The following is a 139,468-nucleotide window of genomic DNA, read 5'->3' as shown; positions in this document are numbered from 1 at the left end:
CCATCCCAGGACTCAAGTTGTCTTTGTTCTGTCTGCAGGACGTGGCCAGATGCTGACGCTGGCCGTGTCTGTGGTCCCGTGACGCCGGACGGCACAGCCGGGCCCCACAGGCTGCCGCTCGCTCGTCCTGCGGTTTCCAACGACGCTCTGTGTCCTATTATCGCTATTTCCTTTTGTTTCACATGCTCCATAGTATAACCTGGTCGACCGAGTTCTTCCCCCAGGGACCTCCCTCGCGGAGTGGCTCCAAGCACCCTCTGGCTTCCTCTTCACCGATTTCCGGTGGGATCCCGTCTGGTGCTCCCCAGCCCCCCCGCCTTTCCTGGTCTGCTCCTTTCTTCTTTGCTCAGGCATGTTCTCAAATAGCTTCTAAGCTTTGTGAGGTTTCAGAGTCCCTGCACGTCTGACATGAACTCTTCCCACCTTCTCATGTCCAGGTTAAAATCTTTGTTCCTCAACCAAAACAAGAAATCACAACAGACTAAATGCAGAAACAGATAGGACCCTCTGGCCTCGTCTACTAAGCCAGACGTTAAAGAGATTTCCAGAATGCTGTCTTTCGTGAAATTCTCATTTATATTAACACGTAATGGGTTTACTATTTTTTAATGGATTCGTACATTAAAAAAAATTGTAATTATAATTCCCCCTCAAAACATAGAAGGCAGGGCTCTAATGTCTTCCAGAACCCAGCACAGTGGGTGACACAGCCGTGGCTAATCCAAGTCCTGTTATTCTCCAGCTGACCCGCATCATGTCTGGAGCTCTCCCAGCTCTTCCCGGGGTGGGCTATGGCGCAGCCATGTGGCTGGGTGGCAGCCTCCTTCCTCCCTCGTTCTTGCCCCCCCAACCCCCCCCCAACAAGCCCTTGCAATCAAGAGTTCTGTGGCCTCAGCTCAGGGAAAGAACCTTGGATTTTTAACCGCGTTCTTCCCTCTGCTCTCCCCGTTTCCACTTCCCAGGGCTCCCATTGTTCGGATGTTGGCCTCCTCACCTGGATCCCTCCTCTCTTCCTTCCGCTCGTCTTCAGCTTCCTACAGCGTTTCCTCGGACATGTCCTCTCGCTGTTCCTCGGAGCCGTCTCCGGGCAACGTCAGTCTTAATGTCTACACGCCTTCTTTCATGAGCATGACTTTTTCATGACGTCCTGTTCTTGGTTAATGAATACATCTTCTAGAGGATAATTGGGATATGCTGCTTTTTTAAGCTCCCTTCTGCTCCCCCCCAGTTCATCTGTTTTTCCAGGGTCATGCTGTCTGCTTATTCAGTCTCTCTCTTTCATGCTGGAGGATTTCTTCAAATGTTTGAGGGTCCTTGATTTCCCTTCATATGTAACAGAACAGAAAGAAAGCCAGAGAGTGAGTTCTGCATATGCAGGAGGCAATAAGCAGGAGCAGTTGGTGATTCGCAGGGGTGACTCCGCCCTACCAGGTGGGACGTTTCTGGCTCCAGCCACTCAGTGTCTTTAGAGACAGCCCTCCAGGGTATTTCTTTTTCCCCTGAAGGACAGACTCCTGGACGTGTGTCTGCAGTCTAGGGAGGCTGGCAGTGGAGGTTCAGCTCCAGTAAATAAAGACGTTCACCCACCAGCGCCCAGCCCACCCCCATGGCCTCCCTCTCCCCACCTCTGCTTCCCATCAGCTCGGTGTCTGCGACTCCAGCTCCAAAGGGGGACTGTACCCGGAGGCAGCGCCCTGTTAGACGACCAGGTCCACACAGACCCCTGCTTCCTTGAAAACCAGAGTCTGTCCTTAAAGTGACTTCCTTTGACAGTCCGATGACTTCATCAAAAAAAAAAAAAAAAAAAAATAGACTCTCTTTCTCTCCTTCTCTATATCATTTCCTTCTCTTTACCCTGTTCCTCCTGCCACCCTCCCGCTCATTCCTCATCCGTTCCTCTCCAAACCCCGAGCCGAGCGGGCCAAGAGCAGCCATCTCGGGCCCTCAGAGACCGCCGAAAACCATAACTCCTGGGTCTCGGTGACTGTGGCACCTGTGTGCTCATGGTTCCCATCTCAACAGCTTCTTCATTGTCACCAGAACCGAGCGTGTTATTGTACACGGAGTGTGCTCCAGCCATATGGTCTTGAAAAGAAGTCATTTCCCAGAAGAAAGTCTAGTTTAGGGAAATGTGCTAGTTTAAAATTCCCCCACAGTAGTACAGCATTTTGAAGTTCTTTTGCTTCCTAATATGAGTTTCTGGCAACTTCTGCTTGGCGATGAATTCGGATCCTTTACGTTCAAAACGTCTCAAGCCCCCTCTGGTCCTTGAGCAGACGTGTAACTCGGGGCCCAGACTGCCGCTGCGGATCAAGCCCTGCCCTGCAGAGGCCTCAAGGGCCTGGGGCCTGGCGGGAGCTGGTTTGTTACACTCAGTTTGACCCTAACTCTCACCAGGTTAGTGGGATTTAAATCCCAGCAGTGTGGGCTAAGGTCCCTACTTCTGGAACCTTCTCTGTCTTCCATCAGAATACCAATAGTAGGGCAGCTTGGGTCTCAATGGCCCCTTGGGTAAGGACCTCGTTGGCTTGAGTCTCTGGTTCCACCTGGAGGTCTTGGCCCTCTTGGGACATCCCTCTAACATCAGGTTATCGTGTTTCCCAAAGACTGGAGGAAGGCGGGGCGGCCAGGAGACGTTGGAAAAGTGGGAACCTGGAAACCTGAAACAGGAGACTGCATGAGGTTAGGTTTTGTTTCAAAGACTCAAAACAGTTTTATCAAAGTCGGAACGGCCCAACAGCTCCGTACAAAAGTGCTCCTTCTGAAATGTGCGAGGGGCTTGGAGGCCAGGCTGGCAGGAAGCTGGGCCTGGAAGTACGAGTCTCTTTCCAAGTCTCATCAACGGACACGAGGAAGCAGGAACAGTTCTCAGGAAACTTGGAAGCTTTCTGTCTGGACTTGCCCCGGCCTTTCTCAGGCAGGAGCCACAGACAGTTATAGGTCAACCGTACGCAGGTTTTCTGTAAGGGACACGGATGAATGGCTGCGACGCACAGAGACGCAGGCCACATTGCACACACCTGGGTGTCATCCGCACAGGCGCCCCCCCCCCCCCAGATTTGCGACAGGCTCCCGTGTCCCCATCTGGCGCGATGCGTCCTTGAGTTAGGTCTAGGCGGAGTCTGAAACTCGGGTGATTTTTTGTTTTTCTGAAAAGCAAAGAAAAAGACCCTACAACGTTAGCTGGCCAAGAACACCAGCGTCTCCCAGGGCTGATGTCAGGGGACCACTTCCAGGGCTGATTCCCAAGGCCTCACCTTCCTCGGCACACAGTAAGTAAAAGAAGTGAGAACGGCCTCCCCTCTGTGATCCCGTGGTGTGCCCTTCCTCTGGGGGCGACCGGGGACCCAGTCGCTTGAGGGTCCCACTGTTGGTTTCGGCTCGGGCCATGATCTCCTGGTTCGTGAGTTGGGGCCCCACATCAGGCTCTGTGCTAACAGCCTTGAGCCTGGAGCTGCTTCAGATCCTGTGTCTCCCTCTCTCTCTCTGCCCCTCCCCTGCTCATGCTCTGTCTCTCTCGGTCTCTGGAGAATAAATCAACATTTAAAAAAAAATTTTTTTTAAAAAGAAACACCTCAGAATCGACTTGTTCAAAGAGCCATTTTAAAACAGAGTTTTGCCCGGGATGTCTCCATGTATTAAGGGTAAAGACAAATTAAAATCCAGAGACTTAGTGCCCCTGTTGAAGACGAGAAGAGCTTCCCCCACCCCTTGCCCCTTCTCGGAGCCTTTACTTCAGAAAACTTGTGAGTTGAAATGGGTGTCAATCTTCTCCAGAAGCTGGACAAGCCCCTGGCCGGCTCTAAGACCCGGGGCTGCCCTTCTGAAGGACGGGCCGTCTCTCCCAGATGGCATCACCTGGGCAGCTGGCGCTCGCCTGCCCCCGATTCTGAGGGCAGGCCCCCCAGGCTGTCAAACCACCTCCGGCCGTCAGATGCGGGAAGTTCGTTTTCCCTTTGGGTCAAGCCGATTAGCGAATACAGGTGGTCACCCAAGTAGCAAGTGCTGCTGTCTTGTGTGCCATCGGGTGACGGGCTCGGCCGGGTAAAGGGGACCCCTGTGCCTGCGGTCTCCTGGCGGATCGCCCGACGTGCACATCACATGTCGCTTTAAGTTATTCAGTAAGAAAATCGTTTTCTTTCTCTTCTCCCTTTGTGTGAAGGTGTTCTGGGCTGGGATTTGTTTTTAATTATACTCCCCCAACGCCCACCAGAAACAAACATTTCACTTCTTTTTTTTTTAAGTTTGTTTATTTATTTCGAGAGAGAGAGAGTCGGGGGGAGGGGGGAGAGAGAGAGAAAGAGAGAGAGAGAATCCCAAGCAGACTGGGCACCATCAGTGCAGAGCCCAACACGGGGCTTGGTCCAACTAACCGTGAGATCACGACCTGAGCCGGAACCAAGAATCGAATGCTTAACTGAGCCACCCAGGTACCCCTTGTCTTCCTTTCTTTTTTTTTTTTCCTTTAATGCTTACTTATTTTTGAGAGAGACAGCATGAACGGGGGAGAGGCAGACAGAGAGAGGGCACAGAATCCAAAGCAGCTCCAGGCTCCGAGCTGTCAGCACATAGCCCGACACGGGGCTCGAACCCATGAACCGCGAGATCACAACCTGAGCGGGTCAGACGCCTAACCGACTGAGCCCCCCAGGCGCCCGAGGTGCTTCTAAGCGGGGAGTGGAGGTAAGATGTCTCAAGGATGTGGCTTAAGAGCAGGAGGAACCCACTCTCACTGATGTGAAGCCACCTCGTGCAACACAGTTTGCACATTTGTAAGGGGCCTCAAAGGTCAGCGACTGCAACCAACCGCAGTTGCCACGGAAGCAAAGTTCATGTGGCCCCAACGTCGTTGGGGTATACGTCTGCCGTGGTTCGCGGGGAGCCGTGGCCTCAGGGTGGGGCCGTTTGGGACCAAACGATGGGGCAGGAGTAGGCTGAGTGGACCGTGTGGAAATCAGGGTGTGAGAGTGGAGGTGACGTCGGACCATCCCTGAGTCCGAAATCGGAGAAACGTAGACAATTAGGTCCACTTGGGTTCCCCCTTTCCAACCTGTCCTTACTGGGGGCTGGACTGGGGCTGGACTGGGGGGCTGGGCAAGGGTGGGACCGGGGGCTGGGCTAGGGCTGGACTGGGTTGGAACGGGATGAGTGGTCACTGCCCAGAAAGTCAGGGACTTTACACACAGGACCTCCTCCAACGCCTCCAACAGCTCGGCAGGACGCGCCCGGTGGCGCCATCCCGCACGAGCGCGTGGACGCTGTGCGAGTGGACACGGCCCATCCAAGGTCGCCGAGGGCCGGGATCTGGGCTCCCAGCCTCAAAGTGGGAGGCGGCGACGGCGGTGCTGACGCGAGAGAGACTCACAGACCTGTTTCCCTGCAGGAAGGACAGGCTGGTCTCCGCGTAGAGGGAACAGAGTACGCGTCGCTGGTGTGTTTCGGTTCGCCTGATGCAGCGAGCGTCACAGCAGAGGGGACGCCGGAGGCACAGAGGAAAGCGGGGTGAGGACCGTGTCTGTGTATGCGCGGTGTCTCCAGGACTCGGGACAGCGCTGGACGCACGGGAGGTCCTCACTGAAAACTGGTGCCGTGGTTGTTGAGTGACCCTGGTGACCCGAGGCTGAGGGCAAAGCACGGTGGGGGGTTAGCCACGTGGAGGGAGGGTCTCAGCAAGGGCGGGAACAGCACAAGCAAATCCAGAAGAACTAAGATGTTATCCCGCCCACAAGCCGCCGAGTCAGCCTATCACAGCCCCGCAGGTGCTGGCGAAGACCAGCGTCCTGGGTCAGAGGCGGAGCGCTCTGTGACTCACAGTGGCCGCCTTTTTTTGTCTCACAGGGTGACGCAAAGAGGTCTAGGTGGCAGGAACAGTGGCAGGTGACACCGTATTTCAGGAGCGGAACCCTGAACTTAGGAAGCTGGATCTGTTCTAAGTGGAGGGGACAGGCCTGCCCGTTGACCCGAGGGAGATGCTCTCTACCCGTCAGGTAGACACATCACTATGTGGACACGTCAGGAAGAAGTCTGGAACAAAGCGTCTGCTTGTAGCACGTGCAGAGATGGCAAAGTCCCGCAGACAGTGGTCTCCCGAGCAGGGCCCGGCCGGGGGTCACCCTCTACGATGCCACCGAGGACACCCACGTGCAGGTGAGGTCAGGGGTCACCCACGCTGGAGCCTTCAAGCAGACAGCAGCGCCTTGCCTGGGGTCTGGGCGAGCTCGCGAGGGTGCTGAGCTTTCGTGTTGGGACAGTTCATCAGTCAGGTTCCCGTGGGACAAAGAAAGTGACGCCGAAGTGACCCTTAATAAAACGTATCCCAAACATCCTGGGCCCTCCAGCAGGCCCGCCTGTGCTTGCCCGAGGCTCGCAGGAGGTTCGTCTACTGGGAGCTGACCCTGGGGAAGCAGAGGTGAGGGACAGGGAAGCGAAACGGGGAAGGATAACCCAGGGACGGGCCACCAATCTGGCCACCTTTGTGGGGAGCGGCGCTCAACACCAGGGGACTTCGGAGGAGTCAAGTGGGACGCACGCAGAACCGTCCCCCTCCTCGTCCCCTGCCACCCAGAGACCTCCCTCAGCCTCGACCAGCACGCTGATCTATGCCGCCTGCCCAGTGGGGGGACCCAGCTTGTCACCCGAGCCTCCTTTACCGCCTCGCCCTTTCGCGATTCCAGCGGCTAAAACTCCCCACGCACCTTGTCACCGGGAAGGGGAGCAGCACAGAAGTCCAGTGAACCCTCAGGGCTCCAGACACGCTCCTCCCTGTCCCCGCTGTGGAGGACAATCCAGCACCTGGTGGTCATGAGGGTAAATCACACACATCCCACACGCGTGCAGCTGTCAATGCACACAGGTGGCTTGTACCTCCAGGCCTGGAGACCCCCCACCCAAGACCCTCTGGCTGCGGAGAGGTGCCTGGCTCACTCTGAGCCCAGGTCAAGGGTGCTGAGGAGCGGGCACCAGGAGACAGTCTCCGGCTACGCGGCCCCTCCAGTGAGGCCGGGATGGGAGGCTTGCTCCGCGGTCTCCCACTGCCCGCGGTGGGGGGCCTGTGATCACTAACACACACACTGGACGGGCCCCCTCGCCTGTCTAACTTTCTCACCCCGGCTGCTGGTTCCTGGAATCACCCCCCCAACTTAACTATTCACCCTCAAGGTCCAGTCTCCCTGCTTTGCAGGGAACCCAAACTAGAACATCTGGCAACAGAACTGGCCCTAGGAAGCAGCCCCTTAGGCTGGCATTCTGGAATTGGGTCCCTCACTGAAGGTGGCAACAGGGACCCAACTTCCATGGTCGCTGCGTGGTGGCTGCCCCAGCTGTGCCCCAGCATCCCAGGTACCGCATGGGGGAGGGGATGCATAGGGGGAGGGGGAACACGGGAGGAGGGGGTGCCTGGGGGGAGGGGGTGCACCGGGCGAGGGGGTGTGCGTTCCGGCACCAGGTACCACATGGGGGGAGGGGGTGCACGGTCCAGCACTAGCTCTGGCGCTTGAAAAGCAAGGAGATGGTGGTCATTACAAGCGTAATACTGCGTCACCAGCCACAGAAGCCGCGAAGAAGGAAACTAACAACCTGGGACCGGCCTGGTGCCAGCTCAGGACGCGGTGTAAAAGCCAGGAGGCTTCCCCGGAACCCCTGCAAGGCCGGTATCCCCCAAAGCTAGCGGGCCAGGCGTGCTGATGATCACACTCAAGCACGGAGCCCAGAGAGCTGCTGTTGTGTCCCCAGGGGCACCTGCTTCCGACACCAGTGCCCCCTGCTGCGACAGGGGGGACGGGGGGTGGGGACAGGAGGGGGACAGGGAGGTCCTCCAGCCTGAGGAGCTTGCTCAGCTCCCATTCAGTGCAGAGTGTGGAGCTAAAGCCCCGGGCCCCGGCCCCTCTTGCAGAGACAGCTCTGAGGTTGGCACCCGAGCCCCCAGGGGTCCCCACAGCAGCAACCTGCCCGATAACACCCCGTGTTGGCTTCCTTCCTGCTTCCGTCTTATGTCCCCGTCCCCTTTGGTATTTTCTGGAATCCCCTCCCAAATAAAGCATCTGCACTCAAACCCTGGGCCAGGGCCAGCTGCTCGGAGACCCCACTGAGGGACACCAGAAGGACAGACACCTCTCTCTGCCTCCTGGTCCGTGGGTGCGAGAAGATCGTGGCTTCAAGGTCAGAGTTACTGTGTCCCCTGACGGGAACGTTCTGCACCTGGGAAACGAGCTCTGATCCCACAGTGACTCAGTTCACAGGGAAGGAACACACCTTTCTCAGGTGGGTCCCCAGACCCGAGGGCTCCAGCCACTGGCAGCACAGCACCAACCATCACTCATCGGGGCGGGGGCGGGGGGGGGCGGGGAGGGGGGTGTGCACATGGCAGCCGGGGCCCCGCACACCCCAGGCAGGCGCTGTCCCAGAGCTGCCTCCGCTAAGGTGACAACAGGTAACTCTGCTGTTTTATTGGGCTGGCCCCTTCCAGCCGATCGGGACTCGGAAAGCCCCACTGCTGCGTGCCACCCCCTGCTCCTCCGTGAAATGGGTCCCTCGCGTTGAGGCCACACGCTGGCTCTGTTGTCCGCAGACGGGATCGCTGGCAGACGCGAGGCACACCAGGACGTGCAGGAGACAGAACTCCAGATGGAGACAAAGGGGTCATTCCGTCAACATGTCCCCACGTGGCCAGCAGCTCCCCTGCACAGCGGGGCCTTATCCAGGGCTCAGCCCAGCCTCCCCTCCGTCCCTGCCGATCTCTGACAGCTCCTGATATACTGATGATACGAGTGATTACCATGCACGCTATGAGCATCCCCCCCCCCTTTTATTTTATTTTGCTTTTAAGTTTTACTTTTAACGGGTCTGTAGATACAGAAGTTACCTAAGTTTCCGTTTGGGTGAAATCTATCAGTACTTTTCTTTATGGTTTTCGTCTTTGCTGCTACGATTATGAAGCTTTCCTCATGCTCAGTTTAGATATAATGTTCACCAATATTCTCTAGTCCACCGAGGACTCTCTCTATGAACATTTAGGTATTTCATGGATCTGGTGTGAGGTAGGGATCTAACCATCCCCGGCATGCACACACAAGGATTGGGTGGTACTCCCAGCCTTGGATATAGTATTCCCAGATTCCCCTTCCATTCCAGTCGTCTGTCAGCCCCTGTGCTGGTCCCAAACGAGTCCAGTTGTCCTCACTTAAAGCACGGTAGTACCTGATCGAGACCCCTCCCTTCTTTATAACCATCCCTAAAATGTTCTGCTATTCTTGTACATCTTTCTGAAGGAGGCTTCAATAGGAATTGGAGGGGGATGTGGTGAAGCATCACGGACAGAGGGACGAGGGACAGGCTTCCAGGTTCCAGGATTAGCGGGAAGCTGATGAGGGCTGAGACCTGAGGGGATTGTGACCCCAGCACACCAGGCTTGCCTCATCTAAAACAGGAGACGGCTCGGTGGGGGTGGGGGTCCCCCAGCCCTCAGGCGCGCTGCCTCTGACCGCGCACAAGGGTCTCTGCACCCACGTAGAGAGGCGATGACGAAAACCACACCCCCGATTACTCACCTGCCAGCGACGTGGAGGGCTCAAGGGCCTCTGGACGGTGAGCTTTGCCTGGCGCGTAACGGCCCTCTCGCTGAGTGACCAGGGTATGGCCAGCCGCTCCCAGGCAAGCCAGTCTCCGAGTGGGGAGATGCCAGATCCCAACGGGATGTGGACTGAGAGCGTCAGGGTCCCGTAAAAGAATCCACGGTACGAGCCACGTGCCCCTGCGGATGCATCTGGCTTCTTGCGGGAGTTAGAAGTGGAAGGGGAGGAAAGGACCCTGCGCGGCGCCTGAGGCCCCCGTGACCCGTTTGCCCTGTGATCCGGGAGCCCTTCCCAAACCCCCAACGCTCTGCTTGGCCCGAGAAACACCTCGTGCAGACCTCAGGAGGTCGTCCCGGAGTGTGTGCTTGTCTTAACACAACAGATTTGACGGTTTCTAGTGGGGTTTTTTTCCCCCTCATGGCTATGTTCTAAATTAGAAACAAATTAGAAAATAATTTGTTTCTAAAATGATTCTGTGTTTTCAAAGTGGCCACGTCAATTGTTTGGGCTCTTTGAACATTTTCATTATTAAAACGAAGTGAGAATCGAAAAAATCTAAATTTGGATAAATCTTCATGGATATGTATTTTTTTTTTTTGCACCAAATTTAAAGGCATGGGACATACGCTGTGGTTTGTGAATCACATGCACAGACACTCGCTTTACCAGGTCTGCGAGGAGACGGGAACAAGGGGGTCGAGGACGGTGTGGCCCGGGGAGTGGAGGCCTTGGGAGGTCCATCCCGGGCGGAAGTGACCGACGAGACGCGGAGGCCGCACATCACAGAACAAGGCACCTCAGCTGCCATGCACAGATTAGACGTTCACGTGGCCGCAAAGACAGATCTGAGACACGCGGTGGGATTTATGGCAACACCAAGAACACCAATGAAAAAACGCATCCACACTCCAGCAGTGCACAGCGACAAGAAGACACTAAAAGCAGCACCCAGCAGAGACATCAGAGCACTCTCCTGGCGGGAGGAGGGTAGGGAGAGCGCGGAATGCAGATCGAAAGGAAATAAAAGGAAAAAAAAAGACTGTTTTAAAATACATTTCCCATTGCTTTTTCTCTCGTGTGTACTTCATATTTAAATCGTGGGGTTTTTTTTCCCCTGCTAAATCAGGAAGAAAGCCTCCCACCCACAATATTCTAGAGAAAGAGATGAATATTCACCATCTAACTTTTGAAATTGACATTTATTTTGTGATTCAAGAAGAAAAGGTGGTGAGAATAAATAATGTAACCAGAGAACTTAATCCATAACCTGGGGGAAACAGATTAGGTTTTATCAGTAAAACCTGGACCGGGGACGCTCAACAGCTTGGGGGACTTATCTACTTGGGGATCTTAACCTGGGTGGGGAGAAGTTTTAATTAGTGACTATGGTTGTTTCTATTTATGCTTATCTCTTTCGCCCTGTCGTTGGGGCACACATTTGCCGCCGGATGTAAACCCCGGTGGCTCAGACATGGCATTTTCATTAGGTGATGATTTCTGCACACAGACGGCAGCGGAACTCACCAAGAGGCCCTACGGGATGATTGGTCTTTAATACCACGCTTGTTTCTGTGGTGACGCGGCTCTGGGATTTCGGGGGCACCGGTGGTTTTCTGAGCCGATTCTTAGCAGCCCGGACAAGATTGTTAGCAGCACGGGGGTCTTGCGGCTCCGATGGGCTGGGGAGGGAGCTCGAGCCGGCCTGTGCCTCAGCGCTCCCTGCGGCCTCCCCAGGCCCTGCCCGCAGAGTTGGGCACCCCGTTCTTACCCTTGGGGGAGAAGTCAGAGGTCGCAGCAGGGCGGGGAGCTCCCGCCACCGCTTGGCGTCGGCGGGCAGCTGTGCTGGGCAACAGCATCACACGGGCTTCCAGAAGGCCAGGGAGGCCCTTCGGCAGGGGACCGCTTTCCAGAGGGGAGGCACGTCCCGCTCTGCCATTCCCATCAGGCCCGGAAACAGAGGTGGCACTCACTGCCCGAATTCCCCGTTTCTTGAACTGGGTGTTGAGTGTCTGTGACCTACAGGGGACGCGGCAGGGTGTCGGGGAAATCGGGGAGCCCCATGTGCTTAGGGCCTGTGAGCGCGTGAGGCCTGGGGTGCTGGTTCCGCCCTGTGTTGCTGCAGAACTACCCCAAACAGGGGCTTAACACAAGAACCGTTTTTCTCTGCTGGAGGTCCCGAGGGTCAGGAACTCCGCGGATGGCAGGCGGGCCGTTTGGTGCCCCTGTGCTGCCCGGGGGTTCAGCCGGGACTCGGCTCCGCTGGGAGGCCCCGGAAGGCTTCAGTGACCCCTGCGCTGGCTGGGCGCGCCTCCAGGCGGCCGGTCTCTCTCTGCCTGTGCGGTTTCCTTCAGGCGACGGCTCTCGGGCAGGAGGCCGTGGGCACGGTGGCGGGCCGCGAGAGGAAAGGCCCGGTGTGCAAGTCCAGCCCCAGAATCCACGCAGAGGGAACCATGTGTCACCCTGGGAAAGTCCGAGGTTGTGTCCACCGCTAAGGAGCCCAGCCTGAGGGCTGCATGTGACCCTGGACAATCTACGGTGTGGCCTCCCCCCACCCAGCAACGCACGGTAAGAAGCCTCCAGAGCTGAAGTGAATAAAGGACCCTGAACAAGCCCTGGAAACCGTCCAGCAGGAATTCCAAGCGTCCGCAATGGGGTCTAGGTGCCCCAGTGGGAAGTGGGGGGATGGCCACCATCTTCCCCCACCCCCCTCCCCGGCCCCTCCTAGCAGGGGCCATTTCGGACACTAAGGGGTGGGGCACCGGAAGACCGCAAGCACCGCCCCCAGGGTCTGACCATGCCCCGCCCCCCCAAGTGTGGACTTGGCCTGAGGGCAAGGCCAGTCCTCCCAGCTGGCGTCAATGATCCTGTTACCTGCAGCACAAGCCGCTCCTCCCCTGGGAGACCCTGCCGGCCCCTCCTGTCCTTGACGTGGGCTGGCCCCAGGCCTCGCCCAGACCAGGAGAAAGGAGTCCTGTTCTAGGCCTCAAGGAGCCTGCAGCCAGTACTCCTCCCCCCTGTCAGAAGCCAGCCCTGCCGCGGACACCCAGGGGCCCAGCCAGTCCCCCCGATTTCTGCCGACCCGCCAGGGGGCTCTGGAGGGCCACTGAGACGCCCAGGTGGAGATGCGCACGGGGCGGGGACATAGCTCCCCAAGTCTCTCTGAACAAGGACCGGGTCCCCCTTTGTCACCTGGGCCGAGGACCACACTGCGCCATCTCAGGAGGTTACCCTGTGGGCCGCAGGGCCGTGTGGGGGTACAGGTGTGTGGGGTGGGGCACAGGCGTGCGGGGCGGGCAGTGTGTGCGTGGGGTCAGGGGTGTGCGGGGCAGGCATAGGCCTGCGCGGCGGGCAGTGTGTGCCTGGTCACGGGTGTGTGGGGGCGGGCACGGGTGTGCAGGGGCGGGCACAGGCGTGCGGGGCGGGCAGTGTGTGCGTGGGGTCACGGGTGTGTGCGGGAGCAGGCACGGGTGTGCAGGGGCGGGCATAGGCCTGCGGGGCGGGCAGCGGGGGGGGGGGCTCACGGGTGTGTGCGCACGAGTATGGGTGTGTGCAGGCGGGCACGGGTGTGCGCATAGGGTCACGAGCGTGCGGTGCGGGCACGGATGTGTGCATGCGTGGCGTGTGGGCCAAGCGCCTGAAGCAGCCTGTGCCTGCGCCCCCACGGCCTCCCTGCCGGGAGCCGACCTCGGCCGCCCCTGCCCCTCGAGGCCCAGACGCTGAGTCACCGCCACGGCCTCCTCTGCCGGCTCCCAGGGCAACACGGCCGTCCTGGCCCAGCCGACCTCCGCTTCTGATGCCTCGGGGCGCCCCTGCCTCCTGGCGCACAGACCCCTCCTCGAGGGCCGGAAGGGGACCGCTGCCCTCTGCTGCCCGCCGGCTGTGGGCAGGGGCCTCCCGGCCTCTCGCCAGTGGTCGGTGGTCGGCAGGAGACAGCACGGGGAGGGAGGGCTTCCTCACTCCCAGGGTGCCCCTGGGGGACGCTGGGGCCCCGGGCGAGCCCTGCGGCCGCGGTGACCACCTTGCCGTCAACAGAGCCCACGGCTCACACGGAGCTCAGGCAGTCACCCGGAAGGAGCCCCCCCGGTGATGTCACTTGGAGCTCTGTTGACCTGAAAGTTCTCCCACCGCTGGACACCTGTCACGTGGCATCACTTCTGCTCTCTGTCCTCTCCAGTCAAGGGTAGCCGGGTGGCTGAGGCCCGGGCTCCTGCCCCCTCCTGGGGCCTCTTCCCTGGGACCCTCCCCTGCGCATTCGGGCCCCGTGTGGGTCCAGAGGGTCACAGGTCTTTGCAGGTGTGACCTGCGGACCAGATGCGACCTTGACCCTGACATCACCCTCCACCCAAACCTGGTGAGGCCTGTGCTTGCCCCTTTGAAGGGCCTCACAGCCCCGCCTCCAGGTCCCCCTCCAGGGCCCTCCCCAGGCCCTCCTTCAGCGCCCCCCCACCCAGCCCCTTCTTCACCGCACCTGCTCTGCAGTCCTCCCCCGACCCTGCTGGACCTCTGACACTCACCCAGCATTCTGGGCCGCCGAGAGAACACGGCGGCGACGCAGGCGGCCCGAACCCTCCCCTACCACCCCACCCCCCCAGATGAGAAGTCAACACACAGAGATGCCCAACCTGGGGACCCTGACAGTTATGAAAGCTGCTTTACGATTTTAGTTCTGAATTTCCAGGCGGCCAAAGTTCAGGAGTCTTGATCAGTTATGTAACTCTCCGTCCAATCAACCCAACGTCCAAATGTTGGTGCCTATCTACTCCCTTCCAGGCACTGTGTCAGGCATGGGGGTCCCCAGCAGCCCAGACCCACCGGCTGAGGTTAGAGATGTACCCACCAGGCTGTCAGTCTACGTCAGGGCTATATCTTTGAACTCTGGGGACCCAGGTGACTGACATACAGTCCCAGAGCCCTGGAGTCCCCTCGCCAGGATAATGGAACATCTATCTGTCAGTATCACAGGACGCCTGGGGGCCCCTGCAGGTTCTCTGCATTCTGGCCCCTTCGACCCACAAGTGCTTGAGCCACTCACACTCAAACCAGCCGCGCAAACAAACCCAAAGGAACAAAGAACCCCGGACAGGATTTGCTGGTGACCTTGCTCCCTCCCTTCCAGTATTCGATCAATCTGTCTTTATTTAGCACCTACTATGCGTCGGGCCCTGTGCTTCCCATGCAGAGAGGATGTGGACACTCAGTCCGGCTTTTCTCCCACCCGAGCTCATCTCTCCACCTGGAGTGGCCACCACCCATCTCCTCTGGACCAAATCCCACCCTCCCCTCCTCCAAGAGGCAATGGTCTTCATTTGCTTAGCAACTACTGTGCGCCGGGCGTCCCAGCGAGACTGACACCAAGCAGAGATGCAGGACCTGCCTTCAGGGAGCCTGAAGTCCGTGGAGGAAGGCGTTAAACTCGCCCCTCCAGGAAGGAGTAAGAAACCCCACCTGTGGTGTGGGCAAGAGCACAATGACCCCTGTCAATCGGAGGGAAGCCGGAGGGCAGACGGGGCAGGCAGCACAGCCTGTCTCTGGGGCCAGCACGCTCCGCGTGAAGTTCCCAGACTGGGGGCGCCTGGGAGGCTCAGTCGGTTGAGCGTCTGACTCCTGGTTTCTGCTCAGGTCAGGATCCCAGCATCATGGGATCGAGCCCCGCATCGGGCTCTGTGCTGAGCAGGGAGCCTGCTTGCTTAGGACTTTTTTTCTCTCTCTCTGTCTGCCTTTCCCCTGCTGGCACTTGCTTGATCACTCTCTAGATAGATAGGTAGGTAGATTATAGATAAATAAATGAAAAATAAATAAAAAGTTCCCACGCTGGATCAACAAATGGAAAAAAAAAAAAAAGAGACAAAAAAGGAGGAAAAACCCAGATCTGCCTCATTAGCTTAGCTCCTGCCCGGCTTGAATTCTGGAGGGCACGGACCCCGCACTGCAGTGACCCTGCCGTCAGCAGCGGGCTCCTGGGTTCTGGTCCTGCTGTCACCCCATTCCACGCCGTATTGCCCCAGCTGGTCCATTATCCTCTCTGGGCCTCGGTTTCTCTGTCTGTAGAATGGGGGCACCACGTCCCCTGGCGGGGGGGGGGGGTAGCTGGGAGGATCAACAAGAGATGCTTGTTCCACACGGCGGGGCGGAGCGAAGCGCGGGGACCGCGGCCGGTTCCTCCCGTCAGCCCCCATCCCCGTGACAGCTTCACGCGGGTCCCCCGTCATCCGTGGCGGGCGCTCTCCTTCCGACGCTCCCACGGCTGGTGGGTCTGATCGCCCCGCGGACGCGCTGGCACGTGCCGGCTGTCTGACACGGCCTCACCGAGGTGTGAGGTTCCTGCCCGGGCTCCGTCTCCAGTGCTCTCTCCGCAGTTCTGATGTGACAGCGCGCCACGAGAATCTGTTTGACACGGTCACCAAAATAGAAGTCTGGCCGCCTGCTACCTGGGTACAGCTTGTCACCGTCTCTAGAACACAGCCTGGTGATGGCCGGCTTAGAATTCCTTCTAGTAAAGGAAGCCGTCACACAAGCCAGACACCCAGGCCCTTCCTTCATCCAGACGCGTGGCAGAAGGAAGCGTTTTCGCCGCTGCAGCTCGAGCGGAACGTGCCCTCTCGCCACGCAGAACGCTGCTCACGCCCGTGCCGCGGTCTGGCTGGGACTCCCAGACGCTGCCCCTCGGGAGCAGTTACTGAGCCCTGTGCCGGGACCTCAGCCCCCCACCGCTAACGCGCACGGCCACCCTGCGGGGCAAGCGTTACCACCTCCGTTCTACGGGCGGGAAGCCGAGCCACACCGGCTCCAGTCCTGGGGCTGGTTGAGCCCCGATGTCCCACCGCCCCTGCCCGAGCTCTGCCCGCGGCCGCACGTGGTCTCCAGCTCAGTCAAGGGCAACTCCCATCCCTGCCCCGGTTCTCGGCCTCTGCGGGTCCTCGCAGGCCCGGCTGATGCATGACCCCCTGCTTTGAGACCCAAGAAAGGCTGTGCCAGGTGTCCCCAGGGCCCCTGTGACCTGCACCCCCCCCCCCCCACTGTGTCCATGCTGACCCAGTCCCGGCTTTGGTGTCTGCCTCTTAGTCTGGCCTTTGTGCTGAAGGAAACTCTGAAGGAGTCTGGAACCCACAAGCTGGAGTCAGCCCCAGGCCCCCTGCGGACCTCTGCACACCCACCACCACCCCTCGGACCTCCAATCACCTGCACCTCCATCACCCCGCCACCAGAAAGGCCACCAGCGTTGGCCGTGACCTCCTCCACCCTTTGGGCACTGGGGCTCAGGCAGCCCTTCTGGGCTGAGTAAAGTCCGGGACTTTACCCAACATCCAGCCAGCAGGTGTAACGGTCGGAGCCATCGCCCCTAGGGTGCTCTGCAAGAAACCGTGCTCACCTAGGCTGGCACCCGAAGGCCTTTGCTCATCTTGCCCGCCTGGACACTGCAGAGGGGAGACTGAGGCCCAGGGAGGGGGAGCAAGCAGAGCGTCTCACTGACAGAGAGAAGTCCAGAGCCCAGAGCAGGTGGCTGCTGTTGATTATTAGGACATCCATTTGTGATTGGTATCTGGTACGGTTTATTGACTGATGTGGTAAAAACGTGGGGCCACAGCAGAGCTCACCCACGTTTTTCACCACCAGAAAAAGGGACCCCTTCCTCAGACAGGGCAAAGGCCCGGCAAGCAGCTTAATGGCTAGATTTCAGGTCCCTCGCGCCTTCAGCTAAGTGGTTTGTGCAGTGAAGCACCCAGACAACTGTACATGGCGGGCCTGCACACAGAACATTGAAATTATTTGCTTAAGTGTCTGCTTCTCCAACCAGACTGAAGGCTCTTTGAGAGAGGGAGTCCTGTTTTATTAATCTCTGTACCTCTCCCCATCCTGGCAAAAAGCCTGGCACACAGGGGCTCATTGAAGCCTGTTGAATAAATAAATGGATGAATGCACGATTCACTTCTCCCACTTCACTACTTCCTTTGCATATATTTGCTTCAGCAATCCTTCCTGTCTGCTACTTAATTTTCTTGCAGTTGTGATAACTGTCCTGCACCTCAGTGTGCCCGTCTGCGGCCTGACTCGGTGGGCCCGTCTACAGCCTGACAGCACTAACTTCTGCCCGGTACCCTCCTCACAGGAGTGCCGAGCAGGAGGCTGGAGGGAACAACAGTCTGCCTACCCCCTTAGAGAGAGATACAAGCGATCACCGGGCTTATAGACGCGATCTGCACGGTTCTCCATAAACCCGTGGGTCTGAGCTCCTGTCCCCCTGGTTCTGCGTTGCTGGCTGGCAGCAGTTATTCTGGGCATTTCTTCGAGTGTCACTGGTAACTTAGAACTCACGAGTGACAAGCTGGCAGGTTCACTTACAGAATCAGCTCCTGAAAACTACTAATGATGTCATGAAGAAACAGGAGTATCTGGTCTTCGGTTTAAGGCATAACTATCTGAAAATGAGCAATTCCTCAGAGCCAGCCTCCCAGACGGAAAATTTAGTGCTTGGTTCCACAAAGAGACCCAGAAGCCAAGAGGCCGGGCAGCACGGCAGCAGGGGAGCGAGGCCTGGGAGGGGGAAGGTGCAGAAAACCCGAGAGAAACCTCCCTTTCTCTGCCCCAGGGCAACCACGACAGGCTCTGGAATGCCAGGAGGAGGCTCAGCAGCCCCTCCCCCAGGGACCCGATTCCCAAGACAGAGCGACAGAGCGACAGAGCGGCCGTGGGGTGAGGTGTGCTGGCAGAAAGCAGCCGCCTGCCCGCGGGGCAACGGACACGGTCCTGATTGGCGGTGGGGACTGACCTCTGTGGTGTAGAGATTCCCGCCAGGGCCATCGGCTTTGCGTGAATGGGAAGGTGAGAAGAGGTACCCACAGCGGGCCTCACAAGCGGGGTGAGCCGGCCTCTGCACCCCCATGACCCGGGAGCGTCCCCTACCTCCACACAACACCTGGGGGCAGAGGGAGCGGGACCTTCCTTGGGTGGCCATCTCTGAGCCTGGCTCGGCTGGAGGGAGGGGCCGCCTTCCCGGGGCCGTAGTGGGGAGGGAGGGAGGGGGGGCTCAAGCCAGCATGAGGCGTGGGACTGAGCTTGCACACAGCAGGACACAAGCTTCGCGGAGGTTCCTGGCCCACGCAAACCCTGCTCGCCCTGAGAAGGGCGCCCCAGGGAACGACGAGCACGAGACGGGCAGCTCTTACCCATTTTCAATGTGACTTACAAAACTAAATACTGGGTCAGTCCTTAAACCGCTACAAAGAGACGGCCGAGCCTTCTGATTTATGGGGCTTCACTCAAGGTTCCCGGCCCAGGAGGGAAAACGGAAGGTGGTGTGGACCGGTACTGCACACACTTGCACAGAACGTTTGCAAAGCGCTTTCGTTGTCCTCGGGACCTTGCCAAGCTGGCTGGAGTCCCATTTCACAGATTTGGATGCCGAGGGTCAGAGAGGCCCAAGACCATCTGGTCCGTTGGTGCAGGACAGACAGGTGTTCCCCTTCTCATCTTCGTCGGCCACACTCAGAGTTCTGTCCCCTTTAGGGGGACACACCCACCCGGGTTTGCCAGGAACTGTCTCACGTGTAGCTCTGAAAGTCCCGTGAGCCCTCGGTCTGGGGCAAACAAGAGCAGATGGCCACCCCAGTCCCTCGTCCTACTGTGGCTGCACAAAGTGCTGTGGGACTCAGGAGGCGAGGGAGTACTTTTGGCCTGGACAGGGGAAATCAGGGAAGGAATCCTGGAGGAAGCCCCCATGGGCTAGACCTCTGAGGCCGAACTTGAACACACAGGGAGGTGGGGGGTGCACAAGGGGGATGGGGGTGTAAGCACCTCTCGGGCAAAAATAAGGATGATGTAAACACTGAGGGGTCTCTGAGTCCGTGGGGGGCTGGGCGGCTGCAGCTCTGCCTGGGACTCCGGGAAGGGAGGGGCCACCACACCTGTGCTCTCAGGAGGACATCGGGAGCTGGAGAGTGCTAGAACACGGCCAGTGTTCGTCCTCACCTTCTTCCTTGGCGATAGAAACCTGCTTTTAACAGCAATATCTGCCCTGCCTGATGGCCAGTGACACACACGTGTAGGTCGCTTAGTTCTAGGATCAGACACCTTTAAAAAGATCAGGCAGGGGCGCCTGGGTGGCTCAGTCTGTTACGTGTCTGACTTCAGCTCAGGTCACGATCTCACAGTTTGTGGGTTTGAGCCGCGTCAGGCTCTGGGCTGACAGCTCGGAGCCTGGAGCCTGCTCGGATTCTGTGTCTCCCTCTCTCTCTGCCCCTCCCCCACTCATGCTCTGTCTCTCTCTCCCTCTCAAAAATAAAGAAACGTAATAAAAAAATTTTTTCTTAAAAAAAAAGATCAGGCAGAGAATGCCCCTTTGCTTCTTCCTATTTTTCTTCCTGCTTGGAACTTGAATGTGATGGCTAGAGTGCCAGCAGCCACCTTGTGACCTCAAAGATGCGTGCAACATGCAAACAAGGTGGGAGCAGACAGACGGAACGAGGCCGGGTCCCGCATGACTGTGAGCCACCAGACCCACCCCAGGCCACCTACTTCCAGCCTTCCTTTACCTGGGAACGAAAGCCCTTACGGATCTAGACCACGGGAGGGAATTCTCTCTTTATTGGCAGCCAAAGATAATTCCACCCAGAGAATAGCTCAAGCAAAGTCACTGCGGCCACAATGCACACAGCCTTTGAAATCTCCAGGTTACTACTCCCCCAGGGTTTAGCCAGATTTCTGTGGATTTTAATTCTCTTTCAGCTCTCCTTCTCTGCCTTCACTCCTGAGCCTTTCACTGACAATCCACAGTGGTATGTAATTCAGTCCTGAGACCCAGGATCACGTCTTGTTTTGCCCCTTGTGATGTGAGGGTATCTCCTTAGCTTTCCCCAGTTCAGCCCCGGGCACTAAGGACCTCAGGGAATGGGCGTACAGAAAACAGGAGTCCAGTCTTAGCTTTTACAAAGTAGACTTTGGGACTCGTTTCAAAGACATCAGAGAAAGCTGTTTTGAATTTCAAAAGCCTGGGTAGTGTGCATTACCGTGGAATTTCAGACCCAAAGAGCTTTCCAAGAGGAAAAAAAAAGAAAGAAACAACAACTCCCAACAGCCAGATGACAGAGGAAGAGCCCAGGGCCCTCAGAGTTCCCAGCAGTAAGCTGCTGGAACACAGCAGAGCGATGCCTTCCAGATGTGGTCAGAAAGTCATCTGCAACCTAAAAGTCTATTCCCAGCCAAATTGCCAACCAAGGAATGTCAGATCAAAGACACTTTAGACATCCCAAACCTCTAATATCCTGTTTCCCACACAAGCCTTTCTTCGGATCTCAAATGTAAAACAGGAAAGAAAAAGACGCAGGATCCAGAGAGCAGGTGGAACCCACAAGCGCAGTAAAGGAAGGGCCAGGAAACTGGCCTGAAGACTGAAGAGGGACTGAAGAGGGACCACGAGATGGAGAGAACGGGACGGGCCACAGCCACAGACCCCACAGACGGGGAGAAAACCCCAGCCGGTTCTCAAATGCAGGACTCGAGAGGCTGAAGGGCTGGAGCCCTGGGACACTGGCCTGGTCGCCCGGCTGGCTAATGCTATTTGCATATTCATGAGGCGAGAGGCCACTAGAATTGGCCACCCTTGTGGTAGACAGAGCTCCTGGGGGAGGGGTGAAAACGGAGGGGTTAAGTGCACACCTCCCAAAACCAAGCTCCTGTTTTCTGTACACTCGTCCCCCGGGGTCCTTAGTGGCCGGGGCTGAACGGGGGGCGGGGGGGGGGGGTTGGTTCGGAGATACCCTCACATCACAAGATCTTGGGTCTCAGGACTGAAGCACGTACCACTGGGGATCGGCAGCGAGGGATACCACATCCGTTTAAACCTAATTTTTAGAAACCTGGTAAATGGAGGGGTTGAAGGTAACTGAGGACGTGGGGAGAAGTGGGCCACTACTAACTTTTTCATCTGTGTGCATTCCGCGTATCACTAAAAATAAGCCGCGGCTTCAAGAAACCTGTAATACCCAACAAATTTTAACTCCCCGGAGAGCAGCAGGTACCATCTCGCTGCATCCGTAATCTGTAATGAGAAAGGGTAATAAATTTGGATTTACAAAATAAAATTCTAATCAGTGTTTTGAAAGCCAAGGCCCTAAAGGCATAAACAATAGATGTGGAAACAATTCTGATGACGCACCCGGGCCAGGGTTTTGTTTTTGTTTTGTTTTGTTTTTTCGTGCATTTGCATACATTTTAAACTCTTTATTCCGAAATCATCATAGACAGGACGCTGCAAAAATGTTATCTAAAGTCCTAGAGTGTCCTTCACCCAGTTTCCCTCAAGGGTTACATCTCACGCGACTCAAAACCCGGAGCTGACACACTACGGTGTATGCATCACCACTACCGTATCCCATCTGCACATCTGTGTAACCACCACTGTGACCAAGATACGGGACTATGTCCCCACGGCAGAGACCTTTCTCCTGTTTCCCTCCCGCTCCTAAACGCAGGCTGACCCTAAACCGTCTTCTACCTCTGTAGTTTGTCACTCTGAGAACGGTCTAGAATGGAATCGTACAGTACGCGACTTTGAGATCATCTGTGTTCATTCGGCTTGAAGTTCTGGGGTGCTGGGCGTTGGATAGTTTGTTACTTCTTACTGCTGAGCAGTATTCCGGTAGGAACATGTCACAGCTAATTTGATCGTTGTCACTGAAGGACATTCTGGTCATTTCCTGTTCGGCGTTACCGCAATAAAGCTGCTGTGAGCGTCTCTGTGCAGAGTTTAATGTGGACTTAAGTTATCATTTCTATGGGACAAATGCCCCGAAGTGTGGTTTCTGGGTCATGTGCTGGGCACAGAAGTGATTTTGTAAGAAACCGCCAAACTCTTTTCCAGACCAGCCGGACCGTTCTTGGCCCCCACCGGCCGTGCAGGAGACCTCCGGTTTTTCTGCATTCTTGCCAGCATTTGGTATTGTCACTGTTATTTGTTTTTACTGTTGTAACGGGTGTGTGGCAATACCCCATCGTGGTGTTCCCTCGCACTGCCCCCGCGCCCAGCCATGCCAAGCCACGTCGCCCATCTTTTCAGGTGCTTGTCTGCTGCCCCCAAGTCCTCTTGAGCACCCTGTCCCTTCCTGGCGCCTAAGCATTTCCACTTGTGTTGTCTGTAGCTTGACCACTGAGTGCTGAGAGGTTTTCTTGTAATATTCAAGATAGGAATCGTTTGTCAGCTGTGTGGTTTGCAAATATTTTCTCCCTGCTTGGAACCTGTCCCTTTATCCTCTCGACAGAGTAATGTTTAACTGTCATGTCGTCCAATGTATTGATTTTTCTTTAAGAGATTGCCCTTTTGTTGTAGAATCTGAGAACTCTTCCCCGAGCTCTGTGCCCTGTTTTCTCCTGAAAGTTGTATGGTTTTACATCTGTATCTGTGATCCATGTTTTGAGTTAATTTCTCTGTTTTTTTTTTAATGTTTATGTATTTTTCAGAGGCAGAGAGGAACAGAGTACAAGCAGGGGAGGGGCAGAGAGAGAGGGAGACACAGAATCCGAAGCAGGCTCCAGGCTCCGAGCGGTCAGCACAGAGCCCGACGCGGGGCTGGAACCCACCAACCGTGAGATCATGACCTGAGCCGAAGTAGGATGCTTAACCGACTGAGCCCGCCAGGCGCCCCAGGTTAATTTCTGACGCACACGCGAGGTTAAATCGAGGTTTGCATTCTTGCCCACAGCCATCGACTGCTCCAGCACTCTGTAGAAGGGTCACCTTCTGCTGAATTGCTTTTGCGCTTTCCTCAAAAATCCATTCACTGAACCTGTTTGGGTGCGTTTCTGGATCCTTCTGTCCTGCTGGTCTGTAACTGTCCGTCCACCAACATCACACGGCTGTCCAGTGTCTCGAAATCGGGCAGAACTGATTTCTTCCACTTTCTTCTTCCTCCTGTAAAGGTGTCTTAGCTGGTCTGGGTCCTTTCACGAGTTAGTTTTAGCATCGTCTCGTCTGCACTGCAGGAACCCCAGCTGGAACTCTGGTAGGGACTGCGTCACACCTGCGTGCCAGCCTGGGGGAGAACCGACAGCCGACAAGGTGGAAAGTTCCAGCCCACGCGCAAAGCGCGCCGCGGCCTAAATGCACTTGATGTCTCCCATCATCCTCTGCAGTTTCAGGTATCCACATTCTGAACGTATCTTGTTAGACTTGCAACTAACTGACCGTGACTTACAGCTAATTTTATGGGCTTTTGGCTCATTTTCTGTGTCAACGTGACAGGGGCTGAGGGACGCCCGCAGGCCAGGTAAAGCGCTGCTTCTGGGTGTGTCTGTGAGGGCGTCTCTGGGAAAGATTAGCATCTGAATCAGCAGAAGGAGTAAAGATGGTCCCCCTCATCGGTGGGGCTGGGCACCACCCAACCCACCAGGGACTAAATAGGACAAAAAGGTAGAGGGAGGGTGAGTTCGTTCTCTGCCAAAGCCAGGGAATCATCTCCTCCTGGCCTCGGACACTGATGCTCCCGGGTCTTGGGCCCTCGGTCGGACTCAGACCGGGATTTACACCACAGACGAATACAATGTTTTCTCTCTCTCCCTCTCCCTCCCTGGTTCTTTCTCTCTCTCTCTCTCTCTTCCTCTCTCTCTCTGTCTCTCCCTCTCTAGCTATTGTGAATGGTATTGTACTTTTGATTCGGGTTTTCATGTATTTAATGCTATTTTATAGAAATACGATTGATTTTTACATGTTGTTTTGGATCCTACAACCTTTACGAACTCACTTCTCCCTTCCAGGGCTATTTCTTCTTTGTAGATTCCCTGGGATTTTCTACGTGGGCCTCGTGCCATCTGCAAACAGGTACAGTTTTATGCCTTCCTTTCTGATCTGTATGACTTTTATTTCCTTTTCTGGCTTTACTGAGCTATGTAGAACTTGCAGTACTGTGTTGAATTGCTAAGAATTAACATCAGTGCTACACAATCTGTTCCAAAGAAGAGAGGACACTTTATAAGACCAGTATTACCCTGATGACAAAATCAGACAAATACAGTTCAAAAAGGGAAAACTACAGGCCAATCCCTTTCAAGAACGTAGACACAAAAATCCTTAATAAAATACTAACAACTAGAAATCAGCAATACGTAAAAAGAATTGCACGCCAGGACCAAATGGGGCTTCCTCCAGGGATGCAAAGTTGGTTCAATATTTGAAAGCCCATCAACCATGTTAACAATGCACCATTAATAATGCACCATATTAACAGACTAAGGAGAAAAATCACATTTTATAATCAACCGATACAGAAAAATATTTGAAGAAATTCTCAACACTTTCGGACCGCGTGACCGAATCTCTCAGAAAACCAGGAATAAAGAGGAACTTCCTCAAGCTGATAAAGAACATCCATATTTTAAACACACACACACACACACACACACACACACACACACGGCTAATATTAGACTCACTGGTGAAGGCCTGAATGCTTTCCGCCTGGGACCAGGAACATGGCAACAACAGGCACTCTCACCACTATTATTCAAGCTGGTGTATATTTCTGAATACTTTTTCCTATTATATAATCCCGGGGCTAGAAGACACGGAGAACTCAGTGGCGATCACGAGAGTCAGATGGGGTGGGTCCGCAGACGGTGGGCGTGTGGCCACCACACTCCTGGACAGAGCGCCCTGACAAGAGGAAGCGGCAGAAACACTGTATCTGTTTGAGGGAAATCATAGGGCCCAGGGAGGCCTGTGCCTCTTTTCCAGGTGCAGTCTGGGGAGTCGGCGTCTCCCCAGAGTGTCTGCCCCACCCGGCACGGGGCCAGGGCGGCAGAGCAGAGCTGACCCCGTAGGGTGTCTAGGCAGCCATCTAAGGAAGCTGGGGGGCTCTCCACTCCCCGGAAGCAAAGCAGGGGAGGGGTAAGCGAGACCAAAGTCTCTTCCCCGAGGTGCACAGAGCTGCTGAGAGAAAGCAGCATCTGAAAAGCCCTGGGGTCAGGGAAGAAGGAGGCACAGTGGTGACCGTGTATATTGGCGACCACGGTCCCAACAGGACACAGGGCCCCCCAGTGGATGCTCGGCGGCCTGTCAATGCCGATGACGCACAGGGAAGGCCTCCCGCCCTCGGGTGCTTGGTCTCCCAAGGCCACCGCCACCCAGAACGCACACGTGATACTGAAGCAAAGGGAAGTGAAGCTGCATGCATTCAACACCGGAACCAACTGGATTTACCGTCCTATCAGAATCAGGCTCAAAATGGAAATGAAGTGCCATTCTAGGGGAATACGTGCTTGCGCGTGTACCCCCGTGGCCTGCGAGCTGGGCGGCTCAACTCATCTGGACGCAGATTTGCCACCATCACTTGGCCACCGAGAGAGAAACCTGGAAAGCCCAACGCTGAGATGGCACAACCCTCGGATCCGGATCCACGGGGGGAGGTGCCCCTGGGCCGGTGGGGGAGGCGAGAGCCCTCGGGCTGAGGGAAAGACGGGGGGCGAGAAGACCCTTACGTTCCAGACGTGATGAGAGCCCAGCGCCTTTCAGGAGAGGACCCCAGGGGCCCACGAAGCCGGGAGGACAGTGTTAGCCCCTCGAGGGAGCACAAGGCCCCCCCTGCCCACCCGTCCACGCTCTGCACCCAGAAATGCCAGGATCCAGTCCCCTCGAGGGCAAAGTCCACGCTTTCCCTCAAGAGGCCCCGCGGCAGAATCCTCACCAGGAAACATCGAGAGGATCCAAAGGGGTTTAACAGCCCGAAGCAAAAACCTCTCGCCTCCTGCCTGGATCTGTGACTGACTCTCCCGGTAAGACCCGGAGGGCCCAGGACTCGCGCAGACATCCACTCACCTCAGCAAGCAAGAGTCTCCTGGGAGATTCAACCTTCTTCCGTGACAGACAGCAGACGGCAGCCAGTGACCCAGAACAAAACACAGATGTACCCACAGCGCAGATTTTGTTTTGGCACAACTCTGAGCCCTGTCCTCAGCTTCCTGCACCGGGGCCCTTCGTGTACCGCTGTCATATCCGTCATCAAAGGCCAGACAAAGCGGCCCACCGCCAGGCTCTGAAATCCTTCCCCAGGGGTCAAGGGCGCTTTTCCCCACAGCACCTGGCGCAAAGCTCCGTGGACACCCTGAAGTCGCTGAGCCTGGGCGTTCGAGCCATTCCGGGAGTCCCCCCCTGTTCCTGGGCCTCCGTTTCTCCACCTGTGAATAGGGTGGGCACGACAGGGGTCTCCCAGGGCCCACAGCGCCAGCACGTGATGTCCCCAGACTTAGCCACAGCCGGCACGCCCCGAAGGCAGAGCCACTCTGCACACTCGCTTTCAGCTCTACTAACCAGGGTTCTTCCGGATGCAAGTGCCAGAAAATCCGACTGGTTGAGACAAAAAAGAGAATTCGCTGTGGCGACTTTAACTGAGAGGCAGACTGAGGTCCAGCCGGACCCATGCGGTTAGTCAACACCGTCAAGACCCAGTCTCTTTGCTTCCATCCACCATCTCTGCTTTTCTCACGTCGGCTTCCACCTCACTGAGGGCGGCGGCAAGACCGCGGCCAGCGCCGGCAGGGGCACACCGCGTGGTTCCAGCGTCCCCAGCAGCAAAGACCACGCGGCTCCCCTAGAACGGCCCGAGAATTGAGTTTCTTTGGCTCTGATTGGTCGGGCTTGGATCACATGACCACCGCTGGCCCATTCACGAAGGCCGGAGGGATACAGTGTTCTGATTGGTCGGGCCTGGACCTGGGGGTGGGGTCACTCTTCATCCTACCAAGTGGACGGAGGACTCGGGAAATTCCTGCAAGAGATAGTGTCACCGGAGGAGGGAATTCGTGTCAGGTGGCGGGGTGGGAGGGAAGACGTGCGTTCGTCCATGCCATTGGCCTTTGACCTTCCCTAGGATGAAACCCCAGCCTGGACTCCTGCCATCTTAGTCTTCCGAAGCCCCGCAGTGTATGCCGCCTGCTCTGGAGGCGAGGGAGCAGGGGTGCAGAGCCCTGCGTCTCCACCCGCGGAGAGGACAAGAGTTTCCAGTGACCCCTCCCCATCCAGCAGCTGGTGAATGGCCAGCTGCCTGCCCGGCCACCGCAGGCATCCTGCAGAGTTATTTCCTAAGTAACCGTCCACTTAGGGCACCTCAATTATAAGAAAAAATTCCTTCGTTGGTCTTTCTTTCTTTCTTTCTTTCTTTCTTTCTTTTTTTTTTTTTACTTAAAACACCAAATCAGCCTAATGGTAATAGATTTATTTTAAAACCCCTCTGAATTCCCTTTCTTAGAGGCCTCTCTTATTTTAGACTGCACAACAAGCCTACCCCAAAGAATCAATACAAGGCCTGGGAACAACTACTCTCACCTCCTGATTCAGTAAAGCCTCTCCTCCAGAACATTCTAGAACTCTATAACTGTGCCATTCTGGGGAGGTGAACCCTGCAAATAGCTGAAGATTTGCCTTCTCTCTTAAGCACCAGACATTTCTGATTGCAAGTTTTTCTCAACAGTCTGCACACGCACGCCCCTGTCCTATTTGTTCACTCCAGTAACTTCTCATCACAAAAAGTAGAACATAAAGATAAGAAAAATATTGAATTAAAATGAGATGCAGAGCACATATGCCTACTTCCCTTCCCACTCCCCCTAAAATGACTCAAAAGATCAGATTAGCTGGGCCTGATTCCAGTGAAGGGGGTGGTAAATCTTTGACTTATTTTTTTATATTCTCCCATGTTTATAAGTCAATTCTAGGCTATATATGTAACACAATTTGATCCAAAGAAAGAATGGTGGGGAGGCAACAATGCAGGGCAAGCCCCCCAGAGACCTGAATTCTGCTTCTAGCCAGCCATGAACTTCCTGTGTGGCCCTGAGTGTATCACTTCCCAAGCAAAAGATGAGGAGGTCGGCCTGACTTATTCCCCAGTTTCCCACCAGCTCTGCATCAGTTAGGATCCAGCAGGAAACAGAGAGAACATTCAAATTGGATCATTCGAGAGAAGCACGTAACAAAGGGACGATTTCCAAAGGTCAGGGCTGGGAGTAGGGAAGCCACCAGAGATAACGCTCTTCCCGGGAATGAATACCGCCCTAGGTCCCGAGGAGCAAGGGAGAGGGCAGCCACTGGTACCTAGAGACAGAGCTGGCAGGAGGGAGGTGCCCCCAACCTACTCTCGCTCCCTCCAGACAAACCTGTCTCTTGGGCCAGACCCAACCAGATGCCCTTGAGCTGATACCAGGGACTGCTTCCCACCCCCTCCCCCAGGGCGGGGAGCTGCCAGACAAGAGCTGAGTGGTCCCCGGAGGTGCCCCGCACAGACTCGTGCACCTCTGTCTGTAGTGCTGTGCTCTGTGCTCTGCTCGGTGGGGACAGACAGATGCTTCTCCCAACTCGCTGTCAACCACATACTTGGCTCCCTCGGCGGCGAACCGTCCGCCCCTCATCCTCGATGGGCCAGGAAGCCAAGTTCACGGGAAGGTAGAATGCAGTGTCCATGTTCAGGGGATGGAAAGGGCGGGGGCGGGTGTGTGTGTGTGTGTGTGTGTGACTCTGGGAAGTCGGAGCGTTGTAGCACGTGGGCACTGGTTTTATATTTACTTCCAGTGCCGCTGGTGCCAATCGTGAGCGAGTCCCGGGGGGTCTGGACTGCCACAGGGACACTGGACTGTGAACACGGCATTCCTGGGCCTGCTGCTCGCCACCAAACACGTCTGCCACTTCTGTGCCCAACTGCCCTGAACAGAAACTGGAATTAGAGATTTGTTCCTGGAGAATACAATTTCTGAAGTTGACCTGCTGGACATTCATCAAACTGTGATACCTTGTGAACAGAGCACGCGCCCTCTTTCCCAGGGCCCGGGGGGCAGTCACAGAACTGACCACGTACAGGGCACGAGAGAGACAGAAATACATTTCAAATGTAGACAGAGTACAGACCACATGTCATTACATTAGATTTAATGTTTAAACATATGTTATCTGTTTTAGACAGCATATATGTTTTACGTATAATATATAGAAAACATATTTTATATATGATTGTATAGCAATCTCATTGGGTCTGGAAAAAATCTGTACTTAAAAGAAAGTGCATGGTCTTAAATACTAACCAGAAATGATAAAATTAAATAAGTTATACACTCAAGAGGTTGAGGGAAACAACAAACAAATCTAAAGAAAGCAGGAGAAAGAGTTTAATAAAGACACGGGTGTATACTAACAAACTAGAAAAACAGAGCTAACAAATCAATTTAAAGACTTCACAACAATAATAATAAAATTAAAGCCTTTTCGGGGAAAGACAGGTAATATAAGACATAAAATCAGTACCTAAGAAAGGGGAAACGCGGACGGAGAAAACCAGAATAGCAAGTAAATGTTCAGTTCAGTCTATGATTTTGGAAATGATAAATCACCAGAATTGACTCAAAAAGAGACAAAATAAAGCCATGATAATGTAAAAATTCACCAGGGTTAAACGGGGGGTTTCTAGGAAATACCTAGATATTACCTAAGATAATACCTAATATTACAATATTAAAACCTAAATATTGTAAATGTTTTCCAACTGCCAGATTGGCAAACCCAAAGAGATAAATTAAAATTTTAAAAACAAGAAGAATTCGGGATAGTGGTGGCTTACAAAATAAATGTATAAATGACAGTAGCTTTCTTAAATACTAATAATGTCCAGGTTTTTAAAATATAGAAAAAATCATGTTTATTAGAAGCCACAAAATGTAACTCCCAGAAATAAATCAGACAGGAAGTATACAAGACAAATATAACAAAACGTGTACAATTCTATCAGAAAACTTTAAAGGACAAAGATTGGAGTAATAAACTTTTTTCTTGAATAAGAAGGCAAAGCATCGTGGGGCGCCTGGGTGGCTCAGTCGGTTGAGCGTCCGACTTCGGCTCAGGTCATGATCTCACAGCTCGTGGGTTCGAGCCCCACGTCGGGCTCTGCGCTGACAGCTCGGAGTCTGGAGCCTGCTTCGGATTCTGTGTCTCCCTCTCTCTCTGCCCCTCCCCTGCTTACGCTCTGTCTCTCTCTGTCTCTCAAAAATGAATAAATGTTAAAAAAAAAACAACTTTTTTTTTTTATTTTTTTTTCAACGTTTATTTATTTTTTGGGGGACAGAGAGAGACAGAGCATGAATGGGGAAGGGGCAGAGAGAGAGGGAGACATAGAATTGGAAACAGGCTCCAAGCCATCAGCCCAGAGCCTGACGCGGGGCTCGAACTCACGGACCGCGAGATCGTGACCTGGCTGAAGTCGGACGCTCAACCGACTGTGCCACCCAGGCGCCCCAAAAAAACTTTTTTAATTAAAAAAAAAAGAAGACAAAGCATAGTAGAAGTATTAATTCTTCCTAAATTAATAAATATTTTCAATGTAATTCCAGTAAGAATCTCAATGAGACTCTTCTAGAACGTGACAAAGGAGAAATGAATTAATCTTTTTTTTTTACTCAGATGTAATTGATATGTAATGAATTAATCTTGATGAATAAACGCAAATGATATTTAGAAACACTTTAAAAATGAAAAGTGAGGGGCACCTGAGTGGCTCAGCCAGTTGAGCGTCTGGCTCTTAATTTAGGCTCAAGTCATGAACCCAGGGTCATGGGATCCAGTCCCCTGTCAAGCTCCACACTGCGTTGAACCTGGAGCCTGTTTGGGATTCTCTCTATTCTCTCCCTCTCCCCTCCCTCTTCTCTTCAAAAAAAAAAAAAAAAAAAACAAGAAAACAAAAGAACAAAAAAAAAAACAGTGATGGGGGTCGAGCACCGCGTCAGGCTCTATGCTGACAGCTCAGAGCCTGGAGCCTGCTTCGGATTCGGTGTCTCCATCTCTCTCTCTCTCTGCCCCTCCCTGGCTCGTGCTCTGTCTCTCTGTCTCTCAAAAATAAATAAACATTAGGGGCGCCTGGGTGGCTCAGTCGGTTGAGCGTCCGACTTCAGCCAGGTCACGATCTCGCAGTCCGTGAGTTCGAGCCCCGCGTCGGGCTCTGGGCTGATGGCTCAGAGCCTGGAGCCTGTTTCCGATTCTGTGTCTCCCTCTCTGTCTGCCCCTCCCCCGTTCATGCTCTGTCTCTCTCTGTCCCAAAAATAAATAAACGTTGAAAAAAAAAATTTAAAGGACTGTGGCAAATCAACAAGAAAAATATTAACACATCTGGAAAAAGGTGTTAACGAGGAATTCACAAAAGAAGGAGTGCAAAGGATCATAAACACTTAAAAATGTCTTGGGGCGCCTGGGTGTCTCAGTCAGTTAAGCTGACTCAGTTGGACTTCAACTCAGGTCATAATCTCACGGTTCATTGGTTCGAGCCCCACCTCGGGCTCTGTGCTGACAGCTCAGAGCCTGGAGCCTGCTTCAGATTCTGTGTCTCTCTCTCTGTGCCCCTTCCCCACTTGTACTCTGTTTCTCTCTCTCTCAAAAATAAACATTAAAAAATTACAAAAAAAGTCTAACCTCACACGCAATAAAAGAAGTAAAAATTAATACAAGAAGGGGGTGTCATTTTGCCCTTTCAAAATGGGCCAATTTCAAGAGGTGCATAGCACGGCCATCCAGGAGTGACAGGCGGGTGCTGACGTGGGCCTCCCATCCACCCGGAGTAGCCACGCAGAGGAAGTGACCTCCCTGGAAATCTAGTATAATATGTACCCGTGTTTCAAACGCACGTTCCTTAACCGAGAAATACCACTTCCAGGAATTTGGCCACAGGGAGGGAAATGTATACACAAAGATATTAACTGCAGTGTTATTTCCAAAAACTGCGAACGGAAAAACAGCAGAAATGCCTAAGCACGAAGAATCTGTTCATTAAATTCACGGTAATATGAAAACTTGTCCCCACACACTGTGAAGTGAAGGGAGCGAGCGAGATGGAGATTTTAAATAGCCTGTGTTTGCGGGAGCCCGTTTCGGTAAATATATTAGCGTAGAAAAAAGTCAAGAAAATTAGATAGCGAAAAAAAAAAACAAAAAAACAAAGAACAGTGGAAGAGTTGTCCTTTTATTTTCCATGTTCATGTTTGACAAAGAGCCTTATCACATCTACCATCAGACAGAATAACGCAGCTATCGTCCCCGGCTGGGGAGTGAAGGCGAGAAGCCCTTGTGTCCACACGCAGGTGCCTGGCAGAACCGACCCGCGGGCCCCAGCGCTAGAGCGGCAAACCCTCCTGGCCAGACCTCCATTTCCCAAAACGCTTCCGAGTCCACGTACTTACTTCTGCATTTCCTTTAGGTGACGTGGAAGCTGTGTTTTTTTTTTTGCCAGGAGAGCAAAGCTTCTCCAAATGCTACACCTACCCGCTCGCCACTCACAGGGCATACGTGTGTGCACACAGACACACACATACAGCAGCACCCAGAAGCTCCCACGCACACAGCAGAGGGCGCACGCAGGCCCCAGGAGTCCTCGGGCACCCAGGCCCGAAGCCGGGCGGACCCGCAGACCACCCATCGCAAGCAACGCGCAAGCTGACTTCGTGCAAAGTGCAGTAGAAAACCTGCCGGGAGGACTTCGCAGGGGTCTGGCCAGGCCGAAGTCCCTGTCGTCTGCTAGCCATTTCTATGTGGGGCCATCAAGCCCGCCAAAATGCTCCTTAAATGCTCCTTCATGCGTCCTCGTCTACAGAGACATGTCCCCAGACTCAGGGGAAGGTGTTCCCCCCCCCCCCCCCCGGGGCACACTGAGCGCGCTGTGGGAGAGGAGCACTGGAGGCCTGAATGCCAGGGCGCAGGGGCTGTGGTCTGTGATCCCTGCGTCCCCAGCGGCCCAGCGGCCCAGGCTGGGGGCTCAGTGAGCGCTGCCGGGACAGGCGTGCATGAGGGAATGAACGAATGAATGGGTGGATGACTGAATGAACACCTCCAAAGGCAGTCTGCGGTCCAGCCGGGTCACATCACCAGCGAGCTCACCCACACGCAAGCTCTCAGACCCTGCCCGCAAGGAGGGCCCGTATTTTAACAAGACCCCTGGCAATTCCGGTACCCACGACAGAATCCCTGGGTCCGCCACATGCTGGCGGGTCTCTAACTTTGCTGCACGTTAAAACCACCCAGGAGAGCACGTAAACCGCTCACAGCCTTTTGTGGCTGCTTGTCACACACCCCAGGTGATTCCTGTGTGCAGTCTCAGGTGCCTTAGGGTCTCTGTCACAGTGGCTGCCCTGCAGGCCCAGCCTGGGCTCTGGCCCACCTGAGAGGTCCTGCCCCATCTTAGGATAAAAGCCCCACCCCCCACCCCAGGGACTACCCCCTCGGCTGTACACAGACCCTGGGGACAGACGACGCATTTCAAACCCCAGCTCTGCCCTCCGAGCCTCCTCGTTTTCCCCAACCGGACGACAGAGCTGGTGGGGGTGGGGCCACCTACCCCACAGGGTGGCCGAAGGGTTAAACGACTTGACCTATCTGTGGAGTGCCCTGACCAGATTGCCCCTTCCCTGGAGTTTTGTGGGCCTCGGTATCAACAGGCCCAACGAAGGAGTTTAGATGAGAGCTGGGGTTAAGAACCTCACTCCTGGAAACTGCTTCCCCAAAGAGGGCAAGAAAGAAGCAAAGGCGGTCACAGCGGAGGGTCCCTCTGGGGAAAATGAAGACTGAACCGGGAGGCTTAGCCATCTCGCCTCTTTTGTTTTTATTATTCGTGAAGAGAACGGGCTCCTCGCAGAGTCCGCGCGCGCGGAGCGTGGACGCTAAGAGGGCGCATTAAGGTTAACACGGTCTCGCTCCCCAGCGCTTTGCCCGGAGGAGGGCAGGCCGGAGCCTGGTGCCCAGGACCGCGCGCGGCGTCTCCTCTGCGCCGAGTCGGCGGGCCTCCTCCCCGCGGCTACCTGATTCCTGGGCCCCTTCCCTGCGCCAGCCCAGGGCGGTGTGAGCGTGTGTGTGAGCGTGTGAGCGTGTGTGTGTGTCTGTGTGTGTGCGCGCGCGCGCGCGCCGGCGGGGAGGGGTGCTCGCAGGTTCGGTGCTGTAAGATGGTGTTCCTCCCTCCTTCCTTCCTTCCTTCCCTCCCTCTTCGGGGCCGCGCGGCCGCCCTCCGCCGCCGCCGCCGCCAGCGCGCTGGGCCGGGCCGGGCGCCCCCCTGGGTCCCTCTGCGGCAGCCGGCGGTGCGCGCTCCCCGCCCCGGCGCCCCTCTCGCCCGGCGGCCCGCGCGCCCTGCCGGTGCAGCATGCGGGCGCGGTGACGTTCCCGGATAAATGCCGTGTAACTGTGTAGGCGAATGGGAGCTAAAAATAAGAACGGAAAATCTATCATTAAGGTATCATTGCGCCAGCGCAGCTATTTGAAGGCTCCCATGGTCCCCGGCGCCTGCGTTTGAAGCCCGCCTTTAGGCTTTGGGGGGGTATTTGCAGAAAACTCCCGGCGGCGGCTCGCCAGCTAGACCTCGGGGGCGCAGGGGGGGGGGGGGGTGGCGCCGGTAATTATGGCAACGCGCAAAATGAAACAAAATAAAATGAGCGCTCACCTAACCCCCTCCCCCACCGCACCCCCTGTGCGGTCCTCAGGTCGCTGGGGAAGCCGCCGGGAGCGCGGCTGGACCCTGAAATGAATGTGACCCGGCCGTTTACGCAAAGAATAGGACCGAAAGCTCCTTCAGAGCTATTTCGCCAACCACCACCCTCTTCCATCCACATCGGATTAGAAAAATAAAGTACCGGGAGGGAGCCTTTGGAAGAGAAAATGAAAACTGGGACTTAACCCCGGGTCGCCAGTGCGCCGCGGTGGGGCGCAGAGAGGCAGACTCCCAGGATGGCAAGCCTCCGGGGTTCCATGGGGTTAAACGAAAATTGATCTGATTTGGTTTCTAGCACCCGAAGGGGAGCAGGGGAGACCGCGGGGACAGGGGCAGGGTTTGCGCGTGTGCTTGTGTGTGCGTCCGCGTCCGGGGAGGGGGAGGGGGCGCCAAGGTGCAGCCTGCGCGCCGCTCTGCGCCTCGGCGGGCTGCGTGCGTGTCTCTGTCCGCGCTGCTCACACGGGCTCTTCGAGGGATCGGCGTCACATGACTCCGCCTGCCCCTCGCCCGCGCGCAGCTCGCCAGTCCCTCAGTTTGCCCGGCGCCGGGGGAGGGTCGGGCGGCCTCTCCGGGGCCCGGGGGCGCCGCGGGGCGGAGAAGAAGTTCCGGCGGGGAATGGTACATCTCTCTTCCAGAAGCCGCGGCCCGGCGCCAGCTCCCGGAGTGTAGATATTTGGGGGGAGGGGAGAGCGACCAGGAGCGAGCGAGCGAGCGAGCGAGCGCCGGAGAGAGGCAGCGCGCCGCGCGCACGGACGGGGGGCCGCGGGGTGTCGCGCGGAGAAGATGTAAGCGCGTGGGGTCTCGCTGGCCTCCGAGCACCATGCAGAAGGGGATCCGGCTGAACGATGGCCACGTCGCGTCCCTGGGACTGCTGGCGCGCAAGGACGGCACGCGCAAAGGCTACCTGAGCAAGCGGAGTTCGGACAACACAAAATGGCAAACCAAGTGGTTCGCGCTGCTGCAGAACCTTCTCTTCTACTTCGAGAGCGACTCGAGCTCGCGGCCCTCGGGGCTCTACCTGCTGGAGGGCTGCGTCTGCGACCGCGCGCCCTCCCCCAAGCCTGCGCTCTCGGCCAAGGAGCCGCTGGAGAAACAGGTGAGGCCGCCGCCGCGTCTGACCTCCCAGCGCCCCCGCCGCGGCCACCCTCGGCACCCCGGGGCCTTCCGCCGGCCCGCGGCGCCCGAACTTTGGTCCCTCCCCTCTGGGCGCCTTCGGTGCGAGCGGAGGCTGGGCCCTGGCGGGAGGGTGACCCCGCGGCGGGCAGAGGGGGCAGGGACTGCGGGCAGGGAGTAGGCGCGGGCTGCGGCTGCCCTTCACCCGGAGAGCTCCGTGGGAGGCGGGGACACAGGGACCGAGACGCGGAGGCGCTGGGGGGCGACGGGGTGCGGGAGGAGACGGGGTTCCGGAGGACCGGGGATAGACGATGAATGAGGACCGACATCCAGCCAGAAATGGTGCTCCCCACCCCCACTGCCACCCCGCGGCCCCCGACAGCTCCGACAGTCTGCTCCAGGCCTGGAGAGGGCGAGACGGAGGCGTCCGAGCGCCTGGGTCCCCTGCTCCACAGCCGCTCGGAGTGGAGAGCCCGCCCTAGCTCTGCCGAGTTGGGGGGTGCGGGCCGCTGGGGTCGGTTCGGTGCCATCGGGCGCGATGAGCTCCCGGCCGGCCCCAGGCCCGGGCACCAGACCCGGGTGTGCCAGGAACCCCTCTGGCGCGCGGGGACCAGGGCCAGGGCTGCTGCGGAGGCCGCGGGACAGGCCGGCGCTGCTCTCCTCCCCCTCCCGCTGCGACTCCGCCACCGCCGCAGTCCCGCTGCCCTCGCGTTTCCAGAGCTGCAGGACTACGGGGCCGGGCCTGGATTTGCCCGAGGGCCAGGGCGGGGTGGGGGTGCGCCTCTGGCGTGGAGGGAGGGAGGAGCGACCGAGAGCGAGGGCAATTTTTAAGCTCGATGCGCTCTCCAGAGGCGACTGCTCCGTTTCCATGCCTCTGGGAAGGGAAAGTCAAAGATAGTGGTTCCTAAAATGTCATCGCTGGAAGGGACCCGAGATCCGTGGGGGCTCCAACCAGCTAGCTGTTGCCTGGAGGAGGACGCTGAGGCCCACAGGGAGAAATTTACTTGTCCAGTGTCATACCACCAGTCGGCCGCTCAGGCTCAGGAAAGAGCACTGGGGTCTCAAAGCCACTGCTGCATGGAGACCAGTGGTGATGGAAGTGGCCCAAGTGTTGGGAATAAAAACCCTGCTCGAACCGGCCCACCGTGTTGTGGGGACGGGTCTGAGCCCGGCGTCTGCAGTACGCCCCTTCCTTCCTTGCCCTTGTCTGCTGGCGTTGGATGATTTCTGGGGACTGGGAAATGTGGACAAGAATATTCGAGGGCCCATCTCTGGGGACGGCAGGCCACACGGCAGGGAGAGGCTCGCCAATGGCAAAGCTGAGCAGAAAGCAGGCAGCTCCTGGGCTCCAAGCACACACGGGGCCTAGAGGACTCACCCGGGAGAGCCAGACCCAGGCTGGGCCAAAGACGCCGCTCTCAGCCCTTGATAGGCTGTCTTCACGGGCCTTCCGGAACATTGCCAACCTTTGCCAGCCCAAGTCCACCTGCGGCTGCCGGCAGCCTGCAGCCCCAGGCCCAGTGGAGCCCACCAGCACCCCCCACACCAGAGCAGAGCGCTGGACGGGGGTGGAGGAAGCTGAGTGGCTGTGGGGCTCCCAGCCTCTGTTCTCAGCCCTCGGAAGCCAGAGGCAGGCCTGAGACTGAATCTCCGCGCCACGACCTCAGCACACATGCTCAACTTCTCTGAGCCTCTGTTTTGTAATCTAGATAATGGAGATAATAGCACCTACTTTTCTGAGATTTCTAGAACGCGGGCAAATAACGTATAGGAAAGCATGCTCACAACACGTTTTAGCTGGATCTAAATAAATTGTAGTCGGATCTCCATTACCCACTTGGGCAGGGAATAAAGGCCAGACACAGAATGTTAAGGCTGAAAGGCAGCTCAGAGAGAGTTCACACATAGCCAGACGGGACCAGAGAGTGGGGGTCACCTATCCCCACAGAGTAAGTCAGGGCAGAATCAGACCTAGAATTCATCCAGTGTCTGAGAATTCCTGAAAAGGAGATCTTGTGTTGATCCCAAATCAGTCTTGGCTCAGGTAACAAATCATGGTAGCAGCAGATTTTGGACGGGACAGGAAGGCAAAACCCAGAGATGATATGCTCACATGTTAAGGGCTGTGTCCCCAGAATGCCACCGATCAGGCGTCCCCAGATGTGTTCAGAGAGCGGGCTCGTGGCGTGAGAAGATTAGGAGGTGACGATCTGATGCGGCCCAGCTCGGGTGCAGATTCCGTTAGGGACACGTGCTTTGGTCTCAGGCACTTGCGTTAGATGTCCCTTCTGTCCCGCTCCGGAGCTTTGGGAAAAGTCCACTCACCTTCTCTGGCCTGTGCGTGTTTGTAAGAATTTGTAACGTTTCGGTTCTAAATTTCAGAGCAAAACCGATAGTCTCAGCAGCTGACCCATCTCTCTCATCGGGTTGGGTGCCCCATGGCACCCCCCGGGGCCCCAGCGTGCGAGCCTGGCTCCCAGCCATCCCGTCACCGGGCCTGCCTGGCATATGGGCCCACAGGAAGCCCGGACTCGGAACCGGCTGGGCGTGTGGTGGGGTGCCCTGGTCAGGGCCTGGGAGGTGCCCAGGCTGACCGGACCGGCCGGTATCTGTGAAGCCGCCGTGTTACCAGGATGTCTTTGTGTTGGGTCGACGCAGGTGGCTTCCCCCCGGACAGGCAGGAATGCGTCAGGAACAGAACACACAGTAGGTGCACAGGGAGCGCCTGTAGAGCCGAACTCGGGGTCTCTCGTGTTGATTCAACGCTTCGTGCCCTGGGGCCTGCCGCGTGCTAGGTCCAGGTCCTGTCGCCGTGTCGCGGGCCTAGGAAGCTGGATGGTCACGGCCCCCAGACCCTAAATACGGGCACTCGCCTGGTGCAGATTCTCCAGCAGGACAGAATGCAGGTGCTCTGGGAGCCCAGACCCCAGCACCAGGCTCAGCCTCGGGGGATGCCCTGGCCTCTGGCTGCTTCCGTGCGGGTCTGACCGCGCCTCATGCAGCCCCGGTGTGCTGGAGCCCTGACCTGGGACCCCACACCTCATGAAGGCAGACTGGCACGGCTGCGGTCACCTCCTGCCCCGGCTCGCTCAGTGCTGACTTCCTCTCCTCCCAGCCCCGGTGCCCTGGACTTCGGGTTTGGATTCAGCCTCCCTACAGGCTGACCCTTGGTGTGGGAGCCGTGCTCTGGCCTTGAGCGCCCCACCCTCGTGCTGAGCCCCCTGAAATACAGCTTCCAGCCTCAGCTTCTCACCAGGCGACCCTGACCATCCAACCCCAGCCCCTTCCTCGCCCCACCAACCACAGGGGGTCCAGCCGCGGACCCCAGGCTCTTCCCGATTCACTTAGGACAGATGGGACATGGAAGGGACACAGACCCCCTTCCACGGGAACCTCAGCACTGATGTGGTTGGAGGCTCCAGAGGCCGGGGGGTGGGGGAGCCCAGAGCACCGATTGTCCCCCCTCCCCCCAACCGGGTGCCTTTCCCCGGAGATAAGGTGGAGCCCCATTCCCGCTCCTCACGGGACGTGTTCCTGGTCGGCCTGGAGCGTTCACATCAACAACAGTCCTAAAGCTGCGAGCGTGCCCGATTTACAGATGAGGAAACTGGCTGGCGGTGCCACCAGCAAGGCGGGGGCCGAGCCGAGACTCCTCGGGCTCTCCCGGTCCGCAGCGACGCCACCGTCTTCGCCACGAAGCTTGCCCTCCCGTTGCTCTAGCACATTCAGCTTCTCGGCCAATCAGAAAACTGCAAACCTGGAGGGAGGGGGTGAGGTTGTGCCGGAAGCAGCCCCCTGAGACGCAGAACCGGGGCTCGGACTGCGGACGCTGGCACCTGCAGAAGGGCCCACGGGGCGCCCCCCCCCCGACCCGGCAGGTGTGGGGCCCCAGGGTTAACTGTGTGGGGTGCCCGTTCCATCCCCCCTACGTCTCTAGAGCTGAAACGAGGTTGAAGAGGCTCGGTAATTATACCTTAACTGGGACAAGGAAATGCCAGGTCACTGCTCGTCTGCTTGGTGACAGTGGGGTGATGGGACTGGACCAGAGGACACACAGCTGCACTAAAATACACTACCATTTGTGTAGCAAACATTCGGGCTCGAGGCGCCAGACCCGGGCTCAGTCCTGCGGCTACAGAGAAAAATAAAGCTTAATGTTGGTCTTCAAAGAGCTCGCGGTGGGGTGGGGAGCCCTCCCTGGGCTCACTCCCATAGTTATGCCAGGTGTTGGGAGCTCTCCCTCCCCTGCTTCGTGCCCAGCTGGGGTCACTGAACACCCTCGCTCACGCTGTCCCCCTCACCCCCCGTCCACACAGCCCCCACCAGGGTGGTCTAACCGCACGTCAGGTCACGGCACCAAGCCTGTGAGGCCATCAGTGGCTCCCGTTGCCTTTAGGAAAAAATGCGAACTCCCAGCCATGACCTGGGGCGCCCTCGGGACCCAACCTCTGCCCCCACCCCAGCCCTGCCCCACCGTCCACATTTTGCCCCTCCACCCCTTGCACCAGCCTCTGCTTTCCTACCTCAGGGCCTTAGCAGATACTTCCTCCGCCTGGAATGACCTCCCAGCCCAGGCCCTTCAGTGACCAAGTCCTGCCTCCGAGGTCTCAGCGTAGAAGCCACCTCCTTAAGCTTCTCTCACCACACACCGGGGCTTTTTTCCTTCCACGCCATTGTCACGGTCTGCAAAGACCGTGTGTTTGGCTGGTGGTTTGTGAGTGGACACCACCCCCAGAACGCAGGTGCACGAAATCGGGGGAAACCCCCCCCCAGAACACAGGTGCAGGAGATCGGGGCCAGCCAGGGCAGAGGCCGATGGGGCTGTCGTAGCTAGTAGTTGGGGGGCTTGCTGAACCCCGGGCAGCAGCCGGGTCTTTACAACAGAGACTGTTTACAGACACTGAGGTGCCCCTGGCAGGACCTGCGGTCCAGCTGGACAGGGTGGAACCTGACGTCCGACTGCCGACCTCAGCCTGGGGCAGACGCGGTGCCACCAGCAGAGAGAGACATGGGAGGGGAGCAGACCCGGGGTGGGGGGTGGTGGATGATGGCGAGTCCATCCCAGGAGGTCAAGGGTCAAATGTGAGGTGACCCCAGGTGTGGTGACTGCAGGTGCAGTGACCCCGAGTGTAGGGAGGCTACTCACGGAGACAGAGGCCTCCAGGCAAGCAGGGTAGGTGCCGACGGGCTGGACTGCTAGAAGGGGCCGCTCGGAGGGTCTGGCTGGACCGACACGTGCCCGGCCTGGCCCGTCCACTGTCCCTGCCCCCTCCGCAAAGGCAGCCAGCACCGTGGACGCCGACTTGCCGGGGTGCCCGTACCCACAGCTCGGTTCCTGACGCTTCCAAGAGAGTTCTGTCACTGCACCCTCGTGGCAGGAGGACCGGGGCCCAGAGCGTTTGCCGAGGCCCGAGAGCGGAGGTCGGGTTTGAGCCTCCTGTCCACCCGGTGACCGTGACGCGACACACAGGCCCCTCTCCTCGGCCCCTAACCTACGGCTTCCCTGCCATCTGAGGATCCCTGGGGCTTCTGCAGGGACCCTCGGTGACCACCATCAGGGCAGTGGAGTGGGGGCCACAGCCCTCATCAGAGGGAGCAGCCCCACTTTTAACCACCGTCCGTAGTAGGGGCCCACGTGAAACGTCATCTTTACTAGTGGCTTCAGGAAGTTTCATCTTCACCCAAAGGCAGCGCTCTGCGGCCTGAGCTCTCGCGTGGAGTGAACGTGGACTCGGCCGCGGGTGACCTTGTCGCCGAGCGCTTCACGACGCTAGACCAGTGAGCACAGGAGAGTGGGGAACACGGTTCGCGGAGCACCTCCGATCCGTGCCGGGCACCAGGGTGCGGTTTCACGTCCGGCCCCTGCTGAGTCCTCTCAGCAGCCACTGCTAACCCATTCTCGAGACGACAAAACTGAGGCTCAGAGACGTCAGGGACTCCCTCGGGATTACAGAGAGCGTGCGGCAGAGCCGGCAGGCGGACCCGGGCCCCTCGCCCGCCTGCCTCCGGGACCTGAGCCCTCCGCCACTCTCAGCACACAGGCCTGGGCCGGGGGCGGTGGTGGAGATTACCATTCTCTGCCAAGAAAAAGAATCAGCAGCAAGTGAAAATATGTCACTGTCGCTCCGGTGACTTCTACGAAGCAGCTTCTGCTTCTGCTTGGGTGGGAGCCTCGCAATTCGAATCCCATGAGCGTCAAGGCCAAGACAGGCATCCACATCCCACGGTCCGGTCTCCCCGGAACCCGTGGGAGCCCGGAGCCGGCGCCCATGTGCACACAGCCAAGAACAGGACTCAGCCCCCTGAAGTGTATGCGGGAGCGCCGGGGACACGTGGACCCGGGAGGGGCCCAGACGCCTCCGCGCGGGCACCTGTGGTGCAGTGGGCATGCCCACCCCCCCCCCCACCAGAGAGGGGCACACGGCCCCTCAGATGCAGAGCCCGGTCGTGAGCTCGCTCACTGAGGACGAGCCACCCCGCCCAGGCAGGGAGGCAGCATTAGGCGGTAGCCACGGGCCTCGAGCCACGCGGACCGGCGTTCCTGCGGGTTCTGTCCCCTCGTAGCTGGGGGGTGGTCACGCTCCCTGAGCCCCGGCCTGCCTGCTTGTGAGGTGGAGGCCGTGATGGAGCCTCCCTCGGCCCCCTGCTCCGAGGCTTAAACCAGTGGCTCTTTGAAAAGCGCTGGCACAGCCCAGTGGGTCTCGTCAGTAAGCGGTGGCTGCTGCGGCTTCGGGTCCCGCCTGCGTGACCAGCCTCTCGCTCAGCGGAGCAGCGACCCCGGGGCCTGGCGGCCCTGACGGGCATGCAGCCAGTGACAGCAGGCCCTGAGCCCGGATATCAAGATGGGTGGGAATTCTTCACCCGGAGAACCTGGGCGCTTCTGGAAAGGTCTCGGCAAGTCTGTCCCCGGTGCAGGGACGGGGAGCGATGCCCGCAGGAGCTCGTTCCGTCCCTGCTGGCCACCCCAGCCCCGTCCGTCTTGCCCCCTGCACATCTCACGCCCACCCACTTGGCGTCTGCCTCCCCCAGCTCTGGTCCAGGCTGCCGTCCCCCCTCACCGGGACGTGGGGGTGGCCTCCGGGCCGTGCACTAGTCAGGATGGGCCGCGCTCAGCTGCCGTAACAACCGCCATCTGCGTGAATGCGGGAACATGTGTCTCTTGTCGGTGCCTCTCCCGCCCCGTGTGCCTGGCGCCGTGATCACTGGGGGCCCAGGCTGATGGAGATTCGTGCTGACACCTGCCTCCGCGGCCACACCCCCCCCCAGGAGTGACCCTCTCTGGCCTGAGCTCAGTGGACGAGGCCAGTCACGTGGCTTCAGCCCAGTGGCAGCAGGCAAGTGCCGGCCTCCTGTGCCTGCGGGCGGAGCTCCGGTGTCCCCGCCGTCTGCCTCCAGCCGCTGTGTCCCACAGGCCATCTGCCTGGGTGCAGCCAGAGCATCCGTGACACACAGTTCCCCCTCACACACATTCCCAGCAGCGGGGGGAAGGCCAGGCGCCTCACGGCGGGCGTAACGGCGGGAGGCGGAAGCCCGGGCTCAGCCCGATGGGTTCACACTTGCAGGGGCAGGTCTGGGCCAGGCCTCCCCTTTTCCTGACGCTCAGTGACCGTCATCCCTAGGCAGGCGCCAGGAGAAGCACTTTGGCCACCGGGTTTCCCCTGAAGTAATGAGGAAGAGAATTCTAGAAGCAGAAGTGGCGTTCTGTTCCGCAGAGTTGCTGGTGCCTCCTGGGAGCCAGGCCCGTGCTGCCCGGGGCCAGGAGGACGGGACAGAAGGAAGGGCCTGCCCTGGAGGGGCTCGCCGTCCAGCGAGGAGCCCCCCCCACCCCCCCGCCTCCGGTAGACAGCGGCAGCACAGGGGGGGCCAGTGCCGGTGCAGAGCAGAGCCCGGGTCTGTGGGAGCCCAGCCGGGGGGCAGCAGGGCAGCTCGGGCAGGAAGGGACCCGTGGGACATCGCGTGGGGGCCATGGGGGCCCGCTGAGGCCCGTGTGCCCGGCTACTGAGCCGGCCCTTCCCCCCAAGAAGTTTCCCACCGGGTTCCTGACGGAGGCCGACGCCACACTGGAGCCTGTTCCTGAATTCGGCAAACGTCCTGTGATCTGGTCGGTGGCAGGGCCAGGCCGGGACGGGTCTGCGGGGGGGGTGGCGATGGACTGAAAGATGTTCGTGCCGGACCAGCTACGCAGGACCTCCGTGGCCCTGGCTTCTTGGGCAGAAGTAGCTTCAGACAGAGACCACCCGGCAGTAGAGGCTCGTCGAGGCTGACACGGGTCCCAGGCCTCGGGCTGAGCACCGCCTAGTTCAAGGCTGACTCTGAGGGGGCCGGCCCTGTAGCCACTCATCCCCGTTCTGGCCGGGCCGGCAGTGAGCCGTGAGGTGTCGGCAGCAGCGGGGCTCAGTCCCGGCCGGGGAGGGCCGCAGGGACACACAGCCCAAGCCCCATGGGAGGCGGGAGCTGGATGGGGCCTGAGACAGACACGTGGCCCGGGGACCGGGCCGAGCCCGGTGCGGTAACCAGGCCCTGGAAGGATTCCAGCTGGAGAGCTCCGAGGCCCCTCGGGGCAGGGGCAGGATCCAGGCCCCTCGTGATCCGTATGGGGCGGGGCATCAGGAGCGGGACAGCTGGTCGGTCCAAGGAGTGACGCGGGAGCAGCGCCGGCCCGGGGAGGCCAGTCCTTCCAGCGAGCGGGCCCACTCGGGAGTGCCGTGTGGCGGGCACGAGACTGGTGTGGCTGGGGCAGCAGCCAGCATTTGAGGAGCGAGTTCTGTGCTGCAGAAGCAGTGGGGGTGGGGGGGAGCCGAGGACACTCCGGGGTGACCTGGCCCGGGTGGGAGGGACCCCTCCCTGCAGGGGCCGGGGAACAGGGCGGCCTCCCTGGGAAGTCTGACCGTGAGAGGTATGAAAGGGACCTGAGGGGGAGCCTGGATGGACGGCCCTTATGCGGCGGGGGGGGGGATCCAGGCCAGGGCGTGTCCACACACGCACACACACATGTGCACGAGAACACTCGGGGTTCTCCGGCACAGCCCCCTCTGGACCGGGAAAAGCAGCATCCAGCAGAGAGGTCCGGCCGAGGCCCGGGGCCAGCTGGACCACAATCCCGAAGGAGGAGCGGGAGGGAAGAGCCAGGACCTGTTGGGGGACAGGGCAGCAGAGTTGAGCAGGAACGGTGCCTCCGTCACTCAGCTAGAAGCAGGGGGCAAGCAGTGGGTCTGGGCTCTGGCCAAGCAGGATGGAGACCGGGGCCAGGGGGAGCACAGGGGGCCTTTCAGTGGTCCATGTGGGCGGAGCTGAAGCCTCGAAGCAGGGCGTGGCATGGGATGGGGGAAGGCACAGCGTCTGGAGATTCCAGAGGGAGACCCTTGCTGGCCAGCTGAGTATCAGGAATGAGAAGAGATGGGAGGTGGAGTGTTGCACCGGCTGCCAGCCATTGCCTGCTCGACCTTGGCACAGCTGCAACCCCTGGGTTCGTGACCCCCAAGCCTCTCGAGTACGCACTCGCGCAGGGGGGGTTTGGGATCAGGGTGGGCATTTTTTATTTTGAAACAACAGTTGTGGGCTCTCAGGGCTCTGGAGGCCAGCGGTCTGAAGTTGGGGCCGTGCTCCCTCAGACGTCCCAGGGAAGAACTTCCCTGACCTCCTCCAGCTTCTGATGGCTTCTGGCAACCCCCGCTGCTCCTTGACCCACAGACGCAGCTCTCTGACCTCTGCCCGTCTCTTCACTTGGCTTTCTCCCTGTGTGTCTTTGCCCAGCTGTCAGCACAGAGCCTGACATGGGGCTTGAACTCAAACCGTGAGACCATGACCTGAGCCAAAGTCAGACACTTAACCAACGGAGCCACCCAGGCACCCCAAGACCTTATTTTCAAATAAGGTCACGGTCACAGATTCCAGGGGGGTTTGGAGGCTGCAGTCGCACAGCTCGTGAACGCACACGCGTGTGTGTTTCCTGGGAACTTGCCACCAGTAGTTTGATTAGACCCCCCGCTTAGACTTGCAAAGGATTTGATTGGTTCGAAACCCGTTATTAAGCACTTTTATGGACCATGAACTCTCACGTTATCTCTGTGAGGTGGGCGATAACCTTCCCCGTTTTGTGAAAGAGAAAACGATCTGATAGATCTTCGGAATCTGAAAACCAAAGGGTTCCGTGGTGGCGTAAGTTCCAGGAAATATCCTTCGTCGCAGGACTGTGCGGGGCCTTACGATGTGAGTAGGCCTCCGGTGGCCCCCGAGAACCAAGGACTCCCGTCGTGAAAGGCCAGTGCCCCCCGCCTTACGGCCAGCCCCGCCGCCCAAGCCTGGGGAGCACAGTGTCACCTGCCTTGTGGCTTTGCTGTTAATTAATAAGCCTGGCTTCTGTGCCACGGTGACAGATGTGTGACAGATGTGTTCAGTCACCCATTCAGCAAATGGAGGCTGCTCCGTGCCAAGGCCAAGGCACAATGCCGCGCTCCAGGGGCATGTCTTGGTCAGGAATCGTTTAGCGGAAACGGGAGCTTGTTCAGATCAGCTTAAGCAAAGGGAAGGACTTTGTTGGAAGAGCCGCGGTGGTGACCATGGAGCCTCGGAGAACACCTGTGTGCGGCCTCCGTGGCCTGGACCGGGAACACGCCTCTGCCCAGCCCCCTCGCTACCCAGTCCCCGTCCCCGCTTCTCTCTGAGACACTTGTTTCCTTCTGTGCCTTCTCTCTGGCTCTTGGCGGTCACCAGGCACAGCTCCTCGGCTGCCTCTCCACGTCACCGTTGCAAACACCTGACACCCTGGGTGTGACCGCTGGGGCACCTGCCCACGGCCGCCCCAGGGCTGCGCTCCCGGTGGGCGAGGGGCGGGCAGCGGGGGAAGTGCTTCTGCTCGGGCATTGCCCCCTCGGGGTTCCCAGCACTGGGTGGACATCGAGACTAGCCGCCCCAAGCCCATCCCCCTGCCCGGACCCTCTGCCCCTGGTCCTGCTTTAACAGGTCTCAGGAGGGGCCTGAGTGTGCGTGGCCCAGAATGAGCCTCTCCGCTCTCCCGGAAAGACCACTACAAAGCCATCACAGGGGCGCCCGGGGGGCTCAGTTGGTTAAGCGGCCAACTTGATTTCAGCTCAAGTCATGATCTCATGGTTCGTGAGTTTGAGTCCCGGGTCGGGCTCCACGCTGATGGTGCAGAGTCTGCTTGGGATTCCCTCTCTCTCTCTGTCTTTCTCTGCTCCTTCCCCTCTCTCTCTCTCAAAAATAAACAAGCTTAAAAAAAAAAAAAAAAAAAGAAGCCCTCACAGCGCAAGCTGATGATGGCTTTGCGGGGGGAGAATGAGCAGGAAAGAGACGAGCTAAGCTCTGGGTCCAAAGAGCAGCAGGCCTTCTGAAGGCCTTTCACGTTTGTCATTGATAGCCGTGAGGTGACCAGTGTGCGGGCCGCCGTGGGGACCGAACACACGTGGGTTGGATTCGTGCATGAAGAATCCCCCAGGCAGAGAGCGAGCGCGGGAGAACTTTGTTTCCCACGATGGATTCCACCTGTGTGCCCTTGTGGCGCCTGTGTCCCCGTGAGAGAGAAGAGGCTGTCCGGTGTCCCCCTGGCTCTGAGCACCGCCAGACGCGCCCGGCCCTGCCACCCGGGGGGGGTGACCCTCCGTCCTGCTTTGCCCAGGACTCCCGTGGTCGGCACTGGAGGTCTGTCCTTCGGGAGCCCCTTGGTCGGGGGCAGCGTGGGGCAGTGGTCACCCTGCCCGCCAGCTGGGCGTCCTGCTGGGTGTCCTGGACGGTGGAGAAAGCAGGAGGCGGGGGCCCTGCCAGCCACCCCACCCCCAGCTGCCGGGGGCTCCTGTCTGCTCAGCCGCCCTGGATGGTAGAAGGTTGTGACCCAGGCCTGAGGACCCCAGGAACACCGTGCCTGGGCAGGACGTGCCTGCCACCAGCAGGCAGTGGGAGCCGTTGGGTGGGCAAAGCCCCTGGACGTGGTAAGGCCCCTGAAAGAATCCTGGAGCTGTTGTAACGGTCTGGCTTTGAGGCTCAGAGTGTTTCTGGATCCATCGCAACCTTCAAGTCGAGGTGCCCACCTCTTCAGGTCTAGGGACGCTCTGGTCTGTCCCGGATGTGGAGGCCCCCGCGTGGACTTCTGGGCCCTTCCCTGCAGCCCTGGACGCTCCCGGGGTCGCTCATCGAGCCTGCTTCCGTAACAAGGTCAAGCGTGGTCCAGTGGCAGGTTTGCCTCCGTGGCACCTGTGGGTCTGTTCCGGCAACTCCCGCGAGACCTGTTAAGATTCTGTATAGAATCCTCCTCCCAGAGGAGGCCCCAGCTTTGTGTCTGAGTTTATCCCATATCCTCGATGACGTGTAATGTGTGAGTACTGACCCCTCCCCACACGGCGTCCCGGGGAAGCCACACGTGTGGCCCTGCGTCGCACCGGAAAGCTTTGGGGTGTCCCCACCGCTGATTCCAGAATGATGCTGCTGTTCTGTAAAGGGATCCGTCCCACGTGGTCACGTTGTCGTGGTAGGTGTGACGCGGGTCCTGCCCTGTGGTCATGTTGAGGCCCACGTATTATTCTGGTTGAGTGCAGACTTTGGGAAGCCCCAAAGTGGTCCTGCTTGGTCGGGCACCATTCTGGGTGTGCCTGACGTGTGGTCCTGGTCACGTCCCAGTGGGCCCCTGGCCCCAGTACGTGTGCCGTCCACCCTGCAACTCCGTGGGGCCCACCTCTGGCCTCCGCTCGGCCTTGTCTCTCTGGGGAGGCCCAGGGGTGGTTCAAGCTGTCAGGGCCGACCTGAGGTCTGTCTGAGCTTGGATCCGACACCGTCTGAGGCTGTGGGACCATCTTAAGAGCTCCGGTGGTCCCCGGGGTCACTGTTCCTCCCTAGAAAAGGCTGATGTTGGCAGTGTCTATCCAGAACCCCAGAAACACCCAGCTCCCTTCTAGACTGCCAGCCGCGTGAGGTCCTCGGGTAGTTGGGGATAGGACATCCTGGTCCTGGAAGTCTCCGGTGAGCTGGGCTGGTCCCGCTGACGCCGTGGATCCTGGGACCTGAGCCAGAGCAGGTCGGCGAGCCCTCCTCCCTCCCTCAGCCCGCGTCCTAACCGCAGACCATACTGCTCCGGGATCCGGAAAGCCTGTCCCAAACCCACCCGAACGAGCCAGAAAGGAGCTGAGGGAGCGGAGAGTGAGGCAGGGGCAGAGCACATGTGTCCAGACTTCTGCACCAGGAGGAGAGAAACGGGGAGCCCCTGATCTGACTGCAGCCTGTCACCAGCCTGAGAGGGAGGAACTGACCAAGAGGGGAGCTGTGCGGGGTGCTCCTTCCTGCAGCCCCGGCCAGCCGACCTCACCTTCCCTGCGGAAGGAGGCCGAGAGGTGTGGGAGAGGGACCCGGGGAGGGTGGAGACCCAAGGGGCAGGGACCGACCCAGCGAGAAAGGGGCAGAGAGGAGCACGGATAGGACAATAGATAGAGGCGGAGAAACGGAGAGATCACAGAACAGCAGGGAGGTGATGGCTTCCCAGCCCCGCGAGTGACGAGGCGGGCTCCTCCTGGAACATGCCGGCGGGACGCAGCCCGGCTCCCTGTCCAGGCTGCTGCGGTGGAACCGGGATGGGCCCCCAGACCACCCACTCCCACCCCCGGCCCCTCTGGTGACCACCAGTCCGTTCTCTACTTTTCTGGGAGTTTGGTTTGGCTTGGTTGGTTTTTTAGGTTCCACTTTTCTTTATCCGTTCATCCTTTGATGGACACCGACGTGGCTTCCGTGTCTTGCCCACCGTACATGACGTTGCTGTGAATGTGGGGGTGCGGGTGGGTTTTGGAATCAGTGACTTTGTCTCCTTCCGATAAGTACTCCGAAGTGCAGTTGCCGGATGGTAGGGTCGTTGTTTTTCCAACCCGAGGACCCTCCACACCGTTCTCCGCGGCGGCTGCACCGGTCTGCGTTCCCACCCACAGTGTGCGAGCGCTCCCTTTCTGCGCGTCCTCGCCAACACCTGTTGTTCCCTGTGTTGTGGATGTTCGCCATTCTGACAGGTGTGAGGTGGTACCTCTTTGTGGTTTTGGAAAGAGAACGAGCAGGGGAGGGGCCGAGAGAGGGAGAGAGGGAATCTTAAGTAGGGTCTGTGCTGTCGGCACAGAGCCTGACACAGGGGACTCGATCCCACAAATGACAAGATCGTGACCTGAGCCGAAATCAAGAGTCTGACGCCTAACGGACGGAGCCCCAGGCGCCCCTGTGCAGACGCTTTTTATTGTGATGAAGTTCCGTTCGTTTATTTATTTTTGCCTTTATTCCCGTTGCCTTTGGAGTCAGATCCAAAAACACACCGCCGAGAGTGAAGTCAAGAGCTTCATGACTACATTTTCGTCTAGGATTTTTATGGTTTCTGGTCTCACATGTAGATCTTTAATCCATTTTGAGTTTATTTTTGTGTGTGGTGTGAGAAAGTGGTCCAGTGTCATTCTTTTGCACGTGGCCATCCGGTTCTCCCAGCACCGTTTGGTGAAGAGGCTTTTTCTCATTGCACATTCTTGCCTCCTTTGTGGTAGATCAATTGACCGCATCAGCATGGGTTTCCTTCTGCTCCCTTCTGTTCCATTGATCCGCGTGTCCGCCTTCATGCCGATAGCGTAGTGTTGGGATCACCACAGCTTTCTAATACAGTTTGGAATCACCCAGCGTGATGCTCCCAGCTTCCTTTTTCTCAAGACCGCTTCGGCTTCTTGTGATCTTTCGTGGTTCCACACGAATTTAAGGATTGGTTGTTCCGTTTCTGCGAAAAATGGCATCGCAGTTTTGAGAGGAATTGCATTGAATCTATAGATTGCTTTGGGTATGTGGACATTTTAACAGTATTAAGTCTCCCATCCGAGAGCGCGGAACGTCTTTCCATTTCCTTGTGTCGTCCTCAGTTTTTTTCTTCAGCGTTTTATACTTTCCAGAATATGGGTCTTCGCCTCTTTGGTCAGGTTTATTCCTGGGTATTTTATTATTTTTGGTGCAATTGTAAATGGGGTTGTTTTCTTAATTTCTCTTTCTGCTGTTTTAATATCGCTGTGCAGAAATGCAACAGATTTCTGTATGTTGATTTTGTATCCTACGACTCTGCTGAGTTCATTTATCAGTTCTAGTAATTTTTTGGTGGAGTCTTTAGTGTTTTCTGTATATAGTGTTATGTTATCTGCAAATAGTGAACGTTTTATATTTTTCCGTATCAACTCGGATGCCTTTTACTTCTTTTCCTTGTGTGGTTGCTGAGGCTGAGACTTCCAACATTGTGTAGACTAGAAGTGGTGAGTGGACATCTGTCTCATTCCTGACCCTCGGGGGAAGCTGTTTCTCACCACTGAGGATGATGTTAGCTGTGGGTTTTCCACATGTGGCTTGTGTCATGTGGAGATATATTCCCTCTGACCCCGCTTTGTTAAGAGTTTTTATCATAGATGGATATTGAATTTCTTCAAGTGTTTTTTCTACATCTATTGAGATGATCATGTAATTTCTATTCCTCGTTTTGCCAACATGGTCTATCACACTGATTGACTTGTGGATGTCAAACCATCCTTGCATCCCTAGAATGAATCGCACTCAGTCGCAGTACACGATCCTTTCAATGTGTTGTTCATTCAGCTCGCTAATGTTTCGTTGCGGATTTTTGTATGTATGCTCATCAAGGATATTGCCTGTGACTTTCTTTTTTCGATGGCGTCCTTGTCTGCTTTTGGCATCAGGGTAATAATGCTGGCTTGGGAAAATGAGTTTGGAAGCATTCACGCCTCTTCAATTCTTTGGTAAGAGTTTGAGAAGGATAGGTGTTAAATCCTCTTTGAATGTTTGGTGGAATGCACCAGTGAAGCCTTCTGGTCCCAACTTTTGCCTGTTGGGGAGTTTTGATTCCTGATTCAGTCTCCTTCCTGTAACTGACCCATTCAGATTTTCTGTTTCTTCATGATTCAGTCTTAGAAGACTATGTTTCTCGTAATTTACACAATTTTCTAAGTTGTTGATTTGTTGGTGTATAATTGTTCATAGTAGTCTCTTATGATCCCTCGTATTTCTTTGGTATCAGTTGTAACTTCCCTCTTTCGAAAGTTCCTGATTTTATTTGAGTCCTCTCTCCTTTGTTCTTACCGAGGCTAGTTAAACGTTGATCAGTCTTATTTGTCTTTTCAAAGAACCAACTCTTCTTTTCATAGATCTTTGCTATTGTTTTTTTAGTCTCAATTTCGTTTATTTCTGCTCTGATCTTTATTTCCTTCCTCCTACAACTGCTGGGTTTTGTTACTCTTTTTCTAGTTCCTTTACGTGTAAAGTTAGATTGTTTACTTGAGCTTTTTCTCATTTCTTGCATCGCTACGAACTTCCCTCCCCAAACTGCTTTTGCTGGATCCTGTAGATTCTGATATGTTGCATTTTCACTTCTATTCACCTCAAGGGTTTGTTTGTTTTTTTAATTTCTTCATTGAAACATTTGTCGTTCAGCATTGTGTTTAATCTTCACACGTTTGTGGTTTTTTCCCGTTTTCTTTTTGCAAGCGATTTCCAGTTTCGTACCATTGTGGTCTGAGAAGATGCTTGACATGATTTCAGTCTTAAATTCATTGACACTTGTTTTGTGGCCTAACATATGGTCTCTCCTGGAGAATGTTCTATGTGCACTTGACCAGAATGTGTGTTCTGCTGTTTGGGGACGGACTGTTCTGTGTAGAGCTATCAGATCCATTTGGTCTAATGTGTCCTTTAAGGCCACTGTTTCCTTGTTGATTTTCTGTCTGGATGATGTATCCATTGACGCAAGTGGGGTGTTAATGTCCCCTACTGTTAACTGCATTGCCGTGCATTTCTCTTTTTAAGTCTCTAGTATTTGCTTCATGTGTTTATGAAGCGTATGTTGCATACATAAATATTTAAAATGTTGTCTCTTCTTTCTGGATTGACCCCTTTATCATCAGTAATGCCCATCCGTGTCCGTGATTATGGGCTTTGTTTCCAAGTTTCTTCTGTCGTAGGTAAGTGTAGCTACCCCAGCTTCCTTTTGGTTTCCATTTGCGTGAAGCATCTCTTTCCATCCCTTCGTTTCCAGTCTGTGTGTCCTTACATCTGTCTGTCCTTACATGTTACAGAGAGCACATAGGTGGGTCTTTTTTTTTTTTTTTTTTTTTAATCGATTCAGCCACTCTGCGTCTTCTGATTGGAGAATTTCGTCCATTTTTGTTTGTGGTACTTACAGATAGGTATGTACTTGTTGCCATTTCTTCATTATTTTCTGCACATCCCGTATCTCCTGTCTGTTCCTTCTTCTCTCCTTGCTCCCTTCCCTTGTGGTCTGATGCCTTTCTATAGTGTTACGTTATGTGGTTACCACGTGACCTGCATACATCAGCCTACAGACACACCTTGGAGATACTGCGTGTGCGGTTCCGGACCGTGGCGATAAAGTGAACGTTGCGATCAAGCGAGTCAAATGAATTTTTTGGTTTTCCAGGGCATGTTAAGGTTACGTCCACGCCGTCCTGTAGTTTTATTATTTCTTGGACATGTGCGATAGCACGACGTCTGAGAAAACACTGTACTTACATAAATTTTAAAGTATTTCTAACCGATGTTCACTCTCTCCTGAGCTTTCAGTGAGTCATAATCGCAGATCCCCGTGATAAAATTAATAGTAGCGAAAGAGCTTGAAATACCGCAAGAATTACTAACAGGTGACACGGAGACCCAAGGTGAGCAAATGCCGTTGGGAGAGCGGCACCGATGGACTTGTCTGATGTGGGCTTGTCACAGACCTGTCGTATGCAAAAGTGCAAAATGCAGTCAGCAGAGCGCAGTGAAATGAAGTGTGCCCGTGTGTGTGTGTGTGTGTGTGTGTGTGTGTGCACCCCAGTCCAGTTTAGTAGCTAGCAATTTAAGTTTGAGCACATCCTAAAACTTAACACTTTTACACCCTCTCCCCCACGTGTTAGGCTTTTCATGTCACGTTTCACATCTTTTTTATTTTTACCCCTTCCCTCGTTGTTGTGGTTGTAGTTATTTTTACTGCTTTTGCCTTTAACCTCCATTCCGGCTTTGTAAGGGATTGAGCCGCTGTCTTTACTACACGTCCACCTTTACCGTGAGATTTGCTCTCGTGTGCTCTCATTCCCCGCTAGCGCCCTTGCTTTTCAGCCCAAAGAAGTCCCCCGAGTGCCTCTGGCTCGGCCAGTTCCGTGGCGGTGAGCCCCTGTGGCTTCTGCCAGCGTGGAGAACGTTCTCTCCCCTCAGTTCTGAATGACGACCTTGCCGGCTGGCGTGTCCTTGGCGGAACGTTTTTCCCTCGGCACGTCGACTCTACCCCGCCACTCCCGCTCCCGCTGGCCCGCGAAGTTTCTGCTGAAAAATCTGTTCATAGTCTTGTGAGGTTTCCCTTGTACGTAAGAAGCTGATTTTTCTTGCTGCTTTGAGGACCCTCTTTCTCTTTACCTTCTGATGTTTCTGTCGTAGTGTGTCCCGGTATGGGGCTCCTTTGGTCCTCTTCCTTCGGACTCTCTGGGCTTCCCGGACCCAGATGTGTGTTTCCTCCTCCAGGTCAGGGTCGTTCACAGCCGTTATTTCTTCAAACGACTTTTCCGTCCCTTTCTCTCTTCTTCCGGGCCCCTTACTACCCAAACACCGTCCGCGTGTTATCCGCCGCGTCCCTGAGCAGTCTTCCTGCTGCCCTTTTCCAGCGTGTGCCTGGCTTCCAGATGACCGGTCCCGTCTTCTGCTTCGTCCGCCGTTGTCGGTCCCCTCGTGTGTTGTCCGGAGTGACTGTATCCTTCCCTCCGTGATTCCTGTTCGGTGCCTTCTTGTGTATTCTCTCTGTTGAGGCTCTCGCTGTGTCCCTCCGCTCTTCCCCAAGATCAGTGAGCCTCTCCGGGACTGTTACTCTGAGCCCTCTATCAGGTAAATTAGCTGTCTTAGTCTCACGAAGGTTTTTTTACTGGAGTTTCATCTTGTTCTGTCTTTGGGAACATATTCCTCTGTGTCCTCATTTTGCCTGGCTCTCCGGGTTGGTTTCCATGTATTAGGCAAAAGTGCTCTCTCCTCATCCTGAAGGGGTGGTCACGGGAAGCCCGGGGTGGGTGTCAGTCTGCTGTCTGCACGGTGCCCCGGGGAGGTGGCCTGCCAGGAACGTCTCTCCGATTGTTTCAGTCCTGTGGGGCCCAGAGCTGCAAGCCCCCCCGGCCACCAGAGCCACCAGAGTCCCCTGGACACCCCCGTGGAGACTGGGCAGAGATCTGTGGTGGGGGCGTGGGGGCAGAAGACGTCGGGGCAGAACACATCAAGCCTACCTGCTGGGTTCAGTGGAGATGGGGCCACGGTCTCCCCTCACTTCAAAAACCCCCGGGCGTTCCTAACTTCGGCTGTTCTCACCCCATCACCGAGATCTCTTCTCCCAACCTTGCTGCTACCGTGAGGCCTGCTTCTCCTGGAGAAGTGGCCCCATCCCTCCATGCTGGCAGGGGAGGTGGAGAAGAGTGGGAAGTAGGCGGGCACAGGGACAGTTGTACCATCCACAGTGCCCATCCCGGGGTCTTGCCTTCCCCTCCAGGGCCCGGGCCCCTGAGAAATGCAGCCACGCCAGGCAGACCGGCTGGCACAGAGCAGGTGCTCAGGGGGCATATTGGCAGTATTATCGGGAATCGTTTTTAAAATTTTTTTGTTTATTTTTGAGAGGAGAGACAGAGAGGGAGAGAGACAGAGCATGAGCAGGGGAGGGGCAGAGAGAGGGAGACACAGAATCTGAAGCCAGCTCCAGGCTCTGACGCTGGGCTCAAACTCACGGACTGTGAGATCATGACCTGAGCCGAAGTTGGAAGGATGGTCACCCAACTGAGCCACCCGGGCGCCCCTATCGTGAATATCAATAAGAGTAAGGGGACGAGGACCACAGACCGCAGGATGCCTTGTGGAGACATCATCAGAGCCCTGGAGCGGGATGTCGCTTTCAGGTGTCTGTTCATCCTTTCCTTCCTCAGCCATTCGTCAGAACTTACTCGGTACCAGACTCTGTGTGGGGCTCCGGAGTACGTCCCCGAGGAAGGTAGCCAACCCCGGCCCCGGCCTTGAGCAGTGCACGGCCCGTGAGTCAGTCAGGCATGAGACCCTCTGGAAGGAGGGGCCTCAGGGGGACGTGATCCTCAGTGACAGAAGGACGGGGGCCTAGCAGACACCCCCACCCCGGCCAGACTGAGATCCAGACAAGCACCCGGAGCTCTGTGTGTGTCCTGGCAGACACGGGGCCACACCTAGGCCCCCAGGCCACACCCGGGCCACACACCTGAGCGGGACAGAAGGGCGCCAGGCCAGAGCCTCCCCAGGGCCTCCCACGGGCTGTACGGGGAGACCGGGAGCCGGCCCAGGCCTGTCCTGAGCTCCAGGAAAGATGCAGAGCACTCACCTCCAGCCGGGCTGTGCCCTCCTCCCCCCCACCCAGCAGATGGGCAGGCACACGTCCATGAGGACAGAGACATAGATGGTGCAGGTGTGCAGGGAGATCACGGAACTCAGAGACACAGACGGCCCAGCTCGTCCACCCAGCACCCCGCCCCCCATCGCGGATGAGAGCCCGAGCAGGACAGAGGAAGGGGCCCAGCGGCCCCGAGCCGCACGGTGGGTCAGACTCCACGTCCGGTGCCCGTTCTCTCCCAGGAGGCCACTTGTCCCTTAACTTGGGGCGTGCCCCTCCCAATCCTGGCGAGAACGCCGGATGACGGGGGAGCCCGGGGCTGCGGCCCGGCGCCCCCCTGCGGGAGCCACATCACACCTCCCACCGCAGCCCCTCCGAGGGAGGGCGGTCACCGTGTCGCAGGCGCCTGCACACCCACGGGCCACCTTGGCCGCACCGGCCTGGGACCGGCCGCCTTCCCGGCACCACACGGCCGGCGGTTTACTGGGTCTGTCTGCGCGCGGCCTAGGCCCTCGTTCAGCCTTGCTCAGTTCTCCAGATTCCTTTCTTACTAGCATCTTCCCGGAACCTGGAGCTCACCCGCGTGGGGGCTTCGTTCTTTCCCAGCGGATTTTACTGCCTCTGTCCGCTTTGTGTCTCTGTCCCTGCCTCCCTTCTCCGTCTCCCCCCATCGCCGTCTCCACTCTGTCCCCATCCTTGTCTGTGTCCCCCGCCCCCCAGGCCCCACGTGGAGCACAGTCTGGTTCCTGAGCCGCCCAGAGTCAGGACTGGTGATGACTCAGGTGGCTGGGAGCAAGTTTACCGTCCCCTGGTGAGCACTGGCTGCTGGTCACCGGGGCCACGTGGCCGCGTAAGCCAATGTCAGGGGGAAGGCTGGCGGGCACAGGGGACCGCACTGCTCTCCCGTCCCCTGGGCCACTTACTCTGCAGCCAGGGCCGCAGAAGCATCGCCGGCCGAGAACAGCCGTGTCCCGGAGGGGGCCTCGGGCAAGCCCCGCTCCCTGTGACACGGGGCGGTGTGCTTTACCTTGGGGGCTGTGGTCCAGGGAGGCCCTGCTCTCCGCTGGCTCTCCCTCCTCCAGCTGAGTCTCCCCAGGCTGCCCGTGCAGCAGGCCCTTCGGCCTCTGCCCCGTAGGCGCCCCGGGCCTGCTTGTTAGGAGACACAGTGAAGATTCTGGGCTGTGCCCGCCCCCGGGGCCCCCACGCCCAGCCCTCCACCAGCCGCTGCTCGGTCACTCAGGGTCTAGACAGGGTCTCCAAAGACAAGACGCACGGGACCCGTGTTAGGAGACTGGCCGTGGCCACGTGGCTTCACCCAGAGCAGGGGTGACAGAGGCGAGGCCTCACAGAGGCGGAGTACATGAGGGGTGCGGTAGACCCTCGCTGTGGAGGTGACGGGACGGCGTGGGGAGGAAGTCTCTGGGGACAGACCCTTCTCCGAGGGGCAGAGAGTTGAGCATCCGCATGGCTCCAGAGGCGTCTGTGGTGGCCTGGGTTCAGGCCCGGGAGCTTCCTCGCGGCTAATTCCCTGCTGAGGGGGGTGGCGGGGGTCACGGTACCCAGGCTGGCAAGCGGCCGAGTGTTCTCTAAGCTGGGCCGATCGGGAAGAGGCCTCTGTTAAGGGACAGGGGCCTCAGCCAAACCCCTCACTGCCCGCAGCTCTGGGGGCCTGGCTCCCGGGGCTTTGCCAACCCGGCCCCTCCCCGGGCAGGTCCACAACCCCCCCCCCCCCCCCCCCCCACCCAGCGGCTTGGCGGGGAAGGAGATCACTCTTGCCCTGGGAACAGGGCCTGGTCCCATCAGTGGGCCCATCCAGCTCCAGGACATCCCCCCTGGGGACCCAAGGAGACCCACCCTGTCTGTCCCCTGTTTCTGAGTTAGGACCCGAGTCTCACCCGCCTATAAGCTCCGTAGCTTTTCCGTCTCTACACCAGCGCCAGGCCCCAGCTTATGTGTCCTCCTGGCTTCTCTGCTTTCCAGCTGTGTGGCCTTGAGCAAGTGGCTTGAGTTCTCTGTGCCTCAGGTTCACCCCCTTGGTGAGTGTGGGACTCCGTGAGATCGTGGGGGGACAACCTGGGGGTGCTCACCGTCTCTCGAGAACCACCCGCGGCTTCCTTCTTCACCTGCTTCTCCCTGGGGGCAGGTGGGGGGCGTGCCCACCCTTCCGAATTCAGTTATTCGAGGCTGCAGCTGACAGTTCCTTCCACAGCCCCAGTTGTCTGTTTCCTAGGAAACAAGTGAGAGACATGGAGTGTGCAACAACACACACACACACACACACGCACGCGCACAAGCACGCACACACAGGCACACCCTGGCTGCCACCCAGACTGACCCTTAACAGAAATACAGGAAATGTCAGCAGAGGCTAAAAATAGTTTACGCACCGCACCTCGGTTGCGTGTCCCTCCCCCCCCACCCCGACCCCCCAAACCTGCCCCTTATCCTGCCCCTCCCCCTCTGTGGCCCCCCCACCTCTAGTCGCTCCAGCCAAAGACCTGAGTGTCATCCTGGCAACGTCCTCCCAGCCCGTCCCCCTGCTGGGCACCGCCACCCGGACCCTGCCGCCTGCCCCCCTTGCCTCCGGCATCCCCGTTCCTGCCGCCCCTCCCGCCCCAGCACACCAGGCGCAGACGTCTGTGCCGCCCCCGCACTCCCCGTCTAGCGACTGTCACTCCTGGACCAGGGCCCCAGCGCTGGGCAGCCCTCCTGCTGTCTCTGGACTGATCAGGGGGTGGCTTTCTCTGCCCCGACAGCCCCTTGTCACCTCCATACAGCAGTGAGTGTGGCTGTGGCAGTTGTGCTCGCGAGGGTCCCGGGCATTATTCTGGGGGTTCACGCACTTTAGCTTGTCCAACAACATAACAGACATGCGTCCGCTGTTGGTTCCTCCGCTTCCCAGGAGCCCAGGGACGGGCCGCGAGCTTGACCCGCCTCCAAGGCCCCTACACCCTACAGAGGTGCTTCCTGGGGCCGCTCCTGTCTGTCCACCGCTGTAACCCCAGCACCAGAAGAGTGCTCGGTACACTTCCGTGCAGTGAATCGAGGCGCGCTGCACCCAGTGGGCACCCACTTCCCAGGGGATGCTCTCGTGGGTTTCCTCTGCCGTCCCCCCAGCATACCTGGCGGTTGAAAGGTGGCTTTTCTGCAGTTTGTTGGCAAACAGGACTTTGGGGGCCCCACTTGCTTCTCACAATATCCAAAGCATGGGCTCTGTTAACATCATGAGTCTGGGCCCGGCTGAGGTGGCAGCAGGCACTTTGCGAAACAGCTAGACCGATAGCAGCAGACGTGGCTGCTTCTGTGGACACCTGGTAATCAGAGATATCTTCTTCTCGGTGCAGCATTATTTCACGGTCAACTTCAGCCACGAGAACCAGAAAGCCCTGGAGCTGAGGACAGAGGACGCCAAGGATTGTGACGAGTGGGTGGCAGCCATCGCTCATGCCAGGTATGTCTCACCCGCCCCACGGTCCTGGCAGAAGAGGCTGAGCCCAGCGACCCCGTCTAGAGCAAACCCAGGCCCTGGAGTGGGAGGGCGCGGAAAGGAGGGGAGCGGAGAAGGAGCCGTAAGGGAAGGCCTCTTGTGGGGGCGCCCCTCAGAGCCCCGAAGCTCCGGGTCTGTAGCTCCCTCGGGCGCCCCGGGAGCCAGATGGGGACAAAAGCCAAGGGCTCTAGTGTATGCTGCAGAGAAAGTGGGGCTCCACGCTGGATTGAATCTTTTGGGTCCTGGAGAGGTGACAGGCTTGTGGTCTGGGGTGTGGCTCCACAGCTGACAGTCCCCTGGCAGAGCTGAGTACTGTCCGAGGGCAGGGACGCCTGGATTCACCCCTCCCAACAGGTGATTTTTATGGCTCAGTAGAGAGAGGTGTGTTTCTGTGTCTGTCTGCCTATTACATGCAAGGTCCTGAAGGCAGAGACCAAAAGCGATCCAACATCCCCAAGACTTATAGAGGCCTGAGCAAGTGCTCAGCAAGGTGGATTGGGAGAAGGCAGGGATGAACGAATGGATAGAGGGTGGACGGGAGATTGGATGTTGAGTTTGTGAAAGATGAATGGAGGGTGGATGGGTGATTAGCAGATGTGTTTACGGTATGAGTGATGGTGGATCCATAGACAGCTGTGGGTGGATGGGTGGGTGGTGGGTGGATGTAAGGATGATCGGATGGATGGATGGATGCATGGATGGATGGATGGTGGGTGGATGGAGGGATGATTGGGTAGGTGGGTGGGTATATGGGTGGATGGATGGATGGTGGGTGGATGGATGGATGATGGATGGATGGATGGTGGATGGATGGATGGTGGGTGGGTGGATGGTGGGTGGGTGGATGGATGAATGGGTAGGTGGGTGGCTATATGGGTGGATGGATGGATGGTGGGTGGATGGATGGATGATGGATGGATGGATGGTGGATGGATGGATGGTGGGTGGGTGGATGGATAGATGAGTGGATGGAAGGATGGATAGGTGGGTAGATGTAAGGATGATTGGATGGATGGATGGATGGATGGACGGATGGTGGGTGGGTGGATGGATGAATGGGTAGCTGGGTGGGTATATGGGTGGATGGATGGATGGTGGGTGGATGGATGGTGGGTGGGTGGATGGATAGATGAGTGGATGGAAGGATGGATAGGTGGGTAGATGTAAGGATGATTGGATGGATGGATGGATGGATGGATGGACGGATGGTGGGTGGGTGGATGGATGAATGGGTAGCTGGGTGGGTATATGGGTGGGTGGATGGATGGTGGGTGGATGGGTGGATGATGGATGGGTGGATGGATGGATGGTGGGTGGGTGGATGGATAGACGAGTGGATGGAAGGATGGATAGGTGGGTAGATGTAAGGATGATTGGATGGATGGATGGACGGTGGGTGGGTGGAGGGGTGATTGGTAGGTGGGTGGGTATATGGGTGGATGGATGGATACCAGGGCCCTTCCTTGAGCTCTGGAACAAGTGAGCTGACCAGAAACCCTTTATTATGGCCACAGCATTGATGTTGACTTTGGGGTCAGGCCATCTCCAGCCCTATCCTCAAGGAGTGTCCAGCAGTGGAGACCAGGTTCTCACACATGAACTTGTAGAGTCAGGCTCCGAGTGTGGTGTTGGGCAGACAGGTGTCCCCCAGGGATGTCACGGTCCAGTCAGGAAGCCATTAGACACATTCACAACTAGCTCTGGTACCTGACAGCTGTGGTAGGGACGAGGCACCACGCAAAACAGATGTTACTTCTATTTGCAGGGGTTGGAGGAAGCTGGAAATAGGGTGACACGTGACCTGAGCTGGAGGACTAGGGTCGTATCTAATGGGTTTAACTGTGAGGACTTTGGCCCCCAGCCCCATGGCCAAGACACTGATGTAGGAGACTTCCAGAAACAGTAAAGAGACCGAGTGCGGGTGTTGGAAGGTGGACAGTCATACCCAGTCTTGAACACCCAGCCGAAGTTTTTGGCTTTTACTCTGTGAACAGTGGGAGCTATGGAAGGTGTTACACCAGGGGAGTGACACGATTACAGCTACGGATTTGAGTGGAAATTGCCAGTGTTGGGGAGGACGGATTCATGTGGGAAGAGCCAGACTCAGGGGGGACGTCAGCCTCCCCGACACTGACCTAGAACCAAGAGCGGGGTTTCTAAGTGTTGAAGGGTTAGAGAATTCTGATTCGTTGTACATTCTGATGACCAGGATTACGCTGACTTAGAAAATCAATTAATACAGAAGTGTTTTAGAGACAGGGAGACGCTGCTGTGTGTGGAGTCCAGCCTGGAAAAAACGACAGCCTGAGGTGGCAGATGCCGGACCAGGGTGGGGCCCCATCATTCACACACACGGGCAGGCACGGGAAATGGCTCAACCACTTGAGAGAATTGGAAGGCCATTGCCTAAAAATCAGCAACTTAGAAATTGTCAGGCCTGTTGTATGGCCATCAATGCCACCTTCTGGTACTTGTCCGGGAGGAACAGAAGTGCCCACGAGAAGTCTCGCGTGCTAACGTCCTTAGCGGCTTTGTGCATCATGGTCCCCAGACTAGAAATAGCCGGGGTGTCCATCAGCAGACAGACATACAGACACGCCCCGGAGCATCCACGAGATGGAATACCGCTCCGCGATGGAAAGGAAGCCACCACAAATCCGCGTAACAAAACGGATCAACGTCAAAGTCAAAGGAAACAGAGCCAGACACAAAATAATACACACCGTGTGATTCCAGTTATGTGAGCTTCTAAATTTTTTTAATGTTTTTATTTATTTTTGAGAGACAGAGAGAGAGCTTGAGCAGGGGAGAGGCAGAAAGAGAGGGAGACACAGAATCGGAAGCAGGCTCCAGGCCCCGAGCTGTCAGCACAGAGCCCGACGCGGGGCTCAAACTCACGAGCCGTGAGATCGTGACCTGAGCCGAAGTCGATGCTCAACCGACTGAGCCCCCCAGGCACCCCAAGTTACGTGAACTCCTAAAACGGGCAGAGCTAACGTGTGGTGAAGGAATCTGGACAGTAGTTGGGGGTGGGGGGGTGGCTGGGAAGGGACGTGAGGGAACTTCCCGGGTGATGGGAATGTTCTTTTATCCCAGGTCAGGCATGCACTGATCAAAACCACTCAGACCTCACACTTAGGTCTGCGGTCTCCGTTCTATGCGTGATAAACCTCAAATTTTAATTATGCAGTCCCTTGGGGCGCCTGGGTGGCTCAGTCGGTTAAGCGTCCGACTTCGGCTCAGGTCACGATCTCACGGTCCATGAGTTCGAGCCCCGCGTCGGGCTCTGGGCTGATGGCTCAGAGCCTGGAGCCTGTTTCCGATTCTGTGTCTCCCTCTCTCTCTGCCCCTCCCCCGTTCATGCTCTGTCTCTCTCTGTCTCAAAAATAAATAAACGTTTAAAAAATAATAATAATAATTATGCAGTCCCAAATCTCTGACCTGCCTTTTCTGTGACCAGCAGAGAAAATTCCCTTTTAAATGGTTCAGGTGATTAGGTCAGGCCCACCTGGACACCCTCCCCATCTTCCCGCCAGCTGTGTCGTGTGTCGGTTAACGTGACCGAGGGAGAGGGGTAGCAGCCCATCCGATTTATGGGCCTGGGGCTCAGGAGGGCTTGCGCACCAGGCCCGACTTGCTTCTCTGCTGTGTAACTAGGGGGAGACTACAGACCCTGAGCCGTTGTTAGCTCCAAGTCTAATAGATCGTGTGTGTGTGTGTGTGTGCATGTGTGTGTGTGTGTAAGAGGGAGCCTGACGGCCTCCCGCAGCTGTATCTGGTAGTAAGTGTTTCTGCCGGTATCTTATTTATATTTTATTTGTTTACATAACAGATACATTCTACACACAAAAATAAGCACTGGGGTGTATGAACGGCATGCAGGGACACTGTGTACTCTCCTGCATATGTGACGTGCCAGCGTCGGGGGGGGCCACCTCTGAGCTGTGCGCGAACAGCCGCGTGTGGAATGTTACACCCGCGTGTGCATCACCCACACGTCGGGAGGGGAGCTGTGTGCCGCCGACGGCCGCGCGGGCACGTGCAGACCCGCGTGGTCGGGGGCTGCAGACCTCGTCTAGCTCCAGCCTCCACGCTAAGTGACTGTCGTTTGGCGCGAGTCCCGTCCCTTCTCCGGCCTCAGTTTCTTCATTTATAAAATGAGACGGTTGGTCTTTCGTGCTTCCCGAGCCCCCTTGCAGCCCCGAGTCTGGGTCCGTAAGGACGGTGCTGCACAAAGAGATACTCAGCACCTCGTCTCTGGAGGAGGTGGGGGGAGGCAGGAATAAGGGAGGAAGGGAGGCAGAAGCCGCCCAGACAGTCCTGCAGATGAGACCTCGCTCGGCTCTGAAGCGGAATAACTCTTTGGATCGTGTCTCCCTGGAATGAGGAGGCCCCTCCGTGCTCCCGGCCCAATTCCCCTTGCGAGTAAAGTCGACTGAGCCTCTCGGGAAGTGGGAGAAACTTTAAAACCGAATGTTCTGGCTAACGTTCATGCTTGGAATGGAGGCACAGAATCATTGGAATCAAATAGTTCCGCAAACCAGAGACGCCCCTACAGAGCGTTTACCTTTAGATGGGGCGGGCTGGCGAGGGCGCAGCTGTGCTTTCTGGCTCAGGGTGTCCCCCAGGTCCTCTGCCCCCTGCCCCCTCACACCCTCCCGCCTTCGAGCTCAGCTGAGGGAGCCTCCTCGGACACCGTCAGGGGACCAGGTGCGCCCCACCACCCCCGACACAGCCCATTTTGCAGAGCTGTTCCCCACCCACGGCCTCTTGGGGTCCTCCTGTCTCTCGGGGCTTGTGGGGAAGCTGTCATTGTCCCATTTCGGTCTCAGAGCGCCTGTGTGTGGCTCCTGAGTCGGTGACAGCAGCCAGCACCCACCCCGCCGACCAGCCACACCCAGGGCAGCCGGAAAGTCACATCAGAAGATGCCAGATGGAAAGGCGTCCCCTCGATTGGGCAAGTGGGAGCCAGCTGGTGACCCCCGAGAGGGACCCAGGTCCTGTGGGCGCTGGTGGCCGACCCAGGCTGGCCTGGGCTCGGAGCGAGGGCAGGAGAGACCGCGGGGACGATGGGGGAGGGCAGGCCACTCTTTTCACAAGCCTGCAGAGGTGGGAGGGGGCTTGGTCTGTGCTCCGTGTGGAGGACAAAGCCCATGGAACAGGGGCCGCTGCTACTACAGAGGGAAAGGCAGGGTCTGGGGCACGGACACTCGGGGTCCAGATGGGACTTGGGCTTGGGCAGGGATGCCAGGGGAGGGAGGAGCTGGGGACCCAGCACAGGAAGCAAGGAGGGGAAGATGGGGACCCAGCACAGGAAGGGGGAGGGGAAGATGGGGATGGGGCTTCGGGGGGGACCCAAGACCCCAGACCTTCCCTCGGAGTCAACGTCTGGCTTTCCAGTTCCCTGCCCTTCTGCCCTGTGAGGCTGCACCCCTTTCCTGGAATGGGGTCTCTCCCCAGCTCTGACACCTACAGATGGCCGTGATTGTGCTGTGGGGAGTCAGGGAGAGCTGGCCCAGACGCAGGTGACCTGGCCCATGACCTTGGGTGTTCCAGGCTCCCCACCGCCCCTCCTGCCCCCAGTTGTGATGCTCCGCAAATGTGAGGTGACGCCTGTTAATCTGCACAAATGCTGGGCTGTCTCTTCCGCCCCCTGCTTATCCTTTGGGGGGCCCTCTGACCTGTCCCCACTGACTTTCCGGCTTTGTTGCCAATCACCCCCACACAAGCCTCCCAGCCAAGGCTGCCCTCGGATGGGCGCGTGCCCAGAGCACCAGGTTCATCGTCAGAAGCCCGGGCTGCGGGGACATAGTCTGGGTTGGAGACGGCATTTCAGCTGGACCCGGGGCTGGCCTAGGAAAGAGGACAGGGCTAGCACAGGGAGGGCAGGGGAGGTGGATTCCAGACAGGAGATCTGCCCCGTGCAAAGGCCTAGAGCTCCTGGCGGGAGAGCGGGACCCGTCGGACCCAGAGGTTGGAGCGTGAGACGGGGGCTGGGGAAGAGGCGGCCAGGCCGGGGCCCCGGGCGCTGTGTCCTGAGTGTGGGGGGGAGGCCGCCCCTTGGGCTGGATCTCTAGGGGTGCTGGGGGCTAACCTGCGGTGTCCATCCGTCCATAGCTACCGGACCCTGGCCACGGAGCACGAAACACTGATGCAGAAGTACCTGCACCTGCTACAGATTGTGGAGACGGAGAAGACGGTGGCCACGCAGCTACGGCGGCAGATCGAGGATGGGGAGATTGAGATCGAGCGGCTGAAGGCAGAGGTGACCGCTGGCTGGGCGCGGAGGGGGCCGGCGGGGGTCCAGGCCCCAGACCGGCTCCTCAGAGCACCCTGGGCTCCTGCAGGTGGGGCGGGGAGGGGGGCGGCGGGCCGGTCTCCAGATGTAGACTCAGCAATGCAGGCGGAGCGGGAGGGGCGCGTGGTCGGATCTGGGTTCGAATCCCACCTCTGCCGCTGAAGACGGGCAACTGAAGCAGGCGCTCTAGGCTCTGTGCCTCAGTTTCTTCATCTGTAAGGTGGGCTTTTCGCAAGCACCCAGCGAGGTTGTGCGGATGGTGCGAGGTCACGAGTGCACTGGGGGTACTATGCTGAGGACCACGCTGAGCACTCGTCGGGGGCACGGGCCCGGTCATCGGAGCGTGCGCTCCCGTGTCAGCACCACAGCAGCCCCTTCCCCTGCCCGTTGCGGGGAGCACTCTCACGGGGTCGTCGGCAGCCGTCTGGAGGCTGCGCTGCTGCTGGACTTGAGCCCACTAGGCTTTGATCCCGAGTGTCGTCTGCGAAGCAGTTTCTCGTCAGAAACGCGGAACCGGGGCCTCCAGCATCGGAACCTGCACTCCCGCAGCCTCCCAAGCAAGCCCCTCTTGCGTGAAAGCGTGGGAGACGCTCTCGGCCCTTAGACACCCTGCCAGCCGTCTGCCCACGCCAGAAGGATCTGATCCCTCACCCCACAGGCACACTTGGAACCGTCTGGCCCCGTCGCACAAGAGCCGCGGACTCGGAGCGGAGGAGGGGACGTGAACGCACAGACTCTTGCAGCCAGAATCCGCTACGTAATTTCCAGGGCCCAGTGCAAAGGAAATAAGCAAGGCCGTGGCTAGGGCTGGGGGAGTCCGCCCCCGTCCTACGGCCCACCACCCCAACCCAGGTGACCCCCAACTTCAGCCTCCACCTCCCCCAGCCTCTGCACCGTGATGCACTCTGTTCCCAGATTAGGGGGTCACCCACCTGGTGCACTGGCTGCTGTCTCCCTGAGACACCATGGGCCACGCCCTCTGCACCTGCACCCCCCTGCCCCTGCCACCCATTGCCTCCAAGGCACAGAGTAGCCATGGTCAGGGGTCCCAGGGTGCCAGGCTGTGGGGAGGGGGCAGCTGAGAACCCATCCCGGGGAGGCAGGAGCACACGTGAGCCGAGGCCCCTGGCCCCTGGGGTGCGCGGCACTCTCCCATCTGATGTCACCGTAAAGCACAGATTCCAGAAGGAAATTATTACGAATTTCAAGATGGCAGCTGCACGGGTCCCGCCGCGTGCCCGCGAAGCCAGCTCTGCCCGGGATGTTCACAGACTGAAGGTCACCACTTCCGCCTTGGTGCTCGGCGGCCAAGCTGCCCGGTGCCCTTGGAAGTTGAAATTCAATGAAGTTTCAGGTTCAGTATTCCTCTTCGCATCCTGCACCAGTCACCTGCAGAGGCGCCTTCTCAGCCCCTCCGTGACCAACCACTCAAGGAACCAGGTGCAGAGCCAAGTCATGTGCCTGAGCTGACACAGCTGGGACCAGGGCCCAGGGCCGCCTGTCCACTTGCCAGTGTGTCCACCCTGCCCAGAGCCCCTTCCCACATGGCTCTGGGGTAGGAGCTGGTCCTGTGTCGCAGCACCTGGTTCGATCTGGGATCGGCCGCACCCTGGAGGCCACTCCCGGGACCTCCCCAGCCTGGCACACATCCCCGAATTGGGGCTCCACCCTGTGAGGAACCAGAGGCCTGGCCCCAGTCCCATGTCACTAGATTCACGAGCACTCCCTCACTCACTGACATGTGCCTGCAGCCACCTGACCACGGCTGTGGCCTCGGCTCTTCCCCCAGACCCCCTTTCCGGTCAACCAGGACTCTGGCACCTTTTGGCCACAGCACGTGCTGGTGCTCCTGTTGGAATGGCCCTGTCATCCCACCAGCCCTGCTTCATGGAACCCTACCCAGTCCAGCACCCCTCCCAGGGAACACCCCCAGTCCAGCACCCCCTCCCAGGGAACCAACCCCAGTCCAGCACCCCCTCCAAGGGAACCAACCCCAGTCCAGCACCCCCTCCAAGGGAACCCTCCCAGGGAACCCCCCAGTCCAGCACCCCTCCCAGGGAACACCCCCAGTCCAGCACCCCCTCCCAGGGAAGCCCCCAGTCCAGCACCCCCTCCCTGGGAACCAACCCCAGTCAAGCACCCCCTCCCAGGGAACACCCCCAGTCCAGCACCCCCTCCCAGGGAACCAACCCCAGTCCAGCACCCCCTCCCAGGGAACACCCCCAGTCCAGCACCCCCTCCAAGGGAACCCTCCCAGGGAACACCCCCAGTCCAGCACCCCCTCCCAGGGAGGCCCCCAGTCCAGCACCCCCTCCCAGGGAACACCCCAGTCCAGCACCCCTCCCAGGGAACACCCCCAGTCCAGCACCCCCTCCCTGGGAAGCCCCCCAGTCCAGCACCCCCTCCCAGGGAACACCCCCAGTCCAGCACCCCTCCCAGGGAACACCCCCAGTCCAGCACCCCCTCCCAGGGAAGCCCCCCAGTCCAGCACCCCCTCCCAGGGAACCAACCCCAGTCAAGCACCCCCTCCCAGGGAACACCCCCAGTCCAGCACCCCCTCCCAGGGAACACCCCAGTCCAGCACCCCTCCCAGGGAACACTCCCAGTCCAGCACCCCCTCCCAGGGAACCAACCCCAGTCCAGCACCCCCTCCCAGGGAACACCCCCAGTCCAGCACCCCCTCCCAGGGAACACCCCAGTCCAGCACCCCCTCCCAGGGAACACCCCAGTCCAGCACCCCTCCCAGGGAACACCCCCAGTCCAGCACCCCCTCCCTGGGAAGCCCCCCAGTCCAGCACCCCCTCCCAGGGAACACCCCCAGTCCAGCACCCCTCCCAGGGAACACCCCCAGTCCAGCACCCCCTCCCAGGGAAGCCCCCCAGTCCAGCACCCCCTCCCAGGGAACCAACCCCAGTCAAGCACCCCCTCCCAGGGAACACCCCCAGTCCAGCACCCCCTCCCAGGGAACACCCCAGTCCAGCACCCCTCCCAGGGAACACTCCCAGTCCAGCACCCCCTCCCAGGGAACCAACCCCAGTCCAGCACCCCCTCCCAGGGAACACCCCCAGTCCAGCACCCCCTCCCAGGGAACACCCCAGTCCAGCACCCTTCCCAGGGAACACCCCCAGTCAGGCACCCCCTCCCAGGGAACACCCCCAGTCCGGCACCCCCTCCCAGGGAACCAACCCCAGTCCGGCACCCCCTCCCAGGGAACCAACCCCAGTCAAGCACCCCCTCCCAGGGAACACCCCCAGTCCAGCACCCCCTCCCAGGGAACACCCAGTCCAGCACCCCTCCCAGGGAACACCCCCAGTCCAGCACCCCCTCCCAGGGAACCAACCCCAGTCCAGCACCCCCTCCCAGGGAAGCCCCCCAGTCCAGCACCCCCTCCCAGGGAACCAACCCCAGTCCAGCACCCCCTCCCAGGGAACCAACCCCAGTCCAACACCCCCTCCCAGGGAACACCCCCAGTCCAGCACCCCCTCCCAGGGAACACCCCCAGTCCAGCACCCCCTCCCAGGGAACCAACCCCAGTCCAGCACCCCCTCCCAGGGAACACCCCCAGTCCAACACCCCCTCCCAGGGAACACCCCCAGTCCAGCACCCCCTCCCAGGGAACACCCCCAGTCCAGCACCCCCTCCCAGGGAACACCCCCAGTCCAGCACCCCCTCCCAGGGAACCAATCCCAGTCAAGCACCCCCTCCCAGGGAACACCCCCAGTCCAGCACCCCCTCCCAGGGAACACCCCTAGTCCAGCACCCCCTCCCAGGGAACCAACCCTAGTCCAGCACCCTCTCCCAGGGAACACCCCCAGTCCAGCACTCCCTCCCAGGGAACACCCCCAGTCTGGCATACCCTCCCAGGGAACCCTCCCAGGGAACCCCCCAGTCCAGCACCCCCTCCCAGAGAACACCCCCAGTCCAGCACCCCCTCCCAGAGAACACCCCCAGTCAGGCAACCCCTCCCAGGGAACACCCCCAGTCCAGCAACCCCTCCCAGGGAACACCCCCAGTCCAGCAACCCCTCCCAGGGAACACCCCCAGTCCAGCACCCCCTCCCAAAGAACACCCCCAGTCCAGCATACCCTCCCAGGGAACCCCCCAGTCTAGCACCCCCTCCCAGGGACTACCCCCAGTCCAGCACCCTCTCCCAGGGAACACCCCCAGTCCAGCACCCCCTCCAGGGACCCCCCCAGTCCAGCACCCCCTCCCAGGGACTACCCCTAGTCCAGCACCCTCTCCCAGGGACCACCCCCAGTCCAGCACCTCCTCCCAGGGACCCCCTGGCTCACCACCCCTGCTCTCCAATTCCCCACACCCAACCTGCTGGGGACTTGGAGGGCCAGGCTGTCCTTTGTCACTCTCCCTCACACCTGGCACATAGTAGGTGCTCAGTGAATAAATGTGCGTCACACTCCGCTGGGCCCTGGAGGTATGGAAGTGTCCACCCCTGGGGTCTAACTGTGGTACCATGAAATCGGCATTGTGATAGAGCTTGCGGTGTGAACCAGGCAGAAAGTGAGTCATTTTACATCCAGAGAGGGTATGGGTCCATGTTGCATATGGTGTTAGAAGGATTTGCACACCAGACAAGGCGAGGGTGCAAAGGGCGGGGTCCCCTCTGTGGCTGGGGAGAAGCAAGCAGGTCAGTGTGTGTGTGTGTGTGTGTGTGTCAGAGGCAGCAGAGGCCCCACATGGTGCGAATTTGGAGCAGAGCTTCCTCTGCCCCCTAGTTTTCTGGGGCAAAGCATTCTTCTGAAGGGACTTGGAAAGAAAGGCCGTCCTGGTAAAGCTCTCAGGCTGTGGTCTCTCTGTGTCTCACACACACGTGCTGCAGGCCAGGGGGATGCAGCCTGTTTGCAGGAAGTAGGCCGTGAGGGAGGCCGGAGGCACGGAGAAGCCGAGCGAGCGATGAGTGACCCCCCGGGAGGAAGACAGGCCTCGGAACTTGAGAGCTGGAGGGATCTGAAGACGCTGAGCCCACAGAAGAGCAAGGGACTTAGCCAAGGTGGCTCCAAGGTCACCCGAGTGATGGAGTCCCGGCTCGGACTTGGCTCTCCTGGTTCCGGACCCCTGGCCTGCGTCTGCCGGAAACTTCCTCCTCCTGAGGAGCCGGGCCTGCAGGAAGGGTGTACGTTCACCCACCACGGTGTCGCCTGCGTGGCCCCAAGCCTCCAGGGTCCCCCTGACCTCCCACGGCCAAATAAACCCCGGCGCCCTCTCACACGTCCCGAGGGCCTGCAAGGCCTCGCCTTCTCCTGGCCACCTCTTGGTTCCAGCCGGCTCCCCTGTCCACAGCAGCGGCCCGAAGGCAGCCCTCGGCGGCCACCACGCACCCCTGTCGGGGTGGCCCAAGTGCCTCGGCGGCCACAACCCCTCATCGCGGGGGCTTCAAGCAGCGAGCGCTGCTCCTTCGCGTGGGCCCTGCTCCCGCGCTCTCACCAGAGTCGGGGCCACGGCCCACGGGCCCCGGGCTCACGCGTGCGAAGGGGAACACCTCACACTTCCGGGGACAGAGGCGCATCACAGGACCACGCCCACCGTCGGGTGGCAGAGGACCGAGAAGCCCAGTCCTGCGTCGTCGAGCAGGAGACCCAGAGTCTAACGACTGCCCGACTGCTTCCCCCTTCGGTCCCCAAACCCCGATGCAGCTGGTGTGCAAAATACGGAACAGACTGTGCAAAAGGTTGGACACAGAGGCGGGGGGGGGGGGGGGGGGCTTCCACGGCCATCGAAAACTGCTCCCAAACAGAAGACACGGCTGCCCTCACAACCTCTGCCCTTCCGGTCACGGGGGTCTCTCACCCACCTCTCCCCTGCAGCTACCAAGCCCGTCGCCCGCCCCATGGCGCGTGTGCACCGGCTCTTGCAGGAACTTGCCGTTTCGCCTTCCAGAGTCACTCAGGCTGGCTTCTCGACTTTGGCAGCTTAAGACGGGCCACGGTGGGCGTGTTTCCCCCATGGAACTCGGCACCTGCTGCCTGTCACAGCTTTTCTTTCAGAGAGCTGGTCATCAAACATTTACCAGCACACCAGTGTCTTATTTTGTCTCGGGGCCAGCTACATAATTTGTGGGGCTCAAGGCAAAATGAAAACGTGGGGCCGTCAGGAACTTCCAGACAGCAACAGCAGAGCCTTGAACCAAACCTGGGCCCTTAGGGTCCGGGGCGCTGCACCGGTCACACGCCGGGAAACCAGCCCTGAGGCCGTGCGCACTCCCCCCTCCAGCCCCGCAGCCGTGTTTCCCTGCAGATCACGCCCAGACAGAGCTCCGCACCGTGCTGTGTACCTCTGCTGGGTCTCTGGGCTCCCCGGAGCACCTGTCAGGCCACAGAGCTCTGAGGACCTTCTGTGATAGAGGGGCATCTCTGGGATGCTCAGCTTGGCTCCGTTTCCTTGCTTCGGTAGCTGTCTTCCCTCCATTTACGGTTGGAGGTAAATTTGGAGCGCTAACGTAGGGCCTACAGGGCAGGGTAGGAGTTTAGAGGCTGTCGCCATATTTTACTAGCCTGGAGCACTCAGTTACAGGCCCGAAGCACTCAGGATCCTGGAGTCTGACTCTGGAAGAAACCGCTGAGATCTTTGGTTCAGGGATTCGTTCGGAACCAGTCTTGCAAACAGACTTTGACGTGGACCCCCACCACGTGAGACGGGCCGGCAAGGACACTGCTCTGGGGGAGCAGGACAGTGCCGTGTGACCCCTCCCCACACAGGGCCCACCTCCCTGCCTGCAGGCTCGCTCCTCGCCTCCCCTGCTGCCCCGTGCCCTTGTTCACACCGCCCCCTCTGCTGGACGGGCTCCGTCCCATCGCCCTCCTGTCGGACTTCGATTTGTCCTTCAAAACCTCTTTTGGATGGCCCCTTGCTATTTCCCTGGTGAGACCCCTCCCCCCCCACTGCAGGAGCTGCACGCGTCCATTCTCACCTTGTCCTGTCGGACAGTGAGTGACCTCTGGGGGCGTCTGACCCCCTTGTTAGGCTGGGAGCCCCCAGGGGGATCTGACTCACCCAGTTCCAGCTGTGTCTCACCAGAGCCCAGCACAGAGACGTCCCCAGGACGTGCTGATGGGCTTGGCCCGGGAGGACCAAGATGGACGCCTGCGTGGCTTAGGAGAGGCCAGAGGGAGTCGAGAGGGGAAGAGAGCTGGGCTGTGCGGCAGCTGTTTGAAAAGCAAGAAATACAGAAATTGTTAGCAAAACCTTGGCTTTTGCTTAGCAAAAAGCAACACCATGGGCTCATTCTGCCGTCAGTTGCCGCGCTGACTGAATGCATTCTGCACCAAAGACCCCATCTTGGGGGCGCAGTGGGGCGGGCGCCGGTACTCAGGGCCCCAGAGTGTGTGGCAAGCGAGGGATTGCCCCCGATGGGCCGAGCAAGCCAGGCCGCAGGGTCGCAAGTGGGCAGGACGAGCGAGACGCCGGCGTGAGCCAGGCCGGGCCGGAGCGGGGTGCGAGCCAGCGGGTTGGGGTAGGAGCCAAGGTGCCAGCTCTCTGTGGCCATCGCTGACGAGGGTCAGCCGAGCAGGCCCTGGGTGCCCACCAAGCCATCCCCGGAGGGACCTGCCCGGTGGGGAGAAAGGCTGCCTCTGTGGGCCCACTGGGACCGCCAGCTCCTGGCAGGGAGAAGCCACTGCCCAAGACCTCTGCAGGGTCCCTGGGCTCGCGGCTCCCCAGAGTCCGCCCCCCAGGGCTTTCCAGTGCCGCCTGTGCAGCGACGCAGCGCCTGACCTAATTGCGTCCATTTTTCGCCCTGGCCTCTGCCGAGGAGTCGTCCTGGAAAGCGTCTCTCCGAGAAGAGCACCATCAGTTTTAAGAACAGGCTACTTACACGCGTGCGTGCACACACACAGACGCAGGTCACCGCTGTACAGAGAAAAGGGTACCGTGTGCAGACGGCCGCTGGGAAGCGATAATGTCGGGCCAGAGGTGGGGGTGTTGACCGGGCATCCCCACGTTTCTGAGCTAAGAGCCTGTGTGTGCGTGCGTGTGCGCGTGCGTGTGTCCTCAGCCCTCTGGCGTATGGATCAAAGAGTCCGCCTCTGCCAACGTGCAGATGTTTGCAGAGAGCTGACAACAAGCCGGGAGGGGTGGGGGGAGGGGGAACGAGAGGAAGAAGGGTCCACGCGGCCGGAATGCTCCTCGGATATTTTCAGCCACTCCGCAAGCGGAGGCTGGGGTAATTTTAGCAACCGGGGCGTGGAGAGGGGGTGACTGCTCCGTTTTGCTCCAAAAGTGCTCAGTTGTGAGAGCCCATTCATCCCGCGGCGCGGCTCGCGGCCTCGACGGGACGGAGCCACACGCCCTGCAGAGGGCGCTGTGGCCCGGAGCGTTTGCAGGTTCCCCTGCGCGGCCGCCCTGCGTTCCTGTGCCTGCCGTTTGTTTGTTTGGTGGCTGCCGGTCCGATTCCCTCGCGTGGACGTAGCCCGCAGGCGTGTGCTGAGCGCCGGGAGCACTCTGATGAGAGTGGCAGGCAGAGACGGGGGATGCCAGCTCTTGAATGGGGGGCCACAGCCCCCGTGAAAGGCGCCCCGGAGTGGCGGGAAGGAGGCTGGAGGGGCTGGGCCCCGCCCCCCGCCCCTCGGTTCTGTTCTTGCAGCTCTGCTGACATCGGCCGGGTGGAGGTGCTGACGCACGATCCCCAAATCGGCCGGATGGAGGCTTTTCAGCGCAGCTCAGACGTTCCTTCCGCGGGGCCGTCCTGTTTCCAGGCCGGCAGTTTCCACAGAGGCTCCCGGTCGGAGAAGCGCTTCAGGGCTGCCCAGGGGAGGGGACGGCCAGTGGCTCTGCCCCCGCCACCTGCTTTTCTCTGACGGCAGCAGGGTTTTGTCGGAAAAACTAAGGGGACCGCCCAAGTGTCCGCTTACGCGTGAGTGCATTGCCAAGCGCGGTGTGCAGACAGCACGGAGCCCTATCCAGCCTTAAAGAGGACGGAGAAGGAGAAGGAAGGGGTCCGCTGACCCCTGCTGCAGCGTGGACGAACCCTGACGACGTCACAGCAGGTGGACTAAGCCAGACACAAAAGTTCTGTAGGGTTCCACTTCCACTCATGACAGGAGGTCCCTAGAGGAGTCAAGTTCACGGAAGACAGGACCTAGACGGTGGGGCCAGAGGAGGGGGAAACGTGGTTTAATGGGGTCAGTTTCAGTGTGGGAAGGTGGAAAGTCCTGGAGATGGACGGTGGGGACGGCGGCACCCTGTGCTTCGTGCCAGTGACCTCTGCGCCTGAAACTGGTTTAAATAGTTGTTCTGTGCTGTTTTGCCACAACAAAAATTCAGAAATAAAGGGGCTGGTGGTTTCGGCTGTGGGGAGGAGAATCACAGATTGAGGCCAAAGCTGCCACATTGCACTGGGGTGCCCGCCGCCCGGAGAGCGCGGGGGCCTCTCGCCAGGAGCTGGGGCCTGGGTGTGCAGGTGGGCAGCCGCACACAGAGCGGGGGACAGGAGCCCTTGGTGGGGCGGGGGCCCCCACTCACCACCGCGCCCTCGTCTCTTACAGATCGCGACTCTGCTCAGGGACAACGAGCGCATCCAGTCCACCCAGACTGTCACCCCCAACGATGAGGACAGTGACATCAAGAAGATTAAGAAGGTGTGTGCTGTCCTCTTTTGAGAGCTTCCCGGCCCTGCCCGGGGTGGGCACTGTCACCGACTGTCTTTCCACCCCCAGGGCCGGCCACCCCCTCCTCAGCCCCGGCCTTGGACTGGATGCACTCTATTTATAGGTGGGGAGGGCAGGTTCCAGAGCAGAGGGAGTGGGTGGGGGGCCGGGATGGGAACCCAGGCTGAGAGGCTGTCGGCCAGGAGCTTCTCCCACAACACGGGACAGCCTCCTAAGGCCACAGTCCCCTCCCCATGCAGAGCCTTCTCCTCATGGCTTTGGTCCCCAGCACACCCCAGATTGGAAGTCCACGGGGCCCCAAAGCTGACCCTGCTGCTGTGATCTGTGGGAGCCCAGATGGCATGGGGACCCGCCCAGTGGCTCTGGGTACTGACCCAGCAGCCTGGGGCAGCCATGGGAGCAGGTACAGGGGGCAGGGTGCCGACCAACAGCCTGGGGCAGCAGTGGGGGCAGGTGCAGGGGGAAGTGTGTGTGTTTGGGGTCTTCAACCCGCACGGCGTGGGGGGCTTTTTTCTTTTTAGTTTGTTGCCAGTGCTTTAGAAGCTAAATGATCTGGATTTTGTTTCTCAAAAATAGAAGTAGCCAACATTCATTAAGCATTTTCTATGCGTCAGACCCTTCACGCAGAGGCCTCTAGGGTTTTGCCATCATCCGCATTTCACATGGGGGGGCAGCTGAGGCGCAGAGAGGCAAAGCCACTTGCCCAAGTCACACAGCTGTTTGCGGGTGACGTTGAAACCCCAGCCTCCAAGCTCCAGAGCCACCTCCTCTGTCCCCGGGACACACTGCTGCCCACGCAAGCCCCATTAGTCCCCACCAGCTGGCCTCCTGCGTCGTCGGCGGGACCTGCCAGGCCCCCTCAGGCACTGGGCTTTGCCACCAGGTCTGAGCCGAACCCCACCAGGCAGGGCTCCCCTTTGCTGGGGCTCCCCTGGGCTTCTCTGCCCATTTGGGGAAGCATTCTGGGTGGAACATCTCCCTGTGCCTGCCGAAATCCCCCTCCCTCCATCTCCACCCTCCTGGAGCCTCAGGCGGGCCCCTCCCTCGTGGAGAGAGCCTCCGAGTCTAGAAGGGGGCGGTCCGGACTCAGGGCCGGCCGCCTCTCCAGGGCAGACGCCCCCCAGCCACACATCCACATCCTGCCTGTCCGCGCACCTTTCCACTGAGGTTCTGATGAGCGCCTGTGCCCGGTCCCCAGCAGGCGGTCCCCAGGTCCCCAACCCCTGGCCTGGAGGCAGGTGCGTCGGAAAACAGTCGTCTCCGGGGCCATGAGTCAAGGTCCTCTCCCAAGCTCTTGCCAAAGCGGCTGCGCCCAGCGGCCCAACTACACGCCCGCCAAGTATCTGTGCCCATCTCCCCGCAGAGGCCAGAGGAGGGCTCCAGGCAGGCCCTGCTGAGGCCCCAAGCACCAGATTAACCAATCTGCCACATTCTGTTCAATTTGCCAATCGCCCGCTCTCCCGATGAGTGTTAATGGAGGCTTCTAGGCTTCCAGGCCAGTCGTTGGACGAGGTGAGGAGTGAGGGAGGCCCAGCACGGCCTGGCAGACGTCTGCCCCCAGCCCCTCCCGTGACAGAGACTCAGGGCCACACGTCCCCTGCCTCTGAGGCGAGCTGAGGGTCTGGGGAACACGCAGAGGTCGGGGCGGGGCCTGGCACCTACATTTCCAGCAGAGCTCGTGGGGCAACACGTGGAGTCCAGGCGCCCCCTCCTTAGCCCCTTCATGCGGATGGGAAAGCGGCTTATGGGACCCGGCGACTCGCCCAGGGTCTCGCGGGCAGGCCAGGCCCTGGTCCCAGCTTACCTCCCTGCACACTCCACCGCGGAGGAGGCAGCGAGAGGAGGCACCCGACCCTGCCTTGCCTCCCGATGGAGCCCCCCTGCCCTGGGGCCCTCGCGGCCGACCCCCCCCCACTGACGACCCCCCCTCCCCCCCGCCCTCCCCCAGGTCCAGAGCTTCCTGCGCGGCTGGCTGTGCAGGCGCAAGTGGAAGACCATCATCCAGGACTACATCCGCTCGCCGCACGCCGACAGCATGCGAAAGCGGAACCAGGTGGTGTTCAGCATGCTGGAGGCCGAGGCCGAGTACGTTCAGCAGCTGCACATCCTGGTCAACAACTTCCTGCGGCCGCTGCGCATGGCCGCCAGCTCCAAGAAGCCACCCATCACGCACGACGACGTCAGCAGCATCTTCCTGAACAGGTGAGGCGGCCCCGGAGGCGGAGGGCCCCTGAGCCGCCGTCAGCCCGTCGCCGTCACCGGGGGCGGAAGTCGCCCCGAAAAGCGTGGGCGCGGGGCGCGGGCGGGCGGAGGCGCGCCGCCGGGACGTCGCGTCCGGAGACGCCTCCGATCGACAGAGCCTGGGGGCGGGGTGCCGTCGGCATCGAGCGGGCTCCTGCCGGGGCGCCGGACGCCTCCCCACGGCACCCGCCGGGCCCTCGGCTAAGAAGCGTTCCGCGCAGACGTCGGCAGAGCGGCCACCGAGCGCGTTTCGAATCGGCCTCCAGACGCGGCCGTAACCGCCTGGAGGCCGGGCTCCGTGCCAGCGGCCGTCTCTTCCGGAAGGGGACTCTGGCGCCCGCGTGGGGTTGGCGGCACCGGGGGCGAGCCAGCAGTGGCTCTTCTGCCGTCAACCGCGTGGTCGGGGGAGTTTCTCAAGAAATGGTTTAGATGCGCTTCTCAGTGGGTAGTAGAGTAAACGGGATAAAAACGGGGGAAAAAAACCAGACGCAGTTTATAAGCGATTGCCGCCGCCCCCCCCCCCCCAAGGAATTACAGCGGGTCACCGTGTGACCCGCCCAAAATACGCCCGGCGCAGCCGTGTCACTGGCCGAAACCGGCCCTCCACCGGCGGTATCTTTCAGGCACGGTGGCTTGCCGGGTGTCCCGGGTAGCACGGCACGGTCTGCGGACACGTGCCGTGAGCGCCTGCGCGTCTCCATCTAGAGGTCTGGGGTGGAGCCCAGGGAGCTGCCTCTCCAGCAGGGTGACAGGTGCCGTGGGTCACGGGCCACGCTGCGGTGGGGAGCTTCACGTAACTGCGGGTGGCTCGCTGTCTTGGAGGCTCCGGGAGGCCCCAGGTGACCTCCCCGAACAACTCGGCGGGTTGGGGCGCGCACCCCGAAATCCACATATGACTTTGGACTTCCCGAATCTTAACTACCAGGAGGCTGCCATTGACCCGAATTCTTGCTGGAAAAGTAGTCTATTTACGTGTATTTTGTGCACCACACGTATCACGTATCGTATTCTCACAATGAACAAGCTAGAGAAAAGACGAGTGTTGGGAATGTCACCAGGAAGAGAAAATACCTTTGTGGCCGGACCGTGTTTACCAGAGAAGTCGCACAAAGTGGGTCTGCAGCCCACGGGTCAGCCGGGCCTGGAGGCGTCGTTACATCCGTGTCTCTCGCGGTTTTGGCCAAGATTGCAAGTCTTTGGTGAGCGTTCATCACAATCACTGAGAGAAGGGTGTGCTTTGGTGCTTCCCTCACCTTCCCGTGATTTTGTCACCCTTCACCTGTCTTTAACGGCGCCCGTTTAGCCTGGAATCTTCCGTCAAGAGTATTTGCGTCAGCTCGTAGCCTTCGTTCAGAAGTTGTTTGAAAAAAGTATCCTGTGGTTTTATATTTTTATCATTTAATGACTGCACGGATCAGGCCGGGTGCCTTTACCTGAGAACAGACAGGAAGGAAGGAGCCCCCTCCTCTCCCGGTGCCAGAAGGTCCCTGCAGGCCCTGTGCCCCCCGGTGGGCAGCGGGCCCCAGGCTGACAGGCACTCGCCTTCCACGTCTCACTGATCTGCTCCAAACAGCAGCAGCCTGATCAATTCCTAAGGCCTCCAGAGCGCCGACCTGATCGTCAGCAGGGGCCGGCGGAGGAGCATACAGGTGTCGGGGGGTCCAGTGAGAGGTTCATACAGGGCACCCAGCACAGAGCCCCGCTCAGGTTGCTCAGTGGGAGTTAGACGTTGAGGTCACAGTAAAGCCCCCCCATGACGCCCCTGCGGAGAATGGAACCCACGTCGAACGGGGAGGGGGCACGTCCCCCCTCCTCCTGGAGGCCGGTGTCATTCTGGCACCCAAAACAGGCAAAGCATCTCTCCCACCAGATCTCATAGATACAGAACATTCCAGATTGAATCCAGAATAACATAAAAAGAACGGTACGTCATTACACCGAGAAGGCAGGGCTGGTTCAATATTGACTCGGTCAACGTACTCTGTGTTTCTGTACTATTTTCAGTAGGAAAAACCAGTGAGCCTCGGGCCCCTGCCTCCCACCACAGTGCAGAGGTCGGTGTCTCACAGGCCAAGGGCAGAGGCCGTCCACTTACCAGGAGACATTTTGCACGTCACTTTCTGCTGGAGTCTCAGGCTCAAATGCACAGCCCCGTTAGAACCGCGCTGCTGACTGGGTAGCGTCGTCGGCCGGAGCTTGGGAAGAGAGCGCCCCTGGGCACGCAGGTGGGCGATCGGGAGGATGCCGCAGAGCGGGGAGGGGCTCGCTGTGCCTCTCCGCCAGGGAGGAGAGGTCTTTCACATAAAGTGTGCGGCTCCAAAGTGTTTGGAGCAGAAAGTGTGCTTTCACATAAAGTTGTTCAGCCAGACCACAAGCTTGCAGACTGGCGCTGTTTCTCCGTGGTGAAAGCCACGCCCGGCCCCCGGTGCCGGGCACCACGGGCGATGCCGGTGAGCAGGGGCATCCCGCCAGGTGACAGATGGCTTGTCACCGAGGCCGCTGTGACTGGTGAGCAGGGCTGCCTGCAGTCCCGGGTCGAGGAGATTGGGGGGTCGGGGCGTGTGCACCATCAATGAGCCACATCTGCGCGGGAGGGACGTGCTGGACAGAGGCAGCTGACTGCCAGGAATGGGCAGAGGGCAGGGTGGGGGCACAGGGGCCAGGCCCCGCCCACTTACCTTGCATCGGCCTTGGGTGAGTCACGCCTTCTGGGCTCCGGCGGGGCGCCGGGTTCCAGGAGCTCTTCCCAGGTGTATCCTGCAGACAGGCCACTGCCTCTTCCTTGAACTCGCCTCCCACCCTGTGTCCTGGACGGGTGTCTCCACTCTGCCTCCATGTGTTTCCTTGGCTCGCGTCCCCAGATCCCTTGCCACCATCGGCTTGTGTCCCTGCTTGTGTGTCCCCAGGGTCCTGTGCTGCCCTCGGTGGCAGCCATCACACTTAAGTAATGACTTACTCGGTGTCTGAGTCCCGCTTGCTGTGGGTGAGTTCAGGGCCATAGCATACAGCTGTACCAGCTACGCACCGCACAGCTCAGGGACACTATTCACGTGGACCAGGGATCAGCACACCTTTTCTGTAGAGGACCAGACAGATAGTTTAGACCGTGTGGGCCATGCGGTCTGTGTGGAAACTAAGCAGTCATGGGCGATCCACGAATGAATGGACGTGGCTGTGTTCCCCTAAGTCTCCGTTTATGGACACTAAACTGTGAGTGTCACGTATGTTCCCATACCGTGAAATACTATTTTGTTTCTTTCCAGACCACTTAAAAATGTAAAAATCCTCCTCAGCTTGCAGGCTATACAACAACAGAGAGCGGGCCACCCTTGGATGGAAAGGCTTTGTGTCGTAAAGTTGCCGCGTTCACCCAAGATATTCTGTAAACGCAACGTAATTCCAGTCAGTGCAGTATAGCGAGCCAGTCTTCAAGTTCAAATGAAGACGTACACACATATAAGTAACAGCATTTTAAAACAAGAACAACGAGGGGCGCCTGGGTGGCTCAGTCAGTTACGCGTCCGACTTCAGCTCCGGTCGCGATCTCGCGGTCCGTGAGTTCAAGCCCCGCGTCGGGCTCTCTGCTGACAGCCCAGAGCCTGGAGCCTGTTTCCGATTCTGTGTCTCCCTCTCTCTCTGCCCCTCCCCCATTCATGCTCTGTTTCTCTCTGTCTCAAAAATAAATAAACGTTAAACAAAATTAATAACAGAAAAGAGTCATTGGACACGGCCAGGCCATTCCCAAAAGAAGGAATTCAGATGGCTGATACACAGGAAAAGTGTTTGCTGAACGTAACAAGGCTTTTTTAAAAAGCAAATCAGGGGCGCCTAGGTGGCGCAGTCGGTTAAGCGTCCGACTTCAGCCAGGTCATGATCTTGCGGTCCGTGAGTTCGAGCCCCGCGTCGGGCTCTGGGCTGATGGCTCAGAGCCTGGAGCCTGTTTCCGATTCTGTGTCTCCCTCTCTCTCTGCCCCTCCCCCATTCATGCTCTGTCTCTCTCTGTCCCAAAAATAAATAAACGTTGAAAAAAAAAAAAATTTAAAAAAAAAAAAGCAAATCAAAGCACAGTGAGATCATTTTGTTTTCCTGTCAGGTGGGAAACGATGGTAATTTCTAGGTAGTAAGATTACAGGTGAAATTCTCACAGTGTATACTTTTAAAATGGATGCTTTGTCAGCTATATTTTTATAGTCCCAGCTTATGACGTTCCCAGCATGCTACTACAGAGGTCTGTGCAGTACTGGACTTTCAGAAGGTGCGTTTCCTTTTCGGTGCAGCCTGAGCAGTTGTCGGCTGGAGGTGCCTGGGGGTGGCTCCCCCGAGGGTTGCTGTGGCAACTCCAGGTAGTCCAGAGCCCCCGGGCTCCCTCAGGATCCCCTGAAAGCCCCCTAACGCCCACTCTTCTGTCTCAGATCAGACAGTCTTCCCTTCGTGCATTCTCACACACCCTTGGGTCAGTCTCTTGGTTTTGAACTGCCCGAAGGGTCTTCACATGCGGCCTGAAGGTTCTCGGAATTGGTATTTGTACCCTCGACAGGCTAGTTCAGGGGCCACAAAGAGACAGAAACCAGCCCTGTCAAAAGTCACTGTAGGGATTTGCCTAAAAGTAAAAAATGACTTCAGACCAGGGTGTGGCCCCTGGCCGGAGATCATGTGTTCCCACAGCTGGGGGTGTCTCTCATCGGGGGTTCATGTGTCCGCACACATTGGGGATGTCCCTGGTCGGGGATCTGTGTGTCCCCATACCTGGGGGGCCATTCTCGTGGGACTTCAGGGAGATGACAGTCAGGTCTCCCTCATGACCACACTCAGAATGAGAACTCAGGTGTCCTCTATGTGGATCCTTGATACGTTCCCCCAGTGCCACGTTTCTTCCAGTCTGTGTGTCTCGTGGGTATAATGGGGTCATGGGCTTCGCTGTTCAGCCCGAAGGCGGTGTCTGTCTCTGTCCCCGACTCCCCCACCCCACCTGCCCCCGCTGTCTCTGCACTTCCCTCCCAGCCCTCCTTCTCCCCTCTGGGGTCACAGAGCCCCCTGCCTATCAGAGCCCCTCTATACATGAGGGGTACCCCACGTTCTGCTCCCCACATCCCTGCGCCCCTCAGCACCCTCCACCCCGGAGCGAGACCCCAGGGCACGTGGTGCTGGGAGAGGGGACGGCTCCTGCACCAGCCCCCCCTGGGGGAAAATACCCTGTGCCTGGAACAGCAGAACAAGGGGGCGGGGGCGAGGAGAGAGCACAGACACAGAGAACATTCCGGGGAGAGGGAAAGCGGGGCTCAGAGGCTCCGGCTGCCCCAACTCTTCCTCTCTGGGCCTCTGTTTTCCGGTCCAAGAATAGGGTGTACGACCTTAGCATCCTACGGGACTCCCCGTCTGGTTCAGGACAAGCCCCAGCCGCTCTGGGGAGACCCTCCACCTCTCCCGGGGGGAGGGGGAGGGGCTGCAGGAGGAAGCAGGAGTCTGTCCCCGAGGAGACAAGCTGTGAGGACAGACTGGGCTGTGTTCTGGGGCCAGCTGCCTGCAGAGCCGTGGGCGGGGAGGGGGTGCCGGAGGGAAGCCAGGGCCAGTGTGGCTGCCTGGAGAGCACCAAGCTGCCAGCACAGCGCACATCCCCCGGCACGTCAGGGGGCGACGGAGCTGGTGCTTGGGGACACTGGGTCTTTTGCTCCCTTAACTTTGCCCCAAAGGGTGGTGGAGAGTGAGCGGTGACTGAGTGCCCCCCCCCCACTGAAATAGTCCCGTTAGTGGCAGGTGCGTCCCGTCGCACCTCCACGTTTTGTGTGAAAGACCTGAGGATCAGAGACGTTCGGCGTCTCGCTCGAGGTCACACAGCCAGGGGAGGGGCCTAGGCAGAGTGCAGCCCTGCTTCCTGCGGGTCTGAGGCCACAGCCTGTTTTGTACATCCCTCGATGGCCTTTACTCCACCGGGGCCCCCGTGTGACCCTGGGCTCCTCCAGGGGTCCCCAGGGGGCGCTCCCGGCAGGTGAGAACTTGGGGGCACAGGGAGGCCGGGAGCCAGTGCTGCGTTCAGGCTCCCGGGGCGCGGCCCCCACTTGAGGCCGAAATTCTCGACTGCTTTTTAACAAGGGTCCTGGTGTTCGTCCCACACCGGGCCCCACAGGTGACGCTGTCTGTGCTGGCGGTGTGTGTGCCGGGGTCTCAGGGGAGAAGGGGGCTCGCTTGCAGAGCCCCGCGGGGTCCTCAGGGGGCTGGCTTGGGGCGGGGGCGCGGCGCCCTGGAGGGGCAGGGACCCCCCCCGGGCGGGGCTCACCCCGCGCTTTCCCCTTCCAGCGAGACCATCATGTTCCTGCACCAGATTTTCTACCAGGGCCTGAAGGCCCGCATCTCCAGCTGGCCCACGCTGGTCCTGGGTGAGTAGCTGGCCCTCCTCGCAGGGCCCCCGGCCGCCCACCTCCCCCCAGGGCCCTCGCCGGGGCCGCCGTCCGGGCCGGGGGTGCTTCCGTCCTGGAGCAGCTCCCCCCAGAAACCCACCGAATCCCCCAGAGGGAGAAGAGAACGCACGTGTTGGCAAAAACTGCGTTTCTAGGAGGAAACGGCGTATTTTTAGGTACTTATGTACTTTTCCCTTTTAAAAATAATGTGTATGTACCCATTTGAGAAAATTTGAGAATCTAGAAAAGGGGAAAAGGTTTAAAAATATCAATCGTCGTTCTCCTTCCAAAGATAAGTGCTATAAACATTTCAGTGTGTTTTCTTCCAATTTTTTTTCTATGCAGAGATCTTGGGTTTTTTTTCCCCATTTTACATAATTGCAAACATACTGAATTTAGATTCTGAATCTTGCTGCTGTTTTATTTATTTTTATTTTTATTTATTGATTTATTTTGCCTAACTTCACAGCACCAGTGTTTTCTTACTCTGGAAGCATCCTTTTTGCTGGGTGCGTAATGCTTCGGTGCCCGTTGCCGGCTCAGAAGTAATGATCTCTGCCAGTGACGACTTCTCCTCACTATCAGTTTCCAAAAGCAGAATTACTGACCCAAAGCTTCCCTGCCCTCGGGCCATGGATGCCTCTGACCGGGCAGGTGCTTTCTCTTGTGTTCTCAAGTCAGAGACCCCCCACTGTCCCCAAGGTCAAAATCAGAGCGGCCTGGACAGACGGGGGCCACCCCTCCTGTCCTTCCCAGTCGAGGATGCCGTCCACTGGGCAGAGGAATGCCCCGTCCAGCAGCCCCTGCCCAGAGTTTATGACCAGGACACATCCTTTTCTTTCTTAACGGGGTTGAGCAGCGGTTTCGGTGGGTCTATCCCACCCGGCGAGTGTTGAGATCTAGGGAGAGTGGTTGGGCTTTGGGGGGCTGGGAGGGCAGGAGGCCGGCGGGGGACCCACCTCACCGAGGCGGGTCTGGAAAGACAGGAACGGAGGGGCACGTGGGGGAAGGGACGGGCTCGGGTGGGTGTGTGGTGTGGCAGGAAGCCATGTGGTCAGGAGACCTGCTTCCACGTCTGCCACAGAGTCCCCGCGTGACCTCGGCCATCACTTGTGTCACAGGTGGGACAGGCTAGGAGGGAGGCCTCCTGGGAGCCCTCGTGTGACACGGTGAGGGAGCCAGGGCAGGGGGCAGTTACAGCGGAGGCTTCGGCCGACCCCACAGAAACTCCAGAGCTGGGGTGATTCAGAGATGTCACAGACTGAGGCGGGCCCCCCCCCCCCCCGCTTCACACCCCACCCGGGCCCGCCGTCGGGTCGAGCATGACTTGGGCGAGGCCGCGTCCCTCCGCAGAGAGCACTTCCAGGCAGGCCTCCCAGCCGGGAGCCGTCAGGGTGTGCGGCGTCCCGAAGGGGTGGGGGCCCCCCGCCGCAGCCCGCTGCTGGCCCTCTGGCCCACGGGGGCCACGCCAGACGGGCCGTCTCCACGAGTCTGCGGTTCGGGGGTGGCCCCAGCGCCCCTCCGGCCGGCCCTGGATAGGGCGGCGGCACCCCGAGGCGGGCCCCCCGGGCCCCCCGCCCCCCGCTGAGCCCGCCTTCCCCGCAGCCGACCTGTTCGACATCCTGCTGCCCATGCTGAACATCTACCAGGAGTTCGTGCGGAACCACCAGTATAGCCTGCAGATCCTGGCGCACTGCAAACAGAACCGGGACTTCGACAAGCTGCTGAAGCACTACGAGGCCAAGCCAGACTGCGAGGAGAGGACGCTGGAGACCTTCCTCACCTACCCCATGTTCCAGGTGCCGGACGCCTTCCCCTCCTCCCCCGTGTTCCAGGTGCTGGATACCTTCCTCACCCACCTCGTGGTCCGAGTGGCGCCTGGGGGATGTGGCCGAGTGCGGCCACAGTGAGGAGGGGGCCTGGCCCTGCAGGGCGTGGGGGCTGCCCGGGGCAGGCGATGGGGAGCTGGCCCCTGACCCTGGCCGCGCGCCCCATCCAGCGCCGCAGAGCGGGCTCTCTGGGCGGGTGCAGGCCCGGCCGCGGGGCCCGAGCCCACCAGCCTCCGTGGGACGCCGCAAGGGACAGAGTGCAGCCAGTTCCCTCCCCAGCCCTGCTCCTGGGAGTCCTCCCAGCTGAGGGCCCTTCTTTCCTGCTCTCTCTGTCCTTCTGTGCTGCTGCTCTGTCTCTCCGTGTCCCTGTCTCCCCATCCCTGCCTCTGCCCCCTGCCCCTTCCCGCCACAGATTCCCAGGTACATCCTGACGCTGCACGAGCTCCTGGCCCACACCCCTCACGAGCACGTGGAGCGGAACAGCCTGGACTATGCCAAATCCAAGCTGGAGGAGCTGTCCAGGTGAGCCGGGCTCTGGGCGCCCCCAGCAGGAACTTCCAGCCCCGGGTGGTAAAAGCTGGCGGTCAGGGTCAGGGTCAGGGTCAGGTCAGGGTTGGGAGGAAGGGGCTCAGCCTACGCCAGCGAGAGGCAGAGCCCCTCGAGCAGACTGACGGTTCGACGCTCACGCCTGAGCGGGCACCGGGCAGGATGGCATGGCCCATGTGTGCCCGGCGTGGATGGTCCGGGGAAGGGCACCCAGAGGGGCCGTTTGCTCTGTCTTCCAGCGTAAATGTGTCAGCCCCATGGCTTCACGTGCCCGAGACTCTGGTCAGCGACCCCGCACCTGGCCCTCCCCGCCCCCCCCTCCGCGCCCCATCTCCAAAGCCGGGGAGCGCGCCTTCTGCACAGGCAGAAGCGGGCTGACCCCTCTCCCGGGACCCTGGGCGTCGGTCTCAGGCCAAACGCCTTGGCTCCCGTATGCCCCCTGCACCCAGGCAGGAGATAGATGATGGTGGCCGGTGGCAGATGGTGGCCGTGGGGGTGGGGGTGGGGGTGGGGCTCCGATTCCAGGTGCATTTTGAAGGCGGAACCAGCAGGTGTCTCTGGCGAGTTAGGCGCAGCCGCAGGGACTGGAGGCCGGGGCTGCCGGTGGCCAGGACGGAGACTGCGGAGGGCGGTTTGGAGGGGAGTCCTTCCTGTTCCTCGGAATCTCCCTGGGGCTGGGCTGGACCTGAGACGGACGGATGGCACAGGGGCAGGCACAGGAGGGGGCAGGGCACTTGTGTCTGGGGGTCAGAGGTCGCCGGCTCAGAGACGGGCCTGTCAGGAGGCTGGTGAGACCACCAGGGATGAGGGCTGAGCCCCAGGGGCTACACCACGCAGAGCCCAGACCGAAGGGGCCCTGAACCCGCAGGGTGTGGAGCCCCCGTCCTGCCTGGGCCCCATCAACCACTCGTGCCCTGAGAGGCTTCCCCAGGCTGACGAGGGGCCGCCGGCCGGGCCACAGCTCCCACCTGGGCAGAGGGAGGACGGGCGGGTCCAGGGCGGGGTGAGGGTGTCCTCAGGGCGTGATTTCAGACAGGCAAAACCACTGGGGAGTGGGCACCCTGTCCTTTCACGTCCCAGGGAGCTGTCCCTGCACATTCCTCCCCCAGGAGGAGCCTTGGGGCCCCCGTGAGGCAGCGAGGCTCCTTGTCACTGCTGGGCACCCCGGCCCGTGCAGGCAGGGGTCCCGGGGGCACATGCAGGTCAAGGTGTTTGGCCCGAGACCCCGACTCCCTTCCCCCGGCGTCCTGAGCACTTGGCCGGCCCTTCCTCTGTCCCAGCCAGTGACCTGCACCTGGGCCCTGAGCGAGGCCCTCACCGCACAGGAGGGAGCTTTCCTGTCTCCGTGGCAACAGCCCTGTCACCCCCACCCTGCCTGGGGCCCTGGGGAGAGCTTCCAGCCCCCCTAAGCTGTGCTCACAGACCCCTCCCCAGGACTGGCCCTGCCCTCGCTGGCTGGGCTCACAGAGAAGCAGGCACCACCTCCAGCCGTGTGCCCCGTGTGCCCCCTGCGCCCGGACACAGACCCCGGCCCCGGGCTGGCACGGTCCGATCAGCTGCACCTCGCGTTTATCTGACGACAAGACCAGTTTCGCTGCTTGGTTATCACCCCTTATTTTTCACTAAATACAGCCCTCTCCCAGGAGAATCCGTACCTTCAGCAAAAAAAAAAAAAAAAGGTTTCTGTTACCCTTGGCTGCTGAATCCCTTCCGGGGCGCCAGCACAGCCCCACCGGTCCCTCCGGAGGAGGGCTGGGGCCTGGGCTCTGAGGACAGCATCGCAGGGACACCGAGGCCCGGCCACATGCCCCGTCTGATAACCAGAAGAAGAAACAGATAGAAATACGCGTTCAGGGACCTGTGGTCAGTGACCGCTGCCCTTTGCTGAAGTGCGGGCCGTGCGCCAGACGCAGGGTCAGCACGTGGAGTGCATCGTCCCCCGTCCTCGCCCCAGGGTCCTCCCCTCCGGCCGGCTCAGGACAGAGGCGTGGACTCACCTCTCAGCACCGTGCAGCTTCCACGGGCCGCCCCTCCCGCTGTCTTGGGTTCGGACTTTGTAAACCACACGCACGGACCTTCCCTCTTGGCTTCCTAGTTGTGGAATCAGACAAAACGGGCTTTGTGCCTCTCCTGGAGTACGTGGGCGCTTTTTCCAGACCCCTCCCCAAACTTACCCGTCACCTTCCTGACCCCCCGGAAACTCACGGCCCCCTTTTCTGCAAAGCTCATTTAAAAGCAGGTAAATGGCGCCACCTCCTGGAGAGGATGGGTGCCACCGCGGTCAGAACCGGACAAACAAGAGAGACACCCAGAGTCTCAGAATAATGGCCGGCTTGTCCTGCTTCCCTCCCCGATGGGCTGGAGCCTGTGGACTCAAGTCAGGCTTCCCCTGAGCCAGCTGGGTTGCTGGCACCCCAAAACTAAGTCCAGAACCCAAACAACATTAAGGAAACAACCGTATAAAGAGCATTAAAGGAAAGACTAGCAAGTGCAAAGGCCCTGAGGCAGAGGTGAACATGGTTTGTTCTGTGGATGGAAATAAGGCCAGCAGGGGCACATGGGCCGGAACAGTGAACAAGGGACGTTTGCTATGCTCCCATCTTCCTCCACAGTCTGCCGTCTATTCCACATGGGTCAGACTTTTAGATCAGACACACTTGCTTCCTAATTGTTAATCTCCGTTTCCTTTTCTCTGAAATAAGAACATTTGCCTCCTTGGGTTTCCAGAAGAATAAAATGAGATCGTGCCTGTCGAGCGTCCTGCACACAGCAGGCACTTGATAAATGCATGCCCTCTCCCCCTTCGTGACTGCAGGCTCAGAGAATCCAAGGGCCGGCCTTTCCTGCTAGGACTGCCAAAGGCCTGGCCATTCCCTCCTTCTGCCTCTGACTTATTTCCTGTCCCTGCAGGATAATGCATGACGAAGTGAGCGAGACAGAGAACATCCGGAAAAACCTAGCCATCGAGCGCATGATTATCGAAGGCTGTGAAATCCTGCTGGACACCAGCCAGACTTTCGTGAGACAAGGTACGTCCCCTGTGCCCTGCCCTCCCCCGCCCCAGGCAGCCCCAGGGACACCTCCAAATGGCATGTCTGCTGAGTGTCTCGGGGCCGCTGGAGGCCTGTGGACGTCGTACCCCCACCTGCAGACGCAGACACCGTTGGCCTCCAGGTTCCTTTCCCCCAGAGGGGAACACACTCCTTCCCAGGCGGCCCGGTCTGTCGTGTGTCCCCGTGAACACGGACACCACGTTCTGGGGAGCAGAGGACGAGGGCAGGTGCGGACAGGCCTGAATCTAGCGTTCCCAGCCCCGAGGAAGGCGGTGTGGCTCAGTGCCCGTGTCCTCGGCCTCTCGGGGACGGTCACGTTCACGGTGGCTCCCTTTCCTCGCCTGGGAGGTGCAGCCCCACTGAGGGCCGGCGTGGCGGGGGGCTGGCTGCCGGTGCCAGGACCTTGGGGCCTCGGTGCTTCTGAGGGTTGTCCCACCCAGAGCCCACGTCCCATGGGGACCGGCTTGTGCTCGCCCGCCTCAGAGGTCCCTCCGTCCGGCCCTGGGCCTCTCTGGCCAGAGGGAGAGCTGCCCACACCTCCTGCAGCCTGGGCAGCTGGCCCTGCAGGTGTCCTCAGCTTGGAGTTTTACTCTAAGGCCCCGTATGACCCCCATGCCCCTCCCCTGTCCACCCTGCCTTGGTTGGGCGGCGCCGGGCCCACGCTGCGGTGGCCAAAGAACGGCCCCTCTTGGCACGGGCAGCGTCCCTGCAGACCAGGAATCTGCTCTGTTCCCCGAGCAAAGTGCTTCTTCCTCTCCCGTGGGGCTGTGCTGGACCTGGAACCAGGCGGGGGGGGGGGGGGGGGACCAGAAGCCGTTTCTCACTCGTTCATCACGCATCTAGCACCGGCGCCTGCCTCGTTCATGCCGGGCCAATGCTGGGCTCCAGGGACACCCAGAGAGTAGGCCGGTCCCCCCTCCAGGAGCGGACAGTGCAGGGGATCCTGAGGAGACAGACGCAGGACGGGGCTCCAGGCAGCGCCGGACGGGGCGGGAGGCAGGGTGAGGGGAGTCGGGCAGGCCTTCCTGGGAGGGAAGCACAAACAGGAGTTCACGAGGTGGAAAGGAAGGGCTTCCCCGCCAAGGAGCGGCACTCGGAGCCACAGGTAACGAGCTGAGCGAGGAGGGAGCGCAGAAGAGGGCCGGGCAGGTGCCTGACCGTCGGAAGGCCCAGGGGGAGGAGGGGGAGGAGGGACGTGTGGGGCGGGAGCAGGGGCAGCAGGTGGCTTCTTCCCCCGGATGGCCCTGCCCGCGAGTGGCCTCCCGCACGTGGTGTCAGGGACGGGGCCGGCGTGCTGTGCCTGAGCACTCGTGTCTGCCGTGGCCGCGGGGCCGTGCCTGGTGCTGACCCTTCTGCTCTAGAGCCGGCTCCCCGTGTGTGCTGCCCCCACCCCCATCCAGCCCTGCATCCCCGCCACGGGGGACCTGTCCTGGAGGCTCCTCCACCTGCCGGGGCCCCGGCAGGGGGCCGAGGGGTCCTGCCGGGACTGGCTGACGGGGCTGAGAGAGCGTCCGGGGTGCACCTGCTACCAGGACCCGGGACTCCCCCCCTCCCGGCATCGTGACCCACCTGAGAGCTGGCCGGCGGCGGGCGTGGCTCTGGGACGGGGGCTCAGGGTCTGCCCTCCGCCCACAGGCTCCCTCATCCAGGTGCCCATGTCTGAGAAGGGCAAGATCACCAGGGGCCGCCTGGGGTCTCTGTCCCTGAAGAAGGAGGGCGAGCGACAGTGTTTCCTGTTCTCCAAGCATCTCATCATCTGCACCAGGGGCTCTGGCGGGAAACTGCACCTGACCAAGGTGAGGGCTGCGGGGGCTGCAGAGGCTCGTGGCGGGCACCACCACGGGGGCCCGGCTGACCCTGACCTGGGGCCCAGACGGCGGGCCAGGGATCAGACACACGAGAGTGCACACGTGTGTGCTGGTCTGACGGGCGGGTCGGAGAGAGCTGGACACAGCCGGGTTTTCTGCCGGAGAAATCACGGGGAACACGGGAGCGCGTGTCAGGACCCCCAGAGGAGCCCCCGACCGCTGGTGCCAGGGCCGAGGGCCCCGGGGGTCTAGACAAACCGCCGAGAGGCGCGCGTGTGAGGGGCCAGGTGGAGGACGGCACCTGCCGAGGCCGGAGCAGCGCCCAGAGCCCCCTCTCAGGAGGAGCTCGCGCAGCGGCACGCGCAGCGGCTCGCGGGGCATCCCAGGCACGATGTGCCAGCAGGAGAGCAGACACGAAGGGCCGTGCTCGGGACCCCGCGGCCCTGCAGGAGACCGCACGCACTCTGCTGATCGGCCCGTCCCCAAAGCAAGGGGGAACGCTCGCTGGCAGGGGGATGCCGTGATCGCGGAGGTGGTTTTCCCAGGGGGAGACTTACCCGCCACACAGACGTGCTGACCCTGCAATTTCCCCAAACGAGGGGAACTCGACAGTGTGGTCGTGGGGGACTGCACTCCGCCTCCCTGGGACAATTAAGTAGTCACAGAGGGCAAAAGTGACGGGGAATCAGCACCTCAAACGCCTCCTGCTCCTTCACAGACCACAGGGCCTTGGCTCATGCCGTCCCCTTCTTTCTCCCCTGGAAGACCGCCTTCCTGTCCTTCGTGGCTACTCAGGTGCCACCTGCTGTCAGCCTGCACCCAGCTTGGCACATTGCTTATCTCACTGCCCCGCGTTCAGGACCTGGCCCCGACTCAGTCTCTCACACGCACGAGAGCCTGGAACAGCCCAGAACTGCCCCTGCCCGTCTCTCCCTCAGTTCCCTGTCTGCAAAGCAGGGGTGACCATCCTCACCAGAGGCCCTGCAGAGGCACAAGCAGCTGGCGGTGGGGGCGCATCTTCCCGGTCGAGGCAGAGCACCTGTGAACCGCGGTCTCCCAGAGAAGCGCGCTTCGGAGGGTCTCGGGTCTGAACACGCAGTGGCGGCCTAGAAAAGGCCGGAAGGTGCCCTCGATTGAGCCAGAGCCTCGGGCAAGCCGCTCTTCCAGACCCGGGATGCCTGGCCCAGAATGCACAGAGACGCTACGAGATGCTGTGGCTGCGGGGAACGCACCGCTTATGTTGACACGTGCACAAATCGGCCGTTTGGCTGCACGAGGGGAAGTCAGCTTACGGCGAACGCTCCAGTTTCGACCGAATTCCGGGTCAGGGAGAGCTCTCTGGAGCCGTTAGCTCCGGAGTCTCGGCTGAGGATCTCTGTCGGGCTGGGGGGACGTTTCCTGCCGGCGGGGGTCAGCGGGGCAGGTCGAACTGGAGACACTGCCTGAAAGCACGTGTCTTTACCTTTGTCAGCCTTGTCGTATTTTGGTTGGGGGTGTTTGTTCGGGCTTTTCTCATAAGGAGCACGGAGATGCTCGTCAAGTCCCAGCACCCGCTCCTGCCAGCAGGTGTGTCACCAGGCCTCGGTTAATCCATCTGCGCGATGGGGGTGAAGACGCGTCCCTCGGGGATGCCGTGGCGTGGTGCCTGGGACGCAGTACCTGCTTGGCGGGTAACCGCCATCGTCACTTTCAGTTACGTGGTCCTGAACTTGTAACGATACTCGCGGTAGCGAGCCCTTGCGTAAGCGTTACCGTGGGCCAGGCGCTCCCCAAGTGCGCACACTCAACTCTTGGAACGACCCGCCGAAGCCAATACGGTTACTTCCCCGTTTTACGGATAAAGGACCTGAGGCGTCTAGAAGCCCGCAAGCGGCAGAGCGGGGACTGGGTCCCGGGCCGGCAGTCTGGCTCCAGAGTCTGTGTCCTTGAACTACAGGCTCAAAGTGAAGCTGTGAAACTACCCCAAGGTCTTCCAGAAGGAAGAGCACGTCAGGGCTCGATGGGGCTTTACCGATGGTCAAGCCCGGGGCTCGCCCGAGGCCACCGAGCAGCAAAGCGAGAAGCAGAACCCAGGATTGGGGACACCCCGATGCCCCCTCCAGCCCCGCTGCCCCCCGGGCTGCCGTCCCTGCAAACGCCTGCGTGTAGATTGAATGTGTGGCCAGCGTCTCTGTCGCCATCAGTTATTACGTTACTTACCCACTTATCCGCCCCGTGGGACAAATTACCCACATCCAAGGTCTCAGCTTCTGAGTGAGGAGGCCTGGAGCCCCCGGCTGGGCGGGTGGGGCCCGGGGTCTCTCGAGCTGGCGTCCAGGCTGAGCTCTCCCACTGTACCAGCCTTCCTGCTGTGCCTCCCCCAGAATACGTGGTCCCAGGGACCCCCGCAGAGCAAGCAGGGGGCTGTGGCTCCCACAGGCGCACAGCATCTGAGACACAGGTGACCGAGTCTGGCCCGCACTTGGCAGGGAGGGGAGTGGACCTCAGCCCCAGGGGGAGGGGGGGGGCGTCGGTAGCCTGCACCCGCGGCTGTGGTCCCTGTTCACCACGGTGCTGGGGCATCCGATGCCCGGAGGTGCTCCCACTCTCAAGGACCCAGATGCCCCCGATAACGGGCAACCAGTAGGTTGCGACCCCAGCTCTAAGGGTCCAGGTGACCTCAGGCGTGATCCCCGTCTCCGATCTCGTCTCCTCATCTGTAAAATCAGAACGAGACGTGTGCGGAGTCCGGTAAACCCCTGTCCAGGCTGCAGACGTGGAGTCTCAGCCCGGAATCGGGGATGCCGCAGCCCCCGCCCCACCCACCCTTGACCCTCGTCCCTGGAAAGCCCCCGAGACAGTCCCGCCTGATCTGCTTCGTGGGGGCCCCGATGCGAAGAGCACGTCCTTCCGCGTGGGAACCAGAGTGCCCGCGCGGAACGTGATGCACACAGCCTCGCACTTGTATGGCCGTGCCACGCCCCAGTCCCGGGGCCCTTCACCGGCCCGTGTCCTGGTGACTCGAGGTGGCCCTGCTGTCTTTCAGAACGGGGTCATCTCCCTCATCGACTGTACCTTGCTGGAGGACCCAGAGAGCACGGAGGAAGAAGGTAGGGCTGGGGGCCGCACGCGTGCCCGTGGGCACGGCCGCCCCCACAGACTCTCACCCACCCCAGACCTGCCGTGTCGCGGGGGACGTCCCGCTCTTGGACCCAGGGAAGCCGGGCCCGCAGTGGGAGGGCCTTGGTCCGCTTCCCTGTTCCTCCCACACTCTTCGGGCCCCCTGAGTGGTTGGCGCCGTTCAGTCTGGGGTCACTGCGCTCTACCGAGCACGTCCACGGGTGCCACGCACGGGTCCACCGAGCACCCCCACGCACAGGTCCGTGGGCGCCACGCACGAGAGGCCGGAGAGGCCCTGGGCCTGCTCTGTGCTCTAGTGGGAAGTGCGGGGACATGTGACACCAGCAGGGGGGGACCCAAGGGGGGTTGCCCCGGCAGTGGGGAAAGGGCTCTGTGGGATTTCCCTCCCCGGCATCCCTGGGGGACGGGGTCATTGTTTTCAGTTACGGGGGGGCGGGGGGTCACTAGTGTCACTTGATTGGGCTAAGGTTGGTCCTCGTGTCCCTTCACTGCCCCCCCCCCCGGGGCACAGGACCCTGTGTCTTCACCCTTCCCCAGACTGGGGTGCCCCGGAACAGGGCTGAGCCACCTTGGATCCTGGTCCGGGCCCGGGACTCGGGCTGGGGATCTGCCAGGCGCCGGGAGCCTCGTCCACACACACTCAGGCCCGTGCCCCCGGTCAGCCCCGGTGGCAGGGCTCTGTGCCTTCCCTGCACGTCCACTGGAGCCGAGCCAGGCAACCCCCACGGGAAGCATAGGCTTGGTCTGTCTGGAGCGTCCTTGGCCATGGAACCTTCTCCAGTCGTGGCCTCGTCTGGGCCACGGGAAAGCCCAGGCTTCAGTGCAGTGGTCAGGCCCCAAAGCCACTTTCCCTCCGGGGCCAAGGGAGGTAGAGGCCCTGCGCTGTGCAGCCTCCCTCGGCACCCTCGCTCACAGGCGGGCGCCCCGCTTCTCAGAGGACCCGCCGGCATCCCCTCCCCGCGTCACCACACGGAACAGGCTCCCCTGTGCCCAGCAGGAAACCCTGAAATCCTGGAGGGTCCCGACTGGAAGGGACAGGGGCCCCAGAGACACCACATGGTCTCTGGACGTGCACGGGGGCGTCCGCGTCTGGGGCGGGAAGGGCGCCCCCACGGCCGCGTAGTGACCGCAGGACAGAGCCGGGCTTCTGCGTCGTTCCGCCAAGTGGTTCCCCGGTTCACGAGGGCACAGTGAAGGCACCCTAAACTGTGAGCTCGGTCTTCCAGCTCCCAAGACTTGAAGGAAGCTCCCAGGTGGAGAACAGTAACGAAAATGCAGAGAAGGCGCTTTGCTCTTGGGGAGGCCCACACCGAGCTCAGTGTCTGGTTGGGGCCGTGAAAGTGCGAGATCTGAAGTTCCCCATCCAGCCCCGCCTGGTACCACCCTGGGATGGCGGGAGGGCCCGGCCCCGAGGCCGTTCTCGTCCTGGCCTCGCTGCCGCCCTGCGGGGGGTCTCCAGGACGTTATCACTCGTGACCTCAGCTACCCCGAGATGTGACGAGGGCAGGGGGGTGCCCACAGCTCTGTTGCCGGACCGCCCACGTGTTGTAAGCTGCTTCTCAGCCCAGGTCCTTGCTTTGTCCGTCTCGAGGGGGCTCCCCTCCCCCCGGGAGTGCAGGGGAGAATGTCTGATGCAGCGAGTGGCCGGGTGCCCGCTCCCTCCACCACCACTGTCCTCCAGGGGGTAAGACAGACAGGGCCTTGTCAGAGGTTTCCCGACTCAGAGAGACCCCACTCATGCTAACTCTGTGTTTTGCCAACCGGAAGCCAAAGGGTCCAGCCAAGACATAGACCACTTGGATTTTAAGATTGGAGTGGAGCCCAAGGATTCCCCGCCTTTCACGGTCATCCTGGTGGCCTCGTCCAGACAGGAGAAGGCGGCGTGGACCAGTGACATCAGCCAGGTGAGCAGGGTCACCTGTTCCTGGGAGTGGCAGGGGAGGAGGGTGTGGGGGGGACGGGCTCCACGTGCTCAAGGAAAAGACACAAGTTCCCTCCAAGCGCTGCCCTCACGTTGGCAGAGTGGGAGGAGAACCCTTGGCACCTGCATCTCATACTACGGTGATTTTTAAAAGTCCGGGTTTTTGAGCTGCCCCCAGGCCCCAGCAGACTTACCAGATGCAAGAGCATTTTAGCACCTGCCACGGGCCATTGGTAAGCAAGAAAAGTCTGAGCATCCTAAGCCCAGGGGTGCTGGAGACCACAGAGAGAGGGGAAAGGCCCCGCACGGCCTCGGGTCAGCTACACAGAGCGCCCCGGCCTCCATCGGGCCTGCCCAAGCGTTAGGGCCGTGAGCACAGCAGGCAGGGAAAACGCAGGCTTTCCAGGGAGGGGTGAGCAGAGCCGGCAAGCCACTGACTCCTGTGAGACCAGGCAGAGTCTGCCTGGAAGTCAGACAGGGAGTCTGGGACATGGGAGTCTGGAAGAGGCTGTCTGCGCCCTGGGCTCCAGGACAGGTGGTGGGTTAGTAAGCCCCTCCCCGCAGCCAGGAACCCCTCCCCGGCCGTCTGCCTGCAGCCTGCCCTCTGTGGACTGAGGGAGCAGTGGACGGCAAAGCTGGGGATCCGCTCTCTTTAATGCTGGCCCCCCGCCCCCGACCATCCGCTCCCCCAGCTCCCTGGCCTGCTGCCCGTCCGGAAATGCCGGAAGAACGAGGCAGGACATACCATGTGGTAGATGTGTGCTCTTTCTGGGAGCGCAGTGTGCCCCAGAGAAACCCGGAAAACCAGACACTAGGAAAGAGTGCTGATCCCAGCAGGCGTCAGGGCCCCCAGCCCATCCCCGGGCCCCCTCACGCCTCTGGGGAGCTCTGTCCACAGCCAGGCGCCCCGAGTTTTGGTGTTGCTGGCAGAGGCAGAGGTGAAGAAGCCTAAGAGCAGCGGGGTGGAGACACTGGGCCGGGCAGCGCAGGGAACAGGAACCTTCCTCTGAAAGTCCCGCCCCCCCGCCCACCTCCGGGGGCGCTATTAGTTAAGCCTCCGACTTCGGCTCAGGTCATGATCTCTTGGTTCGTGGGTTCGAGCCCCACGTCTGGCTCTGTGCTGACAGCTTAGAGCCTGGAGCCTGCTTCGGATTCTGTCTCGCTCTCTCTCTGCCCCTCCCCTGCTCACACTGTGTTCTCTCTCTCAAAAACAAATAAATATTTAAAACTTTTAAAAATAAAAGTCCCCCCAAAGATCTGGGGGCCCAGCCTTGACCGGACGCTGGTCCCCAGCACGGGGCAGGGCCGTCCCTGCTGTGCCAGCCTCTCCCAACTTTCTGGTGACTTTGAGCCCCCTCCACACACACATCCTCAAAACCAGGAGATTCTGAACCGAGAGGAAACCCTCCCATGGCAAAGATGTGAAGGTTTCGGGGAGGGGGGCAGTGAGAAGGGAAAAAGTCCTCCCCGCCCCCTCTCCCCCGGAAAAGAGGTGTTTTCATTTGGGGGGGGGCTGCTTCTTCAAAACAGAATATGGATTTGAATTTTCCGGAGGCTGAAAGGTCAGTGCGTCTTCCCCTGTGCAGGCAGCCTAACCACCCCCTGCCCGAGGTGGGAGCTTGGCCACGGAACCGCCCGCGGCCTCAGAGCATTGGCCGAGGGTGGATGGAGGACCCGGGGTGCAGGACAGCATGCGCACTCAGGGGCGTAGGGGGCCAGCCTCCGGCAGGGGGGCCCCGACGACCGTGGCTCTGACCTCGCCCTTCACGCTAGACCCCAGAGGTCAGCGACAGACCCTCCAGATCAGGCGCCTCCTCTTGCGAACAATCTGGCTGCGTAGGAGTCATTGTCCCCGCTTTGAAGTCAGGGACAGGAGGCCCAGCGAGGTCAGGCAGTCCCCCAAAGGTCAAGGAAGGGGAGCTGACCTCCAGACGCGACGAAGGAAGGCTGTGCCCCACCCGCCCGTGCCTGGACGACACCCTCAGGCGCGCGAGGACCCCGCGTCAGGCTGGGCACGCCGGCCGCCCCCTCGGCGGCGGCCGGGCCCTGACCCTGGGCCTCCCTGATTCCAGTGTGTGGACAACATCCGCTGCAACGGCCTCATGATGAACGCGTTTGAGGAGAATTCCAAGGTCACCGTGCCGCAGATGATCAAGTAAGTGCCCGCCAGAGCCTGCTCGCGGCCCGGGCAGCAGCAGGGCCTCCCCGGGGTGCTGGGCCGCGTCTGTACGGTTTGGGGGTGTCTGCCTGCTTGTTGGTTTTGACTTAACGTCTGTTTGGATGATGGCTTTGGCTTAGTTTCTGTTTCATAAAACGTGGATTTTCGCGGCAGGCTGTTTAAACGACGGCACAGGTGAAGCTTTGTGCTGCCTTTGTTTTTTTTCTCAAGTGGCTATTTTTCTTCTTCTAATTACGAAATGAGAACACTGCAGAAACACGGGCCGCGGGGCCGCGGTGTTTGTCTCAGCGGGTGCAGGGGCGAGGGGGCCGCAGGCCACACCGTCCGACCTCCCTGGCCACCGGGCCTGCTCCTTCCCCGGCCCCTGGCCTCACCCTCCTCCTGCCCTGTCCTGGCGGCGGCCCGCGGGTCCCTGACGCCCCGGGGGCCTCAGGCGCGTGCTTCAGCCCCGGCGTGAAGGCGCCTCTGTGCGCACAGGGCCGGGGAAGCCCAGGCGGGGTCGTGCGCGCAAGGTCTGCTGCGCGTCCGGGCGACCCCGGGAGTTGGCGTTCAGCTCCGTGACGGCACAGCGGGGGCCGGCGGAGCCCGAGGAAGGTGTGAACGTGAGGGCAGCATCCCGGTCCCCAGCCCTGGCTCCGTGTGTCACGACGGACGGTGACGTCACGTTTCCGAGCTCAGGCTTCTCGCAAGCGGGAGATGGCGATACCTCCTGGATTTGTGTTGCTGGGGGTCCGAGGACGTGCATGTTTATCCTTCACGTGCAGAGAGCTGGTGGTGGTCCTGCAGTGAGTGTAGACGCCTCCGACGGCCCGCTCGGGGAAGCTCAGGTGTGCCTGAGCCTGCGTCCTGAGCCGCGTTCCCCGTCAGCCCGCTCTCGGAGGGCCCAGCGCAGCAGCTTGCTTGCTGACCCAACCTGTGCTCTCTGATGCGACGAGACAAAAGGGAGGGCTGTTTTCACGAGCAAATTAAAATCACGCGGAATCAAGGCTGAACGCGGAGCGGAAGCCCACTCGTCTGCCCAGGACGCCTCTTGAGGCTGCAGAAGCGAGCGAGGTGTCGCCTGTGAAGGTGAAAATAGTGACAGAGTGAAGGGAACGTCCAAACGGAAGGGACGTGCCGAGGGCACACAGCCCCCAGGCTCCAGGGGGAGCGGCCACGGTGGGCGGTCCTGCGAGAACGTGGGAGCAGCGGCGATCAGACGTGCTCTGTGCTCACCCTGCAGTGAGAGACGCGCGCGGGAAGTGATGAAACACCGCCGTGAGTCAGAGACGGAGTCGGGGTGGCGCTGGAGGGGCCAGACGTCTAGTGCGATGTCACCTGGTGCAGTGGGCAAGACGCCCCAAGAGGGGACATCAGAGCTGACCGTGAGGGTGGTGGCGGGGAAGGGCGCTCTGGGAGGAGGGAACAGCATGAGCGAAGGTGCAGAGGCAGGAAGGCCCGTGTGTGTGGGTGACGATAAATCACCCCGTGGGGCTGAGTGGGGGGTAGAGGGCGCGTCGTGGGGGTGGCAGCCTGCGCGGGAGTGGCGGCTGCGTTCACAGCCAGTCGAATGGCGCAGCGCGTCTGTTCTAAGCCCAGTGAGACACGGGGGCACCTGGGGTCTCCGTCAGTGAAGCGTCCGACTTCGGCTCAGGTCACCATCTCGAGGCTCATGGGTTGGAGCCCCGCGTCGGGCTCTGTGCCGACGGCTCGGAGCCCGGAGCTGCTTCGGATTCTGCGTCTCCCTCTCTCTCCCTGCCCCTCCTTTGCTCACGTTCTGTCTCTAAACACTTACTTTTAATTTTCTAAATGAAAAAATACACGAACACGGTGAGCCACTGGTGTGGCACCTGGTTTACAGGGTGTCACCGTCCTGCCCTGGCCCCAGCAGCCTTCCCTGCCGACGGGTCGGCGACGAGCCGGCCCAGGTGGCCCCACAGCGGGGTCCTGGGCCAGCAGAGCGCGAGCTGTGTCCGGCACCCTGTGTTTCCAGGCTGGGGGGGGGGGGGGGGGGGGGGGAAGAGCCAGAGTGGGCGTGGCCAGGCGTTCACACTGAGTGTTCCTGTGCCTCGTGCCGACCGTGTCGTGAGCGTCTGGCGCCCGCTCGGTCCTTCCATCCTCAGCGAGCGTATGCCCACCATGTTGCACGCTGTTTGCTCGTTCGTCTGCCCTCCTCGTGTGTTTTCTCATGTTTTCTAGCACAGGTGGGTTTTCGTAAACAACACGGAGCCACGCGCTGCGAATGGGGGGCGAGGTAACAGGCGGAGTCGGGATTTCCTCTGTGGCTCTTACAGCTGCCCCGGGTGGGGACGGGCTCCCCCAGCTGCCACTCTGGCAGGAAGTGAGTGGGGATCCGTGGTGGCCAGGGGACAGTCCCCGTGTATGTCCCACACAAGCCTGAGTTTCTGGCACGGTCCCCACATCGGACTGTGAGTCAGGAGGGTCCTGACTTGGGGTCTGCGGGACAAAGAGGCAGGAAGTTCGGGCCCTCTGGTTGTGTGGCTGCTGGTGGACACAGGAGAGGGGGGTCCACAGCCACGCAGAGAGCTGAGGGGTCCCACTGCTTCAGCCCCGACTCCCGGGCACTACAGCTCGGCCCCAGCAGGTGGCCTCCAGGACGGGTGGACTCAAGGTGAGCGCCCTCCCGGGAAGGGGGGTGATGCACTGGAATCTCACCAAGAAGTGTGGGGTACGAGGTCAGGACGTGCTCACGCTGGGAGGGGCTGAAGACCCCTTCTCACAGGGGCAGACATCTGGCACATGGCCTGCGAAGGAATCATCAGAATCGGTGCGTCTTTACTGGACTCGCCCACTTTACAGATGGGGAGCTGAAGTCAGGGTGAACGGAGACCCTGTAACCAGCAGTGATGGCCAGTTTCAGAGGAGAAGGGGGAAAGGAGGGGGTTTCTAGCCTTCTCTACCCATGCAGTGGCAGAAGGAGCCCAGAAAGAAAGTGCTAGAAGCAAACAGCTGCCCGAGGGGCCCGGCAGCCCCCATTAGGGTGCCAGGCCCGTGCTAGGCACTCCGGGACGCGTGAGGTGTCGGCCGGCCGTGCGGGAGCCCCCCAGCCCCAGGCTGAGCCCTTCCCACCTGCAGACACGGTCTCCTGTCCGCGTCTTCCCTCCTTCCGAGCCGGGTGCCTCTCTGTCCCCTCGTGTGCCTGACGCCCTCTCTCGCTGCTTTAGCCCTTAGCAGCGGTCTGAGCCGGGAGAGACCGAGCGCATCGCTTGGCTGATTTCCGAGCACCCAGTCTGCTCTCTCCTTGGACTCAGCAGTGTTCTCTCTTGCTTCCAGGAAATCTTTCTCATCTTAGATTATCACGCATTTTCCTGAGTCGTGGCGAAACCCCACCCAAGATTTTATAAAGCGTCTGCCTTTCGGCAAAGTTTCCTTGGAGGGTCCCCTTCGTGCGTCTTCAGGAAGGTCTCCAAACCACGTTGCCTTTCCAGGCTCTGTGGGTTTCCCGTGTTTTCTCGTCCTGAGAAGCAGTCCCCACTCGATAAAGGCGGTTTGCTTATCCGTGGATATTTCCAACCCCAGGGGCATTTCCAAAGAAGGCCCTTAAAGGACAGCGTCTGCACCCCTGACAGAAAGGCCCCCAGGAGTGCCCGTGACATCCATGGGGGGGACGCCCGATTACCTCCCGAATGAGCTGGGCACTGCACAGCATTCTGGGCCCATGAGGCACGGACTTCATTAAATATTTGCAAAAGCGCTGTGAGGTGAATCTTGATATTTCCATTTTACAGCTGATGAGACCGAGTACCTGGTCTGATGCCACACAGGAAACAGGGCTGACAGGTGTCATTTGATTCCAAGCCTCGTGTCCTCCCCTGTTGTGTGACGTGTTCTGGCCGTGACAACCTTTATGAGCTGCATTCGTATTTCTTCAGATTTTTTTTTCGTGGAAGCCCATTTCGATGATTCCCAGGCTTATCCTTTTAGCAACGTCACGTATCAATTTGCTCGTTTAGGTACTTTTCTGATCATGTCCCACCAGAACACAGGCCACTTAGGCAGCCTGCTCCCCGTGCATAAGAGTGACCAGATAAGATACGGTCACCAGTGCGGAAGGACTTAGGGCAAACAAAACGTGAGGAAGGAAACCTAGGAGGCCCGGCGGTAAATGCACTTGCTGTGTCCCTGCTGCAGCGAGCAGTACACCTGATCCCAGGCGTCTCGCGACCTTGACAGAAAGGAAAGTGTGGGTACAGAGGTTCGTGGTGTCCAGAAGTGGGAACCACCGCTGCCCCGGGGCCGTCGTGATGGAAATGCACCGCAAGAGCGAGAGAGCGCCCTCCTGTGGCCTCGGCACCCAAGGGCGCTGCTGGCTCCCACCGCCCCGGGAGAGGCCGCTGACCTCAGGCCCCCGCCGCCCCAACCTCAGGTCCCTGCCCTCAGGCCCCCACGGCCTGGTCGGCTGCACCTGACACCTGCCCGAGGGCTGAACCGTGCTGCCTCCAGATCCAATGTGGAAGGTCCCAGAAGAAGAGTGGAATTGCTTCAACTCAGATTCCCTGCCAAGCAGAAATCACTTCAGCCAGGGGTGCAGGGCTCCGGAAGCTCTGGTCCAGGACACCTGCCCAGCCCTGCGGGTCTTACTTTTAGGGAAATACCTGAAGTCCAGCCATCTGCTGCTGGCTAGGGACTGACCTTGATACTTTAATAGGCAGCCGGGTGGGAAGTCAGGGAGGGTGTGACCTGCCCTGAGAGACCTGCTAAGAAGCCCCCAGGCTGGGGTTCAGGCTTCATCCCTCGTGGCTCTCAGGAGCCAAGGGGGGAGAGAGCGGCCGTGCCTGCTGCCGGGAGAGATCATGGTAGGAAAAGAAGTGGGATTTTCAGACAAAGAAATCAGACTCTTGGGGACATGATCAGTGGTTTGTTTACGTGTGTGGACTCTGGCTCACGGGGGCTCATTAGGGGCCGTACGGCCCCTGATTTTGATTTGTGAGTTCATTTTCTGGAGGGACGTATCTGTGAAGATCTCGTAGGGCCTGGTGGAGAGCCGCAGCCTGTGACAGCTCTGTGTCCCCTGTCTGGGGTCCCCAGACCACAGCGGTAGCACTTGCTTGCATTCCGGAGCCCCTTGGAGAGCAAGTAATGTGTTCTCAGGGGTGCTGAGCTCCCCTCCCCCAGAGCCTGGGCTAAAACGGGGAACCACCCTTCGACAGATTTTGGGTAGATTTTTCGAGGCCACCTTGCAGGGTCTCAGCCCTCGTGGGGGTCTCACTCCGGCTCCCTTCCCTACAGAAACCCAAGACGCTCGGTATCTACGAGCAGCCGATGCCCCAGAGGCACGTAAACCATCAACTGGTTTCCAGATTTCTCTGCAGTTTGACCTCTGGGAATCCCCCTTCTAGCTTTTTTGTGCTTATTTGGTTTTTACTGAGACGTAATTCACGTAACACACAAGTCCGCATCTCCGCCCTGCAGTTTAGCGGGTTTTAGTGCATTCGCTAAGTTGCGCAAGCTCCAGTACCGCCTCACCGCAGAATGTGCCCGTCACCCCTCAGCAAACCCCATGCGTGCTGAGGGCCGCTCTGGTCTCTGCCACCCCCACCCCTGGCGGCCAGCAACCTGCGCTCCGTGTCTGGACGTGGCCATCTGGCACACTTCCCATAAACGAAGCCCTACAGTACGCGGACTTTGTTTCTGGATTCGTGCACTCGGCCTGTCCAGACCCCGCCGCACAGGAGCACCTGTCAGGATGCCACTCCTTCTCGCAGCCGAGGGATGCTCCGTGAGGACAGACTCCCCTGGCTTGTTCCGTCACCGGCTGGCAGACCGCGTGTTGTTTCCCCTCCGGGGCGGTTTGAAGAGCGGAGCCGTGAACGCTGGTGGACGGGTTTCTGTGTGAACAGATTTCCCTTTTATCTTGTGAGCTCAGCGACACGTGCTTTGTAAGCTGGCCCCGGGTCGTCCAGCGCGTCTGGGAGTTTTCTGACGTCGGGCAGGTGGGATGCCGTCCGGAGGAGGCAGCATCTTGCGGGGGGGTCGTCCTCCGCACAGGAGGCCCGTGGTCCTTCGGCGCCCCGTCCGTCCGTCTGCCCTTGGCCGTTGCACGTCGGGGAGACGGTGCCGGGTGGGCTCCTGATCTCAGACCCCGTCTCCCCGCGGTCCTCCCCCGCCCCGCAGGTCGGACGCCTCCCTGTACTGCGATGACGTGGACATCCGCTTCAGCAAAACCATGAACTCCTGCAAAGTGCTGCAGATCCGCTACGCCAGCGTGGGCCGGCTGCTCGAGAGGCTGACGGACCTGCGCTTCCTGAGCATCGACTTCCTCAACACCTTCCTGCACTCCTACCGCGTCTTCACCACCGCCGTCGTGGTCCTGGACAAGCTCATCACCATCTACAGAAAGCCCATCAGCGCCATCCCCGCCAGGTGCGTAGGCCGCCCCCGGGGACGTCGGGGGGACCGCAGACATGACCTGTTGGGTCACGTGGACACCTCCCGGGGCCGGGGGTCTGTCTCTCCCTCACCCTGGGGGGCTGACCGCCCCCCCCAGCTGTCTCTCCCCCGCCCTGGGGGCTGACTGCCCCCCCCAGCTGTCTCTCCCCCGAACTGAGGGGCTGACCGGCCCCCCACAGCTGTCTCTCCCCTGCCCTGGGGGGCTGACCAGCTCCCCCCAGGCCCCAGCTGCCTCTCCCCCACCCTGGGGGGCTGACCGCCCCCCACAGCTGTCTCTCCCCCGCCCTGGGGGGCTGACCGCCCCCCACAGCTGTCTCTCCCCCGCCCTGGGGGGCTGACCGCCCCCCACAGCTGTCTCTCCCCCACCCTGGGGGGCTGACCACCCCCCCTAGCTGTCTCTCCCCCGCCCTGGGGGGCTGACCGCCCCCCCCAGCTGTCTCTCCCCCGAACTGGGGGGCTGACCGGCCCCCCACAGCTGTCTCTCCCCTGCCCTGGGGGGCTGACCAGCTCCCCCCAGGCCCCAGCTGTCTCTCCCCCGCCCTGGGGGGCTGACCGCCCCCCCCAGCTGTCTCTCCCCCGCCCTGGGGGGCTGACCGCCCCCCCTAGCTGTCTCTCCCCTGAACTGGGGGGCTGATCGCCCCCTCCCCAGCTGTCTCTCCCCCGAACTGGGGGGCTGACCGGCCCCCCACAGCTGTCTCTCCCCTGCCCTGGGGGGCTGACCGCCCCCCCCAGCTGTCTCTCCCCCGCCCTGGGGGGCTGACCGCCCCCCCCAGCTGTCTCTCCCCCACCCTGGGGGGCTGACCGCCCTGCCTAGCTGTCTCTCCCCTGAACTGGGGGGCTGACCGGCCCCCCACAGCTGTCTCTCCCCCGAACTGGGGGGCTGACTGGCCCCCCACAGCTGTCTCTCCCCTGCCCTGGGGGGCTGACCAGCTCCCCCCAGGCCCCAGCTGTCTCTCCCCCACCCTGGGGGGCTGACCGCCCCCCACAGCTGTCTCTCCCCCGCCCTGGGGGGCTGACCGCCCCCCACAGCTGTCTCTCCCCCGCCCTGGGGAGACTCAAGGGCACACGTTGCTCTCTGCTCCCTGCCCTCACCTCTGCACTGCCCTCCTGGAAGCACAGGGCCGCCTCTCTGGAAAAGCCAGTGCTCCCCACCTTCCTGTTTCAGAAAGAAGGGGAACGGGAAGAATAACGAGGGTCAGGGCAGCGGAAGGAGGCGGACAGGCAGAGACTCCCGGCCCGTCCCTGCCAGGACCTGCTCTGGAGGGGGGGGGGGGCACACTTGGGCTGGCGCAGCACGCGGAAGGCAGGCCACCCTCCCGCCCCCAGCTCAGCCCGCCGGGACCCAGAGAGGCCGGGAGACTCGCCCCAGAGCCCCTAGAAGTGCAGGGCTGAGTGAGGGCCCGAAGCCAGGGCCCTGGGCTTCTCGGGGACGCCCATGACCGTGTCTGTGTGAGTCTGTGTAGCAGGCAGGGGGCCTGCCTTTCCCTCCTCTGCCCTGCCCTGCCCTGCTCCACCCGCTGGCACCGTGAGCCCCGGGTCCCTGCCGGGGGAGGACCCTGAGGGCAGGCACAGCCCGGGTCACAGGGTCAGCACTTGTCGGAAGAGCCGGCCTCGGAACCACGGTCACGGGGCTTCGCTGACAGGCAGACCGGTCCTGCTGCTGGACACCTGGCCTCTTAGCTGAACGGAAACCTCCACTCCCATGTCGCCGAACGGTTACCGGTCCGGGGCAGTACTGGGCGGGGCGCGGCCGGGGGCGACCCCAGTGCGCCTGCGGCCCAAAACGGGGTGCGTGGGGAAGGTAGCTAGCAGTCTTCACGCAACACAGGGAAACCGAGGCAGAGTGATGGGCCTGCCCTGCCGTAGACCAAGTTCAGGGACTGGACCCGGGCCCCTGAGGGACCTCACTGGTTCAGAGGGACCCGTCAGGAAATGGGAGGGACCAGCAGGTCCCTCTGAATGCTCCTCACCCCCTGGGTGACACTTGGGGCCAGAGCCTCAGCTCTGGGCAGATGCTGTGTCCCACCAACTTCCCAGGGCCACCGGGAGACCCAGCCGGTCCCAAATGAGAGCCCAGGACGTGAGGAGGGGCTGTGAGGCCTGGAGGCCCTACCCATCCCCCCGCCACCCCACACGTCTGCCGCCAGGGCAGCCGACCTCCCAGAGAGCACCCACGTCCCCAGTGCCCGTGCTGCCCGCACCCTCCTCACTGACCACCTGCCCCTGCCCTCAGGGCTGGGCTCGCCTCTCCGCTCTGAACTTCCGGAACCCCAGCAGTCAGCTTCCAGGGGCCCCGGGAAAGCCAGACAACCCACCCCGTCCAGGCTGGGACACGTCTGCGAGCTGAGGAGGTCATTCCTGGGGGCCCGGAGGTCTGTCCTGTGCAGAGCACAGAGCAGATACGTCCCACGCGTGTGTCACCCGCTTCCAGCCTGGCCCTGAGGCGTAGAGGCACGACCAGGATTGCTGGGAGACCCGCTTTCCACGTCCTGCCCCAGGTTTGCCCCAAGGCTGGCCGAACACCCTGGTGGGGCACAGAGGACACGGGGCTTGGAGCCTCATCCTGTCTCTGAGTCTCAGCCTCTCCATCCCTAACCCCCTCAGGACCTGTGTGAGGGTGAGGTCAGAGCACAAGGGGTCACCAGGCCCGGTGGACAGCGCCTCGCCTCAGACCCTGCTGCTGACCAGAGGGAAGGCGCAAGGGGCGCCCGTAGACCCACCGTGCCATGGAAGGGCACGCCCCTGCCCAGACCACGAGACGGGACGCTTGCACACGCACATACCTGTCCACAGCCCGTTTCGTCACACCGCCCCTTGGCCCGTGTCCATGCAAGTGCACCTGCTCGGGGGATTGGCCCGGGTGTCGGGGGTCCCGAGGGTGTCTCCCGAAACGCTTCGCCTCTGGGGGCCTGAGCCAAAGGACACACACAGCCAAGGAGTGGGAAAAGGAAGGGTTTTCCTCAGAACGAGGAGTGAGAACAGCAAGGGTGCGTCCCAACGTTGTGTGCCCCCCACGAAAATACTGGGAAGTTTTAGGCTGAGGGCACACGCACGTTCACGGGGTGGGGTTCGCCTGGGGCAGACTTGAGCACCGAATCGGGGCAAAGTTGTTGGGAGCCACCAGAGCCCAGGCCAGAGCTGAGTGACGTCCCAAGGCTGGCAGGGTCTGGCACCCTCGATTCTGCTCCTGGTGATCCTGGCGTGGGTGCTCCCGGGGCTTAAATCCTGCAAACACAAGTCAGGAACGTGCGTCAGGCCCATCCCTCCGTCCGAACGAGCACCGGGAGTTGTACCAGCGACTTATCCCCGAGACGACACTGTCCCCTGCCCGGCAGCGTCTATCTGTCCCTCCCTTCTCCTCCCTTGAAATCGTGACGTCCCAGGGTGTGTCCCGCCATCGCGGTGCCTCGCAGGTGGTTCTGGGAGGAGTGTCCCCAGAAGAGAGGTGCCGGGCGCCCCGGAGGCCGGGAGACCCCAGGCCTGGGAAGGCAGCCGGGCCCGCTCTGACCGTCTGCTTCTGTCCCCCGCCCGCCCAGGTCCCTGGAGCTCTTGTTTGCCAGCGGCCAGAATAGCAAGCTTCTGTACGGCGACCCCCCCAAGTCCCCGCGCGCCACGCGCAAGTTCTCCTCGCCGCCCCCCCTGTCCATCGCCAAGACGTCATCGCCCGGCCGCCGGCGGAAGCTGTCCCTGAACATCCCCATCATCACGGGTGGCAAGGCCCTGGACCTGGCCGCCCTCAGCTGCAACTCCAATGGCTACAGCAGCCTGTACTCGGCCGTGTCGCCCTTTAGCAAGGCCTCGCTGGACACCAGCAAGCTCTACGTGTCCAGCGGCTTCGCCAACAAGATTCCGGACGAAGGCGACACGGCCGCTGAGAAGCCTGAAGAGCCCTCGGCTCTCAGCAAGCAGAGTGAGTGGGCGTGCGGGCTCCCCCAGGGCGGGAGGGACTTGGGGGTCCCGGCCAGATGCTGGAGGCGGGCAGAGTCTGGGCAGGAGGAAGCCGGCAGACAGGTAGGCAGAGACCCCCAGGGCGTGGCTTCATCCTGCGTCTGTCTGTCTGAGGGCGGGTCCTGGATCCCGGACCTCCGTCAGGGCCCAGTAAGGAAGGGGTCACCGGACCCGGCTCCCGTCCCCTGGGGTCCACAGCGAGCTGAGGAACAGGACCCCACGCGGAGATGTGTGCACCTGATGTGTTGTGCTGGAGAGATATTCGAGGGGCACAGGGAGTGGGCTGGGGACGCCGTCTGGAGAGTCCGAGAAGGCTTTCTGGAAGGGCCACGATGTCTAGACTTTGATCAGGAGGAGGGGGCACGGTCTAGGCAAGGGGATGCAGTGGACAGGACTAAGCGAGGAAAAGCATTGTGTGCTCAGGAACAGCCTGAGCCCGGCACAGCTGGGACGCTGGGTGTGGGGGCAGCACAGAGACCAAGGGCACAGGCTGGCAGCCCCCTCCTCTTAGAGCCCTCCGGACCATTCTGGAAGGCATCTGTTTGGGTGGCTGGTCCGGTTCAGCTCAGCGCCCCCAGCGCTGTCTTGGTGAGCACGTTTGTGCCTGTCACATTTGGAAATTTAACATAAAACAGGCATGCACACGCACACCTCTGGGCCGGCCGGTCCCTAGGCCCTGAGGAAGGGGCCTTCGAGAAAGACTCTGAGGGTGGTCCGGATTCCTCTCCTGTGCATCAAGACGGGGGAGGCAGGGAGCGGCCCCAGCAGGGACACAGCTGGGGAGGGAAGCTCCCGGAAGGCTCTGTCACCAAGTGACATTTACTGTGATACATACAGTAAATGGCTGATGGGTGCGTCCGAAGGTCTGTAACCGAGGGACAGCCCGCTAGAAAGCCCCAGATGCCATCCTGTGGGGGCAGAGGACAGGGTGACCATCTGACATCAACCCTTAGTGAGTCCAGGCCTCTCGCATTTGGAAGCTTAACATAAAACAGTCCTGAAAGGTGATCTCATTCCTGACCAGTGACGGAGGGGCCCCAGAACCTAAGTGTGTACCAAAGTATGTGTGTGTGTGTGTGTGTGGACATTTCCTTAGGGTCTGTAGCTGACTCGGTGTCTCCAGGGCCTCCCCTCCCCTCCAAGGTCTCGCTCACTGCAGCTGGGGAGACCGAGGACCAGAGAGGCGAGGGTACTTACCGCGATGGCTGTTCCTCAGCTGGACTTTAATACACTTCATCCCTTTTCCCCAAAGTGTGTAATCCTGGAGCGTCCTGAGTCTTGGGAGACGAACTTTGTACCAAACCGGGACGCTTTGATAGTGACCAAAGGCATGGGACGACAGGGGCCAAGCAGGGCTTTCTGGGCAACGCAGGGCGGATGATGTCCCCAAGATGCTTCACACGCACACACGTGTGCTCACGCACATGCACACGCACGCACACGCACAAGGCTGGGACACGGCACCTCGATGCTCGGCGTGGTCCGTGACCAGCCACGGGGCATCCCCCTGGAGCATGTTAACGGGGCGACCCTCCGGGCCCACCCTGACCTCCGGGTCAGCACCGGCTCCGTCGTGAGGCCCCCGGGCGTGGGTGTCAGGGTCTGAGAAGCCCACTCGGAAGGCCATGGTGGAGACCCGCGACCCCGCTGGCGTAGGGAAAGGTCCTCGGCGGGTAAATGCAGACCTGCGCAGCTCCGCGTTGGTGCCTGGAGGCCCGAAGCTGATGGTGGACGACTGTGGGAGAAACGCGGCCTCGTCCCCCCTCTCCCCAGGCTCAGAAGTCTCCGTGAGGGAAGAGTCGGATAACGACGAGGACCAGAGTGAGGACGGGGACACGGAGGCGTCGCCGACCAAATCCCCAACGACGCCAAAGTCGGTCAAAAGCAAAAATCCCTCAGGTACAGTGGAGCATTCTGGAGCCACGGACGGCTTCCGGGGGACGAGCGGCCCAGGCGGGGAGGGGACGGCAGGTCACGCCGGGCACAGCGAGCGGGCCTCCTCTCCACGAGACACACGACCCGAGTGTCTGCCGCCGTGTCGCAGCCCCCGGGGCCACTGCAGGGCGGGGACACGGGCTGCTCCTCCCCGTCTGCATGGTCACCCTGACGCGGGCGGGCAGGAGGGGCCGGCACCAGTGCGATCACAGGGGACCCAGGTTCAGGTGTCGGCCGAGCCGCGGGCCGAGTCCTGTCGCGGTCGGGCAGCCTCGTGCAGCGAGGTCGTGCCCAGTTACCGGACGAGGGAGCAGAGTCCCCGCAGGTGTGACCGCCCCCGCCTGAGCCTCAAGGACCCACGATGCCAAGGGCCTCCCATCCCCATGAGGCACGGCCCATGAGGCACTCCCGCCTCACCTCCCCTCCCGCCTCCAGCCCTGCAATGGGGTGAGCCTGAGCCCCGAGCACCCCAACCGTCCGGGCCTCCCCCGAGTCTCGGAGCCACTGGGTCGTGGACGCCACGGCCCCAGCAGATTCGCCAGAGCGCACATCTCAGAAATAAGCTTTTTGAGTTTTCGAGATAAAGCACGTGCCCTGCAGGGCAGGAGCTCCGTGCTCTGTCCCGAAGACAGGGTGCCGTCCTGAGACCTGGAGGAGTTTCCAGAGTCACAATTGCTGCTGTCGTGGCTAAAACCTGAGTGCCGAGTTTCGCTGGCACACACGTAGCATCTCACCTAAAACCACGGACTTGCACGCGTTCTCTCCTCTACCCTTGACCGCTGTTTGAAGTAGGGACTGATGGCCTTATTGTCCGGAGACCACTGAGACCCAGAGAGGTTAAGCAGCTCACCGAGGCCCCACAGCTGGCAGGGCAAGGACTCAGAGCACGGGGCTCGCCACACCCCACCAGTGAGCCCGTCAGCATGAACGACTGATGTCAGACTTGGGACGGGTGACGCGTTCATCCCAAATAGCCTGCGAGGGTGAGAACGCTCACGACACAGTCCTCCAGCGGCCTGGGCCCTGCTGAGCCTAAGAGGTGACAGAGCAGCAGAGAGGAGGGCCGGGCAGCTGGCGGGGCCTTTCCCGCCCCAAGCCGGCCCTGAGGGGATGTCAGCAGCCGCACCCCCACCAGCACCTGCTCGGGGGCCGTGAAGGCAGCCCGCCCGTCCCGAGGCTGCTCCGGCTGGGGACCCTGGTTTTCTAACCGCCGAGAGCCGGACCGGCAAAGGCTGAGGACTGGCCTCCTTCCCTCCACAGAGTTCCCCCTCTTTTCCTACAACAACGGCGTGGTCATGACCTCGTGTCGGGAACTGGACAATAGCCGCAGTGCCCTGTCCGCGGCCTCTGCCTTTGCCATAGCAACGGCGGGAGCCAACGAGGGCGCCCCAAGCAAGGACAAGTACCGCAGGATGTCCCTGGCCAGCGCAGGTGCGTGGGGGCGGCTCTGGGGGCAGCAGCGGCCACCACGGCCCCGGGAGCTGTCCCCCTTTGCCTGTGCGTGGCTCGCCGCCCCGGGGCCTTGGCTGGTGCCGACCCTCCTGGCTCCCGGCTCGGAGGGCCCTGGCCCCGCCCATCTGGCCCCGCCCCCTGGGAGACTTGGCCCCAGTAAAGCCGATGCCCGTGGGAACCCGCCCCCCACCCTCACGGCACCGGTCCCGTGGCAGAGGTGGAGCCCGGCAGGGAGATCAGAGCTTCCGGCAGCCCGGGCAGAGGTGGGTGTGTGCCCTGTATCCACTGAGACTGCGTGGGCTCCAGTCTCGCTGGCCACAAACCCGGGCGGGTTGTTCGGTGTCTTCCTGCCCCTGCCCCCACGCCGTCCACCCACCAGCCACTGAGCGGCCCGGCTTAGCCACACGTGGCTGTTGAACCCAGACGAGAGCCAAGCTGTGCGTCTCGTCCTCACGTCTCCTCTGACCCTCCGCCACACCTGCCACCAGGGTTTCCCCCTGACCAGCGGAACGGAGACAAGGAGTTTGTGATCCGCAGAGCGGCCACCAACCGGGTCCTGAACGTGCTCCGCCACTGGGTCTCCAAACACTCTCAGGTGGGGGAGGGGGGCCCCGGCACTGGCCTCTGCGAGCAGCGGGGAGGGCAGCAAGGACACCAGGGGACGGGGACCTGGGTCGCCCCACTTCTGTCTGCAGCAGGGATACCAAGTGGGTCTGCACCCCAGGGTCCCGGCCCCGGGGTGCAGCCGCCAGGGAAAAGGGAGACGGGGCAGAAACACAGCTCGGGCTGGTCAGGGGCCACGGCAGGGCAGCGCTAGAGCAGTGGCCAGTGCCGTGGCCCGTCTCCCCCCACAGGACTTTGAGACCAACAATGAGCTCAGAGGCAAGGTGATCAGCTTCCTGGAGGAGGTCATGCACGACCCCGAGCTCCTGACCCAGGAGAGGAAGGCCGCGGCCAACATCATCAGGTAGGGCGGTTGCGGCCCCGGCCGAGCACCGCCTGCCCGCGGCCAGCGGGGGGTGGGGGGCTGGGCGGGGCCCTTCCCGGGCGCAGTGGCCTCCGTCCGGTGTGCAGGGGAGCATCCTTGGGCTGCCGGCGGGGAGGCACCCGGCTTCTGCATCCAGGCCCCCCGGGGTCCGTGTGTCCCTGCCCCCCTCTCCCGCCAGGCCCGGGATCCCCTTGTGGCAGGAGCCAGGCCGCTCTGCATCCACACCTGCCAAGGCCTGTCTGGTCTGAGCTCCCTTTTACGGCAGCCCCTGGGGGCACGGGGCTGTGAAGTCTTAGTCAAGGTCAAACGGAGTTTTGCCCTCGCCGCGCGCCCCACCCCACCCCCAAACCCCCCCCCCCCCAGCCTCTCCTGCTGGGCAGTCGGGAGTCAGGTAGCCTGTCTGAGCCGGCGAAGCCGGTGACTCGCTGTGGCCTTGGACGGACCCCTCCCTCGGCCTCGTTTCCTTTCTGTAAAATGGGTGAGCAGCACACGCTCCAAGGGCTGTGGTGAGGCAGGGGTGAGGTCACGCTATCACTTCTGCAGATCACCATGGGTGTCATGCTGCTCGTCTGGCTGACCTGGTCCGCCCCCAGCCCTGCCCGGGGGCCAGGGCTCAGGGCTCAGGGCCAGGTTCCTCCTCCCCACTTCCTGCCTTCTCTGCCTGAGGCCTCCATCTCTGATCCCCGCTTGCAGCCACTTGCCTGTGGCCGGAGTCTCCTGCCCTCCTCCTCCCACACCATCCGCCTCGCTTGCCCGGGGCCGTCGCTTCCCGGGGTTCGAAGTCCCGCGGTGCCTTTCAGGCTTCTCTCACCCTCAGCAGCCCCTGCCCCCGCATCCGCCCCTACACCTCGCCTGCACCCGTGTCACCCACACCCGCGCAGTCGGCCCCCGGGCTCTTGGTGTCTCTTCTGCGTGGGAGCGCGCTACGCCCCCGAGCCCGCCGACCAGAGCCCCCTCGGCCTCAGGTGCGGCGAGAAGACCTGGCCGGCGTCGGGCGGCCCTGCTGGGAATGGCCCGTGCACAGGCCACACGTTCTCTGTGCGATGGCCTCCCGGGCTCGAAGTTTACGTAAAATGCCTGCTGTGGGGCGGACATCCAGTCGGTCCGAGTCTGTCTGCCCACGGCCCGCGGGTCCCTGGCGTCATCCTCTGCCCCCGGCGGTCACAATGCCGTCGCGGTGGGAACAAAGCACTTAGGCCTGACTCATCCACCCTGGCTCCCCACCAGGGCCCGATGCCCACTCCGCCATCCCCGGCCGCCTCTGTCCCTCCGTCCGAAGGGCTCCGCAGCTCTCCTGCCCGCTCTGTCCTCGGGGCCTGGAGCTCCTTCCCCACATTCATCCTGTCATTCCACGGCTCTCCGCGAGAGCCTGGCCGCAGGCCCGCCCTGGGCCGGGGCCGGGGCCAGAGCTGCGGGGTGGACACATCAGACATCACCCCGCCCTCGGGCTCCTGGCCGGGGGTGGCCCGCAGCCTTCCCAACACCAGGACACCGGGGGCTGAGAGCACAGGGGCCTGGGGCTGATGGAGCCCAGGAGGGTCAGACAACGGAGTCCTGGAGGACAGGCCATCAGGGGAGGTGGTGACATGGGAACGGGCGGTGGGCTCACGGCACAGGAACCACAGAGCAGAGGCGGGGGCGGGTAAGGTGTGGGATCTAGGGGGCGCTCACCCCATGGGGATGGGGTGGGGCGCCCCAGAGGTGAGGGGGGTAGGGGCCGCACAGGGCTCACTGTGCTGTCTCACCCCCTAGGACTCTGACCCAGGACGACCCGGGTGACAACCAGGTCACACTGGAGGAGATCACACAGATGGTGAGCCGGGCCCCCTGATGGTGCCCAGTCCCGTCCTGTGCCGGCTCCCCAGGGCGGGCGTCCCAGAGCTCACAGGCAGATGACTCGGGGCAGCAGAGACCAGTTCTCAGAGTTCTGGGGGCCAGGAGCCCGCGAGGAAGGTGGCGGCTGGGGCCCGGGGGACGGTCCTTCCCGCCTCTTCCAGCTCCTGGTAGCCCCACGGTCCTCGACTTGTGGCCGTGAGTCTCTGATGTCTGCCTCCTCCCTGTCTTTCCTCCACACGACTGTCCCTGTGTCCACACTGCTCCCTCTTACAGATGCCAGTGCTGTTGGATCAGCCCCCCACCCCATGTCCTCATCTCACCCGGGCACATCTACCAAGACCTTGTGTCCAAATGAGGTCGCGTCCCAGAGGCCAGGGGTTAGCAGCACCTCTGTGTCGGAGGGAGGAAGTTCGGCCCGTGACGCTCCCTCCCCTCCTCTCTTCACCTCTGCCCCCACCCCAGCCCCTCAGCTCCTCCTCTGCTCACCTGTCCCTGGAGGGGGCAGGTCAGAGGTCAGGCAGTGGTCGGCGCGTGCTAGGCTGAGACGCGAGGTGCTCTTACCTACGGCAGCGAGTTCGCATCCTCACCGCGTTCACGACGAGGCGGCTGAGGGTGGGGGAGGTGACGGGCCTCGCCCGAGGTCACAGTGTCAGCTCAGGGGGGACTCCAAAGTGGGTGCTGGTTCACACACCTCACCGCCTCATCCCTGAGAGGCAGGTGCAACTCGCCCTGCCCGGAAACGGGGGAGCCCAGGGGAGCTCGGTGCTTCCCACAAGGAGTAGGGGGCTGACGGTGTTCCACGCCGTGGAGGGGAATGATGGTCTCGCGTGCTCCCAGGGCCTGGCCGGGCCCACTGCCTTCTCCGGGTCAGAGATGGGCCCCGTGTGCCCCCCCAGCCTGCCACCGTGAGCCACCCCAGAGTCCCGGGCCCCTGCCACAACGGTGGCCACGGAAGCTCAAGGCAGACTGGTTTTGACCCCCCCTCAGGTAGAGGCGGCCCCCCCCCCATGCTCCCTCACCTCTCAAACCGGCTGACTGACCTCCTGTGCCTTCTGCACTCAGTGTGGGGACTCAGGACTCGGGGCTCTGGGCCCACTGCTCCCCCCCCCTCCTGACTCCAGGCCCTGGGCATGGGTGAGGCCCCCCATGGGGGAGCACCTGCCTACGTCCTGCCCCCCGAGTGCACTCCGGCTGGTGCCCCCGGGCAGGGAAGTTGTTCATGTACAGTCACCAGATCGACCCTTGGGGCCAGGATGCTGGGTGGACCCTGGGAGACACTGGCTCCTTCCTGGCGCCTCTCTGCAGGGGCAAGACCGCACTCGTCCTGTTTCCCACCCGACCAGAATGTTTGCCTTCGGGAGCTGGAGAGCCCTTGTTCCCGGGGAGCAGCCTGCAGCTCTTGGGAACAGAGCACCGCTGAGCCGCCCTCAGCCCCGCCCTGACTTGTCCCCAGTGCCCTGAGAGCCTGTGGGGGCACAGCCTGTGTGGACGAGGCCCCTGTGGCCTCACCAGAGAGCCCAAGGACTTTTGCAGTGAAACTTTGACAGGCCCCGTGACAGGTGGAGGAAGGTGGAGGTCTGAGCTCTGGTTCAGGGTCCTCTTCTTTCCTAGGTGACCAAGAGGGAGCAGGGTCCACTTGCTGAGCAAATCTTCTGGCCAAGTCTCTCTGCCCCTGGGCCAACCCCCACAGGCCTCTCCCCAGCCGAGGCCAGCCACTGGCCCTCAGCCCTGACGGATCAGCTATCCTGGGCCCTCGGAAGTGGGCTGGGCTGCCCACCTGCCTGCCGGGGGCTCCCCCCCATGAGGGTCCTTACCCCAAAACACCCCACCCTGGGTGGCATCTACGGCTGCTGTCCCCGAGTCCCCACCGCCTTCCTGAGGACTTGTCATCCCTGATGGCTTCATGTCCCCACACTCCTGCACCCAGGCTTCTGGCCTGGGGTGACTGTGCCAGGGGGACGCGTGGCTACCCCAGCACGCACACATGCACACACACACACACACACGTGCACACGTGCAGACAAGAGAGTGAGTTCCTCTGCCTCCCTGCATTATTCTGTCTCTGCCTGGTCCTGTGTCTCTGGTCCTGTCCCTGTGTCTGGCAAGGACCTGGCAGTATGACCCTCAGTGACGCTGCTCAGGGAGTGGGAAAGAGGGAGGGAGGGAGACCGTCTCGCAGGGATGGCTTCCCCTCTTGAAACGGGATGGACCCCATGCCCTTGTGATGAGTGCAGCTCTGGGGGGCTCAGCCCAGCCCCGGGGGCCCCTGGGGAGAGTAGCTGGCCCCTTCGTCCCACGCGGCCTAGTTGGAGGTCGGGGTGATCCTTGTTGCTGGTTCTTCTGCCAGTGGACACAGGCCCCTCCCAAGGCCAGCAGACTCCCTCCCCTCCCTTCCACGGCCACTGCGCCCCCGGAGCCAGCAGACCGTCCATGAGGCCTCCCCATGTCCACCTCTTATCACATCCCTGCCACGGGGTCCTTGGACCCCTCGCAAGTGTTTCCCGCGGCCAAAGGGCCCAGGTGGTGGCACCTGTAAGGGTAGTGTCCACGGAAGCCCCCAGAGACATGAGAACCCCAAGACAAAGGCCAGACAGCCACCTTCTGGGCCCAGGACAGGAACACTGCCCCAGGAGGCTGTCACACCTGTGAGCCCACACCTGCTGATGAGTTTTCAAAGGACAGGTTACAGAAGCGGGTATGGGTCCAGACAGAATCTGAAGGAGGAGACGGGTCGCTGGGAGGTCACAGGCCCCAGGCCCAGCCAGTGACCCAGTCGTGATCCTCAGGAGCCTCTCTCGTCTCGTTCATGCTCTGGGGCAAGGTGGACCCGTTGCAGGGGAAGCGGTGACTCAGGAGCACGGGTGCACACTCGGGGCACCGCGAGGTCCCGGCTCCCTTTGCCCTTTCCTCCTCTCCCTCCCTGCACACACCAGCCACCCGCTCACCAGGGGTCACAGCGGGGAAGTGGCCAGAAATCGGGAAGGGCCTGACTCAGGACTTGCTCCCTCAGGCAGAAGGCGTGAAGGCAGAGCCCTTTGAAAACCACTCAGCCCTGGAGATCGCCGAGCAGCTGACCTTGCTGGACCACCTCGTCTTCAAGAAGATCCCTTACGAGTGAGTGGGTGCGGGCGCGGGCCCTCCCTCCTCCTCCCTGGGAGTCGGCTTTGGCTGTGCCCCGGGAACACGTGCAGGAGGCTCCCAGAGCCACGTGAGTTCTCCGCAGGAGGAACAGAAATGTGTAAATGCGCGTGTCGGCACGCACGAGGGAGGGTCCTCTTTGCCGGCCCCAAGGGCCCACCTTACTGTGAGCTGCACGCGCACACACGTGCGTGCTTTTCCAGAAGCATCTCCAACTCCGCATTCCTACTCTGCAGGTCTGGGAAAGGAGTGTGTGTGTGCTCCCCCCCCCGGGAGCAGAGCGTGGGGACAGCCCCGTGGTCTGGTGCACCTGCCCTGGTTTTCAGTTTTCACGTTTATGTCTGAGCTGGGGGCAGACCTCCTTGTGAGTCACTGTTGCCGTGAGTTCCTGCCAAGGGCCTGAGAAGAGCTTCCCGAGATTGGTGTCTCTGGGTCTGAGGCTTCTGGTCCCGCTTTCCAGAAAGGCGGCCCCGCCTGAAACTCCCCAAGGCCCTCGCTCGCGAGCATGGAGGGTGGAAACCCGCCTCTTCCCCCAGAAGCGAAGCAGGTGTCGCTGCCGACAGGCTCCCTGTGGGAGGAGAAGCAGATTTCTGAAACACGGCTCACTCCCCTCCTGCCCGCGGCGCCCTGCCCGGGTCCCCCACGGTCACAGCCAAACCCAGAGCTTCCCTGGGAGGCTCGGGCCGTGTTGGGGGGGCCCGTGAGGTCGCCGTACTGGAACACACAGCCGGCTCGGCCTGCGGGCCCCTCTGTCCTTCCACTTGGCCCGTGTTGCATCTCTGTCCTTGTCCTGCAGACAGCCTCTGCACAGGCACGCGGAGATACGAGTTCTCCATCACAAGCAGGGTGCAGAGCAGACTCAGCCGTGACCGCGCACTCACTCCCACTTGTCTCCTCGTGTCGGCCTCACGACAGCCCCGGGAACAAAATAGTCACTGATCCCATTTCACAGACGAGGGAACTGAGGTCGCGAGCCCAGGGTCCTGTCCTCTCCGGGGCTCTACAGAAAGTTACTGCCTGAGAAATTAGAGCCTCCAAAGGCAGAGAAAGCAACGCCATCATCCGTGCAAACCTCACCCGCCCGGTGTCCTTCCTTCCCGCAGGGAGTTCTTCGGACAAGGCTGGATGAAGCTGGAGAAGAATGAGCGGACCCCTTATATCATGAAAACCACGAAGCATTTCAACGACGTGAGTACGGTGCGGGGGGGGGGGGGGCGGGGCGGTGCCCTTCTGTCCCGGGTTTTCCTTCCGCAGGCCCCTCAGGGTGCCAGGTGGAGGACAGGTTCCCCGCGAGGCTAGCGCCTGACCGTCTGCGGTTTGTGTGCGCCGTGACCTCACGAGCCCTAAAGGATGGGGGCTGTTACCCCCACGTTGGTCTAAGGAAAGCCGGGCTCTCAGGGCCCTTGCCCTGGGGGCTCCTGATTCATGTCCGGGAGGCAAGGAAAAGTCCTCCCCCGGCACGAAGCCCGGCCCCAGCCCCTGAACCACAGGCCCTCGCGCCCAGCCTGGAAAGAGCCCCGAGGGCACCTGCGCTGGCCTCTAAGTTCCCCTGAGCTGAGTCATCCCCCCCAAGGGAAGGCCCTTGAGGAAGGAGCTGCACACGATTCCACTTGTCCTGACCTCCTGGCCAGGCTCCCTGGTCAACACCCACATCGGGGAGGGTCTGCGGCAGCGGGAGGAAAAGAGAGACACGGCCACACTGCAGCTTGGGGTCAGGACCCCCGTAGGGCACCCAGCAACAGACAGAACCCAGGCCACACGTCCAGCTAGAGACAGTGCGCGAAGCAGGTGGGCAGGTCCCGGGAACGCGCGGCAGCCCCGGGTCCCTCCCCCTCCCCCCGACTCCCGTGTGCGCCCAGGACTGAAGTGAGCCAAGGGCGGGGCATGAAACCAGTGTATGCTGCCCGTGTGCGGCATGCCAGGCACTGTGCCCAGGGCTTTGCAAGCATGGTCTCGTTTACCCCTGTTATTTCCACTTTGTAAATGGGGAAACTGAGGCCCAAGGGGGGTCAGTTTCATCCCCAACATCACACGGCAAGACAGCCTGCCTCCGAGGGCCGCCCTCATCACCACCTGGCGTCTGGCCATCTCTCTTAGAATTCGCCCTGTCCCTCAGACACAGAACGTGCACCTCCACGGTGGTGACCATCACGGCCCGTGGCTATTTCTAGATCTCTCCCTGGCTGGGTCTGCAGCTTCCCACGCCGTTGTCTTACTAAGCGGCACTGACCAGGCTCTCCGGGATCAGGGCGAGGGCAGAGTGTGGGGGGCACCCCTGCTGCCCACGGCCCCCGTGCGGCAGACTTGAGTGCAAACATCGGTGGTGAATCTTGGTGTTGGTTCCGAAGAGAAAGCTTCTCATCTTTCCCCGTCGAGGATAATGTTTGTTTCTTTATCAAGTTAAAGAAATTCTTTTCTCTTCTTGTTTGCTGACGGTATTTGCCACAGATCAGTACTGAATGTTATCAAAATTGTGCGCATCTATTGAGATGGTCACGGCTTACCTCCTTTAAGCTGTTGTGGTGAACGACGGTTACAGATTTTTCTCTAATGTTCACCCTTCCTTTCGTTCCGGGGACAGACCTAACCTGGTCGTGGCACGGCAGACAGGTGGATGTGTGATTTTCCTTCTCGTATCATCTGCATTTGCTTTGGGTATCAAGGTTATACTGGCTTCATAGAGTACGTTGTAAGATACTCCCTTTTTTTTTCTATTTTCTGGAAGGTTTCACAGAGATATTCCTTTAAAAAATTAGTATAACTTGGGGCACCTGGGCAGCTCAGTTGGTTAAGCGTCTGACTTCAGCTCAGGTCATGATCTCGTGGTTCGTGGGTTCGAGATGCACGTCGGTCTCTGTGCTGACAGCTCGGAGCCTGGACCCTGCTTCGGATTCTGTGTCTCCCTCTCTCTCTGCCCCTCCCCCGCTCTCTCTTTCTATCTCTATCCCTCTCTCTCTTTCTCTTTCTCTCTCAAAATTAGTAAATTTTAAAATCGTTTTCAAGAGTTACAACATATGTACTATTTCATGTTTTCGTTCCTCCCTAATTCTCTTCAGTGGTTTTCCATTCTTAAATAGTTTTACAAGCCATCCTTTGGACATACATCCTTCAAAAATTATATTTGAGAAGATTTCTTGGCAGTAAAGGCCTACAGTTTTCATTCACCTGCACATGTCCTTTTCTTAATTGTTTATAACAAGTAGTCTTCTTTTTTACTTTCTTTTAATAATTATAAATTCATAGGAAGTTTCAGAGAAGAGCACAGGGTGAGCCAGCTGCCCCAGCCCCGTGTGTTTCTTGCTCCCTGACTCCCCAGGTCCCGCCCACATCTGATTTGTACACGTGTGTGTGTGTGTGAGTGTGTGTGTGTGTGTGTGTGTGTTCACTGAGGGCAGGGGGACCTCTGCCACTTTCTATGTGAGCCCAGTGATGACACAAGGTGTGGGTCCCCTCCAAGCCCCAGCCATGTGGGGGAGACGGTCTCGGAGCTGGGCTCCTCCTCATTCTTCCAGGCGAACCGTGGGATCACTTTGTCAGGCCCTCAAGAGAGCTCTCGTTGTGTGTTTTATCGGGTCACGTTGAAGTCACGTATCAGTTTAGAAAAATGGCTTATTTACATTCTCCTTTGGGAATTGGATCTTGTTCTTCGTAATCCAAACCTTTTATAACCTTTGGTCAATTGTTTTCATGCGGCGTCTTCGGAAATCCTCAGATATTTAAGTTCTTAGGTAGTTTACACATTCCCATTGGAATTTTGAGAATACTTTCCATGGTGTTTTCTAGTTGGTATTGCCAGTGTATAGGAAAACTCGTTATTACGTGTCGAGTGTTTAACCAGCCACCCTCATGAGCTCTGGTAATTGTCCTGGTAGTTTTCCAGTGTATCCTTTTGGGATTTTCAAATGGGCAGTCATATGATCTGCAAGCAATGGTGATTCATCATCTCTGCAATACTTAGCCTCTTATTTTTTCTTGTCTCATTGCATGGGCTTAAAGATCAGTAACTTGATTGCTTCAGAGATCATCCGCAACGAGGACATCAACGCGAGAGTGAGCGCCATCGAGAAGTGGGTGGCCGTGGCCGACATATGCCGCTGTCTGCACAACTACAACGCCGTCCTGGAGATCACCTCGTCCATGAACCGCAGCGCAATATTCCGGCTGAAAAAGACGTGGCTCAAAGTCTCCAAGCAGGTGCGGCGGGAAGCCGGCGCCATCGCCTGCCTGGGGCCGGGCTGGGGCCGGGGCGCCAGAGTGCTGGCCTCCGGACATCCGGAGGCGGGCAGAGGACGGGGTGGAGGCCAGCGCTTCCTTGTAAGCCCTCTTCCGGGAGAACCGCTTCTCCTGTATCACCTGAGACCAGGTATCAGGCCCGCCTATGTGGTGCTGGGACCCATGAGACTTTAATTCCCACTTGAGAATTAATACTCCAAAGACAAAGGTGGAAGAGTGATTACTGGTCCCGATACTCTTGTCCTTGGGTTGGGACAGAAGGGTGGGTGCCACTCTGGATCTGCAGGGTCGCCGGGACGGGGCCGGACGAACTTGTAGATCCCTTCCCAGGTCTCTGATTCTCTGGCCCTTCTGGCCGCCAGGGAGTCCGCTGGTCCCTGTTACCCATGGGTAGTTGGTGACCTTAAATGGGGGCTTGATCTTCATTCACTCAGAACATGATTCTTCCCTGGGAATGAAGTTCCCTACCCTGAGGTCACGAGGAGGTCACCGAGGCCCTAAGAGGAGGGTCAGTGGGGCACTTGGGCCACCTCCTTGGTGCACGTGGTGTATGCCCGGACCCCAGCCGGCACGTGTGCAGGAGGCTGGATGGGTGCCACCGAGGGCAGGGTAGGCCTCTAAAGATACCAGTGACTTGGCCACAGAGCCTGGTCCTACGACTGGGTGGGCTGTGTGGGGCCCAGGTCTCCAGGGCGCCTGTCTCCTCTGGATTTACATACGGTGCCCGCCTCGCTGTTCTCTTTGTTGCCTGCCCCCTTACCATCCTATGCCAACAGAAGGTCATGATTCCGCCCCCACGAGCAGGCATCGGGTCCATACATCCCTCCTCCCTAGAAAAGCAGCCAAACTCAGGAAGCCCTGGGATGCTGCCCTCCCTGCAGTGCGGTCACTCTGGCCCCAGATGACGGCGTGACTGCAGGGTGCCTCCTGGCCCCCCCCCCCCCCACCGTGACGCCAGGCCTCTCGCCTCCTAACACACAGAGATGCCAGGGCTGGGACAGGGGCAGCGGAAGGTGCCAGCTTGCTAGTGGGCTCCTAGAAAGAACAGAGCCTGGACGCACAGGGACTGAGGCCACAGGCACATCTGGCCGCTCATGGCCACAGTGCTGTGAATTCCTGAGCGGGCCGCTGCAGAACCCCCAACTCATCCGAGCCGACTCGGCCTGTCAGGGAGCAGACGGGTCTGTCGGCGGGTCTGATGGCCATTCCAGGCCCGTGTCTTTCTTCTGCCCTGGGGCTGTCAGAACGGTGCTGTCTTCTCCGGAGGCTCCCACCACAGTGGGGGCTCCGTAACTCTTGGCCTCATTCCTCAGCATCACCCTTATTGTAGAGTTGGGAGGGAACCGCCTTAACCATCCCGAAGTCTCCCGCTCTCTCAAGAGGGTGCGCAGGGAGGGCAGTTAGAGATCAAGACTAACGGCCAGGCCTGCGTTCTCGGATGTCATTCAGGACCCGGGCATCGGCGATGCCTCCGAAAGCACATCGGGCCCACACGCCCTGTGGCGGCCTCGCCCAGCCCTCAGCTTGCACGTCTGTGCGGCGCCTGGCCCGCACCGGCCCGGGAAGGATTGCTGCGTCTCTGCAGGTATCCCGTGGATACTTGTGACCACCCCCCCCCCGGCCCCTGGAACGGCCACGTGTCTTAGAGGCGTGAGGTGCAGCCCCAACAGATAGTTGTTGTCATTTGCTCGAATGTGCCCGAAGCAGAAAAGCATTCTGTCCAGTCCAGGCCAGCCCTTGGCTGGAGCCGAGCAGTCAGGCTCAGTCAGGGACTTCTGGTTCCGTTTCCCTGTTCTCCCCTTCCCTCCCCCAGCCTCTCTGAAAGGGTGTCCCCCTCCGGGAGAGGACGGATGGCACCCCTCCACGGGGCGGCGCAGGTGACCGCCGGATCTGCGTGTCTCCTCTCTGGAGGACAGTTGAGTCTCAGTAGGGACAGAAATCTCTCCTCGGCTGCCAGTACTCTGGGGCTCCTCTGGGAGGGAGCAGCCTTGGCCGTCAGGAAGCATTCTGTTTGGTGAAGAGGGAAGATGGGATCTTCCTTCAGGAGGTTCTGTGACCACCTTCCTTCTCAACACAACAAGGCTGGCCCCTTGCTCAGTCTCTGGTTTCAGTGACATGTTCCAAGGGCTCCCTTGTTTCCACCCTCCCGGCAGAGATGCCCAGAATCCCAGGGGCCTGGGTCCCATTGAGCACCAAAGGACGGAAACTCCTGGCCCGGCCGCTTCAAGCTGGAACTCACTTTGTAAGCGGCGGCGGCGGGAATATCCAGGGGCCTCCCAGGCTGCAAAGCTCCTTCCTGGACAGAAGGACACCCCAGAGGAGCACAGATGTGGAAGGAGTCTAAGCGTGCCCATCTCAGAGCCACAGATCGGTCCCAAGTGTCTACCCAGCCCCCCGCACACATCAGAATACCCCCCATGTATCCTCAGGACTGCTAGCCGGAGCTAAGTGGCCAGCGGGGCCTACCCTCCCATTTTCCAGATGTGAAAGTGGAGGCCAGCCATGGAACAGGAGTGGTGTGTGTGGGCTTGCGGAGGGTGTGTGCAGAGCTGCTGAGGCCCCGGGGCCAGGACACTGGGCCCCCACATCTGGTCTCCGGCTGCCTCGGGGCCATTCCTCTGCAGGCGAGTGGGGAGGAGGAGGGGGCGGGCCCAGCTCTGGAGAGAGAAGTCTAGAAAGTACAGGAGAAGCGGAGGCCCGGGGCCGCGGTTGGTGTCGGCACCAGGCTGCGGGCCGGTACCTGAGGGCGGCTGCGTCAGGGGCACAGAATCACGGCCCGTGGCCGTGTCTCTGCCACCAGGTCCACACGCATTTCTGCTTTGAGCGGGGCCGGTCGGGACCAGGTGATGGCTCCCCATCCAGGAGGAAGCAGACTGGATGGGCCCCTCGAGGACCGCACCCCGGCCTCTTCTCCCATCTGAATCAAGTCTCAATGTCGCCTTCTGCAGGCAGATTTCTCAGGAACATCTGGCCCAAAGCTGAGGGGTGTGCTCGGCCCGTGTGACCAGCGTCCCCTCCAGGCCACGTGCGCGCAGCTGGCCCCCAGGGCCCGTTCTCCGCCACGGCCTGGATTTTGAGGGCGGGAGCTAGAGAGGTGGGGTCGCTAAGCCACGTCGCTGTTGCATAAGTGAGGGACCGGGGACCGCCAAGGCCAAGGGGCCCCCAGCCGGCAGGGAAGGGACCGCAAAGCCAGACCCTGGGCAGCCTCCGTGGTTCCCGGCTGCCCTCTGCAGACAAACGGGACCCTCAGCTGGGGGCTCACTCTTCCCCATCGCGGTCTTTTCTTCTAGGTGATCAGTTCACCTGCCATCTTTTCTCCCGATTCTTACGTTAGTGCGGCGTCCTGAGATACACAGGTGTGGTTCTGTGCCCGCACCCTTGGCCGCATCCCTGGGGTTCAGGGCGCAGGAAAGGCCACGGAAGTGAAGCCACGGCCGCGCTCTGCTCCGGAGGGCCCCTTGCGGTTACCCGGTCCCACCCCCACCCCGGTGTCCGGGTCCGTGTTTGCAGGGAGGGGTGAGACCGGCACTCAGATCCCCCGCATCACCACCCCCGTGCTTCTGAAGGGCGAGAGGACAAGGGTCCGTGGCTGACTCTTCAGGAGTTGGGGGGCGGTCCCCGGCAACGCCCTGCCCTGCGAGGAGGCAGAGCAGGGGCGGCCCCGGAGCCCGAGGGCGGCCCGTGGACCGTGGGCCGGTGCCTCGGGCCCCTGCGAGCCGCGCATTAGTAAATGCTTCTGATTCTTTCTAGACAAAAGCTTTGATTGACAAGCTGCAAAAGCTTGTGTCGTCAGAGGGCAGATTTAAGAATCTCAGAGAAGCTCTGAAAAAGTAAGTGAGTGCCACTTCGTCACCGTTATTTTCCAAATCGTAGAACCGCATTGCGGAGGCCTCCACGCGCCCCGTCTGGCTGGAGCAGGAGGTCCGTGTGTCTGTCTGTCCGTCCGTCTACCCACGCGGCCCCTGGGCTCCCCAGACCTCTAGGGTGGGTCGGCTTTGTCCTCCGCTGTCTGCTAAAGCCATCCCAGTCTCCGCGGCAGTTCCCGGCGAGCGGAGGGGCAGCACGCCCGAGTCCCAGCACGCGGGACGGCCGTGGCCCCAGACGCCTCGACGCTGACGCACACGCATCCCCACGGTTCGGTGCTTCTGACATCAGGGAAGGTCGTGAGGTCAAGGTGTTTACTTAATGGGATCGCGTTTTCTCGTTTTCGTTGAGAATTAGTCATGGGAACAGGTGCGGTTTGCACAAACGGCACCTGGCAATCGGAGAACACAGATTTGCCGATGTCGCACCTGACCGCTGGCAGGGCGGGCAGGTCGTCACTAGAGCAGGACCACGCCACGCTGAGGGCCGTCTCGTGCCACGTGGGCTGTTCGGCGGCAGCCCCGGCCCCTGCCCACCAGATGCCAGTGCCTTCCCCAAGTCGTGACGACCAGAGACGCCCCCAGACGTTGCCAAGTCCCCGGGAGAGGCAGTCGCCCCGAGGAGGCCCGCCACCGTGAGGCGGGTCCTCCCGTCCCGTTCCTCCAGACAAGGACACTGAGGCGCTAGTGGCCGTCGCAGAGCCGTGTGGCCGCGGTGACAGAGCCAGACCCTGGCCCAGGCGGCCTGCAAGGCCAGTGCTCTGCGGTTCGCCCGAGGGTCAGGCCCTCCCAGCGCATCGGCCTCAGCCCCTCGGGGCGCACGGCGGCCACAGGCTCACGCGCGAGGGCTCTGGGGTCACCCCCGCTCGCTCACTCGCTCGCTGTGCACCCGCGGCCTCTGCGTTACTCCCTGCCGTCCTTGGCGAGACCCCGGGGCCGCCCCCAGTCCCGGCTCTCTGCAGGGCGCCTCTCCCGCCTGTCGTGCAGAATCTCGCGGCCACTGCCCCCGGGGACCGCGTCCAGCCCTTGGCACACCCGCGCCCGCCCGTGTACCCTCATTTCCCTCCCACCGCACGCGGGCCGTCCTCCGCCACCTCTGTGTGCCATTGCTGCGTTCATCTCCACCACGTTCGTCCTCAGACAGATGCCCCGCCATCTGTGCCGTCTCTGTCACGCCCGGGCCCCCCAGAGCCCGTGGGCTGTGCTTGTGGGGGCCGCCTCACCACGCATTCACCCACCTGTCCGTCTGCCGGGCGCCCTTCCATCCGCCTCCCGCCCATGGCTTCCTTGTCTGCCGTCGCCTCCGTGGCCTGGGTCTGTCTCGGTAACCCCCCCCCCCCGTCTTCCCTCTTTCCCGGGGGCTCCGGTCAGCCTGTCCCAGACGCCTCTGCTCCGGGCTGCAAGGGGGTGGGGTACCTCGGGCATTCAGGAGCTGAGACCTTTATGCAAACCGGGTTCTCGCTTTATGCGCACGGAGGCCACGCCCTGGAGGGGAAGGAGAGACGGGGGACGTGGGGCGAATGTGTCCTGCACCCCTTCTCCAGAGACACCGTAGAGCCGTGCTGTGTGAACCCCGGGGTCTTGTCTCAGCAGGGAGGGACGGTGGTCACAGGAAGGAAGGGAGAGGTCAGTCTTGAGCACAGCCGGTGGCCTGCCCAGACGGGGCCTCCTGTGTAGCCCGTCACTGAAAAGGTTTCGTGCCCGCACGCAGGCTAGTGAATGGCCTTTCCCGGCCGAGACTTCACCCCTACGTCCTACTCCCCTCCCCTCAGCCACACTCTTAAATCCCCCGGGCCCACCGACAGCACGTGCCCTGTGCACCCCCAGTCCCCTGCCCAGGGCCCCCGAGCGTGCCCCCGTCTGCCCTCCTCCTTCCCCGAGCCCAGAGACCACCCTTCCGCTTCCGTGCAGCAAAACGTGGCCAGGAAGTCAAGTCCTCAGTAGCATTTCGTCACCAGCCCCGCTGGGGTCAATTCTGGGATTGCCCACCCGCCTAATCTGAACCCAGCACACGTTGGCAAATCTGTACTCGGGCTCTGCTGCGATGGGAAGCCCTCGTTTGGAGGAACGCGGGGCCACGCTCCCCGCGGGCTGCGGCCGCCCTGAGCAGAGGGCTGTGGGGGACCCAGGCGGCTCGCTGACCACCAGCCCGTCACCACCCGCCCTTCCCAGGGGACAAAACCCATCTGTGTGGATGCGAGGGGCCCAGGGGTGCCACCAGGCCACACACTCATTTCCACCTGTGTTTTCTGCTCGTGACCACACAGCAGAGCCTAGTCTCCTGCCGAGACCACAGAGCAGTGGGTGCCCTGGTGGTAGAACGAGAGTGGACCGCGACCCCCACCCCCACCCACTCCTGGCCCCACTGCAATTTCGCCCCCAAAATCTGAGCACCTCATTTCTCCCACCGCATGCCAGGACTGGGGCTCCAGCCCACGTGGCCAGCCCGAGTGCCCCTCACACCCTCTTGGGAGGGAGAAGAGGTCCCTAAACAGGGGCAGCGAGGCGTGTGAGAGAGAGGGCCACTCCCCAGGCTGGGGCAGGGCCGAGGGGGGAGAGCCGAACTCCCCACGCTGGGGCAGGGCGGAGGAGGAAGGGCTGACCCCTTGGTGGCCAGCCCGTCAGGCAGCCACACGGAGCTTTCAGCCGCTGGGACCACGTGATCTCCCCTCCCACATGACGTCATCAAGAATTTCTTGGAAGCTGGTGGGGGACCCCAGACAATCCCAGGCAAGGCCTAGATGCCAGTGTCACCAGGAGGCGAGGCCGTGTTCAGAATGGAAAGCGGGGTGCTTTTGTCTCTTCCCTAAAACAGCAGGTTACAGGCGGGTGAGGGGTCTGTGAGGAGAGGAAGCCGCCCCGCATCCGCCTGGAGCCAGGGCAAGGCCGGACCCCTCCCGAGGGGGATGAAAATGCCCACACGGGGAGTTCAGAGCCGGCCAGGGGTCACGGGGGCGTGGCCTACAAGGAGCCCTCCGCGTGTGTCCCTTTCGTTCAGGCGCTCCCGCTGGGTCCCCACACAGTGGCAGCCTTCCGGGACCCTCCACAGCCCCGTGCTCCCCACGCCTGCCCCCAGCGCCCCGCGCCACGTCGGCAGCCCCACACGCTGACCAGCACGGCTCTGGGTCCGGGCCGGTTGTTTGGTTACACGGACGGACTTGCCGTGTGCACGCGCGTGCATACGTGGCTGGACTAACCGTGTGTGGTGTGCGCTTCCCTGGGTCCCTCCTTCCAGGCGCCTCACCCGGAAGGCGGTGACCAGGGACAGAGCGGTAATGGGGCTGTGACTCCACGTGCCCACCCGCCACCGTCCTACAGCGGGCTCCTGAGCCCGGTAAACGCATCAGGGGAATACACGTCCACGATCAGGGGAACCCCTGACTTCCCACCGCTCTGGGCAGTCGGAGACCTGTACGGCCTTCGGGAACACTCTGCGTGTTCCTTCCCTGCGGCCCCGGTCCCCCCTCCCCTCCCCCCAAGACAGGGGGTCCTTCCCGCCCTCCGCGTTCCTAGTCACCGTCGAGAGCGGAAATAGCGGGCGAGCTGGGAAGCCCCTCTCAGAAGCCGCTGGCCAGCGAACCGCCCCCCCAGTGCTGGCGACAGAGTTGCTCCTCGTCTCCCGACTGAGTCCCACCTGCCACCCAGACTTGGAGGATAAGGGGCGGGGTCGGAGAGCCTGACCTGTGACAGTCACAGACCGTGGGGTCCCACAGGACCCGTGAGTCTTGTTGGTTTGTTTTTTTAAATCACAACCCAGTAAGAACACTGTTTTTCCCCCACGAATACATACACGCAAACAGCAACAAAAGTTTCACAAAACAACATGTGCTTTTGGCCCGTGCAACCAACTCAGATATTTTCTTTTATTCTACTTCTGGGTTGTTGGTGTTGTCGTTTTCGTCCTTTAAAAAGCTGATCGACGCTTAACGTATTTTCACCACCCAAGAAAGAGTCAAGACCCACAGGTCAGAAGACAACTCGGGCCACGGTCTCCCTCACCCCCAGGGCCCACCTCCTTCCCGGCTTTGCTGCCCGTGTGCCGGAGGGATCTGCTCTCCGTAGCTTCCTTATAATTAACTCACGTTTTCCCCGAGGTAAATTGAAGTAGGAAGGAAAAGCGTGTCAGAACCGTAAACAGGGAACCACGAATACAAGGTTGCCACGATAAACAGACCTGGTGTAAACAACGCGGTTTCTCGCTTCTGGCAGGGATCCTGGTATTTGCCAACACCCGTCCTGAGACCTGTTGCCGTTTGTCCAAAAAAGAAAGCAACAGGGGAGGACAACGGCCAGTGTCAGAAGGCATCAAAGCCGTATGACCGCCGGGCGCAAACCGGATGTGTTTTTCCCCGCGTGCATCCATGCTACTTCACGTAGCGTGGGCGCATCACCTAACCTGACCTCCTAGACCTGTCTGGGCAATCAGCCCCATCGTGTGAGGGCGGCCTTGACCCTCGGGTCAAGGGTCACACGCCTAGCAGGCGAGGGGCAGAGGCTGGGTTTCTGTTCTTGCCCCACCGGCCTCCCTGCCTCCCCTTCTTCCGGAGTGGCGGGTTGCCGCGTGGCCTCGGCCTCAAGGAGACAAGGTCAGAGGTCGAGGAGCGGGGGTCACCTGCCCCCGCAAGTGCGCGCGGCCAGACTGGCCGTGTCTGCGTGCTGCGCTGCGCTGAGAGGAGGCTGCGGGGCACCATCAGGGGTCCCCCGAGGGCACGACCCGGAGCTCTGCCAGAGCACGGTGGCCGCCGGACCCACACAAAATCGGCCCCTTTCTGGGGCCCCGCCCAGAGGCTCCAGGGCGATACCCTGTGTGATGAAGGTGTAACAGCAGCCCCCCAAGTCGGAGCGGCGTGGTCTACCACTGCTGGGTCCTGTCTCCCAAAACGCTCCCTCCCCAAGAGGTCACTTGTTAGGGACGCTGTCCCCCAGCCTCCTGCTTAGAAGCCACTTGCAGGAGGGGACCTCAAAGGCCAGGGTTTCCTGCTCCGGGACCCCAGTGCTCAGGTGGGCAGGAGATCCCGTGGGGCAAGCGGCCGGTCGAGGCAGAGGGGGAGTGTCAAGGAGCAGAACGACACTGGGGGGCTGGGTAGCATGGCTGGCAGAATGGGGTGGGGGCTGGCAGGTCCCCTGGGGGATGGGTCTAGAGCAGGGCTGGGTGGAGAGTTTCGCGGGGGAGTCAGGCGAGGGGGCTGGGAGGGGGCCGGCCGTGGGGCCCAAAGCCTGCATCCGGGATGGAGAGCGGACGGGTGGGGGAGGGCTTTCTGTCCCACTGGTCCGTGGCCCGTGGCCCCGGAGGACTGACCCTGAGGCGGCTGGCAAGCCCAGGCCTCCAGCACGTGCATGCAGGGTGTTGTGTTTCCGTGGACGCTCGTGTTTTCAAATGAAAAACGTTTGATGCCATTTGCTTCGAAGTTGCGACCCGCCCTGTGTCCCTTACCTGGGGATGTACCTCACCGACCTGGCCTTTATCGAAGAGGGGACACCCGATTACACGGAGGACGGCCTGGTCAACTTCTCCAAGATGAGAATGGTACGTTTCCCGGGACGGACGGGGGGCGTCGAGCACACGCGCCCGGCAGCCTGGAGCTGGCTTCTCCGAGGACAGTCGCGGGTCCCCGAGAGGCAGAGAGGCAGACAGCATCGGGCGGGCCCCCAGCCAGCCTGACCGCGCTCCCTCAGACGGAGCCCGCGGACGGGTCGCCCCCGCTCACCGAGGAGCAGCCTAGGGCTCGCGGGGCCCCGTGGCCCACCCGAGGTCACCCCGCGGGGGAGGGGCAGAGCTGGCCACGTGAAGCCAGTGGCGGACAGAATCCGTAGGCAGCCCCTCCCGAGTGGAAGGAGAGAGCCGGGCCGGTGTCGTGGCTCCCCTGCCCTTTCTCACGACACCCTCGAATGGGTTCTATGCGAGGCGGTTTCCAGTCGACACGGGGCTCCCTAGGAGGGCTTCTCTGTCACCCGCCAGCCAGGAGCACCGTCCTGGTGACAGGACGGGGCCCCGGCACCCACGCACAGTGGGCACGCAGAACGTGGCAGGTGCCCGGCTTTTGCTGAGACGTGGGCACTGTTTGGGGATGTTGGACAGCCTGCCCTCTCCGACCGAATGATGCTTTTTCTGTCACGTAATCGACCTGTAGACGTTTTACTAGTGTCCCCCTGGACACAGATCGCTGGGGCGAAGGAAGCCACGTGCCTCCGTGGGGGCTCTCGGGAGGCGGCGTGTGTGTGAGCTAAGAGACTGACTTCGGGCTTGGCTGTCGGTGCCCCGTCCGTGCCGCGGAGCAGAGGGGCTGGGGGAGCCCGCGAGAGCAAACTGTCTTCTTAAACTGTCCTCGTCCTCGCAGATATCTCACATCATCCGAGAGATTCGCCAGTTCCAGCAAACTGCCTATAAAATAGAACACCAAGTGAAGGTAAGCTGGAGGCACTTTCCCCGACACCCGGGCTGTCACGGGGGCACGCGCTCCGTCCGTCAGTCCGCACCCCTCCTTGCACACCCAGCCCCTCTCATCCCCTGACCCCCCGGGGCCCCGCTCAAACGCCAGCTTTTCCAAGAAGCCTTCCCTCTGCCCCGACCAGCGGTGAGTTCTCCCCACCCCACGGCTGGTGCTAACCTTGCTGCTCCCGTCTGATTTTCACCTGCCCTGGGACGGCTGGAGGTCACGTCTGGGCCCCCTCCCAGCCAAGAGAGGCAGCGTTTACAACATCTTTTTGGAAAGTGACGCCCCCTAGTTACAAAGTTCAGAGCTGGGAAGGGCGCACGGTGGAAAGTCCCCCGGCCGAGTGCAGCCGTTTGTGGTGTGGTTTTCCTTCTGCCCTGGGTTTCGGAGCAAAATAATAATAATAATAATAATGAAGCTTTGGTTCCAAGCAAGCGACAACTGAAAGAGCCTTGAGGAGAACTTGGTGAAGCGGGGCTGCCCGTGCGGCTTGGGCGCTGCCCCGCGAAGCACCTTTACGTGTAGGAATCTAGCAGGTGACGCGGGAGGGCGGACGGAAGGGTGATTCTGTCCACTCCGCGATCTCGCCCCGGAGCGAGCCGTGCGAGGCCGGAAGCGCGGCCTCGGTTTCCCCCTTTCTCCTCTCAGGGTGAACGTCGCTCAGCCTGATGCATATTCGGCATAAACGCTGAAAGAACACATGACCCACTCGCCACCTAGGTTCTACGACTGACATCTTGGGGGTTTTTTCCCAAAGTACGAGCCCAAAATGCTTCACCTAGAGTTCAGCCAAGGGTGACGTTGGCCACGCAGGACTTCATATCCCCGTCAGGCGGCAGTCAGTAAAAATAGCCGGCCCACGTGAAGACAGAGCGCTGGCCCAGACGCGTCGCCCCACCCCCGCGGGGGCCCCGTGTCCCCACCGCCTGCCACTTGCCCCGCGCCTTCCTCTCGCCAGGTGACCCAGTACCTGCTGGACCAGTCCTTCGTCATGGACGAGGAGAGCCTCTATGAGTCCTCCCTGCGAATGGAGCCCAAACTCCCCACCTGAAGCCGGCCCGGCCCGGCCCCGGCGCCCACGGACACACGCGGTGTGATGTGTACATAATTGTCTGGTTCCTGGATTCTCCTCTCTAGTATGTGCTTCTCCAAGAATACAGATCCGTTCTCGTTCTTAGATCCCCGTAGACCCGGAACAGGAGCCTCCGCTCCGTGTGAGACTTCGCCCCCCCCCCCCAGCCCCCGCCCCCCGCAGCGCCTGTTTCTTTCCAGCCGCGTCCGTAGCCTTCCCAGCCCCCCACTCTCTCGGACGGGGAGACGGAGCCCGTGCAGACGCCAGCCTGGGCGCCACCCCGCTTCTGTCCTTCCGCGGCCCAGGCCTTCCCCCCCCCGCCCCGGGCTGAGGCGCCCCCCCCCGGGCGCCCTCCCAGCATGTTCCATGTAGTCGTCGTAACGGGGGGGTGGGGGGGTGGGGGGAGGCGGGCGGGGACCGCACCCTGAAGTCCAGTCATCCACGGGTCTTCCCGCTGACGGCGATGCCAGTTTCCAAAGCAGCTTTTTCAGCCACAATCACAGGGGTCAGAACTCTCCGTCTCCCGGTAACCTGGACGGAGGGGGTCCTCTCCGCTGAGAACCACGCCCCGCGACACCAGCGCACCACCCTGTGCGGGCCCCACGTGCTCCCTGCTCTGGGAACCACACCAGGGTCTCCGTGAACCCGGACGAGGCCCCGGAGCGTCCCCAGGGGAACGGAGTCACGACACAGAGTCGCATCGACTTCTGCCGGCCGCTGCCCGGCATCCGCCGCAAGTCGGGGACCCAGAGAATGTCACTCGTCTCGTAGCCGCCTAACGGTCACCGCCAGCTTACGTTGAGATGCTCCGAGTCTGTTCGCTTTGTGAAAATAGTGCCACGCCGTAGAGCTAGGAAATCAGTGAGCGTCTGTGTTGCACACACCGCAGTCCCGTCCGAGCGCCTTCCAGCAGGAGTCCGGCAGCGCCCGTTCCGCGAATACCCCCACGTGCTGTGACGCCGTGCGGCGGGGAGAGCAGTCAGCTCCGCGCGGCGGGCATGCCCCGGGACGGCACACAGGCTGCTCCTGCTGTAAGCAATACCTTAGTGGTATGAGAATTCTATTCCTAGTCCTAAAATATTTCCACTTACAGCTTGTTTGGAAAAGAGAAATTTCCATTTTTGTAAAAATATATGTTTCCTGATTACCTCTTGCTAATAAATTTCTTCTATCTCAGGGTGAACAGTGAGTCTCGACGGGTTTCATTCGTGCACTCAAGGGGAATCTGAGGAGCGCCCCGTCCTCACTGGAGCCCGGGCAGGGACTGGAGGGACAGGGACACAAGCCCTGCCCTCGGGGACACGCGGTCTGCAGTCCAGTTATCCGCTGCCCCGGAACAATCGCGCCGAAACTTAATGGCTTGAAACAGTTTCTGTTACATTTCAGAGTCTGGGGGGCCGACGGGGTCCAGCTGGAGTCTCTCTCGTGAGGTCACGGTCACGGCAGCTGGGGCTGGGGGGGGGGGGGTCATCTGAAGGCTCGACTGGACGCGGGGTCTGGGACGGCGCTCTCCGTGGCAGGAAGGTGGTGCTGGCTGGGGGCCGAGCTGGGCTGTCCCCCTGCCCCCGCCACCCACACCGGGCCTCTGCGTGTGGCTGGGTTCCTCCCGGTCCCAGAGCCACCTTCCAGGAGGCTGGGGAAAAGCTGAAGGGCTACTTGCGACCCAGCCTCAGAGCTCCCGCAGTGTTCTATTGATCCCACGCGTCCCCAAGGCCCGCTGGGTCACCAGGGGATCGAGCTGCGGGAGCAGAGGATTTGCAGCTTCTTCAAGTCACTAGAGAGACAGGCCACTTGAGCCATCACAGGAGGGGACAGGAAGGGCCTCTGGGGGCAGCGGAGGAGAGGACGTGGGGGAGGGTTCAGAGAAGCCCCGCAGAGATGGAGGGGGCGGCGAGCAGGGGCGACCCGCCAGGCAGGCAGGGAGGGAGCGCACCCCAGGCAAGGAGGTTAGCGAAAGCCCAGAAGCGTGAGCGCGTGTCCTCGTCCGGGCAGCGGCTGGCACGAGGGGCAGCACAGAGGTGGAGGTGATGTGGAGGAAAGCAGAGGGTGGGAAGCCGGGAGAAAAGAATTCCCGGAGGGGAGGGCAGCTCCGGGTGGGGCCAGTTGAGGCCTAGGACCTGCCCTGTGGCTGGGACATGACCCCGCCCCCCCACCAGCGCCTCCAAGGGCGACAGGAAGGTGAGCGGGAGTGCACCCCGCCCCGGGTCCACCCCCGATGCCTCCTCACGGTCACTCGTGGAACCTGGGCCCAGAACGCCGCCCTCAGGTACAGGCATACTTCCGGAACCTCCCAGGGCCACGGCCCCTGGGACCTGCTCTCCAGGTCCCCCGGACCTTTTTTTTATCCCACTTCTACTGTGACCCAAGCGGGGACGCCTCTACAGGGACAGGGCCTCGTTTGGACAGCCAGCTTCACCACTCGCCTGCGGGGGGCCCAGCAAGTGACTGAACCACAGGGGTGGGGATACTTCCTCACAGAATAGAATTAAATGAGCTAATACAGCTAAAGCACTCGGCACGGAAGCAACGGCTGATGGTGGGGGCAGCACACGACGGGGTCCCAGAACTCTCGTGGGAAGCCACGGCAGCAGCTGTTACCGCCTGGTGTAAAGGCCGAGCTGGGGCTCCGTGGGCCCGGCCCACCAGCCCAAGTCCCCGAGGCCCAGGCGTGTGCTGAGTGCTGTCCCCTCCTCTGAGGTCCTGGAGGGAAGGAGGAAACCACAACCGGGTGTCCGCGTCCTTCAGGATGGGGACCCCCGCGCCCTTTTCCCCACCGCGAGCAGACCCCGAGGTGGCAGGTGCACCGGACCGGAGCTCAACGTGTTTCTTCCTCTGTTCCCGACGGGAGGCAGCATTGCGGCTACTTTGCTCCCTCCCCAGGGGACGTCTGTGGGTCATCACGATTGGTCAGGGAGACGGGTGGACGTGGGACAGCAGCTAAGAGTGCACGGGCTGGCCCCAAATGTCCCGCTCTGAGCCAGGCGGCCCAGCGTCCGCTCCCCGCTTCGCCGCTCACCTGCTGTAGGGCCTTAGGCAACTTCTACGTCTGCCCTGTGGCTCAGTGTCCCCTTCTGTGAAACGGGGTCTACAACGACAGTGAAGGTTCCCGTGAAGATCGGCCGGGGGACTGGCGCACGGCGAGCACTGGGCGACCGCTGGCTGTTGTTCCTTCATGACACATTTACAGGAGGCTCAGCGTCAGGCCACCCCGGCCACTGCGGACTCGGTCACGAGCCACACCGTCAGGGTCCCTGTCCCCACAAAGCCGCCTTCTGCTGGACAGCGGGCAGCGGGCAATTTTTGCAAATACCGGGGGCAGGGTCGTGGTGTGCAGGCCACCTGAGGCTGGCGCGTCTGAGCTGAAACCCGGAGAATGCAAAACCATGATGTCACCATTACAGAGGCCACGAGGCCACCGGTCACCTGAACGCGGGCACACGTGCTGCGGATCAGGTGAGGTGCCAGGCAGCCCTCGGGCTTTTCCAGGACAGGAAAAGTGAGGCCAGAGAAACACACGCCCCCGCCATGTCAAATTTAAGAGGCTGCCAAAAGATCTCTGTCATTAAGGTGACATTCTAATGCTTTTAAAAAGCCAAAATTGGGGGCACCTGGGTGGCTCAGTTAGCTGAGGGGCCAACTTTGGCTCAGGTCGTGATCTCACCGTCAGAGCCCCAGCTCAGGCTCTGTGCTGAGAGCTCAGAGCCTGGAGCCTGGAGCCTGCTTCAGGTTCTGTGTCTCCTTCTCTCTCTGCCCCTCCCCCACTCACTCTCTGTCTCTCTCTCTCTCTCTCTCTTTCAAAAATAAATAAACTTGGGGCGCCTGGGTGGCGCAGTCGGTTAAGCGTCCGACTTCAGCCAGGTCACCATCTCGCGGTCCGTGAGTTCGAGCCCCGCGTCGGGCTCTGGGCTGATGGCTCAGAGCCTGGAGCCTGTTTCCGATTCTGTGTCTCCCTCTCTCTCTGCCCCTCCCCCGTTCATGCTCTGTCTCTCTCTGTCCCAAAAATAAATAAACGTTGAAAAAAAAAATAAAAAAATAAAAAAAAAATAAATAAATAAATAAACTTAATTTATTTTATTTTATGTTTAATTAATATTTTGTATTTATAAAATAAAAAGTAAAAATTCAAAATTAACGGAAGCATGCATGGTGACCAAAATATGAGCATTCGCAGTACAGACAGGGTCAGTGATACTGATTTTTCCTTCGGCCTCGGGCACGGCTTCTGGCTCCTTTTGTAAGTAGGTGACAGCGGAGCTGGCTCAAGAAGGGACGTGGCTTTGCCTCGGGTGGGTTGCAGGTGGGCTTGAGGAGCTGTGGGAGCCCGGTTGCCAGGGAGCCCATGGGGCTGTGGGCGGGGCCATGGGGGGGCTCTTGGGGCTGTGGGCGGGGCTGTGGGCGGAGCTGTAAGCGGGCTCCTGGGGCTGTGCGCCCCCAAGCCCACGAGGGAGCTTGTTAAGGTCAGTAGGTGGAGGAAGGCTGCCCTGGTCCTTGAGGGTCCTGTGCTGTAAGGTGAACAGAGCTGCCCGGGCACCTGGCCGCCCCAGCAAACACTCCCACCACCCTGTGCTTCACGACCGTGGCCTCCTTCCCAACAGGGGCCGGTTGTTGCCACAAGGTTATGGCGGTGTCACCCGGACCCACACGCCCTCCAGGTATTGATGGGGCTCCCACCTCCAGGTAATGTGCATCCCACCCCGTCCCTGGCTTCCTGGAACTCCAGACCCAGCTGGGGACAGGAGACCCACCCGGCTAATGACCCCTGAGTTTCTAGCTACAGCCACCCCTCCTTCTAGGCTCCAGACCCTACAGCCAAACATCTAGAAGCCGTCTCCACGGGGGTGCCCCACGGCCACCTCGACTCCACTGGACCAGACCTATCTCCACACCCCACCCGATTGTGCCAGCCAGAAACCAGGGGTCACCCCTGACCCACCTGCAGGGGGTCGCGGGTCCGTGTCAACCTCCTGAGTCCGTTCCCAGGCAGGTGGCAGCTTCTCACCTGGGGCCAGCCGTTCCCCAAGTACAGGTGCCCTCTGCATGCTTGCAAGCTGTTGAGGACTCCCCCAAAAACCCACATAAGTGTGTTAGATCAGCCACTATAATGGTACTTACTGATGAGTGTAT

General features: G+C 60.4%; 1 protein-coding gene across 2 annotated transcripts; it reads left to right on the top strand.

Annotated features, from left to right (window-relative positions):
- Positions 1–34,698: 34,698 nt before the first annotated feature.
- On the top strand, positions 34,699–135,527 carry RASGRF1 (Ras protein specific guanine nucleotide releasing factor 1). 2 transcript variants are annotated; one of them, XM_045448552.1, is made up of 27 exons: positions 34,699–34,795; positions 59,903–60,009; positions 66,163–66,310; positions 75,841–75,933; positions 77,912–78,165; positions 84,499–84,578; positions 86,205–86,398; positions 86,841–86,950; positions 89,885–90,003; positions 91,663–91,823; positions 94,861–94,924; positions 96,723–96,859; positions 98,949–99,031; positions 105,170–105,418; positions 108,982–109,355; positions 111,167–111,292; positions 112,589–112,759; positions 113,269–113,375; positions 113,635–113,747; positions 115,521–115,581; positions 118,615–118,718; positions 119,846–119,930; positions 122,739–122,936; positions 126,726–126,805; positions 132,248–132,365; positions 133,177–133,245; positions 134,231–135,527. In XM_045448552.1, exons 1-27 carry the CDS (start codon positions 34,757–34,759, stop codon positions 134,321–134,323), a joined length of 3,537 nt encoding a protein of 1,178 aa, XP_045304508.1. In that variant the 5' UTR covers positions 34,699–34,756; the 3' UTR covers positions 134,324–135,527. The 2 variants fall into 2 exon arrangements, with proteins under 2 accessions (XP_045304508.1, XP_045304507.1); XM_045448551.1 differs by lacking the exon at positions 34,699–34,795 and adding an exon at positions 35,468–36,146.
- Positions 135,528–139,468: the final 3,941 nt, after the last annotated feature.

The sequence above is a fragment of the Leopardus geoffroyi genome, chromosome B3, assembly GCF_018350155.1.
Source record: "Leopardus geoffroyi isolate Oge1 chromosome B3, O.geoffroyi_Oge1_pat1.0, whole genome shotgun sequence".
Classification (NCBI taxonomy): Eukaryota; Metazoa; Chordata; class Mammalia; order Carnivora; family Felidae; genus Leopardus; species Leopardus geoffroyi.
Note: the sequence above shows the minus strand (reverse complement) of the source record. Positions and strands in the feature narration are given on the sequence as shown.

What these genes read in the sequence shown, in the direction of transcription:
- RASGRF1 (XM_045448551.1), top strand. Translation starts at nt 35,871, where the DNA reads ATGCAGAAGGGGATCCGGCTGAACGATGGCCACGTCGCGTCCCTGGGA. An exon ending in TCGAGCGGCTGAAGGCAGAG is followed by an intron (nt 66,311 to 75,840) that starts GTGACCGCTGGC and finishes CGTCTCTTACAG; the next exon opens with ATCGCGACTCTGCTCAGGGA. An exon ending in AGCAGCATCTTCCTGAACAG is followed by an intron (nt 78,166 to 84,498) that starts GTGAGGCGGCCC and finishes TTCCCCTTCCAG; the next exon opens with CGAGACCATCATGTTCCTGC.